The sequence below is a fragment of the Enoplosus armatus genome, chromosome 16 (assembly GCF_043641665.1).
Source record: "Enoplosus armatus isolate fEnoArm2 chromosome 16, fEnoArm2.hap1, whole genome shotgun sequence".
NCBI classification, from domain to species: Eukaryota; Metazoa; Chordata; class Actinopteri; order Centrarchiformes; family Enoplosidae; genus Enoplosus; species Enoplosus armatus.
In genome coordinates, this window is record NC_092195.1 from 17,120,617 (window position 1) to 17,240,558 (window position 119,942).

The 119,942-nt window shown below is 42.3% G+C and overlaps 4 protein-coding genes across 4 annotated transcripts; all 4 read left to right on the plus strand.

Annotated features, from left to right (window-relative positions):
* Positions 1 to 3,185: 3,185 nt before the first annotated feature.
* Positions 3,186 to 48,169, plus strand: LOC139299268 (zinc finger protein 40-like). The gene is made up of 9 exons (XM_070922175.1): positions 3,186 to 3,225; positions 40,120 to 40,173; positions 44,260 to 44,742; positions 44,806 to 46,072; positions 46,475 to 46,588; positions 46,709 to 47,345; positions 47,388 to 47,454; positions 48,028 to 48,062; positions 48,161 to 48,169. The coding sequence occupies exons 1-9, from the start codon at positions 3,186 to 3,188 to the stop codon at positions 48,167 to 48,169; spliced, it is 2,706 nt and encodes a 901-aa protein (XP_070778276.1).
* A 481-nt stretch (positions 48,170 to 48,650) lies between these two features.
* Positions 48,651 to 53,732, plus strand: LOC139298655 (zinc finger protein 40-like). The gene is made up of 6 exons (XM_070921355.1): positions 48,651 to 49,157; positions 49,260 to 49,393; positions 49,519 to 49,694; positions 50,516 to 50,617; positions 51,272 to 51,801; positions 52,071 to 53,732. The coding sequence occupies exons 1-6, from the start codon at positions 48,720 to 48,722 to the stop codon at positions 53,190 to 53,192; spliced, it is 2,502 nt and encodes an 833-aa protein (XP_070777456.1). The 5' UTR covers positions 48,651 to 48,719; the 3' UTR covers positions 53,193 to 53,732.
* Positions 53,733 to 57,853: 4,121 nt separating this feature from the next.
* On the plus strand, positions 57,854 to 60,740 carry edn1 (endothelin 1). Its single transcript, XM_070922110.1, has 5 exons — positions 57,854 to 57,958; positions 58,199 to 58,349; positions 58,734 to 58,883; positions 59,111 to 59,215; positions 59,799 to 60,740. The coding sequence occupies exons 1-5, from the start codon at positions 57,898 to 57,900 to the stop codon at positions 59,935 to 59,937; spliced, it is 606 nt and encodes a 201-aa protein (XP_070778211.1). The 5' UTR covers positions 57,854 to 57,897; the 3' UTR covers positions 59,938 to 60,740.
* Positions 60,741 to 104,750: 44,010 nt separating this feature from the next.
* LOC139299220 (cyclin-dependent kinase 5 activator 1) lies at positions 104,751 to 105,743 on the plus strand. The gene has a single exon (XM_070922123.1). The coding sequence runs from the start codon at positions 104,751 to 104,753 to the stop codon at positions 105,741 to 105,743; it is 993 nt and encodes a 330-aa protein (XP_070778224.1).
* Positions 105,744 to 119,942: the final 14,199 nt, after the last annotated feature.

Here is a 119,942-nt window from a genome sequence, read left to right on the forward strand (position 1 = left end):
CTACTTTTATTAAAGTAAAGGATGTGAGTACTTCTTCCACCTGTGGTTATTTGACTGGTTGTTTGGATTCAATGGAGGCCACAGCTCATCCATGTTTGTTTTTTTATATTTACCACCACGGGCACCGGTGCTGGTGCAGAGAGACCGACTGTTGTGTCCCTGCTGCGGGTTTATGCATGGGAAAGCCCGGTCGGTAGTGGCGGAGGGGCACAACGTGACCTGACAACAAGGAACCTCCGGGAAAACCGTCAGTCCTAAACTATGTGCAGAAGAGAGGGTGGATGGGGGACCGCTAGGGGGGGTTACGACAAACGACACGACCTGCGGCTCCTCGCGAGTCTTAACACAATCCTAAGAGGAGGAAGAGGAGGAGGTGCCGCTTAACGAGTGCGGATCGACGCGAGGGTGAAACTCTGGCTCCGGTGTCAGCGGCGCTGCGGTGGCGGAGCGGCCGTCTGGAGCCCCCCGCTGCCCGGAGAGGACACCCCATGACTGAGAGGCGGAGACGGGACCCCCGTTGACGTCAGTGGGCCTGTCTGTTTCCTGCAATAGAAAGTGAGAGAGAAGGTGAAGGCAGAAAACACAGAGCTGTACCCCCCCCCTCCTCTTTACACTAAAAGGTGTGTTACAACCCCGCACCTGCGAGTGTTAACACATTCACTTTGACTGCGCTTGGTTTGTTTTTCTGCGTGTTTTTCAAGCTGGAACCGGATCCGGAGCGGGTTTCTGTCACTGTGATATAGGTCGCTGTCGGTAGCTGCAGCCTGAGAGGGTCGGACATGCTTTTATCGGTGTCCGCCGTGTGCCTCTCGTCCGGTGTTACCCTGCCGTGAACTTTGAAGCATCTTATTCCAGTGTGACCAGGTGGAAGCAGGTGCGCCGTGTGTGTGCGTGTGTGTTTTTTTTTTTTTTTTGGCGCAGTGTTTCCTGCGTGGACTTCTGCAGCAAACCGGAGGCAACTTGAGCTCCCCGGTGCTCCTCTGCGCAGCGCTCTTTGTTGCTCTTTTGCACTGTAGGTAAGCCAGAAGCTGTTTCTGTCACCTCGACTGTGTTCGTGTGTTCACATGTCATTGCTGATGTTGTGGCTGAATGTGCATGTGTGTGTAGGCTGAAGGTTTTTGGCCGCGGCGCTGTTTTGTTGGATACGAAGGAGGAGGAGGAGGAAGGGGGGGGGGGGGGGGGGGGGGGGTGAAGTGTCCCATTCGAGCGCTGTTGCAGAGACAGTGAGGGGTTTTCCCTGGCTCCTCCCTCACTTACAGGGCGTTCACGTGTTGCAACAGGCACAAAATACGCTATTCCCACGCATTGTGTTTGCTGACTTCATTGCATGCAGTTAAATCCAAATAATTTCCCTCCTTCTGCTGTGTGCATCACGCCCGGTGAACCAGGCGCTCTGCAACGTGGACACACGAGAAGGGGGAAAACAAAAATCATTTTATATGAATATTTTCTGATATTTAACAGTCTTATTAATTATGTCACACACTCTCAGACACCGTCAGAACGTGACTGTGCGTGCACCGCCTGCCGCCGCCGCCGCCGCTCTAACATGATGCCTGTGGTTGATCCTCAGGTGTGAACGAAATCATCCCTCATTAGTCACCTGCAAGTGGGTTAGTCAGGACATAGCGTTACAGCGAATCACCGGCATGTTGTGTTTTTCTTTGCCTCGTGTCAGTATCAGGGTGTTTCCTCACATATCTGTGCGCACACACAGACACACACGCGCACGAACGCACGCACGCACGCACGCAGACAGGCTGGCAGACGGACTGACAGACACGCCAGAGGAAATGTGCACGTCTCTCTCCTCCTCCGCCTCATCCGCGCCGTCGAACCTGCACCGAAACGCAACCGTGCATCTCTTGAGGGGAGCCAGGTGAGCAGCTCTGCATGTTCCTGCCGTGCGACCTGGATGTGTGTGTGTGTGTGTGTGTATGTGTGTGTGGGTTTTTTTTTTTTTTTTTCACGCGACCTGGTGCAGGCGCGAGTCTATACCGAAATCCACCGTGAGATGATGTCATTGCTCTAGCGCCACATGTACCCAACTGTATGGAGAGAAGGGAGAAAAAAAACATCATCATCCAGTTGTAGTAAGTGTTATGTAATATTGGTGAGAGGGGAAACAAAGGCTGATTCCTGAAGCACTGCTGCTCTCTGCAACGTGCATTGCTCTGACGGGGTGAGAGGGGTTGTGGGGACATGATGAGATGATGCAAGGGCAAGAAAGCTTAAAGAAATAAAATATGATTAAACGAGATATTTATCCATGATGTTGTGATTCTCTTGTTTGTGCAGAGGTGAGCTCTTCTTATGCGGGTGTTTATGCATGTCGGGCAGCTCTGAGGGTTTGACATCTTGGTAACATTTAACTTCAACACCCACCTTTTTATTTCACGTTGCTTTTAGCAAAACCAGAATTTGCATGGAGCCTACATTAAGTGTCGCATCTTTCATCTATTAAAGGGCATCGAAAGCGATCAGAAGGAAAACACCCCCCCCCATCCCTCTGTGGAGGTGGGTTCAGTCTTTTTGATGTTTTGACTTTCTGCAGTGATCTAACTTCAACAGATCTCTGATAGTAACCTCTCCTTCATCACCAGCACACAGGGACCTCATTGTTTGCATCGTTCGTCATCCTCACTGACACTCGTCAAAGCGAAGAGCGTATGGGCTCCCTGTATCAGCCGCCGACATGTCAATCAGACGTTTCCCATAAACAGCAGCGGATCCTCCGCCTCTCTTGTCTTTTTCGTCTGAGATCAGAGTGGCAGATAGCAGCTGCTGCAGAGGTTATATTGATATGGGGAGAACATATTCGCACCTCCTCCCACTGACAGCAGCCCGAGCCGCACTGCACATTATTACACAGCAGCTCAGAGAGGAGAGGCCTGAAATGAAAGAGTCCAGCAGCCGGGGCACCTGTTTGAGGAATAAAACTCAATCAGCGACTCAGTCCTGGACTCCCAGACAGCCGTCAAGTGAGAGCAGAGGTCTCCACGCGCTGCAGAGGGCCAGCGTGGCGCCTTATTGACCCGCGTGAGTTCATGTTTAGCTGATTCTGACCGAGTGTGTTTTCTCTTTAGATGCACCCAGACGACCGTGGCTCAGGAGTCGACGCTTCTCAAGGTCCAACGCTAGAAGCCGCTTTCCCCAAGATGCACCTGTGAACTGAGGCGGAAAAGATGCCGCGCACCAAGCAGAACAACCCGAAAAATTTAAAAGGTGAGTTGGCGCGCTGCTTGAGCTGGTTGTTGATTTTGGATGGAAGGCCAAAGAGGAACTCAGGTCTCGACATATTGTTGGCTTAAAATAGATTGTTTCCTTCCTGCGTGTCCTGACTTGAGAAAGAGACTAGATGGAGTTCTGGTTGGAGCAGGTGGTGTTTTGTCTCAGGTGATATTACCTTTAAATGACGTCCTTTGTGATGTTCATGGCACTTTATTGACTTTTGATGAAACCACTTGCCAGTTTGGTTTGTAAGACGTCACATCATCCAGTGAAAACCACAATTGGTGATTTTGAATTCATCATATAAACTTATTTTGTCTTTTATGGATTTCCTACTTCTTCTAGATAAAAGACCCCCCCCCCCCAACAAAATCCATTAAACTGACATCAGGACAGCGGTGATCACATGACCTCTGGCTTTCCTTCTACTCAACCGCTTTCTTTTGCTTAAGATGGAGAAATCCCCCCATTTTCTTACACTGCCTACATATTACTACACTGTGCACACTTCACTGTGCAGAGTTTAAAACTAGAAGTCTGATCTCACATTTGTCTGCCGAAGGTAGAAAGTTTTGCTCAACTTAAATCTGAGTTTTACACGTGATTTAATACGAGATGATTTCGTGACATTACGACCAGTTTGGAGGCCGATTGTGGTCCAACGTGCAACACTTTTCAGCGAAGCAGTTAAACTTCTGAACATTATTTGCAGGAGTGGATGTGACTGAACTTTATCTGTGGAAAATTCATATTATTCAAAGCAGAGTGTTGTATGGAGGGGGATTTTTAATATATACATAAGGTGGTTTTGGTTTTGCTTAAAGGCTACGAGTAAAACGGACGACTGGAGGCTCCTGAACGCTTCATATCAGAGAGGCGACATGCAGGCATAGCTGCGACAAAGCTGTATAATATTTCACGCCTACATATGTTGGACGAACAAAAAAAACCCTCTCCAACCCAAAACAACACATGTCATGACAGTTAGGTGGCTTTGAGGCTGTTGGTGTCGTCAAATCTGGCACAGCTGGAGCGAACACCTCCACAGTGAAGCCGGTAGCATGTTGACTTCAGCCACGCTTAAATAAATCACAAAATAGTGAAATCATAATACGACACATTTTATCATATTACAACGTCCACTCTGTCGTATCTCTGCATCTTTCTGCGTTTCTCTTGAGGTGTTTTAATGTAAATTGTTCGTTCTGTGTTTGTTTGGCTGCGTAATTTGTCCATATTGTCTCATATGTGATGAGACCAGTGTGTTAAATGAAGACGTGTTTATTCAAACAGTATTTGGTGTGTGTGTGTGTGTGTGTGTGTGTGTGTGTGTGTGTGTGTGTGTGTGTGTGTGAATGTGTCGCCATGAGAGAGAAAATCAGCACTTTTGCATTAAAAGTCCACGTTGGAGATAACAGAGCAGACGCAGCACGTTGCAGCTACAGCGTCTTCCCATGCTAACATAGAACACCAATTGGCTTGAAGGATTTCGTGTTATGTTGAGAATTGACAGATTTACGTGTCAACAGACGTTTGCAGTTCACAGATCTACGAATTTGCAGCGTTACATGCTGGGTGTGAAACTGTGCATCACTGCCATTCCCCAGCAGTCGATCCACACAGCAGACTTCCTCATGGCTGTGAGCAGCGAGCCAGAGTCCCCCTGTTTATTTATCATATAAACACTTCTATTTTTCATTGGGCTTACTTGGCTAAACAACATAAATAATTAAGTTTTAGAACAGTACATTACGTCGCCCAACAGAGGACGATAGAAACGGCGGCCAAATGATACTTGATTCTATTTTTAATGGTGACTGTTCTGTTGTTCCTCGTGGTGCAGACGATAGAGCTGCAGCTGCTGCAGTGATTCGGGAGTTTTTTTTACTTCAGGAAAGAATATAATTGACAGTAATTTGATTTGGATGGAAGATCCTTAATTCAGGGGGGTTAAAAATGTGTTAAGCTCAGGTTCTCTGCAATAATAAAATGTACATCATCAATTGTTGCATAGTGTGTTCAATGTAATCAATTAACAACTTTAAATATTCTAATATGAAATAATGGAAACAAATAGCCTTTTATTTGTAACTCCAAACAGTCTGTAGCCTTTGACAAATTATGAGACAATGGGCCCCTGGACACAGACATGTAAAAGGCCCCCAACTCCTCCTACAGAGGAGCAAGACCACCAGACTGACAGAGACACAAACTGACTTTGTCATTTGTTGTCGTCCCTTTTGTGGTTGATTTCAGTGTCTTTCTGGACATTTTGTGTCTTTTTGTGGTTGTTTTTTTTATCTCCTTGTAGTCGTTTTGCGTCTCCTTGTAGTTGTTTTGTCTCTTTGTAGTAATAGTACATCTCTTTGTAGTTGTTTTGCGTCTACTTGTAGTAATTTTACGTCTCTTTGCAGTTGTTTTGCGTCTCTGTGCTTGATTTGTGTCCCTTTGCAGCACCCCTTTGGCCCCTAAACTGTGATTTAAAAAAAATGTAAAACCTGACAGTGATTTGAATTGGGTAAAGAATTAAATTTAAAGGCAGCAGAAGCAGAAGTAGTCTCTCGTTTCTTCCCTAAATACAGTACAGCGTCTTAAAGGCGTCAGCTTGAACTCGATGTAACTTGCCTCCAGTTCTGGTGTAATTTCTCAGTATGTCGGGGGGAGTACCCTGTTTCACTTCCTCGTCATCTGATAACTTGTTGAGACATTTGTTTGGCTCCTTGTTTTGCCTTTTGACCCAGTCGCGCATCGCCTCTCCCCTCCCAGACCCGCACTCAAGGCTTTTCCTTCATCAGACAGGAAACGATAATTGCAAAGCGTGCTGTCACATGCTCAAACTGTGCTGTGGAGAAAGAACCCTCCTCATGCTGCCCTGCAGCCATCACATAACGATGCTTAATGCCCAACACTAGCCTTGATAAACTCCCAGCTTGAAGCTAAATGAGCCTTTAACACAGTATTTTCTTTGCTTAATAACAAAGCAGTAATTAATCTCAGCACAGATGCAAAGCTGGTATTTACTTCAGAGTCTTGGCTGGATGACGGGAAGCCTCCGCTCTTCTCGGGTCCTCTCCGCCTCAGAGGCTTGGCAGCCGTCTGACTCTGGTATAAAAGAAACCACACGAGCATTTTCCCTCCCGGTCATCTGAAATCTGACTTGACACGCTTTGTCCGGTCGGAGGACACACAGAATGAATTGTTTCATTGACACCGCCTCGACCTGGCTGCGCTGCTGACGTCTCTCAGGTGAATTTGAGGCCTTCTTGCTGGTTTGTGTGCGACGTGTTGGAGGCTGCGAGTACGAGCCTGCAGTCTGAGCTGTAGACAAAACTTTACGCGAGCCATGATAAGATATTATCGTCGCTTGTTTTCAGACAAAATATTTTATGACTTAGCATTTATTTAAACCATAATTTACAAAAAAACCCACTTTATTTAATCCAGAAACTAAACGGCCGTTGTCAATAATTAATCTAATACACTCCAATAAAACAGCCCTGTAATAAATCTTCACTTTAAGAAGCTTGTAATGATCAGTGTCTGTCGGCAGTAAAGAAAAGTAATATAAATGTTTTATAAAAGTTTTTATTACTTTTTTAAAGTTAGATTTCAGGGCCAAGTTAGTGATTGTGTTGTAATGGACTGCATCATGTAAAGGGAACAAAACCGCTTCATAGGGAGTTTTATAGATTAGTTTTGTTTTTGACCTTAAGTTCATTTCAGGTCCATCGCGTAGGTGTAAGGCTTCTTGACCTCTGTCTCTTCTTTTATGTTGCTTTATAGGCAAATAAGAAACTGACTAACTAATATGGCACCGACACAACACGCACCTGCCTTTGTAGTAAATCAACATCATGGAGACCTGTTATATATTAGTTTAATGAACTAACACATGTGGCACACTGTATCGGTAGTATAATCAGTATTAAGTAAAGTAATATTCTCCATCTGAGCTGCAACTAACAATTATCTGATTTACTGATCAATCAATATATCAGAAAGTAGAGAAAAATGTATAAGATGGTGTATTCAGGTGTCTTGTTTTCAGTCTAAAACCCAAACATATTCAGTTTTCTGTCACAGAAAAGCTGCAAATCTGCACATTTAAAAAGCTTGAACTTGATCATTTTTGCCAATCAATCATTAAAGTCACGGGTTAGTTTATCAATTAATCTACTGATCATTTAAACATTTTAAACCATAATAACATAAATTAATTTATTGCAGAAAGTAATTATTCATGATTGATACACCGAGGCTGTGCGACGTGCCTGCGATCAATATCATGACATATTCTGATATCGATTATATACCATGAATCGCAAATGTTTGCAAAATATATTTGCACCTATGAATAATAATCAGACTCACGTTCAGAGCAATAAATCTTTACATCACCACCAACTCTTCATAACTGTGAAACAAACTTTTCATTACAACATTCCTGGAATACAGAAACGTGTTGAAAGCTGAACTGATTCAATACGATCCTGCTGGAAGTTGATGAATCATAATTATTTCATTATTTATCACCTTAGAAACACCTGGAACTGGTGCGTAACTGCAGAACAACAGAGCAGATCAGTACAAAACTTTGAGTCTGTTTTGTTTTGGATTCATCTTTGAGCTTCTTCAGGAGTTCCTGGCTGTATTTCCATCTGAATCCATTTTTTTTTTAAATTTTTTTTTGCTCTACTGAGACGTAAGGAAAGAAAATCCCGCTCACAGACGCTCCGTGAATCATTTACCCTCGAGGGACAGTCGGCAGATTCATTCATAAAACTTGATCTTTGCAAAATAAAGGTGAGCTGGTCCTTTTTTTATAAACTTTTACCTGCATTTTATCAGCAAACACGCTGCCAGAGGCCCGTCAGTATGTAGTTCACGTCTGTATCGCCAGGAATGATCCTGTGACGCAGTTTGTGGGCAACAATGCAGGAAGTTAGGAACTCCTGTCCCCCTCCTCTGAGCCTCTGTTTACTTTTGTCAAACAGCTGGTCTCTAAGCAGCTCTGGTGGGACTCGCAGTGGTTTCCCCCTTCAGACAGACACACTCGCTCTCCGTGGACATCGGCAGAAACACACACAATGCTCGCTGCTGCCAGGCAAACTGTGAAGTACTGAAATATTAGGGTTTCTTCATGTGTACAAAACAAACTGTAAAACCAAACAAAAAGTGAGTTTATTCAAACTGAACCTACTAGAGTTCCACGAGAGAAAAGGCACAAATAAAGTGGAGAGACGTAAAGTTGCTAAGATAATTAAATACAAATGAAATACAAAAATTGCGCTTGAATTATTATTATTGTTCCAACAGAAAGACCATCCAATGCGACATGATGTTGCTCGCTATTATTACTTATTTACTTTTATGTCCTGAGGCGGTCGCTGTATGTGTGAGAAGCCAAGTCCCTTTGTTGAAAAGGCAATAAAGTATTGAATCCTTAATCTTTGGATGACGTACTCTCTGAGTGCTTTCTTTATAAAGTTACTTCAGTTTGTATGTTTTTCATATTAAATAAAGACATTTTGGTTTCTGTTTGTGCAGCTTCTTCGTCGCTGCTAACACTCGAGACTTCAAGATCAAGAAGTGAATGCATTAAATAATTATACCTGGAACTGTGTTGATAAATTACAACTAAAGTGTTGCTTTTACACAACGTGTTTAACTGGCGCAGTGAAGCGAAGTCACAGTTGTGCAGCTTCCTGCAGGATTGTGCGGCCGAGTTAGTTGCAACGGAAAAATGTGACCCGAAGTTAAAAACGCACTGATTTTAGAAACGAGTTCAGTTTATTAACCTCTCTGAGAATGTGCACCGAGCTGCGTTCACTCTCTCTCTCTCCATACATTCAGTGTCTGTTCGTGGCTTCATCCAGACTGCGTCGTCAGCGGTTACGTGATGTTTGTCGTCCGTCTGTGTGGCGTTTTTTTCTGTCTCGAAATGCCCAGAATTGTTAGCAACACCAGTGTTTTATAGAAGCGACTGTGCATTCCTCTTGTCTTCATAAAAGGGCTCCTCGCACCAGAGCCCAACAGGTCCGGCCTCCTGGTTTAGCGGAGAACACGCTGCTTGATAAATGGCAAACGACGGCAGTGAAAGGGGGCACATTTAACAAGGTGGAAAATGTTTACCCCATAAAGCCGATGGAGGCAGACGGAGACGGAGCTTCTCGTCCCTCCGACATCCTTCACCGTGCTGACGAGGATGTTTACGCTCAGAAATAAAGTTTTAGTTTTTAATCACATTAACCCTGATGGCTGATTAATGTTTAGAAGTGTAATTTGCGAGGGATGGTGGGTTTATGATGCTTAAAGCAGGTGCAGAACTGTCTTCACGAGCCAAAATCTGATTCCCGTCTGTCAGCACATGTTGTTTTTCACCGCCTCAGTAATTTGAAACAAACTGACGGCAACAGTTTCCTGTTAGCGATCCACCGAGCTCCTGACCTCAGTTAAATATCCAGGGTCAGAATAAACTACGGCAGCAACCCGCACTGATCAGGGTTACACGCTAACCCAGAGACACACTGTTTGTTTGTTTGTTGCTTTAAAGCTGCAGAGTGAGTCGAGCACTGAGCTTCATTTAACCCTCAGAAGTGTCTCAGAATGAAGGTCAGAGAGGTTTGTGATGCCTCTCCTGTCAGCTCCTCGTCCTGGCCTTGTGCTTTGTCCTTTTTAACCTGCTATGAAGTTCCTTCCTAGCCCCCTTTAATCTCACTGTCGGGCCGGTCAGGGTCTCCTTCATACCACACAGAAAGTATATTATGAAGCCTGTTCTGCAGACACAACATCCCCTAAAGTTTCAACGTTTTTGCTCTGACTATTAAATTAGTTTTGATTGGTGCTCTTTCTTTTTCTGGCAGTTTACAAACAGTTTGTTTGTAATTTCACTTTGATTCCAGCAGACACACAGTTAGTTAATGTTAGCAGGCTAGGCTAACTACAGTAGTGGAAAAGTACATTTACTCAAGTGCTGTACAATTTTGAGGTACTTGAGTATTTCCATTTTCTGATACTTTATACATCAACTCCACTACGTTTATTTGATAACTTGAGTAACTTTGCAAATTGAGATTAATAATACAAAATATAATCAACAAATAAATATTATTATATGAGTAAGACTTTATTGATACCTTGGGGAAATTCAGAAGCTACCCAGCAGTATATAAAGTAATATATATATACTGTATATATATATATATAAAGATTAGCTTCACTTTTACCAGCTGCAACATTAAAGTGATGTTTACATATATATATATTATAAAATGTATATAGAGTACTTTTAAGTATATTTTGATGCCAATACTTCTGTACTTTTACTTGGAGCAGAGTATTTCTACGCTGTGGTATTGCTACAGTAGTAGCGTCTGCCACCACTGGCTAACTAGCTTCCACGTCTCCTAGCAACCCCGGCCCTCAAATGTCAGTCAGCTGTTGCCATGGAAAACACGCACACAGGGGGTTTAAACCTCAACGCTGTTTACATAAATATGTGGAAAACTTACACACGCAGAATCTTCACTGTTTCGATTTCCGTACGCAGAAATTAAAATTTCAGTTTGACTTTAAAAGTGCTGTTTGAACTTCTGTGCCGTTAGAAAAACATTTGCTCTTATGTAAAAGCCCCAGGTGCAGACAAAGAGTTAACATCTTGGCCCGAGCGAATGGATTTTTACATGTTGTGTCATGCTCAGGCAGCCAAACCAGTGTTTCCGTACAGTCCCTTCAAATTACAGTGTGTGTGAAAGCAGCGAGATTCACACAAAGGGAACTTCTCTCCCAGAGGCGGGAATAAACCGCGGTTTTAGCAACAGTAACTACAACAAGACGGGCTGAAACTGGTTCAGGGATGTCTGTTTAACTTGGTGGTAACCTCAGAGAAGCTTTCACTTTGACAGAGAGGCAGAGCAGGACAGCCAGGGAGCCATTTTTATGACCATACTTTGTGTGAATGAAATTGAATATGGTGGGGGGGAAAAAAAAAAGAGGGCGACTGCTCACTTTGCCATCTTGAAATGTGGGTTAATGTCTATTCCTTGTTTTTAATGGAGGAATAAAATATACTTTAGTCCTTTTTTCACTGTGTGCTGGTTTTAACAGCAGAGACGTCGACTCAGTGTGCAAAATAAATGTTTGATGGTGGAAAATGTGATGACTTGTGCCCCGTTTTCCATTTTGCGTGAACTGTAATTGTGAAGTGAAGTGTTGTCCTTCACCTTGGGCCTTCTGCTAAGTGGAGGGCGGTCACTTCATGACAAGTCAGCCCTCGGGGGTGACTACACTGTGGTGGAGAAGAGCGGAAACCTCCCCAACACCTGGTAACATCTGGCTTTGAGGAAACCAACTTGTGAGTGGGCTAATTTGCGAGAATTTCAGACGGCAGCTTGTTTTTATGTAATTTATTTTTCTGGCATTCGTGTTTTAGAGTTGAGTCGTAGTTTGTAGTGTCACAAAACTTCAATGTGCTCTCTGTAAACTCACTAAAATAAGAAAAATATGATTTAAGTATAAGTAGATTAAAAAATACTGGAAATGGCCTACATGAAGAGACAACACATCTTGTATTTGTTTTCTAATGAAGTATAGTATATAATCAATTTGAACGATGGAAAATTAATCGGCAGCTATATTATATTATATAAATTCTTCAGTAACGGCCAGTACATTTTCAAGCAAAACTTTTTTGATAAATTTAATATTTAAATTATAGTTTCTTTGGTGTTTTGTAGACTCGATCGATTAATCGATTAATTGAGAAAATAATCGTTAGCTGCAGCCTCACTATGACTCCTGTATGTATTAGTTGTTTTTGACATAGCAGCACTGCCGACCTTTTTAAAATGAATAATTTTCCCCCGTTTTTAGACGTGTTTTCATCGCGTTAACCTCAGCGCTCGGAGATAAAGTTTTTGTCAATTTATTCTTCTTTCCTCGGAGGAATAATATCTGTCTTCTTCCTTCTATCGTGAGCTGACGTTTGTCTCCTCCGTGATAACCTCTCCGTGTCTAAAAGTGTCGAACCAAAGACCCTCGTATAGAAGAATCTGTTAATCCTAATGGGGCTCTTTAATTACTGCACTGGAAAGGTCAACTGGTCAAGTCTGTATGACTGTAACTGAATGAATGATCACAATTTTAAACCATTTTCAATCAATATAAAAACTCTAGATTCACGTCTAACTGCTTGTTTTGCCTTAAAACCCAAAGTTACTCAGTTTGCTAACACAGAAGACAAATGAATAACTTTAATTCTCCGTCTGTTGCACTTTTGCTTTTCTTCCTCCCACCTCCCCTAAAACCATTTGCTGTGCAGACTCTCAGTTTGAATGTCTGTCAAACTCCTGCCTGTTTATCAGACGTTGGTGACTAATACCACAGCTAACACCGCCCGCCCGCTTGTGCAGGAAAGGTCTCGCATATGTGTGTGTGTGTGTGTGTGTGTTTCTGCGTTTGTTAAAGTCGTGCACCTTCTCATCTGTGCGGCGAGCGTCACTCTGTGGAGGCAGAGATGCATTTTCTTGTGAGACATAATGTTCTACAAATGATCAAGGCATCATTCATAAACAGCCTGACAAAAGCCTTTTTTTTTTTTTTTTACCTGTTGCTGCTGAGGCAGGTGTGTGTGTGTGTGTGTGTGTGTGTGTGTGTGTGTGTGTGTGTGTGTGTGTGTGTGTGTGTGTGTGTGTGTGTGTGTGTGTGTGTGTGTGTGTGTGTGTGTGTGTCCTGGGCTTCATCTTGTGTCTGCTGCCCAATCAGTCAAATTATTGGGCTTAAACTTTTCAAACTGAAGCATTAGTGAAGGGCTCAGGCAAGCCGAGTTAAATTGGAGCTAACGAACAGTGACCTCGTGCACACACACACACACAGTTTCTCCCTCCACAGGTGAGCTTTCGTGGCCTGCGGAGCCACTTCCTGGAAACTCGGTTGAGCAGCATTGATGTTGGCAACTCAGAAAGGTGAGCAGTCTGAGTATGGGGGAAAAAACAGGGTGGGGGCCGGCAGGATTTGCCTCTGCTCACGTCAGCACACAGACCCAGAATAGTGGAAGAAATTCTCCCTGCGGCGGCGACGCAGGGCCGATGCCGGGGCTGGATGTCACATTATTTGGAGACGTGACACATTGAGGAGGCGGAGAGCTCCTATACACTCTGAGGATGTATGTCATCTGCAGAGAAATGCCCCAACAAAACCTGCCTCTGTTAGACGGGGGCTGCTGAGTCCCAGGGGGTCCTTTTTTATGATTGTGGGGAAAATGTGACGCGAGTTAAGCTGCTGGAGTTGGACATAAAAAAATAATTAAAAAAGCTTTTGGAAAAACGGCTCAAATTTAAAAAAAAGCTAACGTCTGCCAGCCGGAAACCCTTAAAAGGGTTGTTGTGTGGGGGCGCTTCTCTGTGTGTGCGTGCAGCTGCATGTGTGTGTATGCAGAGCTGGCATTGCTTAATGGTTTGCACACGCAAAGCCCAATGTAGGGGTTGCCAGGGAAACAGAGCAGCATGAGTCTCGGTCTGCAGGTGCTGTTCCTTGTGTCCTACTGCTGGAGCCTCCTACGAATGTGGAGGGAGGGCAGAGAGGGGTAAAAAGAGGAAGGAGGGCAGAAAGGCATTCTGGGGGAGAAAGGCTCAGGGAGAACTGAGCTGATACAGACACGCAGCAAACGGCAAGAAGCAGGGAAAGTTTATTATTATGACTGCAACGTCGGACAAAGGTGGGATGAACAGAGACAGACGGAGACGGGGTTCAGTCACGCACCTCGTCACGTCAGAGAGTCACTTTTACATTAAAAAAGAAAAAAAACGTTACGAGTTCGGACCGAGTAACATTTCCGTATCACTTTCAACACGACACGAGTGTGAATTGAATGCCGTCAGATTTAAATAAAGACCGCAGCAGCATGAGGCGAAACGGGCACATTAAAGACATTAAATGAGCCTCACGTGCAAAGAAAAGATCATAAACTTGGAGAACCACTTTTAAGTTGTTGTGGAGATTCGGTCTATAAAAACAAACGTTCCCCCTCGAGTTGAAACGATTAATCAATCAGTCGACTACTTTGAGTTTTAAGTCACATGCACGTCTGTTTCTATTGCCACGCTAACTTTTCCTCCAAGCTAAAACAACTTTTCCCTCTGAATTTTCGACGTTTCCAAAGCAGGTAGACGGGAACACACTTAATGAAGCTGTGAAGAAACTTTAACGTTAAAAAAGACGCGTATATCTGAGTGACAAAAAGCCGCCACTTCAACAACATGTCTTCCACATCCGTAAAGTCGAGCGCCTCGGCAGACTCGCAGTAACCAGAGTCGCACTCTGCTGTCAGAGAAGGTTTGAGCGAAAAAGAAGAAATCGAGGCAACAACACTGTCAATTGAAGATGAGAGGGCGAGGAACGAGGTGGGAGGTTGCTCCGTAACATCAGGTCAGATCTTGTGGGGAAAGCCGCTGTTTTTTTTCCCTTCAAATCCTTGAAGTGACAAACCGGAGGTACATTCAGACATTCCCTGCTGGTTCCACCGTGAATCCCCGTCTCTGCTCGTCATCCTTTTTCCAGTCAGCGTCCCTCCGGTCGGGTCACATCATTGATTCATACGGCTGTTTGGAGAGCTGCTGACTCTTGACTTCCCTTTTTAGATATGTTCATGGACTCTGCTATTAGTATTAACGGGAGCAGTTTGCTGCAGCGACATAATAGTTCATAATTAATTCAACGTTGGCGTCTTAATTCTGCTCACGGTTAACCCTGATGTATTTTCCTCAGTGATTACACACATTATGCTGAATTTAAGATCATTAATTACATCTAAGTGTCAGGTTGTCAGTCTAGCCAGCCTCCAGGAGACCTCGTCTCGGACTCGTCTGCTGCCGTGCCCACAGATGTTGAGGTGGAGGACAGGGCAGGTGGGCAGATGGGTGCGAAGGCAGAGGTTTCCTTAAGGTCATGCCGTGGGCTGTATTTATCAACACTGACACCCGCTGTTTCTCTGCTGCGTGGGACGTCTGCCATCGTCGCTGCAGCCAATCAGAGCGCAGCTGTGTGGTTGTGCTTTTCACAGAGTCACGTGCGTCAGGCAGGAGAATGACTAACCATCAGGCCCCTCCACAACACATCTGTCAGAAAACGTGTCCATTTGCTTTCTTAAAAATCTCCACACAACGATTCTCTGCTCCATTAGAGATTATCCCGCCGCCTCTCTGGTCCTTTCAAGCTTTGACTCTTTTTTTTTTTTTTGTCCTCCCTCCAAAACACTTAGTGATCTGTGGAGAGTGAAGAAGCTCAGAGGGGACATTTTAAGACGGCTGTGCATTTAGAAGCACAACAAGCCATTTGAAATAATTAGAGAAAATTGCAGCGAGTCTTTTGTGGTGGAGATTCTGTGTTTGTTGATACAGAACAGCTGAGACAATAGTTTGTGACGGTGGTGCTACTGAAACATCTTCCACTAAAAAACAAAATAAGTGTTAATAAGTCTTTTCTTTTCACTTTGGACAAGGCTAGCTGTTATGCTAAGCTAAGCTAACGACGTTGTGGCTTCAGATCTGTACTACATTTTCTGCCTTTATTTAAAAAATGTCATTAGACAGCTTCAATCTGGGCTGAAATGTTTTAGTACTGATATCAAAATGATCTTACTTTGACAAAAACTAAAATATTTGTACAAAGACTTTGGGGCAAACTACATTCTTCAACTACAGGCCTGAATTTATTATTATAGCTACAGGACACAACTTGTATCCCAGTGTGTAAGTAAATAGGCTACAGGTGTAGTATTTTTTTACCATTAACCAAACAAAACATGAAATATATAATTGTATCGACCAACAATCCAAAACTCAAATATAATTCGATTCAATTTTATTTATATAGCGCCAAATCACAACAAAAGTCATCTCATGACACTTTACATATAGAGCAGGTCTAGATCGTACTCCAGCAGCAAACCCTCACGTCTGAGAAGCTGGAACCAGATACACGTCTTTCTCAAATGTTAAATGTCGTCTTATAACAAGCAGTCGCACAAGAACCTAAATAAAATGCAGCCTTAAATTGGCAAACTTTTAAATGAAATCATGAACTATCAGGATTATGAACTTGACCACACAGTCATTTCTAATTTGCGGTTCGCTGCAGTTTTAGATGCTGATCTTGCTCCGCTCTGCAACGTGGCCTCACTTATTGTTCCACATACACTCATGTAAACGTTCACTCGCAGTCTGCAGAGACACACAGGCTTCAGCGGTCCGTCAGCAGAAAACAGGATGCTGAATAATGGAGCTGAAAGCTGTATAACTCCAGACTGTGGGCGTTTTACAGGAATCAGAGGACCCTTTGCATGTCAGCAAACAAGTTCCCTCTGTAGGGCCTCTTAAGAAAAAACAAACCAAGGGCCCCGCCTCATATCGCGAAGCCTGTTCATTCATAAACTCGGCTCTTTGTTTTGATCGTGTCCTCGCTGTTTGTGTAGGCTCGTTGCCATCAGCAGGAAATATGTTGTTTCGTCTGTTTTAAGGTATCGACTGAGCGAGGACGCGGAGGAGGAGTGGGAGGAAGTGAGTGTTGTATGCCCTGAAGTGTCTGTCAGTGTCAGGGGAAGGGATGAGGAGGAGGAGGAGGGAGGGGTGAGGAAGAGGAGGAGGGAGGGGAAGGGTATTCGCCCTCGGCTGCCCAGACCCAGTGGACTCCAGCGGGTCGATGGCGAAAGATTGAAAGCCCTCAAACAATGTGTGAGTCATCGGAAAGGTTGAGCGAGGTCAGCGGGGTCAGGTCAATATATCACACACAGTTGATGGCCAATACTGTATATGCACACACACACACACACACACACACACACACACACACTCTTATTTAGAGCGAGGTCAGGAGGTTGTCGGCAGACAGCAGTGACAAGTTGATGTGTGTTAATGTTCCGAAAAACACTCTCAAGACTAGAGACACGATGTTTATAAACATTTAACTAAAACCAGGACCCTTAAATAACCTTAAACAAGTGTTTTTGTTGTCTGGTCAGTCAAAACCATCAGACCTGTTGCTAGCTACAGCAGCTAACAAGCTCATCGGCTCATAATGAGCCAGCAAATTCATTCATTCAACGGATTAATAATCTGTAATTGGTTCATCCATCCATTTTCTGCCTCTGAATTGGGGCCAGGTTAATATATTGTACATTAGGATTTGTTGCTACATACTGCTGGGAAGTACTGAAAACATTTGAGTCACATCGTTTTCCATCATCTGATATTGAAACGGATTAAATTTAACTCTCTGTGGTCTTAAAAAGGTCTTGAAAGTAACGTGGAGAACCTGCAGGAACCTTGATAATCTGATGAAGGCTTTACGGTGGGAAACTCGTGCCCCGCTCCCCTTAGCAGGGTCACGCGGTCACGTCAAGACTCCCATCAAACGACTGCATCGAGCCGGCGATCGGGTCAGTTGACTGTAGAAATAGCTTCTCTTTTTTTAAAATGGAAAAAGCTGCTCAGCCGCGCCGCAGCAGCAGCAGCGTTTCTGCAGGCACGGACAAAGATAAATGCCTCCGAAAAAAAGACTGGAGGAGAGGGTGAAAAGGAAAACGAAAAGGGGGCAAAGCAGCAGCCGAAGGATGGGGAACGGGAGGGTGGCAGAGCGCCAGAGTGAAGGGGGTGAAAGAGAGCGCGAAAGAGAGGGAGAAGGATGGCAGGTTAAGAGAGCGATAGGGACAAATGTAAAGAGGGTTAATAGGGAGGCTGTGAAAATATGTGTAAGAGGCAGGAGGAGGAGGAGGAAGGGGTGCCTGCCTGCTGGAAAAGCTTCATCCTCTTGCGTAACACGGGCCATCTCTTCCTTTAGCCGCTGTTGCCATGGGGAGAGATGTTGGGAGGGGGAGGGGGGGGGGGACTCCGGGGAATTCTGAGCTGTGACTTCCCTCCTCCAACGGCGCTCGCTGAGGAAGAGCTGCGGGAAAAAAGGGGAGATTTTTAAAAAATCCTCTGGTTGTATTTTTAGACCTCCATTCTGCATGATTTCACTCAAAGCACTAAGCAAGGCTGCCGGCCCCCCCACCCCCCCAAAACACATTTTAAAATGAAAATAAGGAAGCGGCTGTTGTGTGTGCGGGAATCTGCAGGGCGTCGATGTGTGACTCAGTCTGTGGTTCAGGTGTGCCTCGTAAGATCAGATCCAGGCTTTGTTTATAATTTTATTATTTTTCATGTGCAGGGGATGACTAACACTGAGTCTCAGCAGTGTGTGTGCAGGTGTTGCTGCAGTCCAGTCAGAGTGTGTGTGTGTGTGTGTTATCATCAACAGAAGAACACGTGTCCTCACCTGTAGTGCTGATATGAACAGACAGATAACGGATCAAATCATTGATTGACAGCAGTTTTGAAGACGTAAATCAATTAAAAGATGAAAACCACTCGCGTCCCGGTCTGTTACATCTACAGATGGGAGGCGATTAGCTTAGCTTAGCATAAAGACTGGAAACAATTGCTAGCCAGCCTGAACATGTATCTCCTTTTGTTTCATTCGTAAACAAACAGAAACGTAAGAACACCAATTTCATGATTTAGGTTCATGCTGTTTCCAACCTCTCAAATGTGACTTTTACATGTTTACATGTTTGATATGATTTTAAAAGAATTATCTTTTGAATTTAGGCTGTTTTATTTTATCTACACTCAGTGGTCACTTTATGTTTCATACCTGTACAAAATACTGCAATTCAATACAACAGCTCTGCCATGAATTTGACTTTTACAAAGTTTATCATGTTCAGTTTTTGTCAGAAATGTGTAAATTCGATTGAACAGTCAGACACAATGAAACAGTCGTATTGTACTGCATTAGACTGGACAGGTGTACCTAATAAAGTGGCCACTGAGTGTACATTAGAGCTGAAATTATGAGTCGATTAATCAATTATTCGATTGAGAGAAAATGAATCACAGCTAATCCGATTATTGGTTAATTGCTAAAGTAATTTATCGTGAAAAAATGCAAAATATTATCTCTTCTGTTTTATTGACTGAAAATTAATTGAGAAAATAATCTGCAGATTAAGCGATAATGAAAGTCAAAATAATCATGACTTGCATTCATACCCAGCAGTCTCTGTTCCCTGTGTGTAGATGTGGAGGCGGTGTTGAGGTGGTGCTGCGTTCAGGTCCCGGTTAACCCCGTACGTCACACACACCTCTCAGTGGCTTCTCCTATTAGCGCCTTCGTTAGTCGCGGCTGCCCCCGCCGCTCGCCTGCGCGCCCTACAGATAGGATCAATGCACAGGACGGATAGATGAGTATTTATAGCCTCTGCGGGGGCGTGGGAGGTTGTACGCCACAAGTAGGTTAGCTGCTAATCTGATGTTGACAGTGTGTATGTGAGTTGCAGAGGAATTAGAGACCTGTGCTGTTGTTGGAGCCTCCATCCTGCTTTGTTTTGCTTTTTCATAAAAAGAGAGAGAAAGCTTCTCGGCTCGGGGAAGTCAGCGCTCAGGCAGGCGAGCAGGCAGGCAGGCAGGGAGGGCTTTCCCTGATTTAGAGTAGGGATTTTTTTTTTTTTTTTTTAAAAGGAAGACGAGGAGGGAGGAGAAGAGAGGAGAGTAGGGGGGGGAGAAGGAACACAAAGGCAGGCAGGCAGGCAGGGAGGAGAAAGAAGCGTGGTTGCTACACTGACAGAGGAGAAACCAGGCAGAAGTGAGAAGTGAAAGCACAGAAACACAGCAGTGTGTTAGTGTGTGAGGACAGACAGACAGACGGCGGCCAGACGCTCAGCTTTCCGCTCTGCTGTGGCATTTCAGTTTTCTCCTTTTTTCTTTTTTTCTTTGGGTGGGTTGGGGGGGGGGTGAGACCGAGAGAGGAATGTCAGCGGTTATTGGTTGGGAAGAAAGTGTCTGTCTGGGTCGGGAATGTCAGGTGTTCCCCCGTAAGCGCGTCTGACTCCGGGAGGGAAGAACCAGCCGGCAGCTGCTCTCTGAGAAAGTCTCGACTTTTCTTTGGTGCACTTCTCCCTCCTAACAGGTATTGTGCAGAGCTGCGAGAGCTCGTCTTTGTGCCGATCAGTTTGTGTTTTTATTCCTCGCTGCAGGCTTTTGTTTCGGCGCTGTCCGTTTCTGTCTTCATCTTCCTCCTCATTTTCTCTATCTCTCGTGTCATTACATCATTTCATGTCTCCTTCATTTTGCTGAAGTTTGTAATCGTTCCTGCCAAACTCCTCTGCTCTTTTAGTGTTGCTTCATGGGGGCTTGATCCTGCTGTAGTGGGAAAAATATATTTAAATTGATCAGGATTCACTATTTTTAGAGCTGAAAGTAACTATTATTTCCTTCATTTATTCATCTGCTAATTATTTTCCTGATTAATGGTAATTATGGTCTGTAAAGTGAGAAAATAGTGAAGAACTATTCATCACAGTTTCCTAGAAGCTCAGGGTGGCGTCTTCAAGTAAATTTTCTTTTCTCCAAAACCCCAAAATATTATATTTGCTTGCTTACACACAGAAATATATGAATTTATTCAGTTTAATATAATGTGAGATGAGCAAAAGCAGAAAATCTTCACATCTGAGAAGCTGGAACCATGAAATCGTTGGCATTTTTGCTTGAAAAATAGTTGCCAATTAAATCTTCTGTGGATCGACTTATCAGTTAATGAACTACTTCAGCTAATTTACAGTTTGAATTCAGCAGAAAAGAAGGTTCTGAAGAGTTTTTCATCATTAAAATGTGATGATTACATTCCACAGCAGCCAACAAATATCCCGCTCCTCATCTGTCGTGTTTACTATTTGCATCTCTTCTCAGTAACAACAGTGTCGGTTTAGGGGTTAACGTTTCCGGCGGTTCATTAACCCCCCAGCACTAACTAGCTCTGGCCTGCGGCGGCGTGTTGGTCCTTCCTCGTCCAGGCGGCAGCGGCAGCAGCTGACGTACAACATGAGCGGGAGGACAGGATAAGCCTGTGGACTGAGCTGTTGGTGTTATGCAACAGTCCAGAGATAGAGCAGAGCTGAACTTAGACTCTTCTGACTTGTTCTTCTTCTTCCACACACCATGAGATCATCACACTCACTTAGCTCCCCTCCTTCTCCCCCGCTGGCCGGCTTCATGTAAGAAAACATAGCTTTTTATAGAGAAGAAACGCGGCGGGGTCAGCGCTGTTGCATGCACTCCTGACTGTCTGTTTGTTTGCAAACATCCTTTCCTTAATTGCTTTTCCTTTGTCTTTTCCGCTGCAATTTCATTACGGTCTTTTAAATGCATCATCTTATTAGCTCTCTTGGAAACATCCACCTCAGCAGCGACCTCGGTTAATCCGCCGGTGTTGCAGGATTTCCTGTTTGCCACATTTACTCACTAAGTGTGTTTCCATTCACCTGTGGAAACACTAGAAAATTGAAAGAAAAAAAAAAAAAGTCAGAATATCACAACTTTTACACTTGGCCGAGGTGGAAAAGTTGATGCATCGATTAAAAACAGATTTATCAAAAACATCATGATTTACATGAAGAAAACTTAAAATTCACTCGAGTTAATATATGACACAAATATAAATGCCATATTTCCTTCACGTTTTTCATCATTTGAGGTTTGACTGGCGCCCTGTTAATTACGTCATCTTGCTGCACCCCCTTCTTCCTCTGTGATGGTTTAATGGCACCCGACTGGAGAATTAACTCCACCTACTGCTGATCTCGATGAACCAACTCCTAATATTTACATAACAGTAGTGGATGGAAACACGCATAAATTCTCATTTTCTCGATTTTTCTGGAAATTTGGTTAAAATTTGTGCTACATTTGGATGGAAATGACTATTATCTTGGAAAAATAATTAGCAGAACTGCAACAATTACTTGATTTAATCATTTCAGTAATTTATCAAGCAAGAACATTGGTGGTTGCAGCTTCTTAAATGTGATAATTTGCTGCTTTTGTTTGTCTCACATTAAAGTGAATTGAACATCTTTGGGGTTTTGACTGCTGGTCAAACTAAACAAGCCATTTGAAGAGATTATCTTCTGATGGGTCTAATGATTAATTGATTAATCCTAATTGCAGCCCTAATTGGGACTGGCACTGTCATTTTTGTGGTCGGCTCGATGGATGACCTGGTGAGCAGAGCGGTTTGGTTTTATAAGACGGGCATGATGTTGGTTTCCACGTCCTCGTACTGTTTTTAAACTCTGATGTGATGGAAATGGAGGAGAGTAGAGTGGGCAGGGGAGGCAGGAAAGACTCAGGGAGGGAGAAAATGGGAAATGCCGGGGAGTAAAAGACGTTGAAGATGATGGAGAGAGGCAGAAAGAGGGAGGAGAACAGGAAGACAAGGGGGAATAATTGAGGATTGAGAAAATGAGAGGAGGAGGAACATAAAAGACAGTGAGGGAACGCCATGTCGCTCGCGCTCAGTGTGGTTATGTAACGTTACCTCCTGCCCACTGCTGATGGCAGAGGAAAGCACAGAGTAACAGCAGTGAGTGGCGTGGAGGTGGATGGCAGCAACAACACCACAGAGGAAGAAGCAGCTGCAGTCTCCATCAGAACCATATCAAAGGTCAAAAGCTGCTTTTATCTCCCTGTAATTCCCAGAATTCAACCTGCTACGGGTGATCGCTGGTGTCCGCCAGACAGTCACAGCAGGGTTGTTTACCTAAAAGAGCGCAAGCGATTAATCAATTAATTGATTAGCCCATCGTGCGATCGTCAGAAAAATGATCCGCAACTTCTTTGATAATCGATTAATTCTTGAAGTCATTTTTCAAGCCAGATTGCCCAAAATGTGATGGTTCGAGCTTAAATATGACAATTTGTTGCTTTTGTTTGTCTTACATTAGCGTAAGTTATATTTTTCAAGCATAAATACCAAACAAGCCCCAGTTCCAGCTTCTTAATTTTGATTTATATGTGATAGTAAATCAATATTTTTCTTTTGGGACAAAACAAGCTATTTGGAGACATCAACTTGGGATTTGGGAAATTGTAAAAGGTATTCTTTACCTTTTATAGACCAAACAATGAATTGATTAATTGAGAAAATAATCGTTAGTTGCAGCCATAATATGTCAATTGGCAGACAGTTTGCAGGGTTATTGGAGTGCACAATTTCACTCCCGCTGGCAACTGTAAATTGATGAGATTTAAATGCCTTTACAGACAGTTTTGGATCATACTGACCACCGAACAGTCGTGTAAAAAAAGAAGTAAAAGGAGTGTTGTATTTCTGTGAAAATGTATTTAAATATGGTATAATCCTTCAAAAGGTTAATTTCTGACACTGGTGCTAACGCTTCACTGGTTGACATACACAGGACTGTCTGTTGTGGCCACTGTCGAGGCATGTCCCTCTGTGTTTACATGCAATACCAGCCATGTCTATGTCAGAGCGTGTATGTGCTAAATGAGCTATAAAAGCAGATGGTTGTCTGGCGGCATCCACAGAGAGAGAAACCAGAGAGCCTCAGAGCAGCTGCAGGAAAGCCCTGTGGGAGTCTATAGAGCCGGCCACTGGTCTCTCCGGGCGAGCCGATGGCACACTGTAACAACACACTAACTACACACTGTATGGTCAGAAACACACTGTAACAACACACTAACTACACACTGTATGGTCAGAAACACACTGTAACAACACACTATAACTACACACTGTATGGTCAGAAACACACTGTAACAACACACTATAACTACACACTGTATGGTCAGAAACACACTATAACAACACACTATAACTACACACTGTATGGTCAGAAACACACTGTAACAACACACTGTATGGTCAGAAACACTGCAACAACACACTATAACTACACACTGTATGGTCAGAAACACTGCAACAACACACTAACTACACACTGTATGGTCAGAAACACACTGTAACAACACACTATAACTACACACTGTATGGTCAGAAACACACTGCAACAACACACTAACTACACACTGTATGGTCAGAAACACACTGTAACAACACACTATAACTACACACTGTATGGTCAGAAACACTGCAACAACACACTATAACTACACACTGTATGGTCAGAAACACACTGCAACAACACACTATAACTACACACTGTATGGTCAGAAACACTGCAACAACACACTATAACTACACACTGTATGGTCAGAAACACTGCAACAACACACTATAACTACACACTGTATGGTCAGAAACACACTGCAACAACACACTATAACTACACACTGTATGGTCAGAAACACACTGTAACAACACACTATAACTACACACTGTATGGTCAGAAACACACTGTAACAACACACTGTATGGTCAGATACACACTGCAACAACACACTATAACTACACACTGTATGGTCAGAAACACACTGCAACAATACACTAACTACACACTGTATGGTCAGAAACACACTGTAAAAACACACTAACTACACACTGTATGGTCAGAAACACACTGTAACAACACACTATAACTACACACTGTATGGTCAGAAACACACTGCAACAACACACTATAACTACACACTGTATGGTCAGAAACACACTGTAACAACACACTATAACTACACACTGTATGGTCAGAAACACTGCAACAACACACTATAACTACACACTGTATGGTCAGAAACACTGCAACAACACACTATAACTACACACTGTATGGTCAGAAACACACTGTAACAACACACTATAACTACACACTGTATGGTCAGAAACACACTGTAACAACACGTAGGTTTCCTGTCAAACATTGCAGCAAGTGCTGTGAAGTCTTTATATTTGCATTTTTGTTGACGATCACTCCTCATGTCGACTAAAGTTCCTCCTCTGTCATTTTCAAAACAAACTGCTGCGTAAAGTGTGAAGCCCGTCACTTCCTTTTGTGGTAGAAAAGTTTTGCTGGTTAAAACAATGATTTTACTCAGCGGTGATCTGTTTATTCATCATGAGGAGTACTACTCAACCTGTGAAAACAGCTGTATGTGGAATTTGAAAAAATTGGCATATGACTTAAATGACTAATCGATTATCAAAATAGCTGCTGTTCGACTAATCGATTAATCATTTCAGCTCTAAGCTGCATAATTGTGTCTTCATTCTACAATCAAGACAAGAAAAAGAGGACATTTGTTTGAATGAATGGATTTCATGCCGTTAACATGCCTCACATGTTTCCACGCACAACACTTCACATACACTTGCAGCGATCACAACAACCCTTATTAACATCTCAGCCCCTCCCCTGGGGGGCGAGCGGGGGGAGGCAGAGTGTGATGGTTGAGAGACGAGCCTTGTTTTGCAACCTAAACAGCAGAAAGGAGGAGTGAGAAGGAGGAAGTGAATAGGTGAAAGGCAGCCAAGACACAGAAGCTGAGCCTGAGCAGGATCCCGCTGCTGTTTTGTAACATGATCAATGACCTTACGTGCCTTTTAGATCCTTATTTCCTGTAGAGGCTCACCGCCTTTTGTTACACTCGCTGCCTCTCGCTGTACTCAGCCTCATAAGCTCCAGATCTAATTAAGAGTTGTCTCTTTTCCTAGAAGGCTCGGCGGCTGTAATGGTCTCTCCTCCCGTAGCGAGGATGGCACCGTGATTAGATTCGGAGATACGACAGCAACATCTGTCAACCGGATGAAACTTATTGGCCAGAATTGTGTTAGATTCCTCTGATTGGACTCACGGTTGCGTCAGTGTTGCTCTGATTTATAAATCCGTCTCTGATGGGAAGTGGTCTTACGGGCCTCTCTGGAATTCTTGACGATTACACCAAAAATGGCCTTCAGTGGTTTTGTCCTACTAATAAAAAGTGAAAGTAAGAAAGAAAGTGTAATCACTGCATCAAAAGTAAAAGTACTTGTTCTGCAGTGAAATGTCTCATGGGACTGATATATTTTTATGACATTATTAGACTGTAAATACTGATTCCTCAATGTGTAAGTAGCATTTGTTGTAGCTGTAAGAGGTGGAGTTTAAATACTTTATATACAGTTCAGTCGAATGGTTCCCAGCCTAAGGTTTGGGCCCCTCCAAAGGGTCGCTAGATAAATCTGAGGGGTTCTGAGATGATTAATGGGAGGAAAAAAAAAGGTATGCTACACAAATCTGTTGTTGTTTTTTGGACTTTTTTTCTTATCTTTTTGTTAAATATTGCATCATTTGAAAAGATATGTAATTGAACCCATGTGAGAAGTTTAGAGGTCAAATGTCTCTTGGGTTGAACTGCTAACAACTCATAGACTTCTTTAACGTCACAAGGAGCCCCAACCGACATACTGGTTTATTCTTAAAAGGAGCCGCTGGTTTAATCTTTAACAATACGTTGTATTTATAAGCTTATTCTTAATTTGTTTTTCAGAATTTGAAAAGGAACCATTTACAACAGCTGTCAGATAAATGTAGTACAATATTGTATGATACTTGGATGTTTAAAGTATCATACAATGGAATTACTCAAGTACAGTTACCTCAAAATATTACTTGGTTACTTTGCACCACTGGTCAGTAGTGTCCGCACTTGTTTCAGACTGCAGTTTGACTTTTTGTTTCTGATAAAAGTTGAAGCCAGCTCATTTCAGACAAAGCAGAATGCGGCCTTTGTGTGCAGCTGAATGCAGTTCTGATCGCGACTGTGTAGTTTTGGAGATGAAGCCAAGTGAAAAGAAGGTTATGATGGTGGCTTTCTGAATAGAGAAAAAGATGTCTAACTCTGCGATCAAGCTCTGTTATTCATCGGCCCTCCCCACGTGGTTTCGGATTGGTTTCAGTTTGGTATTCAGAGTATGAACGGGGTCAGCGTGGGCGTCTGGTTGTATGCAGAGAGCAACATTTTTGGCAACGAAAGTCGGTTCAATTCACGACTATTTTCAAGCTGACTGACCGTGAGGATGTGTGTTTGTGTGTTGGCCTGATTATGTGTGTGTTTGTAGACATCTTTAACCTAATGGACACCCGGCACACACAGAGGGCAGGGTATTAGAGGTTACTAGCTGGATTACTTCATTCAGGCTCTGTTGCATTATCACCAGCTCAGCTGTCATTAACTCAGATGTTCCCACAGGGATGAGGCGGTGTGTGTTGTCCACCGCTCTCCACACTGTCTGACACACACTTACACAGGGCCAGTGTTTGCAGAGTGATCCCTTTTTTATGTCATCTTTAAGAACAGTGGAGATTCAGCGCTAAGCCGCCTGAGTGAGTCAGTGCTTATTTTTGCTTTCGACCCGCCAACACCAACTTTATGCGGCCGCTTTGGCCGACCTAATTACAGAGCGCGATGTTGATGCTGGAGTTTCTGCCTGTGAAGTATTTATCTTCTGTACCTCGGCAATGACACTGCAAAAAAGGTTTGTTGTCCCTGGCCTGGGTAAATATTTATCTGATTTTCTGTACCTCTTTTGCGGCTGAACTGTAAAACCCTCAGAATTCCCCATAATGACTAATCCAAAAATAAAGCGGAGGGAGCTTCCTCTTTGTTCCAGACCCGAGTACAGTACAGTGTCACCGCACTGTACTGATGCTTTTGTCATTTAACGCCCGGCTCGTCGTGTTTATGTAATGCAGCAGCGCTTGTTGTCAGCCTGTGTGCCCTGAGTGGAGTGAATCCCCTCCTTTAAATATCGACCTCGGTCCTTTTAAAAGCCCACAGTGAGCACCCCCCCCCCCCCCACCCCCCTGCAGCTTTATCTCAGCCTGTCAGTGTCAACATCTTTCTGTCAGTCAGTCACTGTTAACCAGGCGGCTCTGCTACTCTTTATTTATTTTATTTGATGTTGACTTTAAAAATTCTCACAAGATCCTGCAGTTTTCACGGCCACTTCCAGACTCTTGGTTTTTGCGCCCACACACAGCCTTGAATGTTTTTTTGGAGTTAAAAAAGACAAACAATATTGCTGCTGGATGTCTCCATTTTCCATGGATTTCTTCAGTTAAGATAAAGAACAGCAGAGGTTTGCTGTTTTTAAGGCACGACAAGGGAAACTTTATTTATATAAGACATTTCATGTGCTTTACTTTTAAATCAGAAGATCAAATGTACCTTTATTATCCAAAGAAGGAAATCCATTTAGTCAAAGGTGCAAAAAAATGAATGTTACATGTATAAACTTAAAATCCCCTCCAGTCAGAAATGTGTTTTTCTTGTTGTTACTTAGATGTTTGAGCTTCACTGAGCAGAATGAAGTGTGAGCAGAGTTTGACACTAGAAGGAGGAAAGTTTCTCTGAGCTCACCTTAAATGATTCCGTGACATCAAAACTAGTTTGGAGGCCAACTGTGATCCAGTATGCAACTAACCATTACTTTCAGCATTGTTTAATGTACCGATTATTTTCAATTTATTGCTTTTATTTTGGCGATAAAATGTCAGAAAACAGCTATAATTACTCATAAAACCTTCAAATTCCTTATTTTACCCGAACATGAGTCCAAAACCAAAATATCCAGTTTACTATCAAGTAAAGAAAAGTATTTGAGAAGCTGGAACCAGCAACAGTTTTTGCTCGAAAAAATTACTTGTGTGGAGTGGAAACTTGAAGCTTCCAGTGCACAAACACTGAGAATGAACTTTTAAGAGAAGTAGGAGACGTCTTGAGGCGAGTAGAAAAACCGTTGAAACTGACAACATTTGAATATTCATAGATTCCGCTTTTATCCAATGAGGAAGTGGAAGTAGATTTTAACAAGCTAATGAACTTTTTTTTGTGGAAAAAACACAAAATATTATTCAAAGCAGAGTATTTTTATGTCTTCAAACACGTGGAGGGGATCTTTAAAGGTTAAATGTTGCCTAAACATATAGATTTGTATTTTTAAAACATGTCTGAAGGGAATCTTAAAGGAGACTAAAAGCAAACTGAAACTATACATTTGTTGAGGTGCAACCTCATTGCAGAAAAATGGTGAACGCCTCCGAGTCTCTCTCACCCGGTGAGTGAGCTGTTGGGCAACCAGCAGTTGGCAGGGCACATTAAATTCCTCCCCCCTCCGACACAAACAGAAAGAGGGAGGGAGAGCGAGAGAAGGATCCCCTGGAGGGTGCCAAAGCCGGTTTAAGTGACGTCACCCGGCCGGCTCTGTTTGGGCAGGCCCTCCTCTCCTCCTCCCTCCTCCTCCCTCCTCCCCCCTCGCTCTCTCTTCCTGGGCCTTACAGGAATTCCCCTCCTCGTCACATTATTCTGAGGAAACCGCTGGCAACGCCCCGCGCTGCTGTTAGAGCCACAGCTGATAGGGCGGAAACACAGACTTGTGACTGCTTGTGTTGACACAGGAGTATGTATGCACTTGTTGTTCTTTCTCGAGCCGCCTTTTGTTCCTGAACAAAAGCAGCTTCTGAGTGTTTGTTCCATGAAACATCAGCAGAGTCCCGGGTAAGAAGTGAACATTTTGTCCTATAGACTATTATGAAACACTCAGAACAAGTTCACACAGAGATATCCTGCAGAATTTACTGTTAAAAAAAGTGACTGTTTTGCCGTGTGCTGAGTGAGATTTGAGTGTGTCAGTGGTGAGATTGAGGTCAGGCGTGTGTGAAGCTGCAAATTTGTTTTTGACTTCTACTAAAAGCCACCGTCCGCGGCAACATCTCCGCTCGCGTCAAACTGAACGCGACAGCTCTCGTCAAAGTGAACGACGCAGACAGGAAGCAGTCAGTGTGCTGTCACTCAGCCGTGGCGCCACGGTAACCAACAACAAGTGGGCAGAGGGACAGTCGAGCCAGAGGGATCCGGTGTGTTTTGAAAGTGTAGGGGGGGGGGGTTTGTCTTTTGCTGTTGTTAGGTACAGATCCTTTAACTGACGGCTGCACAGCTTTCAATTTTGATCTGACAGGCCCAGCGGGACGCCAGGCTGCTCTGATGTGTAAATCCTGGGTTTCATTTGTGATGTTGAAGTTGGATTTTTATTATTGTTAATAGTTACTGGAAAGTTCCCCCATGTGGCTGCAAACTTCTCTTAAATAAATGTCATATCTATTAAGTGCTTAGCGTTTGTGTATAGAAGCATGGCAACTATCGGCCAAAGAGTTCAGTAATTACTGCAACAAACAATTATTTTCATTATCGTGTAATCGTCCAATTATTTGACAGATAAAATGTCAGGAAATGGTGGAAATGGCCCATCAAGATCTCTCAGAGCTCAAGGTGACTTCTTCTAAAGGAATAGATTGACATTTTGGGAAACGAGCTTATTCACTTTCTTTTATGAATTGCAGGTCTTCATGGTAAATATTGACCATGTGCCAGCGGGCACTTAGCTTAGCATAAAGACTGAAAACAGGTAGAAACAGCTAGCCTGGCTCTGTCCGAAGGTTATAAAATCCACCCACCGACACCTCTAAAGCTCATTATTAACATGTTATGTCTAGTTTGTTTCGCCTTTCTACGGGTAATGTCTGACTATTTCTTGATTGGGACCAGTTAGTTCCTGGAGTCTCTGCTGGTTGCCTGGCAACTGCTCCTGGCCCAGAAATAGTCTTAAAAACAAATGAGATGTAGCGTGTTAACTAGTGAGCTATAGAGGCGCTCATAGATGGATTTTTTTAACCTTTGGACAGAGCCAGGCTAGCTAAACTCATCTAACTCAAATTAAAGCAAATTAGCGTATTTCCCAAAATGCTGAACTTTAAAATCGTTTGTTTTGTTGGACAAACAGTCCAAACACCAAAGATATTCACTTTAGTTGAGATTGAAAGTTCATTCTTGACCTTTTAGAAACAGCAGTTGGCAAAACAATCTCACCATCTGGTCCATTCAGTAGCTGTTCTGGAGCTTTTGATCATGTCACACAGTCTTCCTCAGCAAATGGAATTACCCAGTTTCCGACCTTGTGATGAAATCGTTTTGCCAACAAATATTCAGTTCACTCTCATATAAAACAAAGACATTTTTGGCATTTTTGCTTCAAATTTAAGATTTGAATTATGAATTAATAAATTTTTTTGTCAATCAACTAGCGGATTAAACAAGTAATCAGCTCTAATTAACATGATTATTCAATACAGGTCTGCGCTGCGTGTGACCCCCTGCCTCCTCCTCCTCCTCCTCCTTCTTCTTCTTCTTCCTCGGCTGACGCACAGAGCTAACTGCATGTGTGCAGAATTTGTTTTCGCACTGACACGAATGAAACGTGCTTCCTGTCCCGTGAGGCCCGTTGAGGCGTCGTTTGACGACACACCGGCCATCCGTCGCTGAGCTCAGTTAGTTCTGTGTCACAGCCCTCACAACCCGGGGGGGGAACTCGAGACGCTGACTGGATCAAGTTTGACGTGCAGCTTGTTTTACTTCCACTTTTTTTTTTTTTTTGCCTCCACGAAGAAAGAAGTGGGTGTTTGTGTACAGTCGAGGGCTCGCTGCTGAATTTCAATGACTGTTTCACGTCTTATCTGAAAGAGTTAGACTCAAACACTGACAGAAATCAGAAGTGAAAAGTTGCTCAGAGTTCAGTTGAGACTCTTATAGAACAGCAGCTGTTTATTAGAGCTGAAACGATCAGTAGAAAATTAACTGGCAACGACTTTGAACAGTGACTTGAATGATTATGCAGTTTTCAAGCAAAAAGTTCAAGTTTCTGAAAAGTGAAGATCAGTAGTGGAAGTGGAAATTTGTGGTACTTTGCTTGAGTATTTCCATTTTCTCCTACGTACGTCTTACTTACGTCTACTACTCACGACATTTCAGAGGGAAATATTGTATTTTTAACTCCACTACATTGATGCAGATGATGATGACTTTTACTTGTAATGGAGTATTTTACCAGTGTGGTATTAGTACTCTTACTTGAGTAAAGGTTCCTGCTTTTTCTCTGTTTTATATAACTGTAAACTGAATATCTTTTGGGTTTTGGACTGTTCGTCGAACAAAACAAGCACTTGGATTTTGGTAAATTGTGTTTATAGATTTTATAGACTAAATCAGAGCTTCTCAACCTCTTTGGCTCACGACCCCTTAAAGCAAACCAAAAGTCTACTTGTGAATCCTCGTCATCGGTTACATATTTCCCTCTGTTTTGTTTGACTAAAATTGTGTAAAAGTGTATTTTGTGTAGTTGAAATATGTTTTCCCCACATTAGGAACCACTGGGGTAAATAATTAGTCGATTAATTGATAAGAGTGAAGAGATTAATGAAAATACTTGCTAGTTGCAGATTCTATTCTTAAACTTTCTGGGCAGCTTGTGATTTATTTTACTACAGTCTTTACAGCCTTCACACCTTCCATGATTTGTGACTGCGAGGGAAGGAAATCATTATTTCGTGCGTCTTGGCACCGTTGCTTTTCTGTATTGTGTTTGGAGTCTGGCTCTTTCTTGTCTATTTTGGTGCAGGCAGATTTTGTTTTTGTTTTTTTTGAGGGGGGGGGGGGGGGGGTTAAATGTGTGCATGTTCTGAAAAAGATGGAAGAGGTAACATTCACATTAACGTTCGTGTCCGCCTGCACCATTAAACCCCCCTACACACACACACATACAAACACACACTTTTCTACCCACCCAGTAGATTTCTTGTTATATCAATTTTTCACAAGGGTGCCCACGCAGTCCCAATAATCAGTGGCCTCCAGTCTGCTGCTTCTTCCACCTACAGTTTCCTGTGGGGGCAGCAGCACTGTACAGATACCGAACCACTGTCTTTGTCTGTGTGTGTGTGTGCAGGAGCGAGAGTGTGATCAATATTTAGTTTGTTGACAGTTTGTTTGCAGCTTCGTCACAAATTCTTACGAGGAAGGAGTAATAACATCGCCTCTAAACATGCCCTCTAATTATTGTTATTATTATAGAGAAAGGGACGGGCGACTCGAACGAGTAAATCCACATCACTGCATTGTTCATCTTGTGTGTGTGTGTGTTTCTCTCCCCCTTTATAGCCATACATTATTAAAAGGTGGCTGCCCGAGGCTCTAGTTAACGCTGTGTCTTTTTTAACTCATACCCGCCCCGGCTCCGTCATTTCAATTCAACGAGCAGTTTCATGCCGCACATAAACAGTCTCCACCCGGTGGAGGGTAAACAGCTCCACTGCACCTTGATGCTTAGCAGTCAGCAGCTGATCTCCAGGCTGCAGAGAGAGCAGGACTTTCCTGAACGCTTTGTTTTAGATTCTTGCCGCTCTTTACCTGCATTAAGGGCTGGGTATCATTTTAAAAATGTTACGATACCTTTTTGTTTCTGTACCAGAAGGATATTTTTCATGTATCATATTATAGTCATGTTTGTATATTTAACAAAAAATTCAAAGTTCTCAATTGTGAAATGTTGCCTGAACACAAGCAGCTACAACATAACTTTCATTTTTATTTAAATAACTATTTGATCAAATAATAAATACACAAGATTACAAATTTGAACAGATGTAAATCCCAGACTAATTGTTTGAGTAATTTATCAAGCACATATCCCAAAAACTCGCACCACAGGCTGCCAGAGTCCGAGGTGACGTCTTCACATGTGGTGGGGTTTTTTTTCTCCAACCAACTGTCCAAAACACAAAGATATTCAAAGTACAACAACAGAAAACAGAGCAAAGCAGAAGCTCCCTCACATTTGAGACTGGAACCAGAAAATATTTGGAATTCTTCCCTGATAACAGACTTCATTCATACAGTGTCACTAGAACGGAGAGTACAGGAAGTTCTCCAGAGTATTCACACATTATTCCAAGATGGCTACTCACCATCGCTAACCTTGTAGTCTCACCATTTAAACAGTATCAGTAACAGTATCCAGCCATTTTGCTGTGATTTGTTGACACTTATGTTGTTCTTTTCACCAAGTGGGAGATATATTGTTGCTGTCAGAAAGTCTCAGACTAGGAGGCTGAAGTGAGCGATTATCAAAATTGCCAAAATATGTCTTCGATTCCTTAATTTCCATGTCAGTTGGCACGAGCTCTCTCTGTACCTCTACACCCTCTCCTCTGCCTCCATCCTTCATCTTCCCGTCATTCTCTCCATCTCTGTCCTTTTGTTTCGATTACATTTGATGCAGCGAGCCACTCCAGCTCCCAGTCCGGCTAATGTGAGGAAGGAGAGGGAGGGAAGTCACTTTGCGCTCCCCTCTTAGCCAGCTGATGATGATAGACTGTAGGGTAATGGGACACTCCCGGTATGGCGGGGGATTCCTCTGCTCTGCATCATCGTCTTTCCACGATTACTAAGGGAGAGCACAGTGTACTTCCTGTTGCCCTCTTTGTGAGTCTTTCAGTCTCAGCTCTGCTTTCAGACCAGTTCGTCTCCCTCGAGGCCGGCGGGAGTCTCTTTTGTACGGGCGTGTCCGTGAAGATAAAGAATGTGTCAGACGCTGACAGGAACCCTTATGGCCTCTTATTGCATGGGTCAGCTGCTGAGGGCTGCAGAAATGCTGCGTCTCCTCCGCAGGCCACAGGGAGGAAGCTGAGATAAGATCAACAGACTTCCCTTAAAGGTGACAGGGAATTCTGCAAAGCTCATGCGTGTCCCAGCTGTTGCAGTGACTATTATAGGAGGAGACGTCCTTGTTTAATAATAGAGTTACTGTCATATGACGCCTGAGTCAGTGAGGGACACTGATTTGCATTAACAGTCAAAGAAAAGGAAATATTGTTGCTTTTACATGTTATACAAAACTGTAAGTATGTGAAAAAACAAAAAGGTTAACACAGCTCAGGATTAATAATGCTAAAAAATACTAATTAATAGATTGTCTGGTCAATTAAATGTCAGATAATTGTTGAATTTTCTGTCGATTAAGTAACCAATTAGTTGTTTGTAGCTGGAGCTGTCTCTTTTTGTTGAGATGGAAAATGTCTCTGTGTGTCACTAATAAAAAATATAGACTAATAGGGTAAATAGTTTTTTTTTTTGTCGATTATTTGATCATTTGGGCTAGAAAATATTCTTCCTATCACAAGTTCCCAGATCCCGATATGACGTCTTCACATCGCTTGTTTTGTCTGAGCAACAAATCAAAATTACTTCTATGAGACAAACTAAAGCATTGAGTTTCAGCTTGACAAATAATTAATCGACACATCAGAATTGTTGCAGATTAATTTTATGTTGATAAACTAATCAAATAGTTTTCATTTAAGTAGGACTGGAACTAACTATTATTTTCGTCATTTATTAATCCACTGTTAATCCATTTAATATCAAAATGCCCAGAGGTCACCCTCAAGGTGATTTCTGTCCAACTAACAGTCTGAAACCCAAAGAAGAACAGCAGCACATCCAGGGAACGTGTGCTGTTTTTGCTTGAAAAATGACTTAAACAATTCATGAAATATGAAAATGAATCGACGTATCCTTTCAGCTCTACATTCAGGTTTCAGTCGTGTCTGTTTTTGTTTATTGAAAAATGTCCTTGTTAGTGATTGTTCGAAGAATGCATCAGCCAATGCGAGGGTGTGTTTGATGTTAGTGTGTGTGTGTGTGTGTTTGCACACAGCCGGGCGTGTACAGCAGGCTGGTGGAGGTGCTCGAGTTACATAATCTCCATCTCCCTCCCGCACACTGACGGGGAAGACGGGGGCAGCTGCCGACTCCCATCTCGTCATCTTCAGCCTGCTGAGGCATCTCTCCTCTCCTCTCCTCATCTCCTCCTCCTCCTCCTCTTTCCTCTCCTCTCTCCGAACACACGCACTGGTTTGGTTTGCTACGCTGTGCAGTCCACATCCAGCTGGCAGCGCACCCAGACATGAACCTGCTATCATCCAAACATCAAACCCAGTCCTCCTGGCTGGCTTCACTTCGCTTCACTGTATGTTTGTCTGAACTGTTACATCCACCAGCTCCATCACAGCAGAGTGACAGCTTGCTCCACACTAACAGGCAAACGACTTCAACCTTTAACACGTACAATGACATTTGTCCTGGCGTGATAAAGCGACTCGCTGTGAACTGATTTGCTGCAGCGTTTTCGTCGTCGCTGGTGGACGCCCATCTGCCCACACGCTGTGGTCCACTGGCATTGTTCAGGCTTGTTGCTGGTATGCTGGTGTAGTGTCGCACATACTGATGACACCTCAACCCTCACAGATGCTGTTTTTACAAAACAACTTGCCCTTTCCCCCCCCCCCCAAACATATATCTTTGATGCTAGCAGGACAAGCTGGAGCCAAGCCGCCGGGGCCATCTGAAGCGAATGTAACGCAGTGCATATGGACTCTATGAAAAGCTGCCACTATGCTGTTGATGGCCGCCATTTGGCATGTTGAGGCCCAGCAGGGCAGGCTGTTGAGCAAAATATGAATGTGTTACAGGCTGGCAGCGAGGGGAGCAGGGTGTGTGGAGCCTGACGGTTATTTGTCAGCCAACAGGCAGACGGGGCTCTCAGGGGGGGAATCCAGCACCCGGGAGATGCAGTTGTGCCGCTGCTCCGTGTGGGTTGAAGTTGCCACTTTGCTGTAATGTAATATTGTTATTCATTACATAGGCAGGGGTCTAGCTCCACACAGAAGTTTGGTTTATTAGGTCCATTTTCCAGAGGCGAATTGGCACTCCAGCTCATTAGCATGTGTTTGTATCTGCGGCTATTACGGCCACGTCTTGACTGATAATTGTCTGTCAGACGCCTTAATGGAGTTGAGATGGGCTTCCCCTCCCACTGAGCAACCCCCCCCTGGCCATAACTGATGGGTTGTAAATTCACATCAGGTGGGCGTTTGGGATTCAAAAGCACGCACGTTTTCCTGTGCGGTGACGTCACTTTGGCCCTCGAGGCACAAATGATCACATTTCCCGCTCGCAGAGAGAGGAGTGGGCTGGAAGATGCAGGGAGAGAGAAGGGGGGGGTGGGGGTGGAGGGGGGGTTGCATTAAAGATTCGTGGTTGTCATGACAGCGACCAGCGAGGAGACTGACTCCTTCGCCCACAAACTCCTGCCTAATTGACATGCACCCGCCCACTCCGGCCCCTTCCTGCCTGATCATCGCATGTCCTCACGTTGCACAGATCAAAGATCACGAGTCGCCCACCTTGAGACAGAGGGCGAACCTCGATCTGCATTTCACTGCCGTCCTGCCGGCTTAGTCTGCTCTGAGACGCACATTTGTAGGACTATTGTCAAGCAGTGATGTGCGAGGAGAGTTGTTGGGGGGGTCAGGAAGATGAAGGAGGGGAAGAGGACTAAACAAGACAAACAGTTCATCTTATTTTAACAGCGTGTCACTTAACAGATGAAGATCAATCTCTTTTGTGATTTGAGTAAGGTGCAATATCACCACCGCATGTTTAAGTTACATTAGTAGAGTGCATTGACTCATATTCTACTGAATTATTAAAGGCTGTCAGATACTTCACATGCTTTTTGCTTACGATACAGCCTACTTTAACATACCAAGCCCCCCTGTCAAGTGGTTCAATGTGCTTTGTAGATTCTTGGTAATTTTTTGTGTCATTTATTGGTTGGAAGCAGTTTTAACTTGCCTGCAGTCTGCACAGTGCAGTATTCTTAAGCAGGAGTCTGATGATGGATTTCTTTCTGTTTTGTTTAAGACCACACTTGTAAACAGTTTAGCTATAAGTGGGGTCTTTTGTGTTTAGTACCCTCAAACACTGTTTTCTCTCCCTGCCCTCAAATTTCCATGTTCCACAATGTGCTCTGGTTTTCATCACCGGCAACACGCAACATTTGTGTACATTCCTCTTATTGTTTTCCCGTCGTTACAAGGCAATTACACAGATTTCAGATGAAATACGTAGCCATCACCCAGACCGCCTCAGCAACCCCAACAGCCATAATGAGGGAAATATGAACAACCCTATAATCAGTCCCTGCTGTCTTAATAACTCAGGCACTGTGGATGGAATATTTTTTTTTGTCCTTTTTGAGGTTAACGCCGCCTTGTCCCTCTCCACTGATTTGGGCTGGTGTTTCCTGTTCTTTTGCTATGCTTCGGTGGTTGACTTCATGGGTGTCATTCAGCATGAGGGGTCTTGTTTTGTGGCTTGTTATGTAAGAAGTGCAATCTGATCTAGCTTACACTCTGGTCTCCTACCATACACAACCACTAATAAGATTTTTGTTGGGCAGCAATCACTTATGCCTCGGTTAGCCGGTGCGGTCTAATACAAGACATATGCATCAAGCTGTGCAAACAATGAAGCATATGCTACCTCCTCCAAATCTTCTAACCACTAAAATAAGCATTTATTATCCCAAATTGGTTTGCAGTAACATAGCCATTTACTTGAGGAAGCTGTGAGGTTGAGGTAAGGGAAGCGTCGGGATCCTCTTTGTTTGGAGAAACACCACGAAGGCGTTGTTGCCAGGAAAACACAGCCTACCTGTTTCTTTTGATGAAGGGCGAGGGCGTTCACATGGTCATTTATATGTAAATAGACACACAAACACGTACCTCTCTCCTCTCTGTCTACCTTTCTGTCGAAGACACGCACATAAACAAACAATCTACCCTCTCCTCCGGTGCCTCGGTTGCTGTGTTTCTGCTGGCAGGGTGCCTTTGTTTTGCTCCACGGCAGCACAGGGGTGGGGATGCATTATGTAATCTGTGGCGAGTGCCTGGGATATAGAGAGACAAAGATGGAGAAGGGTGTGACTATAGTAACACACACATATATGATGACATAATCTACTGACCTCTTCTGTGGCCCGCTCGTGTCCACCCCCTCCTCCGAGTATTCCCGGCATCGCACTGTGATTTTGGGAACCACAGAAGAACATCCTCTTTCACCCTCCATTAACGTTTGTGCAATCTAGGACAAAATTGTTACCATTGGTCCTCGAGGACTCGTCTTGCACTCTAATGTCATGTGCAGGGCACAGAAGCCACAGAGGGTTTGTTTTTCCATCTAGTTTCCGTGGTCATGGGAGGCAGAAACATGCTACAGTAGTGCCGGCTCCCATCACTCCTTTTCCTCTGTGGCTAATATGAGTGTGTTTGCATGCACACTTGCACTTTCACATGTAGAAGGCTCATTGTTGTTGTTTTTACTGATTTGCACCAAAAAATAGATTGGTTTAAACTAATTTTCATGCAGATCTTTATGCCTTTGCACATTCATAAGTCGCTACTGCTACAAGAAGAAACTAACTGTACAAAACTGTCTTGTGGCAGCTCATAATATGTTTCACGTAATCCAAAGTGAAGAGAAAAATAAAGAGAAAATACAAAAAAAGCTGCTGATGGTGCATCAGATTTCCTCAAGGAAACAAAACAAACTAGAGTTTGCACTTTAAATATTATTTTTATATACTTTATAAATTCTCCTGTTGTTTAAACTATAACTCACAGATATTTAAAAAATTAAAAACTAAAACTAATGAGCCTTGGACATGTGTGTGACCCTGCAGGAGCAGGAAAACAGAGGGTTTACTTCTCTGCCTCTATTCCACTGTGTATAACCCAATCACGCCACATTGAGCCAGCGTATATAATTAATGTTGATTACAGTAGCACACTGTGAACACTGTGTCACCTCCCACACATCCATACTGTTCATACAGACACAGGTTATTCACCTGCAGGATTGTGGGTGCTGATTATGACGTATAGAAGACCTGAGTGGAATTAATTTGTCTTCCCCGAGGGGTATAATGGTATTTGAATATGCTAATTAATCTGTGGGTTCACAGAGCTCGCTCTGTAATAATGAGAATGAACCCACCTTATTGACTTGTTTGCAAACTTAACCTGTATACATACTCATGCTGGTATTTCTTTAAGTGGGTGTGCTCGCACGGTTGTGTTTTTGTGTGTGCACACAGGCTTGCCCTCTTCATGATTACAGTAGTTTCCATAATGGAATAGTGCACTCTGTCAGCTATGGAAGAATATCTGTTTTTCATTTGAAAGCCTGTAGTCCTGCTACAGCCGTGTGGGAAGCATCCCCAGTATCATTAGTTACATTCTGCACTGGCTTCACTGTGGAGCCAGAGTCTGTGTGCATCTGTGCAATACTGTTCTCCCTGCTGAAAATGGTTTCTGTTCTTGTCTTACAGATAAAATCGAAGAGGCACAGAAAGAGCTTAAAGACCCCAAAGCCTCACAGAAAGGTAAGAGATGGTTTATCAAGACTTTGAATGAAAAGTAAATGCTTACATTTATTTATTTTCTTTTAAGAAGAAATGTTTTCTCTCGTTTCAATGGAAGTTTTTGTTTTCTTATCCACCACCTGTTTGTTTAAAAAGGAATAAAATAGGTTTTTCACTAAAAGCGCAAAATAAATGTAATTCACTGGTCTGGAATGTGGAGTGTTTTTTTGTTAGTGGTGCAAAATATATTTATTATATGGTGTGTTTATCACTGCAGTATTAGTTTATCAGATTTTTCCTTTATTTAGTTGCAATTTAATTGAATTAATGTGTTTGTTATGTCCTTTAAGGAATGCTATATTTACATGTAAGTGGAGATAATAATAATATTTGGTTATTAGTTGTTACAATAGCAGATCCGGTTGCTGTGTAAGAACTGGATTTTTGCAGCAGCCGTCACACTTGATGTTTCTTTCTCAGTAAAACTGTTTGTAATATAGAAGTTTTTATTTGGCTTCTACATTCCTGAGTAAATATTTCACAATAGCAGGGTTTTAGGTTAGTGCTGGCACAAACTTTGTTTTTAATGTCTTTGGCCTTAATGTGTTCTTATGTTTTATTACAATAATATTTTATTATTATAATTTTATTTTCATTTCAATTCACGTTCTGTAACACATTCAAATTGACCAAGTCAATGATAACACTACAGTTAAGTTATTTCTTACTTATTATTTCTTCTTCTAATTATTTCTTCACAGAAAGCAATCTTTATCCAGAAATTGTTTAATCCCTTTTATTTACTAAATTTGATAAATAAACACAGCAATCTGCATGTAGAGAACACTGTACATTGCAGTAACTCTATAGTAATGCCATTATTACACACATGAGGAACATCTTCTTTTGTTAAGTGGGTTGTTGTGTAACTACACTCAAATAGAAAAGTCAGTTTGGTTGAGCCGAAGCAGCTTCATGGTCTCAGTTTAAGCTGAGCAAACCTCATCACTGCGACATTGTCCTTTTTAAAAAAAACACCCAGATTATTTGCAGGACGTGCGAGCTTTGATTGAATCATCCACTGTAATTGAGATTGAGCGGAGACGCTAAGTAGAGAGAGTACAAACAAGAATATCTCAATCCCCCTCTCACAGTACAGCAGGTACTGATGTCCGTGCCTGCCGGTCAAAGGTTAATCCCTTTTTAAAAAGAAGTTAATTCTGTCAGTAGCTCTTTCACACCTGAGCATTAAGGCTCTATTTTACATTAACAATCACATGATTTGTGTTTTTAATATGTTGCTTTTATCACATTTTAACTCATGCAAAGTGTCTTTGAGTACCATGAAAAGTGCTTTCTTATGTATTATTTGAGAGGATGTGTGCATCACTACTGGTTGATGGAATTTGCTGATTGGATAAATTTTACTTTTATCCAGAGATATCCTAAACAACTTTTGAAGAGTGACATTGTTTGTTTATGAAGTACTTTTTTATGATGGAAAAGTTGTGGCGAAGTCACGGCATCTCTTTAACAGACTTGTACCAGTGGTGGGTAGAAAGAACTAATCCTTTTCACATGTCTTTCACCAACATTTCACATATTTTTCTTGTCTTTTTAAGGCGTCTTTTAGAATGAGTTATTTAAAAATCACAGGGTTTCCTTTGAGAGTATTTTACACTGGTTGTGTGCTGCTTTGGTTGCATGTTTGTGTGGAGAACGGATTAACTTATGTAAAAACAAGGCGTTCCTCAATCTAATTATGCTAGAGGCCTTGAAGGAACCCTGACCTCATCTTGGGAAATACCTACACAAGCCAGGAAACTGTGACAGGGAATGCTAATCTTATGCAACATGTTCTTAAAAACACTGGCCTAAATCACCATTGCAGGGCCAACACGGCAAATTATGGAACACCATGGTATGGGCACGCCCTTTTAAAAACAGTTCTGCTTTATTATTGCTATGCAGTTTCTCTTCACTGTCTTAGATGTGTTTGTTACATTTTCTGATCAGCCAAGCCTCCATATGTCGACAGTCTGAAAGAAAGAAAGAAAGTTTGGAATAAATGATCGTTTACTTATGTAATGAAGCGTGGGCCTCTGTGGTATTAGTCACACAGCAAATAAATAAATGTAAGGGTGATGTGTCTAAATTATAGAATATATTCCCATCCAATTTCAACAAAAGAAGTTAATGATAAAACTGATGAAAATACGGAGTTAAGGCATTCAGCTTTAGTGAAGGCGTTTCAGAAATTGAATGTGGAAGGTTATGTTCTTTATCTTTAAGTCACAACACTTTAACAGCTGTGCAGTACAACATTTTCTTTTTTGTAAACAGCCATGAATGTTATATATTAATAATGTAATTGCATTGCACTATATGTAAATTATACACACGTTCTGTATGGTTTTAAGAATGACTGTATGGCTCTATAACAAAGCAATTCAAAAAAGAATATTAGTTTTGATTCAGTCTGAAAGCAGTGTTCAGCGGTCTAAAAGTTTGTACATCTTACACGGCGTATAATTCATATTAATCATAGTTTTCACAATAGTGACGAGTAAAATAAAGGTAGTCTAATTAGGAACTACTTAGAAAATACTGTAGTAATATAAAGAGTACTTGCTTTTTTTTGGTCTAAGAAAAAAATATAATGTCCTGTCTTCATTTTGTCTGGGTTTGTTTGCAGAAAAAGGTTATAAAGCAACTGTGACTAATGAATGACAAGTATAGTAATTAAACTTGATAATTGATCAGTTGATGCTTATCAATGGATGCTAAATGTCTATATACTAAATTGTTGACGCAAATTAGGAATGAAAATTTAATTAAATATTACTGATGTTTAAATGATCGTTGTAAAATTGACAAGTCAAAAACACAACACCAAGTGCCATAGCTTGGAGTACTGGTTGGCTCTCTTCTCTTACTAATTTGGAAATAGGCGGTATTTTTATACCAAATGACTAAATGTCTGATCCCTAAATCAAATACAACATGCTAGAATTATCTATACTCTAAATTTTAATTTAAATGCTAATAGTTTCTTAAGCCAATAAGGAAATCAGCACAGGAAGCAATTTTCTCAGAAGGGACTTTTGAGCTCACTCTGTCCATATGGTAGAGTGTTGAGACAGTGTGGGAAAAGATGGTGTTATTTATTGTACCAACTCTGCTTTTCTGTCTCTTTCTCCTCAGGAATATCTGAAAGCAGCCGAAGAAATGCAAATAACATAAAAGGCCTTAAGAGGAAAAAGGTTGTTGCAGAGAATCGGCAAGAGAAAATTCCGAAATCTCCAGTGAAGAAGCCCCTGCAGTTAAAAACATCTGAAACTGCGCTGCAAGGAGCACCATCCAAGGAAACTACACCTTCTTGCTGCTCCTCCTCCAACAGTCCTTCCCACCATCCTTCAACATCACCCAGTGGGGAAAGAGACCCACAATATGCCCAACCAATTGCAGCATCCCCTCACAAGGGGTCATCTTCCACTGACGCTGAAAGGCTGAAGCAGGAAGAAACGTCCTCTAGGCCACCATCACTTGAGCCCACTGATGGTGAGGAGGGCTCTTTGATTACTGCTAAAGTGTCTCAGCCCAAAGATAGCCGGAGCCAAGACCCCAGCTTTGAGGGAGATCCTTACCACAGCAGTGCACCACTTGATGTTTTACTTAAGGCCATGGAGCCTGACTTTAGTACACTGGCTGAGAGGAAAAACTCCTTGCAGGCCATTGGAAAACCAGCTTCCACCCTTATTGCCCGATCTAGTGGGGACTTAACAACAATGCCAGCTGTCAATGTTGGTCACCAGACCCAACCTTCCCATATGCAGACTTATTATATTGGCAAACAAGGCAACTTTATTGGCATTGCAGCACCACTACAGGGAAATGTGCAGACATCTACACAGGTTACTCCCATGCAGTCCTCTCCACTTGCTACACCGCATTTTATGCCTGTTGCTTCAAATCCAGAAAAGCCTAGTTTGCACATGAGCTTCAATACTGGACCATCCACTATAACTCATGCACCTGTTCCCTCAGGCTCCAATACTTTGCCACAAAGTCAACCACCAGTTGTGCACACATGCCAGTCCCTTTCAGCAAGTGTTCCCAGCACCATTCAGGTCCCAGTTACACCTGGCAGCAACCAAGTTCAGATGACCACTGTAATGAACTTTGGCGCTGATCAGCTTTACAAGGACCAAAAGCCTAAGAAGCCAGGAAAGTATGTTTGTGAATACTGCAACCGGGCATGTGCAAAACCCAGTGTGCTGCTCAAACACATCAGGTCTCACACAGGAGAAAGACCATATCCCTGTGTTACTTGTGGCTTCTCATTCAAAACCAAGAGCAACTTGTACAAGCACAAGAAATCACATGCACATGCTATAAAACTGGGTCTCATTGCACGCTCTGAATCTGGAGGTGGATCGTTATCTCAAGAATCTGACAAAGCCCTTGGAACACATTCAGAGGCAGAGGAGAGCGGGGACAGTGATGAGGACGGTAGCACTGCAGACTTGGACCCTGACTCATCACAGAGCAGTGTGGCAGCTTTGTCTGAAAATAGTTTACAGAGTGCAGGTACAACCCAAGCAAGCCATGGGGAAGCTGACACATCAGCTGTGTTTGAGTCAATTAAACCAGCCCCTGGTCAGAGGGCTCATGAGCCCAAAGTGACAGCTGCACTTCCAAAAGTTGTTGTATACCCAGTTAATGTCTCCCCTCTGAGGGCAGATAGCCCAAGAGTTACAGGTGCAGCACCTGAGCAAGCTGCTGCACAACGACAACGAGAGTTCCAGACTGCCAATCTGAGGTCAAGCATCACAGTCCTGTCATCTCTTAAAGAGGTGGATGGTACAAATCCCTCACTAGATACTGTGAGTGAGGATGAAGACCAACAGTGCAAGTCTCCACTGTTGGGAGGACATGCTCAGCTTCAGAGGCAACAAGCAACAGACTTTTCTCAACAGCAACAGGCTAAGTGTCTACTTAGTCCTCGCAGTTTGGGAAGTACAGATTCTGGCTACTTCTCACGTTCTGAAAGTGCTGACCAGGCAATGAGTCCACCCAGTCCTTTTGTTAAGATAACTCCACCAGTGGACATTGACATTGCCAAGAATACTCTTCCAAATCTCCCTCCTGTGGTTGCCACAGTAATGCATGTAGCAGCTGAGCAAAAGCCACGGGCCACAGAGGGACAGATGCGTCCACCATTAGAAGTCAAAGCACTCTCTCTGGAAGAGCGAATTTCAAAGTTGATATCTGATAATGAGGCAGTAGTTGACAACAAGCAGCTGGACAGTGTAAAGCCAAGGAGGACATCTCTCTCAAGGAGAGGTAGCATAGACTCACCTAAATCATACATATTTAAAGACTCTTTTCAGTTTGATCTCAAACCAATGGGAAGAAGGTCAAGTTCAAGCTCAGACATCCCCAAGTCCCCATTCACTCCCACAGATAAATCAAAGCCAGTATTTCTTCTCTCTGTACCTTCTCAATACCCGCCAATGGATTGTTTGCCAATAACAAGGAGTAATTCTATGCCTACTACACCAGGACACTCCGCTCTTCCCCTTAATGTTGCACCCTTGCCCCACCCTCTGCGAATTTGTCAGTCATTTGATGACAAAATTAGTTCATTTAATGATGATGTATTTTCATCTGCCCCATCAACCCCAAATCCAGCAATACATTCTCGTACCTTAGTCAGACAAGCAGCCGTGGAGGACTTTTCCACGAGCGAGGGACATGGCCTCCCTACTGTTCGCTCCATGGATGAGGGCTATCATGGTCCAAGCAGCTCCACAGAACTGATGCAAAGAAGCAGATCTTTTGAGCACCATCAAGACAGAAACAGAAAGCCTCAGCAGAATAAAGGCACAATGTATGAGTGTGAAACTTGTCGTAATCGGTACAGAAAGTTAGAGAATTTTGAAACTCACAAGAAATTCTATTGCTCTGAGCTCCATGGTCCAAAAAACAAGCCAATTTCTGTTAAAGAAACTGATCAAGATGTTTTTCACGTTAACATACTGCAACCCATAGTCCCTAGATCAACTAGTGGCTCAGGAATACTTGATCAACAGACATCAATTAGGAAGAGAAGGAAAATGAAAAGTGTTGGAGATGAGGATGATCAATCTCCTACTGACACCATTCCACCTTGTTCAGTTAGTTTTGAGCTACCAACAGCTCTGGCAAGTCGGAATTCTTCTCAGCATGCTGTAATAGTAGACATACAGCCCAAGAACAACCAGTCAAAGCTACCTCAGATTCAGCTTGTAGCAAGAGGTATTAATACTTCAGATTCCAGACTGTCACCTATACGAGAGACCCAGGTCAGCACCTCTACTAAAGGAGACCTGCAAAGGCAAGGCAGTGGTACGTCAGTCATTAGACACACCAACTCTCTCAGCAGACCCAATTCATTTGAGACAGAATCTATTGATAGGGCCTCTCCTGTTGATAGTATGGAGAAGGATCCCCTGAACAAGCTCAAAACGGATGCAATAGCAAATGTCGCAGCTGACAGCTACCATGAAAAGATATCCCAACCCAAGAGTGTTGACTATGGAAAACAAAGGAAGGAACAATGCACTGATGGCACAGCAGCAGCAGTTGGTGAAAACTCTACTCCTGTCCATCAGTCTCGTTTAGTTCGGCAAAATAACATCCAAGTTCCTGAGATTCTGGTCACGGAGGAGCCTGACAGAGAACATGAAACACAGACTACTGAGCCTGCAGATAAGCCTGCAGATCAGTTCAACTGGCCTCAGAGAAGTGAGAGTTTGTCAAAGTTACCAGCAGAGAAACTTCCACCAAAAAAGAAAAGAATTCGCCTCGCTCAAATGGACCACTCCTCAGGTGAATCCAGTTTTGAGTCCAGCCTCTCGCGAAGCCTCAGCAGGGACAGTAGTCTTTCTCGTTGTTCCAGCATCTCAGCCTCTTTCGACAGAGATGAGCCATCCAGGTCAGAGAGTCCTTGTAGAGGAGAATGTGTCAACAAAATTCCAGAGCCTCAAGGTTTGCCAACAGCCTTCAACACCCTTGGTGTGCCTGGAATGATGAGGCGTGCTGCATCTGAACAGATCACTTGTACTCAACCCTCTGTGGAGATTTCATCAGACTACCGTAGCAAGTCCTTTGACTGTGGCAATGTATCTCCCAGCAGATCTCTGTCACCTGTTGGCCAGCCAAAAAGTGGACAAATATCCCAATTTCCCCAGGTGCCACTCATTGAAAGGAGGCGTGGGCCATTAGTTCGCCAAATGTCTTTGAAGATAGGGCCGGAGAGTCAGCAACCTGTTCGGAAAGTCATACCTCTTGACAAACCTCCCATTACAAATGTTAGCTCTTTAACTCAGAATAGATCCCAGCAGATTCACATTGCCAATAGGCGCACCACGGCTCAGCCTTTTATCCTGCATACTGGAGAATCACCCTTGCAAAAGAATGAGCAAATGGTGCAAAGCATTCATTTGGGTAGCCCAACTCAGCAGCCTCAAGTCCATGGCCTTCCACACCCTTGGCATCAAACATCAAGGGTTCAAATATGCCAAAAGATACAACAACCGCTGAGCCAGATCTTAGTTTGTCGTGAGAATGTCCAAAACAAACCAGCCGACTCTGAAGAAAAGAAATGTTTTGTGCCCAAATACCAACTGCAGTGTCCCGCTCTGAGAGCCAGCCAAACATTTTCATTCTCCAACACACAGGGAACTCACATAGCCTTGCCAGTTTTAACAATACCCATTGCCAATCCAATTTTGAGCATGTCAAAATCGTCAGATGTACTCCAAAATGTATATGTTGCTCAACCCAATCAACAGGCCTCTGAGATTAAGACACAGACTGTTGTTCTGTCAGGTGAACAGCACAGGGACCCATTCGATCAGACCCAAGTAGGTGCTATACCATTGCCACAGATACTCATAACTCATGAGCAGATGCACCCTGCTCCCTGTGTGTCCAATAAAAATTGTTTCTCTTCCACTCACAGTGTAGATAGTGATACTCATGCTGTACTAACTGCAAAGAAGGATAGGACTCAAACTCAAACAGTTAGTACTCATAACCATGCTGGAGAACGAGCACCTTCTCTTGGGTCCTTACATTGCACACAGAAACTGGCATCAGTAACTCTATGCCCACAGCAGGAACCCACTGCCTCAAGTAAACGAATGTTGTCACCTGCCAACAGCTTGGACATCTACATGGAAAAGCACCAAAAACGGGCTAAGGATGAGCATGGTGTGGCCTGTCTAACTGATGGGAGGTCAGTCAATTATCTTAATTCCAAGATGTCAGAGGTTACCAGACAGCGGAAGCTAACACTTGTCAGGCAGGTTTGCACAACTGAACCGGTGGACAGTCCCATTGAAACTGAGGCCCCACCTCTGCCGCAGGTTAAAACAGATGGGGAGAAGGACTCAGAGGCTACTGATGATGTTAAACCTATGTCACCTGACAGTGCTGGGCTAGCAAAAGACACAAGCATTGTTATTCATGCGGAGGCAGGCCCTGCCTTGAATACTTCACCTGGTAGGCAGGGTACTTCCATGCCAGCTAATAACACTCTGAAGCCCCAAGAGAAAGCTGAGGAACAGAGATGGACTCCTTCCAAATCTCCTATCAGGCCCTCCAGTTTCCATGGTAGTCAGATGAAACTGACCACATCTGTGTCTGTGGTCAACACAAAAGACAGTCATCGCCTGTCTTTCCCCAGCCTGAAGACTGCCACCACTTTTACATGGTGTTTCTTGATGAAGAGGAAACCTCTTCATGTTCCACAGACTGACCTGAAGACTTCTGCATATGCTGTCTGGACAGTCAACCCCAACAACCATAACCCACTTGGGTTGCCCACCAAGGTGGTCATGTCTCTGTTTGACTCCAAGCAGAGCTCCAAGAAAATACACTACACCTCGGCCATAAGAACTAGTGGGAAATCTGATATCTTGTCTTACTCAGGCAAGCTGAAAGACGTCATGCCCAGGGTACGAACACATTTTCTACAAAATATTTATGTTTCTCTTCTATTGCTGCCTTGTTTCTGAAATCAGATCAATAAATACATCAATCACTTCTTCTTTCTGCAGGTGCCAATAACCCAGAAGTCTGTATCAGTTGAAACCAGAAGTAAAATGCAACCAGAAACTCAGGCCAGCAACGACTCTGACAAGGACTCGGCATCTAAAACAGAACCAAGAAGGGTCAAAATATTTGATGGCGGGTATGATTCACAACAATTAATTAATTCATTTTATTATATTACATATCATTATATTACAATTATACATTTGATGTTTATGTCTTCCTATCTTGTGTGTCCCTCATGACTCTATTGCAACCCCACAGATATAAATCTAATGAAGAGTATATTTACGTACGTGGGCGTGGACGCGGTAAATACATCTGTGAGGAATGTGGGATCCGCTGCAAGAAGCCCAGCATGCTGCGCAAACACATCCGCACCCACTCCGATGTCCGGCCATACCACTGTGTCCACTGCAACTTCTCCTTCAAGACGAAAGGTTAGAGCTCAGTAGTTGATGAGTGTTCAAAGCTACACATTTAAAGCCACTACTCCTTTACTTGTGTACATGTCATGATATGATAGATATGCTTTTATTAATGCAATATTTTCCCATCAACCAAGAAGTTTAGTTTTCCTCCTTAAATGCAGTGAAGAGGTGTGGAAGTGCCAGTCCTTTCTCAAAAAATCAATTATACAAGATTAAATAAATATATAAATAAATATTCTAGAAAATAATGTATAATAATTGGACTGTATTCTCAGGTCATGTAAATATAGAACATGTAATGATCCAGATGTTAACCATTAAAGGGATTTCTCAAAATCTAATACTTAAGCAAAACAATTGCCTTGTCTTTTAATATACTGCACTGTATGTGGTTCTAAATTACAGGATACATACAGTATATATAGTACTGCAAATCTTTAGTAAAACCATATTTACAGACACCGATCTTGCATCTGAACATACAATTTGTTTTCACCACAATTTGCATTTGAGACAATATATTTTTAATAGCTTAACTGCTACAGTTCACTTCTTCCTTTTAGGAGCTATGAAATTAAAGATGTTGTTTCACCATCTCTTAAACCAAGACAGTATGATTCACCGTTCTTTATCGAACTTGCCTACCCACGCCACACTGCAGAACAGTACTTGGTGTCAGAGCAACCCACGTTCATTTAAAAATGTCTTTATCAGTTACTCACCCTTTACATACAGCTTGCCCAAAGACCGCATTCTCTTACATAAACTCCTTCTGTGCTATTGTTCAATCTCTACCCACCTGTAAGACCTTACTGCCTCTCTTCTTGCAGGAAATCTGACCAAGCACATGAAATCCAAGGCCCACAGTAAGAAATGCATGGAGATGGGGGTTCCTGCGGGTCTCATTGAGGATCAGGATGCAGAGGACTCAGGTACAGTGCTTCACTGCGCAGTCTTAGCCTAGAGAGAAATACAGATTTACAGTTTATTTACAGTATTATTGTTACAAATGACTTAATACAGATAGGTCATGTTTACCCCATTTGCTTTGGTTTCAAACAACAGGATTGCCCTTCTTTAAATAGTTCTGTTAATGGCAAGAGATATAAAACACGGGTTGTCCCTGCTTGTGCTCTGTTGCTATGTCGATCAATAGCTTTGCCACGGTCTAATTAGAAATTCTAAATGCAGCTTCTTCCTCTGTTAACTCAAAGCGCATGTGGGCGGCATGCACAGCGTTTAGACAGAGGAAATTGCTGCGTCTAATTTTAGAAAAAAAAAGAGAGAGAGAGAGAAGCTGCCTGAAAGCATTCTATGGTCCCAGTCTCCAAGAGCATATTTGTTTTTCCTCCTCTGCCTGTGATGGAGCTCAGGGGCGTATGGTGGTCTAGGGTGTGAAACTATGCAGCAGCACAAAACATCTCTGAATTGCATTCTTAGAGGTGGATTCTTTCACAGTGTGATAATAGAAGATATTTAATGAATGAAAGTGGCCTATCTATTTTCATACCCGCTCTGGTGACTCATATGTTCTGTGGAATACCATGAAAAAACTTCCTTCTTACATATTCTCTCATCTACAGGAGACCGCAGTCAGGTCAGCAGTGCTGACCGTCAAGATTCAGATGGTGATGACTCCGATGGACCTGATGATGAGGAGAATGACGACAACGAGGAGGAAGAGGAGGACAGCCAGGCAGAGTCTGGCCTGTCTACCAACCCTTCTGTCTCTGCCAGCCCGCAGCATATCCCTTCCAAAGAGGCTGAAGTCCCTCCTAGCGCCCTCCTAGCCCAGATGTCAATCAGCTCAGTCTCCCTACACCTCTCCCAGCCTCCAGCTCCTGAATCCCACACATCAGACTCAGAATCTGTCCCCATGATGAGCCCCGTGTCCCTGAGCAAGCAGATATCCATCTCTGGGTCCTGCTACAGCCCAATGCCCCTCCCTTACTCTCCTCCACCTGTTGCCACCATATCAGACTCCTACACCTCAGACACAGAGTCGGTGCACATGATGAGCCCAGTGTCACCATGCAGGCAGATGTCCATCGACTACCCCGACTTTGATGTGCCCCCTAGTCCCCCAGTGCCAGGCAAGGTCTCCAAGCTAGTCCAGGTGAGACCTATGTATTCTCATTGTGTCTCTCTCCACTCCTCCCTGCCTGCCTCCCTTCTTTCCTATCCATACCCTTACTTTGAATCCTGCATGCGAGGCACTTCCACAAAGCTCCTGTGAATGCTCTGAAAATAGGTGAATAGTCTCATTAATGCTGATTAGGTGTGGTGGATCGATCCAAATACCATTTTATCTTTAAACTTCTAGGATTGTGCCACAATTAAGTCATGAAATAAGACTGAATATTCGATGTGTCTCTCTTTTCACAGGACACCTCCTCTGCCCCTCCTGCTGTGGCAGCCAGCGAATCGGGCATACCAGTGGACCGGGGCACTCAGACTTCCTCCTATGCTTCTCATGGTCCCATGCACTTTCCCCCACAGGGTCTATCCCAAACACCAGGAACAGAGACCCAGACCCACCTGTTCAGTCACCTGCCCCTGCACTCGCAGCAGCCTTCTCGCTCTTCTTACAGCATGGTCCCAGTTGGGGGGATCCAGCTGGTGCCTGCTGGCCTGGCAGCTTACTCCACCTTTGTACCAATCCAGGCTGGCCCCGTCCAGCTCACCATCCCAGCTGTGAGCGTCATTCACAGGAACACGAGCCCGTTACCTCCCAACACTCCACCCCAACCAGAGGGTTTGCAAACCCAACCACTTGTGGTCCAGGAACCAATCAGTAGTGTTGTGCCCTGCTTCCCCCTAGGGCAGGTCACTGGTCTGCAGGCTCAAACAATCCAGCCAGTAGGTCTGGAGACACTTAACCTCATGGGGCTGACCAACACAGGCCTGGCATCCACCCAGCTACTGAACCAGCAAGGGCTCACCCTCAATGCCACGCTCGGGCTTCAGGTTTTAGCTGCCAACCCCAGCTCCCAAAGCAGCACAGGCCCCCAGACACAAGTCCCAGGTCTGCAGATAGTTAACATCGCCTTGCCTGCCATCATTCCTTCTCTCAGCCCTCTATCCACCCTTAGTCCTCTACCTGCGTCCTCAGAGAGGCAGGGCAGCCCTGAAGCTTCAGGAGCACAGCCATCTCAAAATGAACGAGGGCTCGGTTCTTTACAGAGCTGCGTGCACACTTCACCGACCGCCCATTTCAAGGTCAGCAGCTCTCCAGAACTGACCTCAGGCAGCAGCGCTAGCCCCAGAGGTAGCAGCAGAGCAGAGCTCACACAGACTGTTGAGAGGGATGACAGAAAAAAATCCCCACAGCAGCATCGATCACCAGCTCCTGAGAGCCGAGCATACAGTGGTAAGGAGTCGCCAGTTGAGGGAGCTAGTCATCCTGCACATCCAAGACCACCTCCAGTGACCAGCTGGCAGAAGGTAATTGATGACTATAATGAGGTATCCAGTGATGATGAAGACAGACTGGTCATTGCCACCTGAAAACCCCAAGTGGAAAGCTCTTCTTGTTCTCTTTTTGTAATTCTTGTCACTTTGTAAGACTGAAAACACTTTTCAGGGGTTTGTTTCTTTGCAAATCACCTTTCAAAGCACAGATGCTGACATTCATATTGTATGTGCAATCACATGATAATTATAATGATGACCAATCATTTTATTTTTACTTTTTTGTCAGCTCCAGACAGTTTCTTTTTTTGTACATGTTGTATAGACAATTGTGCCTTTATGGAGTTTCTTGTTTAGGAACCTGTACATAATTCCTTATAAATTCAGTAGTTGCTTGTGTTTATTTCAGAAAAATAGAAGAGAGGCATAACAATGGAGGATATCAATTTTATTTTGGAGGATTTGTCATTCGTAAATTTATGGAATTATAAATGTTGTACTGGTATATGTACATTTCTATGGATTATGGGGCAATGTTTCTGTGTACAGATGTTGTGTTCAACTATTTATTATAATCCATCTAGTGCCCATTATGATTCATAAGTCCATAGGTATGTGCATTATGGTAGCTTTACATTGCTGTATCAATATTCTTAACTGTATCAGTAAAAAAATTTGTTTACAAACATTAAAGTGGTGTCGCTGTGTTTTGTCAGTTAAATACCAGAAAAATATCGGATATTCAGATGGCAGGTATTCACTCGCAGTCTAAGGTTGAATCATAGACAATCAGAGTATTGATTCTAACAATTAACAAATTAAACTGGTAAGTACAACTACTGACTGTGGTGTGAAATCGATTTGGTTTGGTATGTCCTTACGAAATGTATGTTTATTACCTATTTTTCTGTTGATTATATGTCACATTAAATATTGTAGGTAGCACATTTTCCATATCAAAACCTATTAGAATTCAATCTGCAACAGTTAATCGATCGACAGAAAATTAATAGGCAACAATTTTGATATTTGATTAATCATTCTACCAATTGTTTAAGCAAAAATGACAAACTGGTTTCAGCCTCTGAAATGTGAATATTTTCAGAATTTTTCTTCTGTGATGATAAACAGAATATCTTTGGTGTTTGTTGGAGAAATCAAAACATTTGAAAACGTGAAACATGGGCTCTGTCAAACTGTGATGGGCATAGCTGTCATTGACATGAGCTTGTCATTCATGGCTAGTATGTCCAAGCAACCAGAGCTCAGTGTAAAAAAAACAAATAACATCAAGCTGCTTTAATTTGGAAAACTAATGATTAATAGTTGTGTGCTATTTTATAATGAATCACATAGTGATAATATTTGATCACCTACAGGAACTGTACAAGGTCTGAACCATTAACACTCCCTGACATGTTCTGCAGAGCTTCTTACATGGCCTTGAATTCCGATTCTTAAAGTAAATAACTGGTTACGTGATTGTCTCAATTGGTAAGACCTTCAGCTCCTTCACTACCACTGTGATTATATGTGGTAGGTGTTCTTGCTTTCTAACCTTTCTATGGACAGCTCAACAGAGGGAGGAACTGCAACATCACTGCTTTGTTTTATATGATAACAAAATGATAAAAATTAAATTTTGTGTACAGTAAAACAATTAAACCTCCTTCAACATCCCACTTAATGTGAAGGGTGACGTACTGTACAGCAAAGATCATTTAGATTCAATCCTCAGGAGATAACCTTGTGATCCTCTCATCACCACAATGACACCACGTATAAAAAATAACTAATTGCCAAAGTCAAATGCGTGGCACTTATTTAAGATTTGTTTTATTTTACACCTACGAGGAGAGTCATGGTAAAGAATCTGGCCTCAATGAGGGAAACTCATCTCAAGAGGCTTTTCAGCGATAACCTCCTTGTTCCACCCCATTCAGAAGGTGACTCATACATCTACGGTACAGACCCCATCGCTCTACCCCCTCCTCCCACAGGGCTGACTGAAACCTGAGGGGGAAGCTATAGCAAATCTAACAGAGACCCCTGGAGGTCAATATCTGCAACTGCTGAGAAAACAAAATGCAGGCTGATGAAGTGAAGAGCCCACTAGATCGACAACTCAAGCATGGCCAGGACAAATCTTACACCACACAACATCACAGCAGCTGCAGAGTTCAACTGGCTAAACTTGAGTGTCCAAATTTTAACACGAAGCTGCCTCTCATGTTTCTCTACTGGGTTGTTTCTGTCCTGAATGAAGATATACGCTCCTCCTGTCATTAGCACAAGCTGTTCTCCTGGCCAGTGGAAACTCTTAACACCAGACTCTGATAAAGGGCCTCAGAGCTGCAGCATGTCGGGATACTTTAACGAAGACTTTTCCACTTTGAGCATGCATGCACACGCGTGTGCACACTAACACACACACACACACACACACACACACACACACACACACACACACACACACACACAAACAAGGTAGATTTTCCACCACTGCCCGCAGCACAGTGTCTCTGAATATGTGATTTAGGGAAATAAAGTACTCCTCGGTTTCCACAGTTTATTACAATTGGTGGTGGAGGGAAACCATTAGATTAACAGCCACTTTGGAGCTTGTTTGTACTTTCGGTAATCATTCATCAATTAACTAGAATTACCGCCCCGCGGTTGTATGCCTCTGTCAACCCATCAAGTCGGAATTCAGAATGAGGCAGGAAGTGGAAGGCAGAATGGACGAGATGGAGGAAAACTCGTAATGTGCTAGATATTGTTCACGCATTGTGTCGTCCCAGTCAACATGTGTGTGAAATCTGGAATCGCCCAATTCATTCTGGCTCAAATTATGGCTAAAAACCTATTTTGAGGTCACAATGACCTTTGACCTTTGAGTCAAAAGTGTCACCTATACAGTATCCGACCAACTGTAAAATATAGGCACAATATCTCTTTCTGTCCCTGAGTTATGGTGTTGAATAATGGCTAAAAACTCTTCTTCCAGGACATTATGATGTCAAAAAATCATCACTTCATCATTGTATCCCATTGAACATCTGCGAAATTTTGTCATAATTATCGCATCAATTCTTGAGTTATGGCCAAAAACGTGGATGTTTGTACCAAATTTGAAGAAATTCCCTTCAGGTGTTCCTGACGGACAGACGGACAACCCAAAAACACAACACCTCCGAGGTTATTGGCGACGTGGAGACAGAATAAAACACACCAGCTGTGGGGCACAAGGTACAGGGCCAACAGGACCGTATATACACTGCAAAGGGATGATGTAAAACAACGCACAATCAGGATGACAGATTACCTCATGGATTATAAATACTGATTTTTATACATCTGCATTTCAAACAATAATGATGATATATTAATAAGACACAGATCTTAACTACCTGTTGAAATGTTAAATCTCCAGTAAGAATCTTGCTCAAAATGGGCCACAGATAAAGAGGTTTGCACTGGTTATGTTTGGTGTTTAACCCTATAATATTATATACTTAGAGACAGAGAATGAGGTGTATTAAAGATTTTTTTTATTCCAACTCAGTTGATCATGCAAAGGGCAAAATCCCCTCCTGCCAGGCAACTTCTCTGTCAACAGAGAGGACTGGCTCTCAAAGTTCAAACTTCAGTATGTGACGAGACTGCTGCTTTAGACTGGGCTGAATTGCAATTAAGAGATTTTCAAAGTGCACTTTTTATTCTATTTTCACTTTAGTAGATTAGTTCATATTTGATGTACATACTCCGTGTTCAAAAGTCAAGAATAACAGAAGACACCACCTTGTGATATTACTTCCGTTATTGTCATTGTGTTTTTTATATTTATGGCTTTTAATTGTGTTTTATTTCTTACCTTCCTCCTCCCTGATCTCATTTGTGATTTTAAGTCAAGGGATTTGGTATCTCTGGCCGCATTCAAGACTATTGTAAACCTTACAGTAAATGACTCCTTTGTTAATTGTCTATGTGCTTGGTTTATTTTTTGCCTTATTGTTATCTGTTTTTTAGTATTGTTTTATCTTTTGAATGGTTTTGTCTGCAACGCTTTATCCCGCCGCCTTGGCCAGGTCTTCCTTGCAAAAGAAGTTTCCAAACTCAAAAGGGACTTATCTGGTTACATAAAACATGACATTTAAAAAAACATATGTGATCTGACTGCTGTAACACTGTAATTCCTCATTGTGACTGTCTATTTTTTTACTTGAGTAGGTTTCAGCAATAAAATACAGTACAGTACAGTGAGTCATATTTAAGTCAGCTAACAATCTATACTTTATACACTTTATAATATACTTCTAGATGCAATGCTCACCATAAAACTGTTGCTTGACTGCCACCTGCTGTCTCAGAGGTGCAACTCCAACAAGTCCAACGAGAGTGTGGCACAGGTCGCGTTCAATCACCCGGCGTCTTCCTCACCCACTAACTCAAAACCAAGGCATCTCAAAGCCCTCACCTTGGCCTGCACGGCTGCTTATCAGGGGCCGACTACTAACAAACATCATTGTCTGGGTACAAGCCAAAGGACAACACTGTGCGGCTCTGCAGGACAGGGAGGGGGGAGGTGGGAAGCACTTGTATAAAGTCAAAGGCTGCACATGCTGGGCCACATTGACAGAGAGACTCCAGACTGACGCCTCTGCGCTCCTGCGTGAATCTCTGAGGACGATCACCGCAACACTTGGCGAAGGAGTGATACACTGGATGCTTCATTTCCCACTTCTGGAGGATTATTAATTTTCTTGAGCAATATTTTCTCTTTTAGAAGAGTCTGGAAAAAATGGATATATACATTTTGATTTCCGCGTTATCAGTGACGTACTCCTGGATTTTATGCACAGGTAACTTTTATTTTCTTTTTAAACAATCAAACGACTAAATGTAGCTATTTAACATGTGCATTAACACAACATTTAGATACGTATACTAATATAAGTCATATGTGAAATACTCAAATTATTTAAATAACAGTTTGAATCATGTCTCTGAAAATAATGCGTTTGCTTTATGCATCTTCCTGACATGTAACGTTAGGTTAACAGTTTATATGCAATGTTTTGATAACGATGATTTAATTACAGTGCTATCAGCGCCTTCTGGAGAGACACCCACTGCCTCCGCCGCCACCCAGGGGCGCCATGTGCGGACCAAACGCTGCTCCTGCGCCACTTTCCTGGACAAGGAGTGCGTCTACTTCTGCCACCTGGACATCATCTGGGTCAACACGCCTGAGTAAGTCACCATTAGCCTAACGTCGTCTTTTAACAATAGTAACAGATTGCTTTTCTCCAGCAGCCCTGGTAGAGAATGAGACATTTTATTTTCCTCAAGTACGTTACTGATTCGAAATATTGGATAGACGTTGACACAAAAACGATTTGACGAACGAGTAGCAAACAGTGACGTTAAGCTAACTTTTAGCGAGTGTACCTGATAATAAAGTACAGGTTGTCTCCCGTATCAGTCTTGGAGACGTTTTACTTTTACTTGGAAAAGTTAAACAAACTAACTTGAACGCATTTTGACCGCCATTCACGACGTTTCTGACGTGACGCGTCGGTGTCTTGACCGTTAGTTTCAGTTGTTTGATTCGAATGTTGTCCCTGTTCCGTCCAGGCGCGTGGTCTCATACGGACTGGGCAACGCTCCCAGGACGAGGCGCGCGGTCGCGGACTCCATGGCAACCAGCAGCGGACCTCGCTGCCGGTGTCTCCGCGAGAGCGACAACACATGCAGAAACTTCTGCCGGCTGGAAAAACACCCCAGGTGCGTTATTTGCTTTTTTTTTCTTTTTTTTTCATCACAGCTTCCACGACATCCTGTGAACCGGCAATAACAATTATAAGCCGAACATCGATCATATTTACTGCCACTGATACTAGAAATCGCCCGAGTCTATCTGTTTCCATCACATGTGAGAACAAGTTTCGTTTCTTGACTGCCATGAATGTGTCGAAACTGCGAGTTGAATAATTGAAATGTGATCCTCTCAGGTATGAAACGTCGCCAGACACGGTGATCCGCTCCGCCGAGGGCGATGGTTGTGTTGAGGCTCAGTGCAAACACAGGCTGGCAGCCGACACGGGCAGGATTAAGAGGTAAGACAACCCGCTCAGACTGAAGGAATATGAATGAATACCTCAAAGCCTATTTGCAAAATAAATGGTCATGGCAATTATAACCTCACGCAACACTGCCATCTTTTGTAGGGCGAAATATCTCAGGGTACATTATTTTTGCATGGGTAAAAGCAGGTGACAGTCAGCACGTTGTTTAAGATGCAGGAATGTCAAGATTAACCCTCCAGCAAGGAATTCCCTATATATCATGATGACTGAGCACCATTATGAATTCCATAAAACCTCTAAGCTTGTATGGAATTTACCTCAAGTCAGCTGCATCACTTAGACGTGAGAGTAATGTGGGTAACAGAGCTCCTCTCTGCCACAGCTGCACTCATGTACCATCATGTTCCAAACTCAAAACCCTCTCACCCTGTCTGCACACATTAATAATTGGAAACAAATCTGCTCAAACCACTCAAAAGTGTTCTGCATGACACTGGGCGGTTTGAATGTGAGTGACTGACAGCTCGAATCCAGCCAGCTACAGGTTTACCTTTTACATAACCTAACAGATCGATGGTTCGGATGTCTGATTGTCTTTTGTCTTTGTCTGCAGGGCGAAGTACAGCAACAAGAAACGGGTGTCGCCTCTAGCAATCAGGGCTGCCTTGAAAACTCGCCTGCTTCTGGAGAAGTGGAGGGCGAGACAGCGCCACAGGGCGAGAGCATGGGAGGGCGAGAGCACGGCCTCCTAAAGACGCCAGATAACCTCCTCACCTTGTCATACAGAGGGGGAAAGGGTTTCACAACCACGGGCCCTTCTCTAAAGCCATCAGCCAGTGGGGATCAGCGGAGAGCCCAAATGAGGCCGGCAAACGTCCTCCATGTTGGCTACAAGGCTGCGGTGTTGAGAGGCGTCTGCAGCTGAGCAGAGAGCATTTACGACTCGACTTGGTTGCACTCCATCAACCAGCTGAACGAGGTCAGAGACAAGACGGGGGAGTTCAGGTGAAAGGAGATAAGCTGAACAGAGGACTTGCCACCCCCCACCCCACCCGCCGGTCTGCAAAATCAAGGACATTCATTGATCTTGTAGGTGTCAGGGTCACTGTAACTCCTTTTGGACTCACACCAAATAGCATTTCAAAACCTTGACATTACTGGAAGGATTGAATTTAAATCCCTCTTGTTACAGAAGATTAAAAATCACTGCTGTATATGGATGAAGGCAGTCCTACGTATTATATTTCAAAATGCCATTATTTTCTCACACACAGTTGCAAAAACAGACTGTTATGTCTACATAGAAGGGATTTAGTGCCTTGTGTCATTTTTCTTCACTGACTGAAACTATTTACTGCATATTAAGTAACAGGTCGTCTCCTGTGTCAGGTCATTGTAGCTGTGCAGTTCAGTAGCTGCTGCTGGGAGTTTTTCATGTAGATGTTATCAGATTTCTTTACACTTCTCATAATTTAATTTTTCACTAAATACATTGTTGTATGTTGTTGTATTTATTTATTCTTTTTACATATTGGAATTTGTTCGCCATATTGGTCCGTCACATGTTTGGTTTGTCATTTCTATGAAATGTTTTGTCACCAAGGTGCCAAATTTTGGCCAAACTTAAATAAATTTTTACACATTTATTTAAAAAAACAACTGCTCTAGTCTTTCCTCCTTGTTGTTTCGTATTCTGTGCTGTATTCTATGTGCAATGAAATGGATCTTTGAAGCCGTAGACTTTAGAAAAGCAAAGCAGTCTTAAGTTGGAGATCTGGAAACATTCAAAGTCTTCTGTGAACTAAAATACAAAAAGCAAAAGTGAAAGAGAGCCGAGTGAGACAAAGTGTGAGAGACGGGGATAAGGAGAGAGACACATTCAGATGTGATAACAAGACAGCGTTGATGTGGAAGACAAAGGGGCAAAGAGCTGCTAACTCTGCCCTTTCATCTCCGCACCAGACCAGAGTATACACTGCAATTTCTAAATCAGCTGAATGTGGATTTAAGGTTTCTTTCAGCAGCTTGGATTTCAAAGACACATCCAGCACGTTGTTTGTTTGCAGCTCTGTAATGATCTCCTTTGCTTTAGAATACGTTTAGATATCTACCACCTTCCAACCTGAGCTGATCCAACTTTTGGCTGACAAGTGACTCAGCTACAACAAAGGCTGAGTCACTCTTATGTTATTCTCTTAACCACCTGCCCCGGCCTCTCCGTTTATTGCAGATAAGTGCCATTATTTACATTTGCCGTCCCTTAATCACCCTTTACCTCTCCTCCTCCAGGGGCTTTGCATATGTTTTTCTCCCTAATTGAAACCAAAAACTCCTGGCACTTCCACGGATATGTTTAATTTCATCTCATAAATCAAATTCATTTCATGCCAGTAAATCACTCATCACTCATCAACCCAGTATCACGGTAATGCCAACTTAGCAGGAAGAAAGAGAAGTGCATTTTCAAGATAATCAAGTCAGTTTTAAAGCAGGTTTTAGGTCAAGATGGAGGATTTTCTCAACCCATAGACGAGCATGTGATCCGTCAATTTATGTGAAAATGAGACTCAATGAGAGTAAGCATGGATTAGAAAATGAGACTTATTTCTGTCATCACAAGCACTCAAAAGCAAAAAAAAAAAGACAGAAGCAGCGCGAATGTGTTGCCATATCTCAGTTGTACACATGATGAATGTCTTACAAGTTGTTCCTGGGTTCAGTTCAAACACTGGTGAGCCTGAAACTCGCTCCCATCACTCATCACGGAGCTGCTTGAACTGGCAGCGGAGAACAATCCAATGCAAATTGGTTGAAGCGTCTTATCTATCCAGCCCATTTAGTAAACAAATCCGTGGTGGATTCAGCGCCTCGGGCTTATTGAAAGAGACGCTGTCGAGTCCTCCTGCGTGCAGAGTCCAATCATAATAATACTGATGTCATATTTTCCAGACAGACCTAATTTTTGTTTGCAAAACAATTGTAAGAGACAGTCAGGACTGCAGATACAGTGTGAAGACAAGAGGGACAAAGTTTAGATGACTGGTGTTCAGCTGAGTTTAATCCCACGATGCAGGTACAGTGAAGTGTTTGCAGCCAAACAAACCTCCTGTTAATGGAAGTAGATCTGCTGATATTGTGCTCTCTGGGGATTGTAGAGGAAACGTTATCAAGTCGATAAGAAACCAGCATAATGTTTGATACAGTAAGTTATTTTTCCACAACATGTTACATAACAAGAGAAGGTCAACAATAATATTGATGCTTTTCCATTTAAAAGTGGCTCCATTACAACATTTCTCTGCATGGATTTCTCTCTCTCAGGTTTATGAACATGATGTAAACATGACGCACATGTTTATAGTGGTGGAAGAAGTATTCAGATCTTTACTTAAGTTAAAGTGATAATGCCACAGCGTAAAAATACTCCACTACAAGGAAAGGTACTGCATTCAAAAATGTAAAGGTGCTGTTAAAGCATCAAAAGTAAAAGCACTCATTATGCAGCAGCATGCTTCATGTCATTGTTATATTATATACTGGATTATTGTTACTGATCAGCAACTTGTAAGCAGCATTTTAGTGTTGCAGTTGATCAAAAGGGAGCTAATTGGAAGTATTTTACTTATTGTTGAGTAGTTTAATCGATAAAATACATGTTCTATAAGCTCATCGTGGGTTTTTATGTAAAATCCGAATCTGAAAATTAACTTAAGCTGTTAAATAACTGTAGTAGAGTAAAAATACAAAATCTCCTGCTGATATGTGGTGAGTAGAAATATAAGTATCTCAGAGCTGTACTTAATGTGCTTGAGTAATTGTACTTAGCTACTTTCCACCACTGACGTTATATTTGTACCACACTTCCATAGAAAATCCATATCACTGCAGCCCTTTTAACACACTAACTCCATAGCTTGTTATCAGATTGCCTTTATCAAAATGACTGCTGCATGTTTGTTTCAGTGACTTGGCGATCACTCTTATCTTGACAAAGCTACGTCACGAGCCAGCCGAAGCTTTATTAAGTTCTGCAGAAGCATTGCTGAAAGGGGACGCCTCCATGTACCTGCACACTGAAGAGGTTAACAGCATGCAGACGGGCCCGGGACCCAACACAATGGCTCTTACCCTCTAAACTATGCAGCTCTATGCAAGAAACTCCCCTGAGACATTAGCTTTTGGCATAACTCATTAGTCTATTGAATAGAGCGACCGCTAACATAATACCCCATTACACAGCGAGGAATCTCCTCCACTCGACAGGAATTCTCGAGCTCAGGAGCCGAACAATAGGACTCTGCGAGGAACGTCTGGGCGGGGCGGACTGGTCTCGACTTCTAACGTCTAACCAACGCCCGAATCTACCTCCACACGCCCTGTTTTCCATCGAACACTCCCAGCTGTGCCAAAAGCATCTCACGAAACCCTGCCGCAGCCTGACCAGAGGGGATTAATTACTGTGGCTGGCTGAGTCAAACTCAGGATTTAGCTGACAAGGTCACCAGGAGCATCACGAGAAACCTGTCAGGGAGGTTTGCTTGAGAAGTAGAGGTTGGCATGGCGGTGCGGGGTGTTGCCCTTTTAGTGTCTGCTTTGCAAGAGAAAGTCAGACTGGCAACTTGAGTGGTCCTCCCTCTGCGGTTGAATTTGATTTGTCATCACATCTGGGCGAGAGGGGATGACACACTTCTCAGAGAGCTGATTATGGGAATCTGTGCAGGTATCTCTCAGCACTTTGTCTCCCTGTAATCCCGCTCTCAGTCCTACCCAAACCAGCAAATGCCTCCCTGCCAGGAGCACAACACATACTGAAAAGCATTACAGGAACATCCTCGAGATATTCAAAAAATGCTTCGCTGACAGACGTGAATGCGAGGAAGAGTCGTGTCTGCAGTTCTGCTTCGGCTCTTCCCTGGCTTTATTCAGCTTTACTGTAGTTTGAAATCAAAGAGAGTGGGGGGGGGGGGGGGGGGCCTGTCAGCCATTGCTCATATGCACATTTGGAGGGAATGTTCAGAATGCAAAGAATTATACAACATGTTTCAGGAGGAGTTTGAACTCTGTTGTCCAAAAACTCAAAGTCAGGGATGACGAAAAACACACATATCCCATAGATTCTAAATATATACACGTTCCATAACAAATGCATATCCGTTATGCATACACATAATAAATGCAAGGTAAAATGTGCCTTTATTTGGCACTTGAAGTAATTCTTTGCATTTTTGTTTCAGTGGCTAACAGGTGTTAGTCTTAAAGCATTCCTGCCGGAGTAATTCACCCTGTCGAACGTTCATCAATGTCTGAGGAGAAAGAGCCTGAGGGAGTGCTATCTAGAAGTACAGTTTAACCTCAGTTAAAGCTTTAAAAGAGCAGAATTTACTTCAGAGTCATATTTCCAGTTATTTTTAGTCATGCTAGCAGCATTGCTCTAGGGATGGAAATGTCGGTCAACCAGTTTGGTCCTGAAACATCTCAGCAACTACTCAACTGATTGCCAAAAACATTTGGTGCAGACATTCGTGGTTGCCAGATGATGTTTCCTGATGACTTTGGTGATCCTCTTACTTTTCCTCTAGCGCCACCTGCAGGTTTACATTTTTGGTTGTTATTGAAATATCTAGACAAGTATTTGATGGATTGCCGTTTGTTATAGGCATTCATGATCCGTAAAGACGTTGAATCGTACAGCTCCGGGTGTCCACAGACCGCGACAATAAGTTTGTCCTCCATCTCTGATTCTCAAGTTTCAGAAATGTTTCGGTCAAGTTGAAACATTTCAACTCGTGCGGACGCATATACTCGTCTATTCGCTTTGTATTTGATCCGAACACACCTTCAGTCTCATTTCCCTGAGGCTTGATTTTGAATCAAAAAAAGGTTGCAAAGTTATCTTATGCCAATAATAATGTGCCACTGATAGGAATGTCCCTTTTGGCTTGAGGATTTTGACCCATATTTTTCTCACTGCTATGTTTGTCAACAGTAAGTGCTGATACTGGAACTTGAATAAACATTACACTATCTGAGAAAACACTGTATCGAGCCAACACTGCAAACAGACAGACGTTAATCTGACTTGGGTTTCCAAAGATAATTGAAAAGAAAAATACATAAAGCAATGGAGACACTCACTTACAGGGCATCTGTGTTCCTGTTTGTTTTGCTCTCCTTTGTGACTGTGTTTGTTTACATTGGTAGGCAGGTGGAGATGAAGCTCTTATTCTGTCAGTCGCTCTTTTTTCTTGCTCAGTCTCTCAACACATGATGACAATCCCTTCTGAGGGATGTATAAGGTGAATGCTGATAGACAGTGATGGTGTGTATGAAGTGAAGCCTTTCCCTTTTGTGTAAATCACTTCAAAAAAAGACATTTCATCAGAGATCAACGCAGTTCATTTGTTAATGCTTGTAACATATCAAAGTCTTTACAATAAGTGGGTTTGAAACAACAACTTTTTTGTGTTAAATGTTTATGTTATTTAAGCATTTTTGTGTGCCGCAGCTTGTCCATTAGTACGCAAACTGTTCATTAAATACATTCTGACAGTCAAAGCCAACGTTCCTTTAAAATCCTACATGCCACTGTAGCTTGGGTTTCCAACATGTCAGTGACTTGGCAAACTAAATTTAAAACTATATAATAGGTTCTGCAAGGATTTCAAAAAGGACTGTGGCCATTTTTTCAACCCAGTGCAAAACATGTAACTATGAAATTATCACAATCTTCTAATCTAACTCTCGACAAGAAAGTGAATAGGCATGAATAAGCACCAAAATGTCAAACCACTGCTTTAAGTTCGGAGGTGGAGTGAGTACATGGTTAGCCTAGCTTAGCATAAAGACAGGAAGCAGGGGACACAGCTAGCATGGCTCTGTTTAAAGTGAAAGAATACACCTACCAATACCTTTAAAGATCACTAATTACCAAATTGTTTCCTGTTAGTTAATTTTGTGCATAAACAGTCATGTAAAAACATCTGGCAGAGCCAGGTTAGTTGTTTCCCCCTGCTTCCAGTCTTAATGCTACGCTAGGCTAAACATCCTGACAGCTCACAGACATGAGATTGATATTTATCTTTTAAAATAAAGAAAGTGTATTTCCCATAATGTTATTTGTCATATTGTTTTTTTTACTTTGGTTATAGCAAGCCTAGCTGTTTCCCCGTTTCCAGTCATAATGCTAAGCTAGGCTAAACACATCCTGACTCCAGCTCTGTACTTAATGTACAGACATTGACATACTTATAATGTTATTTCAATGTATTTATTTTAAACTATCCCTTTAACAACAGCCTGACACTGCCTCTTGTTCACACTGACTCACACTGACCCTGGACCCAGACCCCTGACCCGGACTAACCCTGTCTGCTAAGAGGTGAAGGACTGGAGCTAGTATTCAGAGCCTCTCTGCCATCCAGCTGCCAGCAGCAGCCAACCTGGGCTGGGACACCAGCACAGAGAGTCCGGGTTATTGTTTTGACAAGGCGGCTGCCAAGTGATAAACTTCTGGGTTCAACTCATTGTGTCAAGTCTTTTTATATACTCCATCATCATCCTCTTTAGCTCAGCCTTTCATTGTATACAGTCGTGCCAAGATGATTGTTCATGTTGGGGCCTGGAATTCTGCATTGCCCTCTATTGTCAACAACAAAAGAAAACTGGTTGGATCTGACAGCAGTCTCAGCCAAAACAATAACACACTATGATTCAGTTCTGTATTAGTATTCCTAATATCTCTGGAGACATATTTATAGCCTCATAAATTCAGCTGTGTTTTTGCACATTTTTGTTGATACAGTCCTGAAAATCATTTAAAATGGGAAAAAAAATCATCATTCAGTCATTTTCGAGACTTCACTGATAATCTTGGGCCGATCAGATTACACGCTGACATTCTTGCTTGTAATTAATGTCCCTTGAAAGAGTTTGAACGTCTTCCAGGCCTTTGTTGCAACAGGTGACACAATACCATCACGTCACTTTGTTATACAATCACAGGTTTGCTGTAATGTTTAAAGCACAATTAACAGAGCAAATTAGCAGGTTGCCGCAGCCTTCAACATGTATCAATATGTGCTACGTTGGATTGATATAGTTCAGTGGAAGTTCAGAGATTTAATCCCATCCTGAGGCGGGAAATAAGGGAGTAACAACAATACGGGGCGAGCTGCAGAGTGAGTTCTATAAATACGGGAGCTCACAGGAATGAGAAGAAAGTGTACAACGTGGATGCAAACATCCAAATTCTTTGAAGTGCAGAGCAGTGCAGGCCAACAGGTCTGTGCAAAGTGCAGTCAGGAATGAACTCCTATGGCACCTATGAGTGAGCCCTTATTGACAAGACAAGGCCATGGCTGACGCTCAACCTGTTTAAATTTGGGTAGTGACCCCTCAATGCAAAGAAGATTGATTTTCCCTTAAAAGGTATAGTTCGACATTTTGGGAAATACGAACTACATTATATAGACTACATGACTCATTGCCTTGACCCAAATTAGCTTAAGTAAATTACTGCACACACAGTAGATGTGAATGATGTCCTTGAAAATTATCTACAAGGCCAAAGGGTGAAACACTGACATCACTGATAAACTGGGGGGGATTACCATAATGGTTAGCCTCCATTTGGTTTGGTTACAAAAGTTTGTCTTTTTTTTTTATTACTCCTTGTTGCTGTAACACATTCCAGACATATTTTCTGCGAGACTTTGTCCCATTTCCCAAAGCGTCTGTCGGTCTTCACCGAGGCCCCACATGTCCCCACTCAACACTGAATACCACACTTGCAAACACCGGCGGAAATATGGACGGCGCAGACAGTGCAGCTGCACTGGAGGCCCGTGGGGCTGACAGGACCTCTGGTCCCATCACGTGAGAGATTGTAGATCACAGAGAGATATGGGTATGATACAGTGTGCTAGAAGACAAATTACAGCAAAGACAGAAACATAATAGCCTATTTTGAGCTGCAAACACTGACCAAATTTAAGGAAAACCAAGTAGCATATAAAAATAAATACATTACACTACAAACAACACTATGAAAGAGTGAAAGAAATTCTAAATATTTTAAGGAAGAACTCTGGAGTTGAACATCCCCCTGGCACTTATGGTCACAGTCTGAAGTATATCTGAAAAATTACATTTTGTAATTACCTATGTAATAGTTTTTTTTGGTAGTGCCAGGGTCCGCCATTCAAACTCTAGATTTAAATTTCCCACCCACACGAGAGATTCACAGGAAACAATGCAGCACGTAATCCAGTCGTACTGTTTGTAATTCTATCCAAAGGATGTGACGTTATGCACGCTTCCAAGTGCCTTGCCTGGATAGCAGTGTTTTTTGGATTTGTGGAGCTAGACCTTTATGAGATGTGTGCAAAACCACTGGACAAAACATAAACTCTCATAAAGATATTCATTTTGTGCTGTTGTGCAAAAACCCTGCACCTTTTCCAGTTTTGTGGTCGGATGTGCTGAGCTGTTCTTCTGTTACTCAACCGTGTCTAGCCTTAAATTTGAATAAACATCCCACTTACAGTCAGCTAATTTGATTATGTGTCTGTCTGCCTGCATTGGCCCATGTTTCCAAAGTGTAGCCTGCCCTCTACAATTCAAAATCCTGTGAAATATCTACTTCTTTGTACCGCCACTGACTTCAAGACAAACTCAAATTGAGCAACTGACACAAAGGGAAAGTGTTTACACATTCTGCTATCACTCCATCATCCCTGACTCTCGGCTACTACAGTCTATGTGCAGCTCCGATAATGTCGCTTTGCCCCGTCGTTGAATAATATACCCTCTCCCTCACTGCTTTGGTGCTATCTCCCTGAAACTAAACAAGATTGTGTGCACCTGCAGCATGCTGAGGCAGCCGTTCCCAAACAAAACTCAAACTCTGTCAACAGCTGGTGAGTCAGCTGTCAACCAACACATCCTCAGACACCGCTAACCCAAACAACATGGAAGATTATCGCAACACAATTCACAGAGTGAATTTCCACCTAAACTGATCTACCAACCAGGAAATGTGACATTTACTGTAACTCACCAGCAGAGGAATATTGCATAACATGCTAAGAATGAAACTGGGGTGGTAATATATGAATCCTTTGTCTGCAAAAGGTTTTTAAAAATAGTTTAACATATCATGAAACACGCTTATTGCTGAAAGTCTTGTTGTTTCTGTGAGGTTGCCAGGCACATAATCCCCCATAAAACCGCAACTTGACGTTTCAGTACGTCAGCTTTTGTACAGATCTCACAAATAAGATGTAACGTGCCAATAATGAGCTTTAGAGGTGTTGGTAGCTGGATTTTGGTACCTTTGGACAGAGCCAAGCTAGCGGCTTCCCTCTATTTCCAGACTTTATGCAAAGCTAAGCTAACCAGCTGCTGGCTGTAGCTTTATATTTACCGTACAGACATGAGATTGGTATTGATCTGCTCATTTTCTTGACTAGACAGCGAGTAAGCATATTTTTCAAAATGTCAAACTATTTACATTTTTATGCGAGTACACAACTCTTGGTACAAAAACTATTCTAGCAGATTCATGAGTTTGTGTCCACAGCTATTAGAGGCAAGAATCAGGATGATATAACAGATGCACATGTGTGTTAAGTTTGGCCAATCTTAGTTTTTCTGTAATGGAAGTTGAAACAACTACACAAAATTAAATACTGATTAATTTTAAGCCTAAATTTAAAAGTTAGCCACTCCATCTCCAGGCTCCACCTCAGACATGAATTTAGTAAAGAGAAGAAAAAGAAGGCAAAGACAAATAAGAAGAAGAAAACATGGCTAATAATTTGCGGAACAATTTGTAGAACAGTCCTACATATGTTTGGCCTCCAATTGCTTCCTGGATCACTGATTTTCTGTAGTAAATAATTTCTGTAACAGTTAAAAATGAATCCATACGGCACCAGTTTCCTGCTGGAGACCCCAGCAACTACAATAATATCAAGTTGTCGGGTTTGAGTGTGACAAACTTTATTAGCATTAAGTATTAGCATTATACTGTTTTCAGTCTCTCAACAAGCAGTCCCACATGAGGTCCCAAACCCGACATTTGGACACTAACATGAGGTTTCTGGGTCGGAGGTTTATTCCTCAACAGTGAACTACAGTAGGTTACGTTTAGAGGATCACAAATGAACAGCGGTAGTAACACCATAGTAATGTAATATGCAGCTATAAATGTCCCCTACCACCAAATTGTTTTATTTCAGACAGTATAACTGGTCGGTGGCGCACCCTCCTCTCCTGCCAACCTTTCAAGTGTTGAGCCCCGCCTCGTCTGTGGGACCCCGACGCACTACCTGATCCCCACAGGGGTCTTGCACCCGGCATGCCTTTATGAGGGCTATTTGGGACGCCATTCAGGCAACGATGACCTTCCCTGTGGGGACATGGCCTCGGGGGCAGAGAGGGAGGGGCAGGGGAACAACGGGGTCGACCCAATCCCCTCCTGCTCTGAATGGCCTCCATTTGACCAACCTTCACAAGCTGCTGAAAAATATAATGGCCAACCACTGCGAACAGACACGAGGGCAGCGATTGTGCCGCCATAGCACAACAACTGAAGGGGTTAGAGGCCACATGTCAGCCTTCTTGGTTATATATATATATAAGACAAAGAAAACTTCTGACGGTCTCTAACAGGATGAACTAGACTTAACTCTTACTGTATGTTGAATACAAACATGTACTGTAGCATCTTGCAGCTGGTACAGTATCTGACAGCTGCAACATACAGAAAGTATTACAGTACCACCTGCAAATCCACAGGTGGTACTGTAACAGTTAGCAGGTGTGACCCCCAACGTCATATTATCTGTGACTCCTTGACATAAAGCTGACTATAGATAAGCAAACTAGATTTGGTATCACTCTGGAGGTTTATGTTTTAGTCTGGAATAAAATTAAGATGCACTTCACACTTGTTTGGGTGCTGTAATAAAATCAAATATTGTAAAAGTACACTGCTTTGCAGCAATCATCTGACATCACACACTGTACCAAAACAGTGCTCTTTTTGATGAATATTCAAAATAAATCTCGCTCCTTGTCGGCTTGAAAACACTGAGCAGCATGTTCCATAATATTGAATTTGTTCCTATGAGTGTAGTATACACAGTACATGGAGACAGTCTACTTCAAGAGGATTATCAACTGCAAGTACAGGGCACTGTTGTAAAAGTCTAAATAAGAAAAATGACAGACTGAAGCTCCAACAGCGGCCCCATGATGTTAATTTTAATCCACTACTACATGCTATACAGTAAATAATATTACTAATTTAACGGTATGCTGTTTTAGTGGGTTTTGAAGTTGCAATATACAAAAAATCTATTTACTTTTCTATTTTGTACAAACAGGAAATAATACAAAACGTGTGCCAACAAATGTCAAACTGAAACTCTGTAACGAAGCTGCCAATTAAACTCCACAAGAAGAAAGAAGCAAATTGTTTACATTTTTTGAAGTTTTAAGTAAGTCTGTTATTTTCTTTGTGGGGTGATGTCGTCCATTAGGTACGCACATGAGTTCATAAATGTTCAGGCAAATCTACCTGCGAGATTCTGGGACAGATCATTTGACCTGAAGGTTAATGATACAGAAAAGCTCAGTGAATATCCAAAATGGAGAATAGTTTGAACCTAGCTTGAAATCTGCTCATTGGATTTTATTCATTTCTGGCCTAATTAATGAATATTCACAGCAAATTAGATTTAAGAGGCCATGTGATGGACATGAAATGATGTTTTTGAAAAGGGGGAATTGGACCCGATTGTGACACTAAACAAAAGGTCAGAGGTCACCAAAATCATTTTGAGTCATCCTCTGGGAACCATGAATGTCTTTATCAATCAATCAGGCAACCTGGTCAGTATGAGTCACAATATCCCGTTCTGGTTAGTGTGAGTGTTAAAACGAACTAAAACAAACAAATAAACAAACAGATGATTTTTCTGGTCCTGAAAAATACATAAAACTAGAATTGAGTGTCACCAAAGTGGACAGTGTCAGACAGTTTATTTAGTGATAGCAGCACAGACACTTACTGTACTTTGGTGAGAAGCACCAACAGATGAAGTTGAAGTCGTAGCTCAGCCAGTGATCAACACTGATATTTACCTCTCAGTGAGAAACTGAAAAACGTGGGCTGTATTACTGCTATTTTTGTTTGTCTCTTAATCGTGTCCTTACATCACCGTTCTTACTCTTTTATAGGACAAGTTGAAAATAATTAGTCTAGGAGGAGGACTCATTGCCTCACCCAACATTGAGGTAATTGCACAATGTCCAATCACTTCTCATTAAAAGAAATTACAAAACTTGTTTAGCTGGTTGTAAATGACATGCTACACAACATCTACCCTGTTTGGCTCTGCAAATCATTTCATTAGGACACAGATGATATATCGCTGACATTGTCTACAAGTTGCATATTTAATTGTGTTGCTTTGTGACACAAGCATTGGCAGCATAAAGCAAATGTTTTCTCACAGTGTGTCAGACTTCTCAGAGTTTCTCTCCTGGGCACTATGGGCTGTATAAATCCGTTAGACTTTACGGTCTCCCCCTGACCCCCGACATCCACTTTTCAGACCACACAGGTCATCACCAGCAGCTTCAGACCACCAGCAACGAGGCTGAGAAGACAGAACAGAAGTGACAAGCCAAATATTCCCTAAATAGCCTGATGAATATGATAACCATGATGTCCCCTTTATACTCTTCCAGAATTATGTCTTTCAAACAAGATGTCTTACACAAAAGGCCTAATTAAGATCGATCATAACGTTGTGCTGTGGTATTCTAAAGATACCACGCCCGACGCTTTTAATCAGATTTGAAGGCGAAGGCCGACACAGGCGCAGGTACACGCTGTACCCGAAGACGTGAAATCAGCGCTTAATTCAGAATGATTATTAATCTAATGAAAAGAAGGCAAAGCAAACCGCACATTCATCTCAGCCGCAGACACCCAGTTTACTGTCTAAGCATTCAGTCACAAGTTACATAATATAAAATGATTAAATTCACGCAGGGCTTCTTCAGACTGAAGAAGAACACTAATAAATGATTATCTAGTGTGTGGACTTTATTTTTTTCCCTGTTATTAATGAATAGAACATGTATAAACACCGTTGTGGTCCTTTAAGATTGTGAAAAGGGAAAATGTTCTTGTCTGTCTGAGTGAGTGGAAATGATAATGGCATTGTGACACATTTATCAATGCAGCGGCCATATTTGTTTAGCCGAGTGTATCCTGTCCCGTTGATCCCCTTCAGTGTTGTTGTGGTCTTGAGTCTGCCGTGTGGCCGGGGGGGGGGGGTCCAGCTCTTTTATCTCCTTAGTAAAAACACCTCATATCAACGTTGCAATGCAGACATCCGGACAAATCAATGTAAATTTCCCTTTCATGCTCACTTGCCAAAAGCCACAGACGGGAGGATGCAAACTGGCTGCGCGTTTGTCTGCAGCGAATAAGGCCGGAGGACAGATCGCTTTCTACACCCTCTTAGTCTGTTGACCCTTTATCTGCCTCCGTGAGGATGACAGCAGCATGATGAAAATGGCCGCCTTCAGAACTGGGAGTGAAAAACATGGCATGATTTATCTTGGCAGCTTGTTTGTTTTTCTTAACAAGGCATTTAGGGACTAGGGAGTTTGAAAAAAATCAAAATAAAAATCAAATGCCCTTTGTAGATAGGAGCTATTTCACCAGCCAGAATCAAAACAGCCACTTTTCAAAAGTGACTTATGGGGGAAATGCTCGCCTCACCTGAGCGACTGTTGTTTTTGGAGAGTGAAAGACGACTGATGGTGTGACAGTTTGAGGTGCAGAGGAGGACTGCTGGTTAAGTGGAAGCTTGAACACCTTAATGTCACCGTGCCTCTTTATATCTGTTGTCACTGTGGCTGCTTCCCAGAGAGGAAGTGCTTACAGAATGGTTTATATTAGACAAAACTATTTTGTTTCGATGGATTCATTAAGCCAGACATCTTTTTTTTCCTGTTAGCTGATTTCTTGTTGCAAAGGGGATTATTCTATAATGTCCTAAATAATCGGTAGAAATTTAATTCATTAACCCTTCATTCTTTATTTTATATATTTTAACTAGTGTGTTTAAATGATTGCCTCTTAAAAAGAATGAGGCTGGCGATATTCTATATTTTTGTTATTGTTAAAACAAAATGTAGGTTAATCCGTCTCTCAATACTTCCCTACTGGCTCTCAGCCTCAAGCACATTTGTTCTTTACGTAAATCTTTACAAACTTGTTGAAAATATTTTAACTTGAAATGACTCAGTCATTTCATAAAACATCTGGGAAACGTTACTCAAACAAAAGTAAATGGCGCATTTTCTGGGGACTATTTTCAACAGTGTGGCTCATTGATGTGTTCTAATAGCTTTTGTTTTTCTTTAATAATTAGATTGTCACCACAATAACATTATAAAACCCCATGAAGAAACTTTGGTCTCTATTTTCTGTCATTTTCAAACTGGAGAGAACTGGATTCCTCTGCACAGGAACCACGTTGGACCCTGTTTCTCAGACTCAAACTATTGTGTTAAATGCTTGTTGGTCACTGAACCTGAAACGAGGACGCTCTCCTGAAAGGCCAGAGCAAGACAAGAGTCGGGGACAAAAGGCTGAAAGAAAGAGATGAATGAAGAGAAGAAAAAAAACTTGTCCAGGAAGGTTAAGAGTGCACAGTGGCAGCAGGGGGTAAAGCGGGCTCAAAGCAGAACTACAGTGGGCCTGTATTAGCGTAGACTTCTTCCTAATATGCCATTACACCTACATCCTGCTAATATGAGTGAATTTACAGTGAGCACGCTGTGGTGAGATTTAACACCGCGGCATGTTTCACTTTCTAATTGCCTGGACTACTTTCTTCCTGGCTGTGGTGAGATCACACCAGCACCCTGTTGTTATTTCAACACATTTCACCACGTTGATCTTGAGATAAATGCCCGAAATCCTCAGTATTAACTGTAATCATAAGACTAGACACGTGGAGGAGGGAGAGATGAAGATGCAGATAGTATCAGGTGAAGCAGTTGTCCTGAATTCTGTCTTAATCCAAATGCGCCTACAGGAAACACATTTAAAATAAACACTCATTCCAGTCATGCCACACTCATCGCAATGATCTGCACACAAGACTAAAGTACTGTAAAAAATAAAAAAAATAAAAAAGTCAGGACTAATCCAACACGTTGCACATATTTGATTGACTGAGCTTCACTTCTTCCAGCTCATTTGATTTAGTGAATAGAAGCTGATGCAGTGTTTGTTCAATACAGTTCAGCTGTTCTGTTGCTAACATAACTGTTGTTTTGTTTATTAGATACCAGGTCGTTTTTGTTTTTTTACTGAACGGACATCCATAGAAATCCTTCAGAAGCTCTGCTTTAAAGGAACAGTTCAACATTTTGGGAAATATGTTTATTTGCTTTCTTCGCTGAGAGTTAGATGACCAGATTCAATCCACTCTCAAGTCTGTTCAAAACCACATTTTTACTAAGCAAGTAAAAGTGTACATACAATTTTATACACAGACTTGTAGAAAATAGAAACTCACAGAGCTTCATTTCAAACTCCAAATGCAACTGGTTTCTAACAAGTTTGTAATATCTACTTAAAAGTTATTTAAAGGTTTAAAACTACTAATATTAAAATGCACCCATTTTTAAGTGTATACATACTATACTATACTATACACACAAACTGAGGTTTGGGCAAACTTCATCCACTGATGAAAACTCTGATACAATTGAGAGCTCCAGAACAGCTACTAAATGGACCTTGAGTTGAAATGGTTTTGTCAAGTATTATATAGCATGTTACAACAAATAGGATCCTTGCCCATGTTTCCTCCCAGTTCTCTGCTGTAACAACAATAATGAACAGAAATACATGCAGGTCTAAAACACATCGATGTCTGGAGATCCGATGTTTTCCCCCCCGACAGCGTCGACATGTCTGTGTGTTGTTTTTGTTGGACGACAGAAAAAAAAATCAGCAAATCCCTCTTAACACCTGCTGAAAGACTTTATAACTGCAGACGACTCCATTTGGACATTTGTTATTTTAGATTTCTATGCAGGCAGATCCTTACAAACAGCGTTATCCACATTCTTCATCTTGGCCTGATGCTGGTGTCACCGGCAGCCCTCCCCCTCCCCTCCTCCTCCTCCTCCTCCTCCTCCTCACTTAGGTAATAAGCTTCAGGGAAAGCCTGGTTAAGCATGAAATATCTTGGCAAAGTGCTGGTGACACCGCCTGTTTGTAGAAGGTGCCTAACTCTCTCCTAATTCCTGACCCGTCCCTCAGAGATCCCGGGCAACAACACCGTGGATCAAAGCTGGACCCAAAGGTCACAGGGTTCAGGTCCCTGGTGGGCTGATTAAAGCCATCAAAGACACCGAGGAAACAAACACACGCAATAAACTTTTCAGTTTCTTGCTCTCTGGACGTACCATGAAATATTTTGTCGTGTTGCTGAGGCGATCAGAAGAGCTAATGTTATACAGTGCGTCTTCTGCCGATAATAAGTAAACACGAGGAAACAGCTGCTTCTCTCCTCTGTCACGCTAATCCCAGAGCCGTGAGCCTGCAGCACCTCACGCCGCCTGACAGATACACTCCTCAAAAAACACTCTTAACTGCTCCATTACCTCGCTGCCACAGGCCGCAGGCGTCGACAGACAGCTTCTTACTGGAGTAATCCCGCGGCTCGCAGGGGGTTCAGGGAGATGAGGGGGTAAATGGGTCGAGGGGTGTGTCGGGAAGGTTTTGGGTGAAAGAAGTTTAAAGGCACCGGTGATGCCCAGAGGGAGCAGGGATGACCTGTTTTACCACTGAACATAAATCCTTTAATACTAATCATATAAGTTAGTTACAAAGGGATTACAAATAACTGCAACAGAACAGGTGATAAAAACAATGCTCAACATGAAACTAATAAACTGATTTGAAAACCAACAACTCTGAAGTCAAACTGTGAGAAAAACCAAACTGAGGCGATGATGAATTACCGCTGTGGAAACTGATTTTCATGCTGTACAAGGATGCAGGTCAGTAAATGGTTTCCTCTCATTAAGAAAACAAAGCTCTGATACTTCCAACTGTGCTGGATGTGTGTAGACTTGAGACTTGGACTCAGACTTGGAGTCAGACTTAAGTCACAAAAATGAGGACTGGAGGATTTGACTTAAAAGCCCCTTGACTGTCAGAAAACGTAGGGAAAAAATGGTGGTTCTGGATCACAATGTGAGACTCTATTTAGAGCGTAAAAATGTTTACAGTTACACAAAAAATCCAAAGTATAAAACACTGTTGAGCTTCAGAAATACATCCTGTGTAATCTGAATGGTTAAACATTTAGACGTATTCTGATAAAAATAAAACTACTTTCACTAAATCTAGCCAAAGAGAAAAGTTGGCAGAAGAAGAGGAAGAGAAACAGGAGGAGGAGGAAGAGGAGAGAGAGATGGCATTGAACAACAGGAACCTTGCCGGTAATGGCCGGTAATGCCTGGCCTACTGACTGGAACTCGTTCACATAAACAGGCTGAATGTGAGGACAGAAATCAGGGGAAGCGGCTCTTAACTCAACCAGATGCAGCCTGTGGGGTCTGTCCAGTGCTGGTGGCACCTGGCTTCATTCATTCACCGCCACACTGTGAACAGCATCCCCTTCCTCAGCCTGCCGCCTCTCTCAGCATCACCTTAATGCATCCGAGTTTGTTTGTCCGCTGGTCTAATATAGCCGACAGACCTCCCCTGCAGCTCTGCAAACTTTCCATGAACTGCGGCGTTCAGGTTGAGTGAAATCAGCTGGAAAACGCTTGCATAACTCTTTTAAGAGTCACTTCAAGCATTGTGAACATTTTATGATTTAGCTTCGGTCCTAAAAGCTCCTCTGGAACATTTTCCACATAGCAGGAGGACGTAACGGCCGAGCTGTTCTCCATATTTTAAGAATCCACTTCACAGGAGGCATCTGGAGTGTTGCTCGGGAGACAGCGTTGTACAAGTGATCCAGATCTCAAACTCTGTTTAATGTTCAGCATGCAGAGAGCAGGTAAAGCAGACGAAGAATTATATGACTAAGAAGTCGCAGGGAGACTTGCGTGATATCGGGGGCGCCACAGTCCCCTCAGGGAAGATTACATGTACAGTAAGTATGCTTGCAGGCACCTGCTAAGGATTTTGGAAAAAGAAATTCCTGACATTCATGTTCTGTGTGCTCCGCAGTGACCCCTCAGTTCACACACCAGCATTCCTGAGGTACTGGAGGACGGCATGATAATTTCTTTCCAGCTTCACTAATGCAACAAGCCACAGCCTTTGTCCTGCACACATTCCTCCGACACATGGAGCAGATTTGGGTAACGATGGCCTGACAGCTGATCTTTAGCTGATGATGTTTGGAGCCACAGGCTGAAACACTGTCAACCATTTGCAGCCAACAAGCAGCGCAGTTTGTGATGGAAAGAGATTAAATCAACCGAATCATCGTGCAGAACTGACTCTGATCAGCTCCTTTGTAATGTGGGAGACAAATGAGCTGCCAGGCGGTACGGTTGCTCAGTGGTTTGCACTGTTACCTCACGGCTAAAAAAGGTCCTGAGTTTGAACCTGAGCCGGCTGACTGAAGCTTTTCTATGTGGAGACTGTGGAGTCTGCAGGGTTTCCTCCAACAGTCCGAAGACATTCAGGTTAGGTGACCAAGAACTTCTTCAGTAGACTTCTTTGCCTTTACTTGACACATGAAAGTGAAGACAAACAGGAAAAAGAAAGATCACGACAAGCAACAAACAGCCGGAATCGAACCCTGGACGTTACAGTCACATAGGCTTAAGCTCCCCCATAAACTTGCAGAGGATAACCTGGTATAGAAAGGTTGAAAGGATGAAATGGTACTGTGGTAATGACCGTTATCATTTATGGTAGTTCACTGTGCAAATACTTCTACTTCAACATACTTGTCCTCATGCAACACATGAGCAGCCTTGAAATGAACTCCTTGTAGAAGCATTCGAGGGAAAGACTGCGAATCTTTGGCAGCAGAATATGAATTTCTCTACTTTACAGGGAGACCTTTCAGAAGCGCTAGCTGTTAAGTTGAACTGCTACGCTAACGTACTCATGTGCTGGATAAATGGTAGCAGATATTGGAGTAATATGTAAATTCATTACAGGAAGAATGCTAAAAAACACAAACTGACTGGGTGGTAGGTAATCGAATTAGTGACTTTCAAAGGAGAGAGAAAATTACATCAGGCGATTACACGAGGATCCAAATTATCTTCGATGAGATGGCTGTGGTCCTGGATCATTTAAACCAGAGTCTGCAATTGATCTGTATGGGTCAATGTATGCCATGCGACCCTCCTATTGACCTGGGTTGAACACTGGACATTAATTGAATATGATGTTATGATTATAGCAGTTTTATCGTTTCATTATGTTATAATTAAAAGGAGAAACATAAGGAGAGACGGACACATTAATATGGACATTTCTGCCGATGTTCACAGAAGTGGTTTTTGATTTTTTTTTCAGTCTTTGCATGACCGAGCTGGCATGTTCACAGAGATCATGCGACATTTCTGAGCGGTCAGATCACTGTTTGTTTAGGGTTGGAGTATCTGCAGGAGGTCTCTGCTCGGTGTCGGGGGCGAGACCAGAGAGGCCCCACCTGGAAGTACTTCTGCGGGGTCAAAGGTCAATGCTATTGAACCTGAGTGACAACGTCTATATGTAAACAGAAAACACTGAGTGTAATGAGAGAAATGTTGGGTTCAGAGGAACAAAAGGAAAATGTAGTCTCTCTTTGCCACATTACTCTTTCAGACTGTTGGTTTAAGATGAAACACAAAGCTGAGATTCTTTTACGACTTTGATTCATTCTATACTTTCATAATAAATGCTAGATATTGGGGAGGTTGTTGTTAATTAAGCTTTAATAACCAATGCCTGAAAAACTGCATCGTTCATGTATCAATATTTGCTATAATCAAAAGATCTGGTTTAATTCTTTGATCAAAAATTGACAAACTACTCTTCAGTTTAAAGATCACTCTTCAGCGTTACTACCAAACTGCACTGCACACAGCATTAACAACAAAATAAACTTAATAAGTCAAAGAAAGTAATAATTATAGCAGCAGTGGTGCAGCATGAATCAGTTGTGATATACTTAGTCCAGAGATGAAACAATTCATTGATTAACTGATTAGTCGATCAACAAAAAATGTATCTGCAACATTTTTAATGATTTATTAACATTTTTTAAGCAAAAAAGCAGGAAAAAAATCACTTGTTTCAGCTTAAATGGGAATATTTGTTGGTTTTCTCCATCTTAGTGAATTTAATTACTTCATATGTTTGATATTAGATCATCAACTAATCAAAAAAATGAAAATCAATTACTTGCAGCCTTAATGGAGTCCAAAAATAAATTATTCAGGCACGAGCCAGATATCAACACATTTCTATTGACTCAGTTGTGTGAGGTGGGATCCCACTGAAGCCAGATATCGTACTATAAAATAAATTGTCAGTTCCCTTTAAAACAACAATAAGACTTTGCAGGTTGAATATTGCGACAGAGAGAAAGGTTTGATTGATGGGTTTTTACTAGAATTGAAACAATCGATGTATCAATAACAGGCCAAACCTCTTATTTTCTCTTTGTAGCTTTGACCTTGGTGTACCCGAATTGTTTCACACAATAATAGGAAGCATTAAAAAGCTTTAATATCAGGAGAGGCATCTCTTCAGACGTTGTTTATCATGAGGGTAGGAGTAAAAAACTGACAGCTACAGGAAGGCCTTCGCATGAGTAGAGAAGAATAGGTGTCACTTTGTTTAGTAGCTCTGTTGTCAGGGTGTGGAGGATGTCAGCTAACCTCAGTAGCAGAAAGCCCCTGATTACCACACAAACTGCACAAGGATGCCAACTATGCCAAAACAATATGATGCCCGTGGAAGTGCCTTGTCTAACTAGAAACAACAACAACAACAACATGAGCTCTCAGATATCTTTCAAAACAACAACAGAGCTAAGTCCCTCTTTTCTTGTTGGAGGTGATAAGAAGAAGAAGAAGAAGAAGACGACATGCTTCAATGCTATCTTTTGCTTTTGTGTCGTTTCCCAAACAAAAAGAGATTACTTTTTTTTTTTTTTAAACATGACAGATAAAACTCCAGGATCTCTGTAAAGTTTACGGTACATAAAAACAGGTCACGATGCTTCTTGGACTTGTTAGCCAAAATCATGAGGACACAAGCATCAACAGCACTTTGACCCACATAGAACATGAGTCCAGATTCGAGCAAGGTCGCCGAACCATCTCAGCGAGTATTTAGTCTATTCAGCGATTGCTCCTCATAACATCCACGGGGGGTTCGCAGTCTTCATGTCTCTGCTTATTGAGGCATGCCAGACATTCCCTCCACTGTGTGTGAAGGTGTGTGTGAAGGTGTGTGTGTGTGCGTGTGTTTGTGTTTGTGTGTGCATGCTCTGACCTGAGCACAGACATGAACATAACATGTGAATTCAACTCCTCAAAATTCCAAACACTTGTAGCGACCACGAGCCAAAACAAGGGGATGGTTTCCTGTTTTGTTCTCGGACCTTTTGAAAGGAGAGACTCCCACCTTTCCACCACCCACCGTCCACCTACAACTCCCCGCAAACACACAAACACACACACACACTTCAGTTTCATGAGAAAAGGATGGAAAGTCTGGAGAGGAAGGCTGAAAAGCTTTTAAAGTCTGAGTGAGTAGTTTTCCATTTCAGAGGAGCGATTTAATTCACAGCTTTTGTGTTTTATCTTGCAACACAAAAAGCTGCATAACCATCTGAAAGCTACCTGTTCCATAAACACGCAGCTCGGCTTCCTGTTGTTCACTCCAGACTTTCCCTAAGATCAAGTGCTGCTAACCACAATGATACGGCTAGTTTTTAAAGGTACAGTGCATTGTGAAGTGACGGTATCAATTATTTCTTACCGTGCACTCCAGCAGTTATGCAGTTAACTGTAATTAAAATCCTGTCCTCCTATTTCCTCAAACATCCACACACACTGAATGATTACTGAAGCTGGGTGAGAGTAAATACTGGTGAGGTTTTTTTATTTAGTGTTGGAGCTCCCACCAATCATATATAGAAATGTTCATGTTCAAGCTCATCCAAAAGGCCTCTTCAGTTCTGAAGCACCTCTAGATATACACTCAGTAGCCAGTTTATTAGGTACACCTAGCGAAAACTAATGCCCTCCCTTCATGAAACTGTGTTGATTAAAGAGGTGTTTCTGTTATGTAGCCTACCCTCATTGATATGAATGGGGTGGACAAGAAAATAGAAACACCAGTAAAATGCAATACAACTCACAAAGTTAATGTTAGCGAGCTAGCTAGCTAGCTAGAGCCAAATTTGCAACACCTGTCATTTCAGCCAGCAAATTGACGGCCGCCGGCAAGAAATTAGAAGGCTGCTGTTGTTTACGTCTGTCTGAGATAAAGGACTCATTGTTTAAAAAAAAATGACTATGACTTTTCATGGTAAATCTGCCACAGTTATCACAGTAAACTGCATACGTGTGCAGAATACAAAGCTTGACAGGTGTAGCAACAACAACAAAGAGGGCGGGGCTCAGTCAACGGTCAATTCAGGGAGGTTTCCAGTGGTGTTTAAAAAGTGGGCACTTGAGTGCATTAAATGTGGACAATGTGGAATCAACTACAATACATCGAATATATGAGCGTGTTGAGACTCCAGTCTGCATTGGTCTCATATTCAACACCCTTGTATTGTGGTTTTATGATGCCTTCATTCCAGTGTTACATAACACACCTTTAGACCAGCATCAAATTAATTAAGACCCGAGGGTGACAGCTGTCAACACAACAGGAAATACTTTTTTACAAATACTTGCAAAGATAGAGGTGTTTCCCTGTTCCAGTAAAGAAAAGAATAAGGACATTTTTGGAGGAATCCTTGCTGTAAATAAACAGGGAAGGGAAGGGGGGGTACGCTGTGCAGGGAGGGAGGGGGGCTCTTTTATTGCAACAGTTGATTGTTCTCAAAGTCAAAACAACGCACGCTCAAGCCACTGTAGACTGGCATTGTAATAACAAACAATCCTTATTTTCTGCCATCGAGGTTTATACAATCTGAATTGTCGGGCAGTGGAAAAGGCGAGAGCCCGGCCACAGCCAAAGCGGGTGCAAGTATCTGCCTGCACAACGCGGGATCGCAATAACAGGAACCACAGAGTGGCTCCTGCAGCGCTGCAGATAAGAGCCACACTGAATGAGGACCTGAGGCTGTTCAAGCTGCCTCATATTAAAAAAAAAAAAAAAAAAAGTTCCAGTAATGAATGATGCCGATAATATTCAGCTATTCAAGATAAAATACTGCCTGGAATCTGAGAGGACAAAGACAAAATGTTCAGTACATGACACATCAAAAACGTCAACCTCTACCTCCACGGTCCTGAGTGCATCATGGAATCACTTCTTATTCTTTAACAGACAATGTCGGGGCTGACATGTTGATGAGACGCATTTGTCTTGCTAAGTGACAGAGGCTTTCTCCCCTTTATGCCCTTCAGACAGCTCTGATGTAATGGAAAACATCAAATGACAACAACCTCTGGAATGCAGTTCACTTTAAATCGTCTTGCCTCGACGCCCTCGCAAACAACAAACTCAACAGGAAGTCGTTACGAATGTAAAAAGGTGAAGGAATCGAATATACCACACTGGTTTGGCTGCGTCCACTGTTTTGGACGAGAATCCAGGACGACTTCCAGTTAATGTCAAATGTCCTGGCTGTTGGTCTCTCCGAGTAAAAATATTATGAAAATACTAACCAGTATTTCAAAAACAAACGCACTTATCGGCCTTTATCATCAGCGACCAGAGGAGGCCTGAGGAAAGGGCCTTCCACTGGGTTATGTAATTATAATACATTTTTGTGGTAAAAACGAGGTCAGGCGTTGCATTTATTGAACATCTTGTTTAATACACGCTGGTATGCGATGGGCGTGCTCCTGTTGACAAACTGCAGAGTTGGCTGCAGACGCCACACTCTGTGATTACGAGAAGCAAAAATGAATCTGTTCCCTCGAAGGATATACTTGTCATAAACAAACCTGTGGCTTGCACCGACTTGCGTTTCAAGGCCTCGTAATCATCACACGCTTAGATTAATCATTTTAAATATAGATACCGGCTCTTGCATGAAAGCCTCCTCATGCTGCAGAAAAATATCACGAACAAAAAAGGAGGATACAGCAGGTATATCTGGAAATTGCTGAAATTGGAACGTAAACATCAATTAAAATATCCCTTCAGCTGAATTTGAGATTTGTGGCCTAAATGCTAAAATTGTGGAGATATGGACTAAACAACGCTGTCTCCCAAAAATTACAATTATATGCGACTAAACCGACTAAACTGCTAAATACATTTTGAAGGAAATGTAATTGCTCCCTAGATTATGTTCACTGGCAACATTTTTCCAGTCTGTCTTGTGATCAGCCATCCTGTGTGGTTATGTGTAAGCAACATTTCGGTTACCTTTTTTGAGTTAGTAAATTACGTGTATTTACTACATGATCAATTGATCCATGGTCTCAGTCGATATTGTTCATGGCAACAGAAGTTATCTGCCTTTCTTTGTTAATTGTGTTCACTAAAGCAAGTCTATGAAATTCCCTGGTAATCCACGGCCCAAACTGTAGCAGGAAATAGGAAAAGATTGTGTTTTTGGTTACATATTGAAAAAGAAAACACGCCCTGCTTCGTGCTTAAAATCAGTCTTGACCTTTTTAATATTTAACCAAGACGACAATGTTTCCCAAACCTTAACCAACTGCTTTGAGTTGCCTAATTTGGAAATATGCCTTTACACTTGCCAAGAGTTACACAAGAGGATTGAGCATTAACTAAAGCATGCAGCCTGAGCCAGGAGGCAATTAGCTTAGCTTAGCATAAAGACTGGAAGCAGGGGGGGGAGCTAGCCTGGCCCCAGTGTCAGTGAGCATTTTGCAAATACGTTCACGAGGAACATTTTGCTACTTTGCAGATGTATTCATTAAAAACGCTTATGTGTTATAAAACATAATCCGGGCGGCACTGCTTTTATCTGTAAACATATTTGCTGTTGTTTGTTGCTGCAAAGTAGTAGCATATAAGCTTCACTTCTCTGAAACAGGTTTGGGACTACAATGACACAAAACTGTGACAGTTTTAATTTAATTTCTCCCTCGAGAGATTCCAACGAAGCATCTTTTTCATCCTGAACAAAGCCGGTCGAGTATTAAGTTGGTGAGAATTCATCTCTCTGAACTATGGATGCCCTGAGGACTTTGGCATACGAGCCCGAGTCACATTCTCACCACTCCTCATGAGGAGCTCCCGACCGAACACAACAGCTACTGCGTTCAGAGGAAGTAACAGCGAGGAGGGCTTCAGATCGAGGGCCTTCGAAGAATCTAGGTGAAATATAAAAGAGGCAACGAGGGTCCCAACAATGCGGTGACTCAGAGAAACACTAAACAATGAGCATTTCCAGCACTTTCCTCCCTGGCTCTCACTCTCCGGCTCTGCTGGTGTTTTGCTGTTTGCTTGTTGTTCAGGTTCAACTGGAACACTCGCACGTTCTCCTCCTCGTCGCGGACTCTGCAATAAAGACAAGGAAGCGTGCCAGGTTATTATCATTGGCAGACAGATTCTGTGATGTTTGAGGATTGTGGTCATGCCGACTTTGATCTGACTGCTACTGTATGTCTTATTTGCATTCGAGTTGTGAGAAAAAAATGTTGCTATGAGCGGAAAGGTTTATACAACAAAACACTCCCTTTAAATGAAGCTGAGTCACTAAAGTTTTCAGTACAAGTTTAGTGCCAGTCCTCAACGTTTTAATCTAATGTAGTCCAACTCAAAGATGCAGAGTCAAGTCTTCAATCTAGAGTGTTTAAGTTCACACGAGATTCAACGATTAGTTCATCGGTTAAAATGTGCAAGAATGTAGGCTCGGTGTTGCATCCAACAAAGACATCAGTGGATGTTTATCCTAAATGCTTTGGATATGAGCAATTTTCTCAGGAAGGGTTAGACTTTGATAATAATCAATTATCAGCCCTACCTATGCTGGTCAGTTTGCTTTACAGGAGGAGAATGATTTTATAGTCATTTGAGACTTTCATTTGAGATAGTGTTGATAGAAAGACATTTTGGAGAAGAGGGTACGAGACAAGGAGACACAAGTTCTTCAAAATGCAGCATTTGGAATTAGGTACCAATTTTGATAAAGCACAGATGCATAAAGCTCTGAGTGTAATGAAACTCTTACTGCCCATTTCTTTTTTATAAGCAAATGCAGATGAGCAAAACAGGTAGGTAGTCATTTAGCGAAATAACAAAGTAATCTATATGCTACAAGCAGACAAGGGGGGGGGGGGGGTTGTGTTGCTTCAAATTATTGACAGATACGCCTAAATCGATGTGATGAGTGCGTCGAGAGGATTCGGACATGACAAATTCAATACTGGATTTTAGATTTGATCAAATGCTTTGAAACCCCAATCCTACTCATAGCAGTAAATACATCTGAATCTAACTGTTAAAATCAATGATGAACATTTTGTGGATGAGGAGTTTCTGTCCTCCTGCAAACCAATTAGGCTTTTGGACCTTTATAAGAACTTCGGTCTGTCTGTCTCTTTCCCGTCTTCTCCTTGATTCGACCATCTGCGTATTCTGGTGCATCTCTGACCTTCGGAACAAGCAGCTGATGTAAAATCCATTAAAACAAAGCTCACAATATGTGGCGGAGCCAACTTCATCAAGGTTATCACCTGATGAGCAGCTGTTATCAGATATCATCTACATGTGAGATGATATCTGACATCTTTCAATCATACTAAATGCTTAGCTCAGTTGGAAATGCAGACGTTCAATTTCCCAAATTTTCTGAGCACATCTCAAAGTTCATTCTTGACTTTGGAAACAGCAGCTGACAGAATAATCTCAAAGGATGATAAACACTTGCTGATGAAGATTGTGTGATATGACTGAAAGCTCCAGGATAGGAACTAAATGGACCTTGTGGTGAGATTATCATTGCGCTCTTACAGCTCACTGAATGCAACAAGTGAAGACTCCTTCATGAGTTCCTACATACGCTTGTTAATCTGCACTGATCTCTACACACATCTGCACCTCTAATAAAATACCTATGGGAGCTCTGATAAGACAAATCTGTTCCATGCAATGTCTGCTCCTCAAGCTATACACACACACACATACACATCGCTCTATTAATAACATCGCGTGCCGACTCTCACGCCATGACATCACAGGGTTTAACATATTCGCAGTGTTACAGAGCAGCTCGCGTTAAGTCGGACTGACAGCCGGTGACATGAAGCAGCATTCCTTACATGCTGCCCTGTTGGGGAAAGCAGTTAGAAGATCATAACATATTTGAGTGAAGTTTGATGAGCGTGCAGAGCTGAGGGGAAGAGGCTTAAAGAGGCTTTCGCTGGTCATGTTAGAGCCAATAAACGGTGTCGCTTAGATTCGGTTCAGAGTGGAGCACAATACAAAAAAAATAAATAATAACCACATCGAAACATCGAAAACATTCATAAATTTCATCTGTTTCAACACATCAAATGTTATCATACTCAGACTGGAACCTGGTGTTCAGATCTTTGTGTTCCTCTGACATAATACCATGTCATTTTACAGCCGCTTGGCTCAGTGTCTAATTGCTGAAACAAAAAGGTATTTAAAATAAAATATTTATCAGTCGTGACAGCGTGTGGCTGGTATTGTTCTCACCTTGTGAGTCTGTGTGTGGAATTTATATGTGACGTAATAGCGTCACAACCGTGCAAGATGCAGTCATAAGACTTCACAGGTGTGTAGTTGAGATCAAAATGAAAGCCGAGTTTGAAGATGGGTGTGGTCCGAGCAAGGGCGCCGGAAGTAGGGGTGTAGGATGTAGGGAAGGGGCCTCCACACTTTAGCCCTCAGCCACATTCGTTTTAAGTGGCGGATCACTGTATCCCAGTATGTTAGTATGTGGCAGTGGTTCAAGAGTTTTGGTCAGGACGTCAACACATTGCAGCTGGTGTGATCCCATCACAATTGATTAATTGTAACTACAAAGGATGCGTGCCAGACATGTCTGTCATCAGGTCCCGTAGGTGTAAAACTTAAGAGATGGTCGTAAGAACAGTCCTACACTTTCTCTTATGAGTCACAAAATTCAGTGTAAAAAGTAGAACTCAGAAACTTTATGTAGTAAAGATAAAAGTAACTTTTAGCAAAGCGACTTTAAAGTGTCGTAAAATAAGTACTATAGTTATGTCTGCCCCAAAAGAGGTGATGCGGCATCACATCAGTCATTGCAGCCCCGTGCACACCTTGTCATGATTAATATTATTCATGATTGATTGTATCAACAGTATATATTGTATTCTTCAATATACTGAAGCGTCCATGAAGAAGCCATTTTAAGGGACGCTCATCTGTGGAGCTCCTATAAAACTCTTTAAATGCTGAACATCTTTAAATGAGGAGCTGATACTGTTTATTCATAGTACTTATAATCAACTCTAAGAATAACAGCCAAATAACGTCATTCTTAGGAATTTGACTTACTGTACTTACATGTCAGGCCCTGGCCGGGTTTATACATAACGGCCCTGGACTCTGACAGCCTCAGTCAATGTTACTGGGAAGACTTTTCAGCACCATCTAAGATAAAAGATTACCTCCAATGATTGTCCACCTCCATAACTTAATTTGAAACGAGAGGAGAATTTGAAACCGACATCATGATGACATACATCCAGAGCGGATAAAGTTTTACCCAAGACCCTAAAAAACGGACATATCGGGACAAAACAGAACGTCCAAACATTCCTGTTGCTGCATTTAAGTGCTGTTTGTGTATGTTTGGGGTCGGTTGTGTAGGGGCATGTCAGATAACAACCTGATCTCAAGAATATCGGAGCATAACTACGCCCTCGTCGAGACTCATGCATCCGGTATGCCATCTGATACAGCTAATCCAAAAAGGCGTGAAAACTCCTCAGCATGACAAGATACGGGACGAATCATGAGGAAAAGTGTACAGTCACGAATACCCTCATTGCCGCCTTAACGTTACAGCTCTCCCCGCTAAAAGTCCAAATCTGTTTGACTCAAATGTCAGGCGTGTTGTGACATAACATAACAATTAACTGGGTGATTGAGGAGAAATTATAGTGTGATTGATTGGTTGATAAAACAGACCTAAACAGATTCTGAACATTCCTGTACTAATGCGCCGAGAGCCGCTGTCAGCCGCCGTGTTTACAGGCAGGGGACGGAGGCGTGGCGTTTAGACTGCTGTCATACGGGTCGACCCCAGCCAGGCAAGAGGCGAGCAGGTATCACCTTCCTGACGCATGATGTCATGGACCGCCACCTCCGTCTGCTATCTCAGTCCATTTCAAATGGCAGCTCATCCTCATCCCATCAGGGTATGAGGGCTTGTTACATCCCTACTCTGCTTTCAAGGCTGGTGTTAAGTGACGGGATACCTGCAGGTGGGGTTCATGTGGAGTGACGGTTAAAAAATAAGCCAAAAAAATAAGATGTAAAACGCAAACTCTTGTATGAAGCGATATAAAATCGGACAAATCCTTTGACCTGCTAAACATTCCTTTAATCAGGCCTGTTGCCAGTCTGATTTCCTCTGGTTTGTGGACTCTTGCAAAGACGCAGCAGTGCAGGAAGCAGAATTGAATGCATCCCTCCAGGGTTCGTATAAACCCAGGAGAGCCCGCTTGCTTTCCTTCTTTCTTTCTCTGACAAAGTGGGATTAAAGTTTGGCCAGGACTGCCGTGCTGGAAGATGACAAATGAACACCGGGCTGGCAGTAAGGACGTGGTTATGAAACAAACCAAGCTTAATGTAGCACTCATCCAGAAATTAAATATACAGTATACAGGTATTACAGGCTTTATAATGTCTCAGTGTTGTTGCAAGTATGCAATATTCATGAAGTTCTGTCAGGCATACTATTGTATTTTTCCAATTCTTCGAGTTCAATGTTTTCAGCTAAGCATTGTTCACATCACAAGCAAACACTATGCAGATATACAGAGTCCACAGATACACAACTATACACAGTATTGACAGGCACAACACACATATTTATGTGCTGCAGACATTTTCTTTAAATCAAAACTTCAAATTAAAATCTACAAAGAAAAACAGAGAAAGAAAGAATAAAGAGAGAATACCTCGATGTATCTCAGATATCTTGGGCTTCATTTTGGGGGAATATATATAATAAGATGCATGGAGGCATCTCGAGTATCTCCATTTGATGTATTGGTACAGCCATTAAAACAAACATGCAGCCTTGGGTTTAAATATTTCAGTCAGTCTAACATCATGTAGCTTCAATGAAGAGCTGGAACAAGCTGATATAGAATATATACAGTGTGTTATACTGTCAGATGAACAGTCAAGTTTGTAAAAGGGAATCCAACTAAGAAAATGGATGTTAAGACAACCAGAACCACAATTAGTGCTCTGACTCACATTACAAGACTGAAAGCATCATGTAGAAGGAAGTTTTGAAACTACACTGATTACAAGACAACTGCAAACTGATGCCAACATCCTGCCAGACGTCTTTACTCTTCGCTGCATGATCGTCCAAGCACTACCTGCTAGCATGTGCCTATCCTACTAAGCATGAGTACAGTGTTTTCCAGTGGCCATGGCAACGGGGAAGACTGATTGAGCAACATGAGCAGGAAGTGCTGCGAGGACAACAGGATGTGCCCTGGCTCCGCCGTCGAGGGTCGAAGAATTCAAGGAAGTTATTGTACTTTGTGGAATGGGCTCAGGAATGCAAGATGTCTGCCGTTTCTTTTTTTCTTTTTTTTTATCACATGTTGGAGGCGACAGGCTTTGAAGATAATGTGACCCTGTGTGATACTTGTGTGACACTGTGCTGGCACACGGATGTTTGCGGGTCACCCACCTTCACATTCTCCTCCGACAGCCTGAAGGGTTCACAGACGGGAGTCAAACCTCCCTCAGCAGTTATTCAGGACATTGATGTAGACGTTTGGTCCCGTCAGCAAGGTAGATGTGGAAACCTGTCACCTGAAAAAAATACATGACAAACGTGGACCTTACAACCTCGCTGGAAGGTGGTTATCAGCAAAAACAGAGATAAATTTAGCGAGCCATCAAAAGCTGATGAATGCAGAGTTCCAGATAAAATAAACAGCCGATGTAAAGGCAGAAACCTCGATCACTTGACCCCAATGTGCTCCTGAAGTTTCCCTTTAAGTAGCTTGAGCTTTGACTTAAACATTCTTTCCAAACTGTAAGACATTGTCCTCTACATGTTCTATATTCTCAAAAGAAACATTAACCCTGCAATGTTTCCCCAAAACAAATCCAGGAAAAAGGCGGCACTCCAGCGGTAGAGAAGGCAAAAGAATCACCCCATGTCTCGAACTTGAAATAAAAATGATGATTTCACACATTTCTCTCCTGTAATTCAGTGCAGGATTCAATATTTGGCATCTCTAGAAAAACAATTTATAGATTTGATCTTTGCTGAGATACATAGCTGACCAATTGATTACATTATTCATCATCTGATCATTTAAGTCACTTATCAAGCAGAAATGTCAAACATTTACTCGCTCCAGCTTCTCAAATGAGAGGATTTGCTGCTTTTCTCTGTTTTACATCATTGTAAACTGAATATCTTTGGGTTTTGGACTGTTGATCGCACAAAACGAGCAAATTGAAGACGCGTCCTTTGTCCCTGAGATAGTGTGGTGGGTAACCAAAATGATTTCTCATAAAAATAATCAACATGTTAAGTGACAATGAAAACAATCGTTAATTGCAACCCAAAAGTATTGCATCCAAGACAACTTTTTCATAGTTAGTAACCCTAACCCTAAGTGTACGTTTTTGTGCATTCTTTTACGCACTATTCCCAGTAATTCAATCATCAACTAGTTGCAGCTCTGTTTTACTCTATATCCTTGTAAACTCAACACATTTGGACAGTTGCTCAGACTAAACAAGTAATTTGAAGATTGGGAATCACTTTATCTATAAAACGAAAATGAAAAATGTGCATCCCAGTTTCCCAGAGTCCAAGTAGACGTCTTCAAATGTCTCGTTTTGTCTCATCAACAGACCGCAACCCAAAGATGTTCAGTGTTTCAGCAAACACCCAAAGATGTTCAGTGTTTCAGCAAATCCCCACATTTGAGAAGATGGAAACATTTCTGCATTTGGCATTTTTGCTTGAAAAATGACACATTAAGTCAGATAGATCCAAAATCCACATATGTGTTTCTGTTCCATGAGTGCGTACAAACTTAAACCGCTGTCCCTCTCTATTATGTTGTTTTTAAGCTCTAAATCGACTGTAAAAATGAGAAATTCTAAATGTGCAACATTACAAGCTTTAATTTTCCCACCCAGCACTTGACCCACTGAGCTTTTACAGATGTATACATGACCATCTTTGCCACTGATGACACTGCAAGCTTAATCAGTCATTAAACCGAGCACTGCACACATCACTTGCTCCAGGAAACCTTTAACAAAGCTGAGCTCTTAATCCCGACTCTCCTCTCCAGCCTGTGGCAACTATTCACACTTTTCCTGCAGACAGATTACGCATCCGGTAGCCTGACACTCTTAACTGGCGCTGTGTTTTTGATCCCCCCCCTCGTCAGCTCTGCCCGTGTCCTGGATGTTTCCGTTGTGACAGCCGTTCTCCCTGACGCGTGGATGGAGCTGTCGTCCCGCAGGTCAGAGGGCAGCGGGGTCATGGGTTAACGCCACAGGCTGCTCTCCAACAACAAACAAGTTGTCCCAAAATCCCCAAACAGGGGCTGAAAGGCTTCACTTTCTGGTCCTATAAATCCCATCACACTCTAAACACACAGCTAATGTCTCAATTTCTACACTGAAGTCGCCACCATGAAGCCGCTTGGTGATGTGTTGTGGCTCTATATATGTCATCTTTCAGGAGATAAATCTTTTCTCCATGTTGCCATCAGCTCTGTGGCGTCTATTCAATCTGTACAACATAAAAAAAACAAGCAATGGAGTGAAACACACCGGGCTAATGGGGGGTGAGGGTTAGTGGGCTGATCCGCTGTCGGATCAAATGTTTGCTCAGTGCTGAAAGCTACATTCTGCCTGTGGGATCAGGGTGTCTGTTTGTGTGCCTAAAGGTGTAGTGAACTGCACATCGCCCCCCCTGATGATGTGTTCTTCAATGGAGAGGTTAACAGGTTTGACCCTGCTCCCCCCAAGGCATGATGGTCTAAGACAGACAGGTTGGCCAGCACACGAACATACAAGTAGCCAGGAGGGAGGACGAGTCCAAACTTTAGCCATGATACATTTAAACTATTTACTCGTGGTTTTTCATAATTGATAATTCTGTCAATTAATCTTAAAATCTAGAAATTTCAGAAAACGGTGGAAAATGTCTTCACAGTTTCCCAGAGCCCGAGTGGACATTATTTTATCCGACCAACAGTCTAAAACCCCAAAATATTCAATTTGCAAAGACAAAGAAAAGCAACAAATTCTCTTGACATGTTGGAAACAACTTATTTTGGGCATTTTTGGGAATTACATTTATTTGCTTTCTTGCTGAGAATCAGATGAGAAGATCAATACCACTCTTATGTCTGTGCGGTAAACATGATGCTACAGCCAGTGGCCAGTTAGCTTAGCTTAGCATAAAAACTGTTAGCAGGGGGAAACAGCTAGCACTGTCCAGAGGCCTACCAGCACATCTAAAGCTCAGTAATTGACGTGTTATTATCTTCATCTTATTTATTTCATCTGTACAAAAACCAAAGCATAAAAAAACAACACGTTGTGGTTTTTCAGGGAATTATGTGAAGCCACTTCCTTTTCCTGATCAATTAATAAATTATGATAATTGTTTCAGCTCTAGTAAGGACCACCGTCTAATAAAACTGTGAAATTATAAAACACAGACAGAGAAATGATAATGCAGACAAACATATGATTCAAATTGTGTTTCTAAATGCTTTTCAAATAGGGATAAATTCTTGTTAATCATTATGTGAATAAGCTCTTTGTCATGTTACTGGGGGCCCTACTGACTTCCCTCAAAGGCCCCTGAGGGTCCCAGGACCCTAGGTTAGTTCCACTGCATTAGCATACCAGACATACTGGTCAATCATTTGCCAGAATTTGTGGGAATGTATATGTTGTATGTGGCCTCTACCGTGGTTTATTATTGATCCCAAATGTAACATGCGAACAACCAGCTCATCAGTGCTGTTAATAGCAGTGCAGCTGGTAATAACAGGCCTACACTTTATTTGGGACAGACAATTTACTGAGCTTTACTACTGTTGCCAAGCCCAGTGCTACTAAAAAAAGCATTTAGTGCGTTGCCAGTACAGGTTAGGTCCAAACTAAACTGGCACACAAGGATTTAACATCAATCAATGTGCAGAGAAGCGAAGGCATGCAGCCAGAGAATACAACATAATCACATGTATCTAGTGCCCCCTACTGGAAAGTACTGTCAAAAACATCAGCTGCAACTTACAAAGTGAGCACAGCAGCAAAATCCTGCTCAACATTTCAGCTTCATGAGGTCTTTCTGAATCTGAGCTGACGCCGTCTACTGAATTGTCCAGATATAAAGCCAATTTTACAGTTTATTCAGTCAGTTAACTGTTCAATAACATTGTATGTAAAAATTTAAATTTAAATTTACATGTAATGAGTCTGGAAATACTGGAATCATATATCCCATATAATTAGTTTTCAATTGTAGAATCTAAACAAGGTTGCTGAAACCCCTAAATTCCTGGACAAATACTAGGACATTAGTGTAGGGCTGCTTATATAACTGATTGATCTGCCTATTATTTCTGATTGAACATTTGACCTGTCTCAGATATTTTATTATGTACACCACCATCAAAACAGCATATTCCTGATATCAAAGGTTTAGGAGGTGCAAGAGTTGCACTTAACTGTATGCATCCTCCAGCATCGCAACAATAGCCATATTACACAGTGCAATTAATGACATTTAGTTTTGTGAAAAGCCTAATAAAACAAAATAGACAGATAGGCTGTAAAGTACACGTTTCATAACTGATATAGAGTGACAGATAAACTCCACTAAGTCGAGGAGACAGCTCCAAAATAGTGTCAGGACAGTGTAAACAAATGAAGCTAGCAACGGTTAGCTAGCGATTTAGTTAGCACGTTATGTTACCTGTTGGGCGCACTCCTCCTCCTCCTGCTGGGAACAGGTGGACACTAACGATGAATGAACCAGCTCTTAAATGTCACACGGGCACTTCTTCAGGCTCTTCAGTCGTGTTGTTTTGGGGTGCTTTGAGCAATTATTCCCGCCACTGGACGTTATTGTTTTTATTCCGTCGTGTCGGTTTGTGCGTTTGTCAGTTAGCACGTTATTTTAAAAAGAACGTTACAAGCCACGCCCACTCCAGCCTAGCTAAAATGACGGGCCGCCATTTTTAATTTTTATTAAACCGTTTTTTTCATCAAGCTCCTACAAGTCTCAACCAAATGTCACCATTTTATTTGCATAAAACATGAAAGTTTTTTTAAGTAACCGAGACAAACACACCATGTCCTTATGATTGATCGCCAATTTTTTTAGACTTGACTTAAACAACAATTAATGTATATTTTTACTCTTGAACGGCTCAAATAAAACTGCCCTCCTCATTATAGTCCATACATCTAAAGCAGAGCCTTGCCAGTGTGGACCACATGGACTCAAATAGTCCACTAGAGAGCAGCATTACCATACTGTCTGCATGCAGAACGAGGCCATATAGTAGACTGACAGTATAGCTCTTTCATTCATTCAAACAGACTCAGCCAGTATTATATCATTCATAAATGTGTGCTTGAAAAAGTACTTTTGCAAGTTTTGTAAGTGTGTACATTTAGGTTTGTACCTGTAAACTGAATGATTGTCTATCAAGTTTAATTGTGATGTCTGTACAAACACTACATATACTGAAATACTCCATTACAAGTAAAAGTACTTAAAAGTATGCGTTATCAGCAAAATGCACTTAAAGTATCAAAAGTAAAAGTCTTCGATGCCTTGTGTGTGTCGAACTGTTATATATCAAATTATTGTTGCTGATTCATTCATGTGTACGTAGGATTTTAATTACTGAAGTAGTAGGTCAAAGTGGAGCTATTTAAACCATTTTACTGTTATACTGTTGAGTAGTTTAATCTATAACTATCCATCCAATTTTATAAGATCAATAATTTGTAAAGTAACAGCTGTTAGATAAATGTAGTGAATTAAAACGTGTAATATTTCCCTCTGAAGTAGAAGTATAGAGTGGCATATAAGGGAAATACTCAAGTAAAGTACAAGCAGTGGTGGAATGTAACTAAGTACATGTTACATGTAATGTTGAGGTACTTCTGCTTCTATTTGAGTATTTCCATGTTATGCTACTTTATACTTCTCCTCAACTAAATATTGTACTTTGTACTCGGCTACATTTATTTTACAGGTTTAGTTGCTTTTCAAATTAAGATTTTACAAACAAAACATGCGATCAGTATATAAACTATGATGTTGTGTTATAGATTTAACTACTCAAAAGTACATAAAGAATTTGAAATTAGCTCCACCTCTACCAGCTATAACAGTGAAGTAATATTGATGTTCATCAGTAATTACTGTCCAGTAATGTAATGATAAACCAATACTTTTGATACTTTTTTACTAATAACACTCAATAGTGTGGTATCACTACTTTTACTGATGTAAATGATTTGAATACTTCTTCCATCACTGAGTACTTCAAATCTGTACCTAAGCACAGTACTAATGTAAAAGTACTTAGTCACTGCTCTCCACCAACAAAGATTCAATACATTTAGTATCAGGAACTCCTTAAGAGTCAAATGTATACAAACACTCAGCCTGTTTGAATGCTTCATTAGGGAGCTGCATCATGTCAGCAGTGGACAATAAAACAGGTCATTGTTTGATGTGAAAGCATGAAACATCATGTAATCCCACTGTGGCGTGTGTTGTCTTTCCCCTCTGTGTCGCCTGCTGGTCCCTGCAGGTCTTTAAGAGGAAGATTAGAGAGTCTGGGTGAGTCAGACCGACAGATGTGTCATCAGGTGAACCTGTCTGACTCCAGCAGCAACCACAGCTGAGCTCATTGTCCCTCTCTGCCCGTCTGTGCCCTCGTTCTGCAGCCCCCATTATTGTCTCTTCCCACTCCTGTTCTCCTTTTCCTCTCCGTCTCTCTATTCCCCCTTCTGTCTGTGCCCTGATTTTCTCTCCTTTCTGAAGTCTCCATCCCGTTCCTTGCTCTCATTTTGATGCTGAGTTTTTGTTTTGATGCCTTTGTTCCCTCCCTTTAAAGAGCTGTGAATGGGATCCTTTCCAACCTGAAGTGCCCCTGTTGTTGCGGCACATGAACTGACTGAACCCAAATCATCTCAAAGTCCAAATGAAAAGATGCCAGTTGAGGCTGCAGCATTTGGGCGAGCTATCAGGTTATAAAGTGTTCGATTAAAGGCAAACGAGACAAGTTAAGCTGCGTTACTACAGCTACTGTACATTCAGAAATGTGTCTGTAATCACATGAAACAAAGCGAGGAAGCTCTGCTGCTATAAACTTATCTAAGGTTTCATTTCAGTGCATTCATGCTGCTGTGTTTTAAAGAAATAAAATAAGATCAGTGGGTGTGTGACAGAAAGGCAAGACGGATCCACTGTGCGTTTGGATCTGGATGAAAGTGTCTATGATGAGAGCAAAAAGAAAAAAGAAAAAAAGAAAATACAGCTGCTGGGCCTCATTTGTAACAGAAGCCCTGGTTGAAAAATAATTTGTTTTATCGACTGCACCAGTCTTCTTCTCTTGCTGCAAAATGTGGGACATGACAGTACAAATCGCAATTACATAACGCATCTAGGTCAAACAACAGCGAATGATACTAAGAAAAGATTTCCCACCCAAAATTAGGGTTTTAAAAGAGGTACAGAGCGGGAAAACTGTACAGAGAAACGACAATTCAATGTTCTTTTTTAAGGCTAACACAGACATTTAAGACGTATGAACGGCTTTAATGTGAGATGACTCGGTGTAACAAACGCTTGGACGTAGTTTCATGCCATTCATCCACGTTTAATCTCAGGATTTAAAAGAATAAAATGTCAAAATGGGGATTACAATGACACCAACAGCCATCAGAGGGTCTGTGCTCGTGTTTCCTGCCTCATGTCTGTTGCTGTAAAAAGTGGTGATGTGCATGTGTGTGTGTGTGTGTGTGTGTGTGGGGGGGGGGGGGGGGTCAACAGTGGACAACAACAGCTCTTTTCATTGCCGTCAGTGTATCCGGGTCAGCTGTGCAGGAGATGCTGAGAGTCCTGCAGCTGTTGGAGGCAGCGAGAGGGAAGAACAGCAGAGAAAATGAGGACGGAGAAGGAATAGTAGTGTGTGTGTGTGTGTGTGTGTGTGTGTGTGTGTGTGTGTGTGTGTGGGTGTGTGTGTGTGTGTGTGTGTGTGTGTTGAATGAGGAGATCTCCCCTATACAGCTCGACCGGCCAATCAGACAGCTCACACTGAACGTAAAAAAAACAAAAAAAACCTAAATGGAGGAGAAAACAAAGATGGGTTTCTGGCAGAGGAGGACTGCCTCCTGCTTGTTTTGTCTGCGTCTCGTCGACTCGGGCTAAAACTGGTCATTCTGTGTTTTATTTGGGTTTGAACATGTGGCTGCATGAGTAAGACGCACAGACAACACCAGATATTTAATATATTTACTCTCTGTCAATTCAGCTGTGGTACTTTCATAATGAAACACAATCTTCCTCTCACAAACTTTAAATTTACTTTTAGAGTTTACAAACTACTGGCATACCTTTGTATAGTACGCTATGCTTGTTAATAGTAATTGATGGCACGTATAATTTAATGGTCATTCTAATAGCTTTTCTATTTTCTTCTGCGTGTTGCGCTACGCTACCCTCTGCCTTCTATTGGTGAGAGTATATTTGCTGTTTTTTCTTAATTGAAGAAAATTTACATTCAATTCACTGACGATTTCAATAGGAAATTGTATTCTATAATTGATTACATGATTCCCTCATGTCCCTTAACTCAAAAAATTGACTCATCTGTTATTTTTAGCGTTCGGACTTTCATCAATTGGAAACAGTATTACAAACACACAATGTCACACTAATATTATTATCATTTTACTCACTTATTCTTATTTCTTGTCTGTCTTGAAGGAATAGTTCGACTTTAGATTTGATCGATTTTGGGAAACAAACGTATTCACTGTCTTGCCGAGAGTTAGCTTAGCATGAAGCTTAGCTAACCAGCTCTGTCCAAAGGTAACAGAAATGTCCTACCGGCGTCTCTAAAACTCACTAATTAACACGTCTTGTTTCTTTAATGCGTACAAAGTGTTACAGTATTTTCGGATTGAGCCAAGCTAGCTGTTTCCCTTTGTTTCCAGTCTTTATGCTAAGCTAAGCTAACTGACGGCTACAAAATGTAGTGTACAGACAGGAGAGTGGCATCTAACTCTCAACAAGCAAAATGTTGAACTATTCCTTACATTTATCTATTTTTCATTGCAGGGTTGAATGTGATGAGTGGGTGGAAAATAATCTGCATGACCTCCCGCTGCGATTGCTGCGTCATTAAACGTATTGTACACGTGTATAATAAAGTTGCTGACATGAACAAAGAGGTGCAGTGAATGTTTTGTCTTTCTGAGAGCTCAAATTAAGGCTCCTCTCCTCTGGAGGATGACTCAGTAATAAATGCGGCGGACAGCTGTGACTCTGACAGCTTGTTTGAGATGCTGCCAAACAAGCTTTTAGAAATATTCTGCCAGGTTATAAAGTGATTCATGATCAATCAGATTAGTGGGTTTAACCCTGAAGGCCCTGATACGGAAACTCCTGAGAGGTCCTTTGTTGTGACTGTTCAGTATTTTGTTTTGGAAAATATTCACTGATTAGAGTACATGTACTGCTGTACTTGAGTATTTCCATTTCATTCAACTTTATACTTCTACTCCACTACATTTGGTTACCTCCTACTTCTTTAGCTAAATAAACTATTCAACCCCCCCCCACCCCCCCACCCCTTGGATTAGCTAGAAAATGCATCGTCACAAAGCTGAAAACAGGGCTGTTTATCTGAGCTTTCTGCAAACATATGATGATCTTATAGAAAATGATGCTCTGCTGTAGATTAAACTACCCAACAGTATATAAAGTAGTTAGCATCATGCAGTATTACAAATGCAACAAACAAATTAATGCAGCAGTAATATCAATAAAAATCATCATATATAATAAAACACTGACAGGGAACATTTCACTGCAGAATGAGTACATTTACTTCTGATACTTTAAGTATATTTTGCTGATAATACTTTTACTTAAGTAAGGTTTTGAATGCAGGACTTTTATTGTCTGTATTAGTACTTTTACTTTAGTAAAGGATCTGAATACTTCTTCCACCGCTGCTGATTACTGTAATCTTTTGGAGTTCACTGGTGTTTCTCTTCTCTTCTCTTGTTCATGGTGCTGCTAAATAAAGATTTATTTTGAAAGGCTGGAGGGAAATGGCAGATGTCTGGTCCTTATGAGCGCTGCGTAGAGAGATCAAGAAGCACACTTTGTCTCAACAGTGTGATGATGGCTCTGAGTGTGTCTTCTCCTCTTCTGACTGTCTCAGGGGGGTTTATCTCCCTCACAACTCCTGAGCTGGAGGAAGAAATCTCTGTATTAGAGTCACACTGACACTATGTGAGAGGTTTGAAGGCGTTTTTTGGTCCAGTTTCTTCTTCTAGAGGCTGCTGGTGGACCTTGTCGAGATCTGGGGAGGGCCTTCCTCAGTGTGGCTATGGATGATACGATGGTCTCTACGGCTAAATTTACTGGAGGTGTTTATTTCTGGACCTGAGCAAGAAAAGACTACTCTGATTAACATGGAGAGGACCAGATCAGGGGTCAAGGGTCAGCTGACCTGGAGTCAATATCGATTGGACTGCTTACAGCCCGCATTGGTCTTTCTTTTGCTGAGTTTGTGATGTGTTGTTGTATATATATATTATATATATTGAGCAGCGACAACTAAAAGGGGTTTAGGAGAATAAATAGAAAATCTCTTCCTCCATCTGCTGAAAACCACCCTTCTTATCTCGTCTTCCCGTCATCGTTTGTTTGTTTTGTTTATTCTCCGGATTCCCATAAGTTCCCGTCCTCAGGGAATTTCTTGAGAAGCGATCTAACAGTTCCTCCTCTTTTCCCGGACAGTCTTTAGTCGTCCATCTTCGGCATGGGGAAATAAAAAAATTAAAGCATTTTATCAATCAAACAATGATTTTGTGAAATGATTTCTGAATTGTAACTAATTGTTTAATGAATGGTTTTGCATTAATGCATGAGTAATAATAATCTGACGATACAATATATAGTAGTATTCAATCACAGGGGACATTTTTCTGCATTGAGTTATTTTACTTTTAATACATTAAGGACATTTTCAATGCAGGACTTTTAGTTGTAACATAGTATTTTTACAGTGTGGTATTAGTACTTTAAGTGAAGGATCTGAATACTTCCTCCGCTTATAGCTGATCTATAAAGCATTAGTAAATTATCCAAAGCCGTGATGGACGCAGGAAGGGACGGTTTCATTGATACTTTATTGGCCGTCCTTCCAATCTGATCCTCTTAAAGCTCAGGCAGCTCCGTGACCTACAATACAGGAAGGACTCCTGAAGACAGTTGCATAATGAGAGCTGACCTGCCGCAACGTGAGGGAGGCTTACTCACTACAGGAGACTCTCCCCGGTGTGCGTTACTCACCGCCATTTCATCATGACCTGATATTTCAATTGATTCACGAAGCTTTATTTGTCTCTGAGGGGGTATTCAGTGGACAGACAGTCAGTTAATATGTGGGCAAAGACGAGATGAGGAAGAGTTACAAAAACAAAAACGTGGTGTTCATTTACAACAATATACATCAGCGCAACAACAGTAAATATAACACAGACTTCAGGGAGGTGTATGAGCAGCTCAGAGGACATTTTATGTAGCGTTTGTGTGTTAATGCTCTTATAAATCAGTTCGAACTTATAATATTACCTCCCTGTGCTTGATACCTATATTTCCAGGCTTCTGAGGGACTATTTTATAACTTATTTCAAGTCATTACGCCTTTAGTGGCACAAAAGCATTCTGCACCATTTGCAGTTTATGTAGCTGAGAGCATTTATTTCACGATCTCATTCTTCAGCAGGTGAAGTGCTGCTTTGTGCAGAGCTTGTTTTTACTTGCCGCTGCACTTCTACTGGTTCTACTATACTTTTACGTGTACTATTACTACTATCACCAGTAACACTGCACTGTGTTACTGCTCCTTTACAGTGTTACTGTTTTCTATTTATCACAGTTTTTATTTGTCTTGTTTTATTTTGAGGAAAACAGCAGCTGAGAAAACAACATGACCACAGGGTCCATTTAGTGGCAGTTCTGGAGCTTTCAGTCATATCACATGATCTTCATCAGCAGAAGAGAAGAAGTCATCTACAGTCCCATGACAACGTGGCTGATGAAGATCATGTGATCGAAAGCTGTGGAAGAGCTAATAAATTAACTTTGTGTGTGGTGAGATTGCTTATTATTTTACTTTTTTGTATTTACATTATTTCTATTTTATTTTCCTTAAACAATTTTATTATTTTCCTTTTTCTTTTAATAATAACTAATAATAATAATATTAATAATAATATAAATATTGATTCTGTACCTTTTGCTAAAAGAATAATTAATTGTTGTTGTTGATAATGTTGATGATGAATGTAAATTGTGTATAATTTGTTGGTTAGAGTTTAAAATAAGCTACTGTTTGTTCATGTTTATGTTTATGTTTATGTGTGTGTGTGTGTGTGTGTGTGTGTGTGTGTGTGTCAGGCGGCAGCTGAGCCCCGTTAGGAGGAGTCTGTGCCGCGGGGAGGCGGTGTGATGAGCCGCTCTGTGCGCTCACTGGCTGCTCAGCCTCTTCATGTGTGAGAAGCCCATTCAGAGGTCGGACTGCCGGCTCCGATCACCGGTCAGAGTGCGGACTCACAGCTGCACCAGAGACCAGGACCAGAATCACAGGAGACTTTACGCTCGGATCTGAGACATGGAATGCATTGAGAGGACTCAGACACTGTGAAAGTTTGCATGTCGGATATGGAGACACAAATGAAAAGACAGTTAGTAAAGTCAACCATCCTTCTCGCCCGGGTCTGAGGTGCAGCGGAGGATGACACCTGCACCACGCCTGGCGAGGACCGACGCGTTGTTCCAGACTTGGCATCTTTGAAGAGAGTAGGTCAAAGCTTCTGCAAGAGTGACTTCCTGCCTTTAATTCTGCGGACAGATCAGCATCCTGCTCGCTGCCACCCCGAGTTATCGGCTGTGGCTGCAGAAACAGCGCATTTGTTGCGCTCCTTTATATCTTTGCACCATCGCGGACTGCGGCAGAAAATCATCTCGTCCTCAGAGGTGAGCATCAGAGGGACAGTGAAGGAGACCAAATGTTGATATTCATGTCTTTTTGTGATGCCACAGTTGAAATCTTTTTACACTAAAATAAGCATGTTTGGCATGGAGGCATTGTCTGTTTTTAAGAACTTATAACAGAAGAGCTGCATTTAGTCATTGAGAGAAAGATAAGAGTCGTTTTAATACCTTTAAATCTTCACATGCTTCAGAGAATAGGTCAGATTAAATCAGGCTGTTGATTAACCCCTTAAAATCCAGTTTTACCCTTATATTTCCCCTTAAAGGTCGGAACAAACTGTCTTCCTCCACAAGGTCTGACTGTATCACACATATATTCTCTGTAATCTTGTTCCACCTCTTCAGTGATGCTGTGTTTTTCCACAGAGTGAAATATTCAAATGCAAGACTGCATGTTTTTCATAGCTGCATTTGCATTAATATTCAACCTGATGTTTGGAAAGTTCCTCCTCTAGAATTGAATATATAATTAAGTGTTTTCTTAATGATGTTTGGCTGCACATGAGTTTATAATGGCTGTGGAGGCTGTGGGGTTGAAGACGTTAATGTCAGCAAGGTGCCCTGTACAGTATAACATGGGATTAGATGTTACTGTGTGCGTTTACTTTTCAGTCCATTAGTTTAAATTTTCTCCTCTTCTGTGTTTCAGTGCTGCAGGTAACGTCTCTCCACCTTGACATGTCTGCACCGCTCGTCTCTTCATGCTGTCTTCCTGTTGAGAGTTCACATCAGCTGGATATTAAGACATAAAAGAGAGCTTTGCCTCTAACGCGTCCCCTCTCTGCAACAGCAGTAAGGTAGAACAATCTCCGGAGCACTGTCTCAACATGGGCACTGTACTATCACTGTCCCCCGGCTCTCGGAAATCAGGCTACTATGACAACCGGCCGGGCTCGCTCAGCCACTACCCGAGCCTCAGCAGCCGCTCTCTCAACAGCCAGAAGGACCGCGGACTGAAGAGGGGCCAGTCCATCTTCCTCCCAGCGCTCACGTGGAAGCGACTGGTGGCCTCTACGAAGAAGAAGGGCAACTCCAAGAAAGGCTCCGGTGGTCCAGGTGCCCTCGGGGACCCTCTCAACAACAACAACAACATCAACATCTACCAAAATGACCCTTTGTTGCACCTCAACCGCGAGAATGTGAAGAAGTCCCTGTCGTGTGCCAACCTGTCCAGCTACGATGGCCCAGCAGGACTGGGTCTGGGGCTCGGCTACGGCCTAGGGATGGGCCAGGGGCACGGATGTGGCTATAGCAAGTCCCAACAGCTTTCCTCTGTGAAGAAGGTCCCCCAAGGGACAGTGACCTCGTCCCCAAAGCGTGTCATCGTCCAGGCCTCCACCAGCGAGCTCCTGCGCTGCCTGGGGGAGTTCCTGTGCTGTCGCTGCTACCGCCTGAAGCATCTGTCTCCGGCTGACCCGGTGCTCTGGCTGCGGGCTGTGGACCGCTCGCTGCTGCTGCAGGGCTGGCAGGACCAGGCCTTCGTCACGCCGGCCAACGTGGTCTTCGTCTACATGCTGTGCAGAGACGTCGTAGACGGCGACCTGGTGGCGTCGGAGCACGAGCTGCAGGCCATCCTGCTCACCTGCCTCTACCTGTCCTACTCCTACATGGGCAACGAGATCTCGTACCCGCTCAAGCCCTTCCTGGTTGAGGCGGGTAAGGAGGCCTTCTGGGACCGTTGCCTCGCCATCATCGATGCCACCAGCTCCAAGATGCTGCGCATCAACGCAGACCCGCACTTTTTCACACAAGTATTTGCTGAACTCAAGAGTGAAGGCAGCTGTGGCCCTCAGGACTATAGTCGGGTGCTGGATCGGTGAGAGTTTGAGCACTGATCCTCGCTGACCGCATGCCTTTTTGAACACTCATGCACATGTATACTTGCACACAGACACACACATTTGTCTCATACAGATTCCTCTCCCCGTTTCTTCTTCTGCGGCCCTGCAGGAGTAATAAAAGCCTATCTTGAGTTACGTAGACATATTTAATCATTCCACCTGCTTGTTGTCATTGTTCCTTCCATCCACAGATAGAAATTAAAACATTTTCCCCCCCAAGATGTTCTCTGATAATTGGCCAACAGAGACTCACACTTGTGTTTTTTTTCCTGGAATATCCACCTTGGAGAGTTTACTTGAAATGAGGAACCATTTGGTCCACCTGCCCCATCTGTCCCCATGTGTCTGGTCCCAGTCGTCCCAGCTGCCCCACTGGATCTGCACAGCCAGGCACCCCAGCGTCCTCACCCTCCTATCTCCATGTGATCAATCAGCGTGCACGGGGACAAGAAGATCATCACTCACAAGAATACCATTAAGGATTTTCCACTGGTTATATTCTAAACGTTCACAGAAGAATAAAAATGTGGGACAGATAATATAATCCACCTAGACCACGTTATATTTTCCTGGACAATACAAGGAGACATCTTGACATCCGCTGCTGGCTAAGCCCCATGTGCCAGCAGTGAAAAGTGACTCAGACTGATGGGAACAGCTGAGAGGTCCATGTAAGGTCTTGCTGGTCCTGCTGTGCGCTGTGTAATCACTAAAGCAAAGCGAACAGGCAGTGTTTTGTGGAGCCTTTTGAGGGTCGTCTGGCTTGAGGGGACAGTTGCTGTTTTTTTTTGTATCTTTACCCGCTCAAACCTGCTGGTGAACTCCTCTGTGTTTCTATTTTATGTCATCTCAGGAGAGTTTCCTGGTGGAAGCAGAACATGGATTTAAGATTGACACGTTTTGTGAGCGTATGCATGGCTGTGTGTGTGTGTGTGTGTAGGCATTGTGTAGTGGACAGCAGCCAGGGTCATCAGCTGTTTACTCCATCCTTTGTTCCCTGCATCTTGTTGACAGGGCACCCACAGCCGTGGTATTAATGAGATTAGCAGATTACTGCAGCCCCTCCCCTCTCTCAACCTCTGCCCCCTTCTTGTCCACTCGGCAGCCCTGCAGAGCTTCAGTGGCTAATCCGGTCCGGGCTGGACCGAGGCTGGACTATAAACACACACACACTTAAATACCTTGTCGTGTGCACTTTATTCTCCTCGGTACGTAAACAAAAACGTGTGCAGCTCAGGGTCCAACGTAGAGGCCGTAAAGCTCTCTGAGAGATGAGTGTTGTGTTTGTTTCTTCTGAATGTGTCCCACTTTCTCGTCAGTCACCTGCGCATCCTCATCTGCCGTCAAGAGGCTTGTTCTCTCTCTCTTGTCCCTCCCAAAACTCCTGCTTCTTGCTAAATTACTCCCCTGAATGAACCATTGGCATTTGTGCTTCAATGGCTTTAATCTCCCATGTGTTTTAATGTGTGTTCATGGTCACAGATGAGCCCGAGGTTCATCGTTGTTGCACTGAAAAATATATAGATTTTGTTTTTAAAAGTAACATTGTCCAGTAATTTACAAGAAAAAAAGCAAAAATTAGAGGAGAAATTCATTTTTTTCTGCTTTCCTCTTCTGTTAATCATCTCGAGACCCCTCAAATTCATCCTGTGACCCCTTTTTGCGGGTCCTGACCCCAAGGTTGGGAACCACTGGTTCACAATAGGAGGCTGTTGGCTTAGGAAGCTGCTTCAAACCTAAAAACATGGATGCTTGACTTCCACCATGATGTGTTTCCCACAATAGCATGTGGCAAAGCCTTAATCTTATTGTGTTCGGGCATCTGGAGGTTTTGGTGCTCCACTTCCCTCCCCCACTTTGCAGCGACACTACAACATACACTTAGTCACAAGGTCATATGAGGAACAAGCATCCGTATAAGATCCAACCTTCACACACATGTGCAAACAAACACACTCTGGTTCACATCCCCTCCTTGGGTAATCCAGTCCTAATCCTCCCACCCAATCAAATAGAGAGAGGGAGCGAGGGATGAAAACGTGGGGAAATAAGTAAACGGTTCAGAATCCGATGTGATTTGGTGTCACACTTCCCGTACACTTTTGGCCCTCAGCTCAGCCTTCAAAATCCTGCTCTAACAACCTGGGGGCCTCGAGACCCAAAGCTCAGCCCTGCTGCCTATTCCAGCTCACCGGGGCTTACTGGAGTCAAGCCTGCCTCCCTGGCCGCCTGAGGCATCTCGCACGAGTTCACACCAGTCAACCAGAGAGGAGTGACGGCAGAGGTTCACGCTCAGAGAGCAGAGCGCCGAGACACCGCCGTCTCTCTTTCTGGAGCTTTGACTGGCAGCCATTTTGGGCTCGTTGTTGCGGTCAGTGCAGCTCGCTCTCTCTCTCTCTCTGGACTGGCCTCAGCTTTGACAAGGACACTTGTGTCTTGACTCAACCCCCCCCCCCCCCCCATCCAACCCCATTTCCACACACACTCAGCTGTTGTTCCCTGCCTATTTCATTAGATTTGACACCCCACACCCGCCAGCCATTGTCAGGGCGAGGAAGGGCAGAATGGGACCGTTTGTTGGCATCGGGTTGGTTGTGTTTGTGCGTGAATGTGGGTCAAAGTTAAGGGCAACATCTGCTTCCACCACCCGTCTCCTGTAGACCTGGACGTTAATTAAATCAGTGGATACAGTACAGCGTGTTCAGGTGATGCTGATATTAACTCTTGCCCTGACGAGTAAGTAACAGTCTGCTGCAGGTTTCCTTTAGCATGTTGTGACTCTTCCTTTAATGGAAAAACAACTCTTGCTCACATTTGTCTCGTTCTTCATGCTCATCGATGGCACAGACACGGAGGAACCACTTAAGCCTAATTGACCTTTAACGCAATTTGTCAAATGGGACGCAATTTGGTCTTGAGCAAAAAGGCAACTGTCCCCTCTTTCAGAACCTCCGTCCAATCAGTCGCAGAGCTGGATCACGTAGCTGTTCACATAGCAGAGCGGCTTCCAAGCCAATTACTCGCATCTCAACTGGAGCTCTAATTCTGTTCATCCAATCAAACCCCTCGGCATGAGTCCCGAGCTCTTTGACTGACGGCGGACGGACACACGATGCCTGTGACATCTCTGTGGATAATTTATGACTCTTCTTATGTAGAAACTGATCAACTCCAGATATTTAAACAAGATTAAACAGGACATTTAGTGCAAACTGGACCTTTGTCTGTGGGTGGGACCTTCATCTGGGACTGCTTTACATACTATTTCAAATGGGCTTTTGGAGACTTTTGGCTTTGTGTGAACAATGTGATAAAAGATTTGATGGATAAGTCTGGTGTTATTCTATATTTTTGTCAACAAGTACCATGCATTAGTCTGTATTTTAGTACTTTTATTTGGCCACAAGCTCATTTGTTCTTACTAAAGACATGAATCTTTAAAAACATGCTGAATATATGAGGGGTATATTTTTATTTTTTTTAAAAAAGGCTTTCCTAAAAAAAAGCTGGGCACTGTAGTTTTTAGCAAACGTTTCTCAAACATGAGTAAAAAGTGCATTTGTTGGGGACTATTTTCAGCTGCGGATGAATACACATTTGGTGCCCTGAATATTTACAGCAGCAAACTGTGTTTGTGGGATTGATTTGGAAAAAAGCTACAGTGCCTACGTTCATCGTAGTGAAGCAAGATGTCACCCAGTGCAACAGTGTGGCTCTATGTTACAGAGGAATAAGATATTTCAGGTTTTTGACAGATTTTTTGTTTATGTTCTTTTGCCGACAATAAGAAAAATATAGCATATCACAAGACTTTTCCTGTAAGTCACCACAGCTCTATGAGTTGTGTTAAGTTATTTCAGTATGCTGCTGCTGCTGTAGGTTTGTGTGAGATTTCAATGGCACACCTTGGACTGACGATGTACATATGTGGGTGTGTAACAAAAATGAACAAAAAGAAATAGTCTTGCTGTGTAGTAGCATGCATGCCAGCCAGGTAGTTTAGAAACGTTTCTTTTTATTTTTTACCTCTGCTTTTGTTTTGATTTTTATATGTGATGTTTCAAATGAAAGATTACGTCTTTGGTAACTTAAAACTGGATCTCATTGGAGCGTTCCTTTATAGGAAACATGATGTCAACAGTGTTAAAGTCTCTTGTAACTGCAGATGTAACTATCATAATTATGGTGGTCTGTTCATGTTTAGAAACAATAGAGACAAAGAATAAATAAAATAATCGACTCTCATTTTCGGTCCTGAAATAGCAAAGCATGTGAATTCATATGAGCTATGACAGAATTATAATTATTATATATTACATCCTTTATTTTAAACTCAGCTGTCTCGTACCAGACTTCATTTGTCAATTTGCTAAATTAGTCATCTTCATGCAACAAGAATCTCACTGCCCTCTCAGATTCACTCAAACTACAGTACACATATAGAACTGATCAAGTTAGTGGCTATCAATGGCTTTTCTCATCAATGCACCAGCTGGTGACTCAAAGGCGGCCATTGTACATGTAGCGTTTGTCGCAGGCAGCTCCGGCTCAGCCTGCATCATCGCCGATTGTAGCTTTTTCTCACAAAAGCTTTCAAGCTTTCAAATTTCACAACTTCACATTCATCGCAACACCTCGTCTGTGTTGCGTCAACACTGGACAGATGTTAAAACAGAACTGTCAAATGTCCATCTCCTCCTCCGCCCGGGTCCCCCCGAGTTTCCATAGTTACCTTCCACAGCCATCATTGTAACTGTCACACCAAAATGAAGCAGCGCATCACCTCGAGTGACTTTTGTAAAGCCACTAAAATGAGTGTGTGTGTAGCTAAATGTAAAATACTGTCGATTGGGAAAACTTGAAGAAAAACAAATGTGACTGTTTCATTTTTCATTTTTTTTTTGTTTGTTTGTTTGTTTTCCTTTTTCATGATGATGATGTTGATTATTTAATAAAGTATTGAGCTGAAATCCAAATCTGGTGTTTCTCTCTTTTTATACACATGCAGCTCTTCCCTCTTTTACATCTGCGAGGCTCACACATTTAACTAAAACTGCCTTTATTCTCCCCACAGTACACGTGATACACTCGCCGCCTGCAATCCAGCTAACTTAAGGCCAGCAGTAAATTCATGTGGGGCATAAAATAGCTTAATGCACAGCCACACAATAGCCCGGTGCTGCAGATGGCCTTTTGGCTTCCTGTCAGAAGGGGGGCTGCGCTCCATCTGAGCATGTCCCTGCAGTCAATCACCACCCTCTCTGCTGCGACCACAGGTGGAAATACTGTGACGCTGCCGCTGCGCAGCAACTTTGTGCAGCCTAGAAACATGGAAGTCGTGGCTGCAGTGTTCAGAGTGCTTTGTTCTGCGAGGTTAAAATGAAAAACAAAGAGAGGAACGCAGGTTTTATGCGCAGATTTAGTAGCGATGGTCAGCAGAGCGTCCGCCTCGGGCTGCCTTCCCCTGTCACTGTGTGTTATCACTGATCTGCACTGTTCACGTTCATACACATAAACAGCTGCGGATTTCAAATGTGGTCTTGTTTTTCACACAATCTCACATTTTGTTTTGGCACAATCGAATGAAAATCATGACTCAAAAGAACATGAAGCTCTCAAATTCATAGTTCATTTTTTATGCATTTCCACTGGTGGGATGTAACTAAGTAACTCAAGTACTGTACCCTACAATTTTGAGGTACTTGTATTTGAGTATTTCCATTTTATGTTACTTTATATCTTTACTCCACTACATTAGTAATACTTTGCAGATTCAGATTATTAATACAAAATATAAATCAACTAATAAATGATACTGTATTATTATGGATTAAGCTACCCAGCAATATTTAAAGTAGTTGAAATTAGCTGTGCCTTTAACAGCTGCAACATTAGCACAACTGAAGTGTCGTGCTGCTCTGTATATAAAATTATGTAGTGATTGCATTCATGTTTTCAGAACTGTGTTTCAGAAAATGTGCTTAAGCAAATGAGAAAAGCTGCTAATATTCTGCACATGAATAGTCTGACATACAAGTCACAGGTCTGTGAAATACTACAAGAAACGTAGAATATAAACACAGAGTTTTTCCATTTTTAACAGACACATTTAGCTTTTATCGTATAACAGATGTCTGCCATAAAACTAAGACTCAAAAATGACTTTTCAGTCAAAGCAGCTTACTTATCGAGGCGCGAAGCGTCTGTCTGGTCTCTCTGTCTCTGGTATTGGAAAATGATTATTTAAATGCCATTTATAATCTGTTCACAATGCCGGAGTGAGAGGGCAGCGGGATGAAAACCATATGGCTCTGGTCGGAGATGGGGTCAGTTGCAGAGGCTGAGGACACCTCAGAGGGCAGGGAGGTGAAGGAGGTGAGACCAGGAGGTTTTGATAAAAAAAAAGAGGACACATGCAATGAGATGAAGAGGCAGCGCTGCAGATGGCTGCCACAGCCTGACTGAGTCCTTTCCAGCTTTCTCCCGTCCTCTGAGGACACAAATCACCCAGCTCTCTGCCTCCCAGTGTCACACTTCTATAGTGTTCCCAGTGGCTTTCTGAAAGCCTCGGCTGCTGTTCGCTGCCTTTTATCCGCCCTCTGGGATCTACCGTGCTCCAAATCCCCCCCACTGTCAGTGCTTCCTATAGATGGTATCCAGAGACATTATCAATTCAAGCTGTGTTTTAAAACTAGTCTCACTTTTCTCGTTCAATCTCACCACAAATCACAGCTTATGTTAGCTTAAAATGTTAATGTTTTGCATTTCTTCACGTGTTGAAGCGATGTACACGAGGCTGCAGAGGGAGCAACACTGGCATTCAAGTTTTTTTATCGTCTTTCCAAAACCAAAACACAAGTGTAAGGAACGGCTTACTTACCACTACTGTGGAAACTGATCATGGACGCTACAATAGCAACTTTTTAATAATACGAACAAGTATGTAAGCTAATAGCCAAAAGTGTTGTGTTGTGTTAGAACAAAATTGTTATATTTGGAGTAAATAGCTCTACACTGCAATAGAAAAACAATGCTGTGTCTTTATTTTCATGTCTTATACATGGATCATCTGGTGAGGACACTGCTTGTTAGCTTGTTAGGACATGTTAGCTTTAGCTTCAGTCTTTTAACATGCTATCGTATGTAGCCATCAAGTGCATATTTAAGACCCTTCTTTGACAAGATTCTCATTTTAAAACGAATCAGCTGGAAACATTAAAAAGTCAGCCAGAGACTTTGTTTTCAACCAACTAATGGAGCTAAGGTTAGCTTAATTAGCTAGCTACGACTGGTGAAGTCTGCTAGACAGTTGTCATTTCAGTTGGCAAAATCCAACCATACTAGAAATGAAAAACTGGCTTTTGTCTTAATCTGTCTGAAATCAACGACCCATTGTTTAAAAAGTTACTAATAATTTTTTTATGTTAAATCTGCCGCCGTTATCTTTGTAAACTGCATGTGCTGTGCAAGCTTGGAAAGGTTGAAGCAACAGTAACTATAGGAAATGGAGCTTAGCGAACAGTCGATTCACAAACTACAGTAACAGTAACCATTGTGACCTACATTTGCATGTTCTAAATATGAATTAAATTACTTAATCCATGAGTCTGGCGCAGTTTTAAACAACAAAAGTTAAGAATAAAGGATTTCCCCAAACTCTGTGCTGCAGCTGAGCTTTAGGAATAATATCATTTGATATCGGGGTCGGGCTCCGCTGTGAGATTCTTTACAGATCACGAGTACAGTTTGGGACCTTGGAGAGCAGAGGCCTGCTGGCACATCCTGAGCGAGGGAACAGATGGTTCACTCAGCCATGCACCCATAAGTAGTGGGTGAAGGACACCGCCGGAGGGGACTCCAGAGGACTCTGTGGGGACGATGAATTTTCTGAACAGCAATCAGAGGTCCCATTAAAGCTTCATAAAGTGTTAAAAACCAATAGGCTATCTTATATTTGGTTAACAGTAGTGGAAAGTGGAAATACATTTACTCAAGTACTGTGCTTAAGTAAAATGTAGAGGTACTTGTGTTTTACTTTTACTACATTAAGATGGAAAAATATTGTACTTTTTATTCCAGTACATTTATTTCACAGCTACAGAACATATACAAGTATATAAAATTAGCTCCACCTTGACCAGCTACAACATTACTGTTTAAATATAAATAAGTGGCCTCCATTTTGTTGACAGTACTTCTGTACTTTTGCTGTAAACATACATGCCTATTTTGCATTCCTATTTCTATACTCACTGTGAACACGGGTACAAGGTAAACACTGACACAGAGAAACCTTTGACTGTAGTTGAAACTGGCCTTTTTTTTTTAGTTTTGATGGATATCCAGTCAGCAGGATATTTGACTTTAGTGAACTTCAGTGGCATAGTTCCTATTTCAAATGTCTGTGTGTGATAAATATGAAGCTACAGCCAGAAGACGTCCACCAGCAATACAACCACAACATAATAAAAATGACAAATCGTGCGTTCATTTGTGAGCTTTAGATGTGCTGAAAGGCTAATTTTGTTACCTTTGGACAGAGCCATGTCTCCAGTCTTTATGCTAAGCTAACTCAGCTGCCTGCTAGCCGTAGCTTCATATTTACCATACAAACAAGGAGAGCGGTGTCAATCCTCTCATCGAACTCTCTGCAAGATGAACTATTCATTTTAAGTTACATTTTGAATGCAGGACCTTCACTTGTAATGGAGTATTTTCATAATGTTGCTACTTTTACTTAAGTATATGGTCTGAGTACTTCTTCCAGCGCAATATAAAATGTGCATCATGTAAAAGTGGTTTTATATGCCGTGCAAAACAATTCAAGTTTGAACGCTCTGCTTTCTCAAATATTTCCTGATTAGTAAGCATCCAGGCTGATGATGGCATGTTGATTCAGAGCGAGCCAAAGTAAAAACCAATCTCCCCCCTCATGTTACTGTAATCTCCAGCATGTGACCTCCTCTCGGGCCGATGACGGAGAGATGCTGGAAAACCTGCAGCGCTCACCAAACCAGTGGCCGGTCTGCCCTGAGAGGATTTAGAGGGAAAAACACAGCAGCTCTGGGACACATATTATATTCCTACTGGTAAATCCTCTCCAACTCATTACCAAATCCTCGCTGCAGGGCTGCTAATCTCTAAAGAGAGACGGACCAGGTGCCAGTCCTTTTTGTAATGGAATTGCACGGCGCTTTAAGTGATTGCATCAACAATTGCCAGACCTGATAAATTAGATTAGAAGAAGAAGAATCCTGTTTGGACAGCACTGCGAGAAAGAAACCAAGAAACTTCATCGTAATCCAAAACAAACGTCGCATGAAAACCTATTTGAATTGATTTACATGCGTCCTCATTCTAACTACTGGATTGATTGCAATATTGTGTTCATGTCGGCTCGTCAGGTCTGTTGAGCGTGCTTTTTCATCCACAGGCCTTTCACAGCGAGGAGGGATGTGATTGGAGCTGTCACAGAAGAAAATGATTGGAAAAATGATGTGGAAGAAAGAAGCCTGGCAGCGTGCAGCGGCTGTGAATGTGATGAGGAAACAATCGGGGGAATAATTGTTGCACTTGTGCGGATTGAAAAGCTGCCATCATACTAAACCTATCACAGTTTGTTGAGGGGAAAAAAAAGAAAAGAAACAAGACACGCTGAATAAATCTATAAATAAAGATTCTGTCCTCGTTTGAGCCGATGATTAACTGTTCGTCTGTTTAGGAGATGTGTGTATCAAACACACACTTGAAATGCTGTCCAATCAATGATGGAGACGATGTGCTTGAATTTGACTGATCTCACGCTTAATTTATAAATCATTGCTTTTACATCAATGATTAAAGGATTATATGCAGACAAATTCAGCCTATTTGCCATAATCTCTGTTTGTGATTGAATGTAACGTACAGAGCCGGAGATTGTGACTGGGAGACGAGCTGTGGTGTCCGGTTTATCATGGAGCGGCTGATGGGCTGGAGGCCCTCACAGCAACACACAGCCTCCGCAGCAGCCGATATCGGTCCGAGGCTGAGGATGAGACGCCGTTTGTGGCATTTCAATAAACAAATCTCTGCCATTTGCGTGAGCTCGAGTTTCCTCTGCAGCTGCGGTGAGCATTCGGATTTCAAATTGTGCCAGAAAGGTGTGAGCTTTCTGACCAAATCAGACTTTAAGTCAGATTCACAATTAACTTTATTTTGCCACTAAACAAGATTTAGTGTCAAAATAAGGGCTGCAGTGTGTGGGGGACGGTTATTTCTGCCGGATGTTTACTTGCTCTTCACTCTGACTAATGAGATCTCAAAATAACTAAGCACACCAAATGAATGTGTTGCTGCGCAGCTGCTGACTCAGGTCACCTAGTTACTAGAACCTGAAGGCAACGAGTATTGTGGGTAATGAAGAGCACTTTTCATTAAACACATTTGTATCCTGGTTGTGATCAGCCTTTTTGGAATATCCATTTATATATTTTCCATATTTTAATCCTGGTTTTGAGAAACCTTAAATTGCAAACCGGAGTAGTCGATAGAAAACAGGATACTTTGGCGTGCTTCTTTGCCATGTGCACAGGCGTGTCCTTATAACTCCAACCATATAGTTTAGCCCTGCGTTCAAACACAAGGGGCTGCATTGGTGAGGATGTGTTGCTTCAGGTGTCAGTGAGACAAGAGAGACAATCCAGGAAGTCCTGTTGGTGGATTTGAAGGTTTCTCAGACGCCAAAACACGGCACAGAGGATTTTACTGCAGTGGGAAGTTATCACTGCTGCTATTATTTTGTCTTTTGTTGCAACGATCGTGAGGTAAACATTAGAAATACGGTGTCTTCGTCACAAACTAATCCACCAGAGAGTGTTCTTGCATGCATGTGACTGGCAGCACCTTGTCGTATGACGTCTCACCGAAGGCCCCCTTCAGTCGGTAAAACAAAAGACATATGACAGCAAACTATTTCAAATGATCTACACACTTAAATGAAAGTGAAAGTCTGACACAAATGTAGAGGATGTTGTTAATGGTATCAGTCCAGCAGACAGAAACAGAACTGGAATACTGAGCTTTAGTCTGATGTGGAGGAGTTAAAAGACACGCCTGCACTGACACAGGTGGTCAGAGACATGGATCATTTTGAGATCATGTATAGAGGAAGCTGAATAACCACATTCTTCTACGTTCCATATGAAAATTGTATCCGAAATATCATCAAAACACCTGCAGTCCGGTCCTGTCGTTCTCATTCCTACAAATAACACCGTGTTCTGCAGCAACATTTGCTCAGAAAATCACTTGCACTCATTTACATTCACAGCTGGTACAAGTAGAGAATAAAGTGATGTTTTGCACAGTGAGTTCCTGTTTACCAACCTGTCACAGCACAAGGAAGCTCTGCAAAAGCTTTATTCAGAAAGAAGGTGATTGATGGGAAGAATAAACTGGGTGATGTTTGCACACCTCTGCTGTAAAATCTGTTTTCACCTCGTGAAGTCTGAGGTTTCACAGCAAAACTCTACAGCCGTCTGAGCCGACATCGAGATTCAGCTCGCAAACAGAAAAGTGCAAGATGACGGTGCATTATGGTGATACTCGACAAGCTAACGCGTCCAGATATGAAAAAGCCTCTCTGGGTCTGGAGTGCTTGTGTCTTTTGGGTGTAAAAACATTTTAATTTCGTTTATCTTATCAATAATTTAAGATATTTCAGTGTTCCTAGTTTCTCCAGTATTGCCATTGATAAAAATGCAGTCAAGGTTCATGGGATTAGCATTAAATGGCCCCACCGCTTCAGAGTATCTAGAAGTCCACTGGCTTTGCAGTTTTATTCCGGATCTGGATCTGTCCTCCTGACTGCCGAGGAGAACCAGGCATTTTAACTTCCTCTGGGGTCGTTCACACGTTAATGTCACCTGTGAGTCATTAAGGTCACATTGCAGTCATGTGCGAATCGTTAAGAGCTACAAGAATGAAGGTGTGAATTGGTGTCAAAGCGCCGGAGGAGGGACGTCTCGGCTGATAAGTGCTGCCTCGGGCCTCAATCAGGGTGACACTCACACGACGAATAGAGTGCATCATATTGTGCTTTTACTGCACCAAGACCACTTCAAAGGAAAGAGGGGGAAGCTGTGTTTTCCAGCAATTTAAAGAACAGATGATTTTAAACCTATTTGAAGTCAGTTAACTCGTGGTCGGGTTGTATTTGTTTAGTGGCAAATTTGGAGACTGATACTTTTGATGATTTAAAACTGATAAACCTGGACGAGTGTTCAGTGTCCTGATACATGATTTTTACCAGACAAAAGGACATAAAACCAGACACAAAGAGATCCATATTCACAGACAATGCTCTAACAACATGATGTACATTTGTTTTTGCAGTTACAGTTATTTTAAGTTGCGGAGTGTTGATTGAAGAGGTGCAGAGCCGTTCAGAAGTGTTAAATTGACTCTAATATGTGTGAATGTGCTGCACACAAACACAGCGCAGAGTTTAAATTAACACCGAAGATTTTGCTGAGTGTGGTGTAAATTAAACACCGTGCTGTTCTGTTTCCACATTATGCAAATAACACCCTTCAAAAGTAAATGCACAAACCAGAAAACATCTAAACGCACACACACATCTGCACAGTGGTGAGGTTTGAGGGGAATCACAGCAGGGAGTCTGTCAGAGACATTTACAGGTCACTGTGAAGAGAGACGGGATGAAAACTGGCAGCGGACGACAGAATTAAACTCTGAAATATGAAGAGAAACTGAAATATCCACCATATTCTATCAGATCAGATCAGATCAGAAATACTTTATTGATCCCCGGGGCGAAATTGTACAGTACCGGTGCTCCCATTCAAGAGTAAAAAGTGGCATAATTTAGAACTAAAAGTATGTACAAAATATAAAAATAAGAAATAGAAAATAAAAAATATACACATTTACAGTATTTGAGTGAACAATGAAGTAAAAAATATATACAATAACAATGTATATGTATGTGTATACATATATATATATGTGTATGTATTGCACTGAAGTGAATGACTATATATGTATTGCACTTAAACATTTAAGAATAAATTGGTCTAAATCTATATTTAAACCTTCACAAATACGTGATGTAATAGTGGATGTCATCATCTGTATTTAAAATGAACCTTTTGTAATGAAACGCTTCATTTAAGCCTTAAAGGGGAATTCCAGTAACTTAAACTAATACTACATATGTGAGTTTTTTAAAGCCTTTTTCTGTCTCTGTGTGATAAATTGCCTCATGTGATGTCACTCGAGTCAGCGGTCGTTTTGGGTCTGAAGACTACAAGTTGTGACAAATGACAAAAATCTGTTGGCGTGGAGTTAGAAAGACGTGATCTTACGAGACCTCTGCAGTCTGCCCCTAATCTCTGCTTGAGGCTAGCAGCTAGCAGCTACATTAGCTGTTACTAGCATAACACACCTGAATCTCAGGTTAAACTGTCAACAGTTAAGTTATGGATTGTGGGTAATGTAGGCGCCTCTGGAATAAAAATAAAATACGACAAGGTTACATTGTGCAATCGAGTACTAAATCTCTGGAGTACTTTTTTTAATGCGAGACTATTTAACTGTGGCAAGTGACAATTGCTAAATGCTAAACTGTTTAGCATTTAGCTAAAATGCTGAACTACTGTAAAAGTAGCAGCACATAGAGAAAAGTAATTTAGTCAGCGAAACGATTGATAACCATTATACAACAGTACTTACATTAAGTTTGCTAACATTAGCCACCATGAGCTACTGAAATAGCTCCCCAAGCTAGCTGGCTAACAAGACAATAAATTCAGTTTATTCAGGGACGTACTTGTACCATCAACTCCTGTCCCATAACTGTCTACAGGCTTCTTCTGTGGGAAAGTTTATACTCCAAAATGTGGGCAAATAAATAAATCTGCATGTTAGATAACAGAATAGGTGAGTAAGAAAATATATTGTTTGGCTTTGACTGAAACATTGAAATTGAACATCGTTGTACTTCAGAGGTTTTGAACTTCAGCCCTCGGAAATCCTGTAAAATTACGTCTGCAGCATCTCTGTGTTTATCCGACCAGCTGATCTGATCCAGAGGACACCAAAGGGACGAGAGACGAAACAGCTCTTGCGTCACCGAGTCCAGTTTTCTATGCTTCCCTACAAACACCAGAACTTTAA

Excerpts from the sequence above, each read along its gene's own strand:
- LOC139299268 (XM_070922175.1), top strand. The coding sequence starts at position 3,186 with ATGCCGCGCACCAAGCAGAACAACCCGAAAAATTTAAAAG. Across the intron at positions 44,743-44,805 it reads AAATAGTTTACAGAGTGCAG|CCCCTGGTCAGAGGGCTCAT; the intron begins GTACAACCCAAG and ends CAATTAAACCAG. Across the intron at positions 47,346-47,387 it reads CCAGCAGATCTCTGTCACCT|GTGCCACTCATTGAAAGGAG; the intron begins GTTGGCCAGCCA and ends CAATTTCCCCAG.
- LOC139298655 (XM_070921355.1), top strand. The coding sequence starts at position 48,720 with ATGCCAGCTAATAACACTCTGAAGCCCCAAGAGAAAGCTGAGGAACAG. Across the intron at positions 49,695-50,515 it reads CTTCTCCTTCAAGACGAAAG|GAAATCTGACCAAGCACATG; the intron begins GTTAGAGCTCAG and ends CTCTTCTTGCAG. Across the intron at positions 51,802-52,070 it reads AGGTCTCCAAGCTAGTCCAG|GACACCTCCTCTGCCCCTCC; the intron begins GTGAGACCTATG and ends CTCTTTTCACAG.
- LOC139299220 (XM_070922123.1), top strand. The coding sequence starts at position 104,751 with ATGGGCACTGTACTATCACTGTCCCCCGGCTCTCGGAAATCAGGCTAC.
- edn1 (XM_070922110.1), top strand. The coding sequence starts at position 57,898 with ATGGATATATACATTTTGATTTCCGCGTTATCAGTGACGTACTCCTGG. Across the intron at positions 57,959-58,198 it reads CTCCTGGATTTTATGCACAG|TGCTATCAGCGCCTTCTGGA; the intron begins GTAACTTTTATT and ends ATTTAATTACAG. Across the intron at positions 58,350-58,733 it reads ATCTGGGTCAACACGCCTGA|GCGCGTGGTCTCATACGGAC; the intron begins GTAAGTCACCAT and ends TGTTCCGTCCAG.